General features: G+C 41.2%; 1 protein-coding gene across 11 annotated transcripts; it reads left to right on the top strand.

The window, feature by feature from the left end:
• Positions 1–807: 807 nt before the first annotated feature.
• FAM49B (family with sequence similarity 49 member B) lies at positions 808–97,087 on the top strand. 11 transcript variants are annotated; one of them, XM_030445818.1, is made up of 14 exons: positions 808–894; positions 46,867–46,924; positions 55,014–55,092; positions 66,592–66,628; positions 78,969–79,051; positions 84,729–84,850; positions 86,553–86,658; positions 88,417–88,553; positions 89,201–89,278; positions 89,377–89,493; positions 90,607–90,686; positions 93,059–93,185; positions 93,690–93,760; positions 96,189–97,087. In XM_030445818.1, exons 5-14 carry the CDS (start codon positions 78,979–78,981, stop codon positions 96,250–96,252), a joined length of 975 nt encoding a protein of 324 aa, XP_030301678.1. In that variant the 5' UTR covers positions 808–894; positions 46,867–46,924; positions 55,014–55,092; positions 66,592–66,628; positions 78,969–78,978; the 3' UTR covers positions 96,253–97,087. The 11 variants fall into 11 exon arrangements, with proteins under 11 accessions (XP_030301678.1, XP_030301674.1, XP_030301672.1 ...); XM_030445812.1 differs by lacking the exons at positions 808–894; positions 46,867–46,924 and adding exons at positions 22,901–23,062; positions 77,844–77,926; XM_030445810.1 differs by lacking the exons at positions 808–894; positions 46,867–46,924 and adding exons at positions 22,901–23,062; positions 58,569–58,732.
• Positions 97,088–121,896: the final 24,809 nt, after the last annotated feature.

Here is a 121,896-nt window from a genome sequence, read left to right as displayed (position 1 = left end):
CAGGGACGCCACAGCTGCTGCAGTGTCTGAGTACAGCTCCAGAGATGGAAGGAGCTGCTTAGGCTTGAAAGAAAAATTCAGCTTTGATTTTTTTTTTTTTCCTTTAGTTTGGGAGGATCCATCTTAAAGGCAACATCTCACTGCAGTGGCTCAGCTGCCAGGCTGCATAAGCAGGCAGGCCCTGACTGTAGCAGGGACCAACACCTGCATTTGGCGTTGTCACCAGCCCCTTACCCCAGTCTTGTCACCTGCTGTGTCCTTCCCCAGGTGGCAGCCGGCAGCCCCAGCCTCCTCTTCAGGCCAGGGCAGTGCTCCAGCAGAGGCTGCAGCCGGAAGGTTGATGTAGATGGTTGGGTTTGGTGCACTCGAGTGTGAAGTTTGCAAGGTGCTCCTGCATGGGGCTGGTACCTTCATGTGATTGCAAAGCCCTCCCTCATGCTCTGCTTTGTCGCATGTTTGCCCGGAGCCGGCTGCCCTGCTGTGTAAGGCCATGCACATCCATCCTCACCCCCTGGGACACGGCCACGGACCCCACACACCTCGGGAAGGGATTGAGGCGGAGGGCTCTGACCTTCTCTTACTCTCATTCCCACCCCCGGCCAGCCGGACCACCCCCGCGTCTGCAGAGGGCAGGGACACCCCATCCCAGTGCCACCTGCCCCGCGGGAGGGCTGCCCGGGGTGAAGCCACCGCTCCCCGTGGCGAGGGAAGACCGGGGGGAATCGGGGCCGGCCGAGGCGGAGGTGCCGGAGCCGCCTCTCCCTCCCCCCGCGCCGCTTCCTTTTATAGCGATGCGGCACCGCGCCCGCCGCCGGCAGCCAACCTGTGCCCGTGACGCCGCCGCCCGGCAGCGCGGAAGGCCAGGCTGCGCCCCGCGGGCTGCCCGCCACACCGGTAAGGCTGCCCGAACCCCCCGCCGCGGGCGGAGCAGGGAGGGGAGGGACGCGGCTCGGCGGGAGAGGGGCGGTGGCAGCTGCCGGAGAGCGGACCCTGCCTCAGGGGCTGAGGGGAGCGCGGGCCGGGCACCTGGGGGGGAGCTGGGCGTCCCCTGAAGGCAGCCGGGGGTGGGCGCCTGAGGGCAGCGGGTGATCGCCTGTGGGGAGCGGGGGGTGGGCACCTGTGGGGAGCCGGGGAGTCGCCTGAGGGGAGCTGGGAGGAGCCGGAGGGGAGGGGAGAGGGAGGCGAGGGGAGCCGGGGAGGAACCGAATGTAGTCCGGGGTAAGGCTCGCCCTGTGCTCTGCTGCCCCAGGACAGAAAGGCGCAGTCCCGCGGGGCCGGCGAAGGGTGCTCGGCACCGCCCGGGGCAGCCAAGGGCTCCTTCCCGGCCGCCCTGCCCGCAGCGCCGGGCCCTCCATGAGGCTGCGGCCAGAGCTGGCGTCGGTAGTGAAGGCACTCGGGGGGAGCCCCGTGTCGGTCCAAAGGCCGAAGCCGCCGCTTCAGTTTCCCTCGGTGTGCGAAGGCGGCTGAGTCAGCGGGTGCCGAGGGACCGCGCTTGTGTCTGCGAGGGGCACGGGGGTGACAGATCAGGGAGCGGGATCAGCCCTCGCACCAGCCCTCCCCATCTCCGGCAGCTGCCAGGTTGAAACAGAGCAGCAGTAAGATGGGCTGGTCGGCTTCAGGAGGAGGGCACGGTGTGTGTCCTGCTTATGTATGGCCTGGGAGCAGCGGTGAGGATGTGCGCTGCTTCTTGCAACTGAGCTGGGTGCGTTGCGTTTGACTGTCTCCTGATGCTCAGACAAGTGCCCAGGCTGGAGAATTATCAGTCATCATCGTTCATGCAAATCCTGCATCTGCTACTGACTAAATATCTAAAAGTTCAGCCTAGCAGCCAGAAATGCACTGGACTGGCCAGGAAGGAGGCAAGCACTTCTGCTTTAGGGGATCTGGTTCTTCCTCGCCTGGGCAGGGACAAGTGATGTGGTTGATATGTGACTGTAGGTGAAAACTACCCCTCTCGTAAGCAAGTTGTAGCATTTCAAAAGGATTGGTGGTGAAACAGAAAGGAAATGGCACAGAGCATCCTCTGAGCTCTGAAGATTACCTGGCTGTGTGGTTTAGAGTGGTGTTACCCTTCTGCCATCTAAAAATTAACTCTTATCTCTAAAAATCATTCTCTAATATACATGCTCAAGAAAGCCAAAAGATATACAGCTTTATTTGGTGTTTGTTAGATGTGTAACTAAACCAGGAGAAAGGACCTTTTTTTTCATTCAGACAAATCAAACCCTACATTTGCACCCCAAAACGTGTTTTGACGAGATGTGGGGTTTCATCTGAAGTGCAACATCATCTCTGTTTCAGTGCTTGACTGAAACCAAGCCTGGTTGTGTGCTGCTGCCTGTTTAATTACTGAGGATGCCAGTACTGCTGCAGGGACAGGGGGCATTCAGGGTGCCTGCATGAGCTCTGAGGGACCCTCCTATGGGCAGACAACCACCCTGGGTCATCTTGATGCTCAGCCCTGCACAGAAGAGCTGCTCGGGGTCATCTTGCCTCGGTGAGAGGCAGCACATGGCTCCTGCTGTGTCCCCTCCCTGCAGGGACCAGGAGCCCATGCTTGTCTGGGCAGCAGGATGCTCTCAAGCTGCTTTTGCAGGCAGCAGTTCCCACACGCTGCTCTGCTCTTGCTTCAAGGACTGATCAGACTGAGAGGCCTCATTAGTCCCTTTTCTGATGGTTGTCACCACTTGCTTTCCCAGGGCACACCAGAGGCTGGTGGTGCAGTTTCCTCCATGGTTCAGCAGAAGCACCTCCAGCACTACGGAGTTTCTGAGCAGGTCTGAGGCAGTGCCATGCACAGAGTTCAGGAACTGCTCAAGACTCAGCAGGAATGGTCATACCAGAAGGACTTTTAGAAGTGTTTCCAATAAAGTCTAGAGCATCCATTTCTCTAACTGGGATCAATAGGTCAGACTGCTCAGCAAGGAGCATGTGCGATGGATTTTCCATAATCTGCACAGCACAGCTCAGGCTTGAGGAAAAAAAAATAAAAATAAAAAAATTAGGCTGCATTCTGTGCCTCTAAATGTGAGTGTGCCCAGGAAGAGCAGTGGAAGAAGCTGATGCACTGAGGGTAGTTAAAAGCTTAATGCTGCCTGTAGAGCTTGGGAGGGCATGGCTGCTTTTAACTGCTCTCTCTTTTCACTCAAAGGTATTAGAAGATAAACAGGGGCTCACAAGAATAAAGAATGATGTTTGATTAAGATACTTCCTCTGCTTGTTGGAGAAGAGCAAGGCCAAGAGAATTTTGAAAGTAAAAGCTTATTTCCTGTGAAAAACTTTTGCTGAATTGAAGGGTGAGATCGTTTTAGAGCTGGAGCTGCAGGTGTGGTGATTCTGTCCAGCCAGGCTGGAAGCAGGATGGGGCTTGGCCAGGTTGGTCAGAGGCAGAGTGGAGGGCACTGCACATTGGTCTGTCTGAACCTGCAGATGGGTGCTGCACAGCATCATGTGCTCCTCTTGCTTCACTGGGAACAGGAAAAGAGGCTGTGTCTTCTGCCTGCAAACAGCCTCCAAAACTTCATTAGAGACTACAGGCTGGTTCATCTGCAGGTATAAACTGGTCTGCTCTGGTTGATTAAATACACACTTCAGAGGCTCAGATGAGAGTCATTGTAAGCTTCTTGTCCACCCAAGCAATGCAGATGCAGGAGTGTCACCTCGTCGTGGGAACAGGACTGTTTCCTGTTAAGCTAAAGGTTATTCCTGCAGCCCTCCTGTAACCCATACTCAGGATGAGGTTATCTCAGTCAAAGACCTCTCTTCCTAATCGCCTGGTTTAGGTTTCCCTTTGGTTCTTACCATGGCCCTGAGCTCGCTTATCTGCTGAATCACGGCCCTGATGCAGAGCTGCCGGGTTCCACCGGGAGCTGCATCAGGCTCCCTGGCTCCCCGGCGCTGCCTCTCCCGCAGCCGCGGAGCTCCGGGGGAGGAGGAGGTTGGGATCAGAGCAGCGCTGACAGCCTGCTGGAATACAGCTGCTGGAGAAGGGATTGCAAATCTGCAGTCAGGCTGGATCTCGCAGTGGGTAGGAAGCACTTAGCAGTTACTCAGCTGCTGGAAACCTTTGTTCTGTGCTGCTGTGTGCAGAGCTTGATATAGCTTGTTGGATTTTCTTTTAGAGCCCGAGTTCTATTACTGTCTTTGCTGAGTATATTTTAAAACTCTTCCCCCTAGTGCTTTTTTGTTGTTGCTTTTTTTTTTCGTTGGGTTTTGAATACTGCACACATTAATTTATTGCCTTAAGATATTTTCTACACCAGAGATGTTCAAATGGAGTGAATGTGTAACCTTGTGTTTTATCTGGGGCAAGTTTAATAGATAGCTTTGGTTTCCATTCCCAGCAAGTTTTTTACATGGCCCAATCTGCCTTTCTATCATCAAAAATGCAATTTTTTCAAATGCACTGAGTTTGATTCCTGTTCTGCAGAAATGCTGTAAAATCTATTCCAAGGTATCTAGTGGCCAAACTCTTTATTTTTCAAAGTCATGGTGGATAGAAAGGGAAGAACACTCAGTCTTCTTGCTGCAGCAGAAAACTAGGAATTTCATCTGAGTTTTGCTAAGACAATCTTTGTCTCAGCCAGAAATTAGCATCCCCTCTACCCCCCAAGCATCTGCCTCCATCCCAATCATAAGGTCAAACATCCTGGCCATAACCCTCTCTATTTAGGGGAAAAAAAAAAAAAAAAAAAAACACTAGTTGTAATCTGTGCTATGAAAATCTAATCTGTGACCTAATTTGTTGTGATACCATGAAGAACCTGTCAGTAGCAATCACTGTAACCCGTGGCATGAACCCACTGCCTGCTTTCCAAGAGAGCTCACTCGTAGCCTCAGAGGGAGCAGTGTCACACTGAGTATGTATATTTGGTCTCCTCTTCTGCCAAATTTGGGAAATAATAACCAGACAAGTCTCAGATCACTTTAGTTACTCTTTTAAAATGAAAGTGACACAAGCATTCTTACTATGTGTGGAAGTGAACCTCTTCTGCAGGCAGTCTCCAAGCAGAACATGTGGGTTTGAAATACGTGGGAAGGAAAATGAGATGCAACCAAAACTGGACAATTTTCTATGTATGTCATAATGGCTGTTTACCTGTTACTGGCTCATTCACCTTGTCTGTGGCAGAGACCTGGATGCAACTAACTCTCTGGGTGAGTTGTTAGAGGAGTGACTTGTCTGAGTAACTTTGCACCAGTGTGAGCTGAGGTTTCATGGGCTAATTAATGCTCAGGGAGCAAAATTGGCTGGCTTTGGGTACACCCCCTTTTTTTGAGTCAAGTTTGTTGGCCTTTAAGGGGAAAAAGAAGTCATTTTCTGTGGTGTATTACCAAAAACATAGCATTGCTAATCTTACTCTGCAAGGCTAGAGAAGGGAGGAAGGTTTCACAGGTCAGGAGTGCACAAATAATAGGCTGAAAAACTGGGAATCATATTCCTTGGTCTCTGCACTGCTACATCTGACAAGGAGAAATCTGAACTGAAAATCTACTGTGCTATCAGAAACAGACAGCAGAGCTGAGCTTCCGGTTTGATTGTTCTAGAAATAACAGTTCCTTTTTTTTAAAAAAAAAAAATATTATCTTTAAACTGCTCTACTTGGAAGTACTAAATCAAAATGTGCAGAGCCATGCATTCTGTTAATAACTACTAGGGTCTGTGTCCCTCCTTAGTGAGAGACCACCAGGCTGTTTGGACTGTGAGAGCCGCTGTGTGACTCGCTGGGCTTTTGGCACCAGTAAGATTCATGTTCAGAACGAGGCCATCATCCATGGTCTGATGCACCCTGCTCACCCTCCCGGGAGCATCCTGTGCTGCTGTTAGGGCAGTAGCTCTTACACTTTTTATTTTAAACCTTCTCTTTACCTTCAGTATTTGTACACCTCTGGTTCTCCTGGGGTACATCAGTCCTGCGTCTGAACAGATGCATTTGCCCAGTGTTCTGTAAACTCCGTGTCCTTTTACCCATGTGGAGCACTCCGTGCTCAAGTTTCATTGTGTTATTTGTTGCTTTTTGTTCACTCCAGGCTTTTCCCTCCACCCACTCACTTCCTGTCACAAATGTTTCCTCACTTCGCCACTTTTTCACACAGTTTGAGTGCAGGGTTGCTGCCTGTTGCGGGCAGGCTCAGCGCTTCATCTGCCATCCAGCCTGCAGGAGATGAGCAGCAGATCAGTGTGAGAGGAGGAGCAGAGGCAGGGACGGGGTCCTTGAACGAGTAGGGGGAAATGTGCAGAGGGAGAAGGGGTCAGGGTGCAGGTGTGTTTTGGGGCAAGAGGAGCAAAGGCTTGCAAACAAGGTGCCTTTATGGGTGCAGGGAGTGAAGGTAGAAGAGCAAGGATGGTGATACGTGTGCTCAGGGATAGGTAACAGCAACATCATAGAAGGTTTTTAGTTGTAAGGGACCTTAAGGATCATCTAGGTTGAACTCCTCTGCATGGGCAGGGGTACCTCCCACTAGAACAGGTTGATCAAAGCCCCATCCCACCAGGCTTTGAACACTTTAGGGATGAGACATCCACAGCTTCCCCAGGTAACCTGTTCCACTGTCTCACCACCCTCACAGTAAAGAATTTCTTCCTAATGTCTAATCTAAATCTACCCTCTTCCAGTGTGTAGCTATCACCCCTTGTCCTATTGTACATGCCCTCCCTGGAGCCCTCTCTTCTCCCGCCCCAACTTCCTCAGCCTGTCTTCACAGCAGAGGTGCTACAGCCCTCTGGTAAGTTTAGAGTCTCTTCCCTGGACTCTCTCCAACAGCTCCATGTCCTTCTTGTGCTGGGGGTGTCTGTGTGTACTCAGCTGGGTGCTGGCAGCACCCATAAGGCTGGCACATGTGCAGGGTTTCAGGAAGGTGCACATTCCAAATCAGAATGCCAGCCAGGCCAGGGCCTCTGCTTCCTTCCTCGGCCCAGCAGAGGCAATCTGGTCTGCCACAGACTTGTTATTGCAGCTGAATAGCATGCTTTAAAATGCATTTTTTCCTACCTGCTTCTTATTTCTAACAAATGTTTCCCATCTATCCATGGACATCACCAATTTCTCATGGGGTGCATCTGGCAGCTTACAAACCACTGAGGGGGAAAAGCCTACGAAAATAGCATGTATGTAGTTTCAAATTAGGCAAGGGCTAAAATTTGCAAGAATGCATCTGTCTGTGGCTGTGTAAACCAGTGGAGAGTTAATATTCACCTGATGCTGAGCAAGGCAAACAGAGGTTTGCAGCTTGCACTTCCTTTGCTTTGTCTCACTGCTGTCCTTGCAGCTCCTCTTCCCTGTAGGGCTCAGTTGCCAGTCAGCAGAGAGCTGTACAGATGCTGCTGACCTTGTGCCAATACCAATGCTGCGTTCAGCACCATGAAATGTTTGCAATTCCCTGTGCTTTTACTGCACTCCTTTAATTTCTTTGCTCAGCTGCTATGCATGCAGCTCGGGCTAAGGTCACTCATCAAACCCCTGCATGTGGCCTAAGTCCCACTCTGGGGCCTGGGTCCACCCACTGTTTCCTCCTCAAGAGAGGTGTCCCCAGAATGCTTGTTCTTCTTTCCTCTCCCCAGCTGTGATTTACTTTTCTCTGTTGTAACTGTGTTGGTGTTAATGGGGCTGCAGTATAAAACAGTCACCAAATAATTGACATCGGGAGAATGACTACAGGTTGGTTTGGTTCCTTGCCAGGTCCATTTTTCATTTTATATCCTGGCATTGTTTTCATTTGCAGCATTGAACCATGCAAACAGGTTTACTTGCTCAAGTTAAAGTGGGCAACAGACTGGTAGGAGAGGTTAGAAATTTGGTGGTGGAGGAGAAACCTATAGGAGCTGCTAGGGAAGGGAGTTGTGGGAAGGGTTGTGGAGCTACTTTGGCCCTGATGATGGACATGATAGAGCTGCTGATCTCTGGAGGGTGGGGAGAATGGTAAGTTTGAAGGAGCTGAGGAGAGCAAGACTCTTCACTCCTCTCCCCTCTCCCCTGGGAATTGCTGGCTTAGGCCCTGTGCCTGCCACCAGAGAAAAACTCCTGGGAGTGGATGTTCTTCAAGCCCTACCATATCCAGAGGAATTGGAGGTCACTTGGAAATCAAAATTAAACAATGCCTTAGTGCAGCTTTGAAAGTTTACTCAGAGGACTGGCGTTACTCCAGTGCCACTCAGTTAAACTGATGACCTCCCTCTCATAACAGTGCAGGAGAGAAGGATTAGGTTTGGCTGTCAGCAGCCAGTGGTGGCTGCAGAGCTTCATCTTAGGTGGCAAGGATGGATTCCTGCCCCCCCTCACCTTGCTCCCATCAGAGCACACAGGGTGCAAAAGCAGGGGAGCTGACTGCATCAGGCAGCATCTGGTGAGGAGCGTTCTGGAGGCTGCTGGAGGCAAGAGGCAGCACTGAGGGACCATCCTAAAATGAGAGCACCTCTGTGGCTGTTCTCTGGAGGACTGCAGCAGTCTGCAAAAGACCTGGAAGTTGGTTTGTTCCCCTGGATTTTGCCTCCCCAGAGCTGCCCCATGGAAGGACTACCAGAGCCTGTCTTTGTGGGCATCATTCAGCAGCATGTTCCTGACAGTGGGCAGCTGCTGCCAACAGGGTAGAGTTCCATAATGGATGATTTCTATTCCCTCCTGAACTCAGTGTCCTGCCAGAGACACAGGGACAGGGAGTAGTAGTTAGAATCTGCAGCCTGCAGCCTGCAGGGAGTTTTCATGGAGGTGGGTCTGGATTAGTCAACAAAACTTGAAGGAAAATAATAGGAGCCCCATTCCCAACGCCGTTTTTCCAATTCCAGCACTGAGGAGGGCAGATGTTCCAGCCTGAGAATCCTAACTCCTCTGAAGGACAAAATACAATCTTCTCTGTATTAGTAGGTCTGTCTGGCATCCTGCTTATGTTGAGGCCTGAAGAAATATTTACTGTATACGGTAGTGTTCATGAGTTTGTGTGCTCTGAGTGTCACAGATATCCACTGGCAATGACCTACAGCAGTCTGTCAAATTAGAACATTTTTTGGTAGGATTCCCTGTGAATGAAGAGGCCACTCGCATCTCTGTTTAAGGGTTGGGACTAAGTTTATTTCCCAGAATTACCACTTTGGAAGGAGATTGTTTGTTTTAGGAATGGCTCTGACTTGCAACACTTGTACTGGTACTACCTGTGGCCAGGACCCACAGCTGATCAGACAACCCAGTTATTTGCATTGCTATCACTACATTTACGAGCAAAAAATTGCTTTAGGTCCACTGAAACTTGATCTTTTGTTGCTACCCAGCTGTATGTCCTGGACATAACATGAATAACACCATCTCTAAAATACAGTTTGAATCTGAGGACTTGTAGCTGCTGTTCATAAAAAAAAAAAAAAAAAAAAAAAAAAAGAAAGATCTTTTTATCTTCTTGAGGTTCTGTTTGGTGTGTCCTCTTTTTCCTGAACATCTTGATGTGAGAAGCAGTTGGTAGATGTACTCAGAGCTCTTGTTCTGTGGGGAAAAGCCACTTGGGTGGAGACTGCAACCTCTTGCATGCTTTTTGCACAGGGCTCCCATGCGATCATGTAGCTGATACAGGACCAGTAAATTCTTCCCCCCACAGACTCCTGCAGCACGTCAGTCAGATTGAGGAAGCAAGAGAAGGGAGCAGGGGTCCAGAAGGAAAACAGTATGCTTGGGTGAGCATGTAGAAAAGAAAAGGACTGATGCTGATAATCTTGTGAGCCTGCTGATCCCACTGGCAGGTCGGAGCCCTTGGAGAGGACCATTCGATACAAGGCCACCAAAAAGATCGTGGCTTATCAGCACACTGCTCAGTGCTGCCCAGGTTTGGAGCAATTCCTGGGCACTTGTTTTCACTGAGCTGAATACAGCTGTTTGCATAATGCACAGGGCTTGGGCTTTTCCTCTTCCTCTTAACTCTGCTGGGCACTGCTGTACGTGTGGCTGTGAGGGAAGTCGTGTTCTCAGTCAGTGCCTAAATTGGTGTAACTTCCCCTGGGCAGTGGCTCCCAGAAATGCAACCCCCTCTCTGCCAGCCCTGCTGGGGAAGGGGAAGGGCAGAGGCTGCTTTGTGGGGGACCTCAGTGAGGAACTTCCCCTGCACTTGTTCTCCTCCCTTGGTTCCTCATGCATCAGATAGGCTGAGTCCTCACTCCTTCTCTGTCATGCGACATTAACCACCTGCTGGTTCTGCAGCAGGGGATGCCCATGTCCACTGAAGAGGAGCCAAAGCCTTCCTGTGGCATCTCCCTGTGAAATAGTAACACACACCCCATCCAAATTCCTACCCAGGATGGCGCCTTGTCAGGCCTGCCACTGGGGAGACCTTGAGGGGCAGCCAGAAAGTGTTCTTTGGTGCTGGAAACCAGAGCCAGCACCCCCTCTGGCCCTGTCTGCCAGGGGCAGCAAAGGGAGATGATGTTCCTTCCAATCCTCTCTGCTGGTGGGTGCAGCACTTGCTGAAGTTCAGGGAGACAGAAGGAAGATGAGCATTGCTTCTGCCCCCACTGCCCTGCTTACAGCCATGCCAGTGCATCCCAAGTCTTGGTCCAAGTACAGGGCAAGCTGAGACCCAGCAATTTGACAAGTTCCTTTCTCCAAAGTTGCTCCAAGCCTGCCCCAACCTCTTCTGCAGGATGGAGCCCAAACCAACATTGCGGCTTCATTGGGTTTTGCTAAGGTTTGACGTATCAGGAGCTCATTATCTAGAAGGCAGTTGTGAATGTGTCCTAAATATTTGTTTAGATCATCTTTCTCACAGCATGCTCAATAATTTTGGAGCTGGAAGAGTAGCCAGAGCCTGTGCCTGGGAACCAGGGAAGCTACCCCCCTCTTGCTGTGTTTTGATTAGTTTCTTGCACTGTTCTGCTGGGCTCCAGTCCTACCATGAATTTCACTGACATCACAGAAACACTGACAGCTCCTCCAGGTGGAGCTCAGCAGGATCAGGGCCCTTTGGAGATGAAAGCATATCCAATAGTGCAAAGACATTTTCAGAGGTCACTGAAACTCAGTCCTTTATCTCAGTGCTTCCATTTGTCCAAGATACTATTATTGCAAGTGCAAAAGGTGAATTTAGGTTCCAGCCCCACGAGGATATGCCAGCTAATACAGAGAACCTTAGAAATTGCCCTTCCTTTCTGTGATGTCACTTTAATTCCTTGAGTGTACAGAGATTAAAAGATACTTGATGAACATACTAAGCATTCATTCCACATTTCTCTTCCAGTATCCAGCTGACCTCAAACCCTGAATGCAATGAATTTGCATTCGTTTCTAAAAGTGTCTCATTTTGGGAATCAAAATGTCAACACATTTGAAAATGGTTCTACATGAGATGTTTGTATCTCTTGGAGTTTAAATTGCTGGATCAATTTCCCATTAATACTAAGGGTATTTAAAGGACAAATTCTCTGCCTACTGCAGTGAAAATTTACCCCGAGGTATGACATTTCACCTGCCACTGAGTGTAAGCTTGTTGAATATAATGGACTGGAATAGCTAGATTTGCACATACTGGTAACAAAAGAGGGTGAGAAGTAGATCCCATTACAGAAAACCTTTCTTTTTTTTTTTTTTTTTTTTTTTTTTTTCCCAGTCCTCCTTTTTCAGCCATCAAAACTTGCATGCTCTTTGCAATTTATATTTCTGCACTACTCAGAAACCACTGCTTGAATTCGGGCACAGTTTAATTATATACCATAGGAGTGGATAAAGTGATCCCCTCAAAGAGCTTCCACTCCAAAGGGTGTGAAGAAATGGGAGCACCAGAGTACATCTGAGGTCTCGTAGCTGAGCAGCAGCCACAAGGCCTGGCTCCAGCTTCACCAGTTCCTGCGTTGGACCACAGAGCTACAAGCCCCATCACATGCTTCTCATTGCAGCTATGCTGCCTGACAGGGCTTTGCCACAGCTTGTCTTTGTTCCTCAGTGTGGCTCTGTCCTGAGTTAGAAGAAAACAGGAGATCAGCTGGCAAGCCTTGACCTCCTTCTCCTCAAATGAAATATGGGGACAACTGGAATGAGGTATTAGGAAGCCAAAGCAGACAGTATAGCTGCAAATAATTTGAACCCAGGGGCATGGTGAACCTGAGCCTGCACTAACTAAGGCATGTTTACCCAAGGAAGTGCCAACATAACCTAGGAGAACATACCATAAAATTGCACCATACTGTCCCTCCCTTGCGCTATCACAGAAAGCAGATGCCAGGATGGAAAAGCACCAGGAGCTGAATAAAAAAGCTTTAAGCGTCAGAGAGCCCTGCTCAGCCCTACCTTCTGCTGCAGGCCATCTCTGCTTCCCAGCATTCCCTGGTCTCTTGCCAATTCCCATCAACAGCTGTGGTTTGTGGTTGTAATGCTCAGCATTTGTCTCCTCAATCTTATAAAAGACTTGCATCAAAGCTAGATGTGCAGCATATAGCAGTTTAAAAGTCCCAGGACTCCTAGAACAGGCCTCCAAGCACAAAATCAAACTCTGCTTCACTCCTTTATATTCCCCAAGGTCTCAGAAACAGCAAGTGTAGGTTTTTGATGGGCCCTTCTGGGGCCCTTGTGATGGAGTTTGTGAGGAAAGATTATAATACAGTGTTTTGTAATACATTATTTTTTTACTTTAAAAAATAAGAAAGTGCCACTAGTATATCTAAATCTGAATCACTAGCCCAGAAGCAGTCTACTTCTTGCATTGAGCAGATAAACTGTTCTTCACTCTACTGTTCTTATATATTCCCATTTTCTGTGTCTGTGTGTTACTGTTGAGACTGCAGTTTGAGTAGGAGCTGCTTCAGGATGTATGTAAGTGTGTAGTAGGAATCCCAGTCCTTGTTCCAGGAGGCCCCAGAACTTCGTAAGATGTTTAAATAGCTTCCAGTCAGTGCTGTGCTGGGTGGACCTGAACCGGTGACCGAGAGAGGAAAGGTTCTCTCACAGATACACAACCTCTGAGGCATCTGCTCCCCAGACACAGATTTGTCTAATTTCCCTAAACCACTGATGACCTGCCCTGAAATGATACTCTCATTCCCTTAGGAAATCCCTTGAGCTGATATCAAGTAGATAGTTATTTTTGGGTTCTTTCCCAGAGAAAGTGCACTGTATTGCTCTGAACCTTACACACCAAGTAAATATATCATCAGACTGCAGTGAAGGTCCAAAAAGCTTTATTGAAGGGGAAGCAGATTATTAATAATTAAGGGTGGTTCACTGCATTGTTTTTGAGCCAAGTAAAGCTAATATAGCTTTTTTATAGCAGAGATAAAAGTGTAGAATATTGAAACTGAATTGATTGCAACATTTAATGGCAACGTAAAAGTCTATTAATGAATTGTAATGGTTAACTCTGCATTAAACTGAAACATGTAGTTCACAAGCAATGTATTAAGCATTTTTAAAGATTACAAAAAGCAGAGACAAAAAAATACAACTCCAAGCCTCTTATTAACTAGTAATTGCCTATATTATTTTTTCCTAGGAGGCTAACTCATTTGACCATATTATTAATTCTTTTATCCTAAAGCTCTGGGTGCACATATGTATGTGTGTTCTTTTCCCTCAGCACCTTTCAGAATTAAATAAAGGCTTTACATGAAGTTGATCAGTGATTAATTCTAACAAAATTCTCTCAAGGCTGCCTGAGATTTCTCGTGGCAGGGAGGATGGTAGTGCAGAGAGAACAGGCTTTGACAGATGCATTTGTAAGAAAGGCTCTAAATGAGGAGAATTCCAAACTGTTCTGTATTTGAACCACTCCATGCTGTTTATTGTCTTCACAACACTGTTTCCTAAATTAAAAGTATATTTTCTATTTTCACGATATCAGAAGAACATAACATTGAATAGAAAAAACAAAAAATATTGGGTGGAATAGCTGTACTTCTGGAGGATGAGGAAGGTTGGAAAATGTTCTGCATTGAACAAATTAAAGGCTCATGGTGGAAAAAACCTGCAGCCATTCCTTCTCACCAACAGTCATTACATTGTAATTTCATCCCTTTGCAGCCTTTCCAAACCCATCCATTTTTTTTCTGAAGCCTTTGTCCAAGGCTCAGTCTGACATGAGGTCTTTTCTTCTGCTCTCTGCCTTATTTCATGGTAGCCATTCAATCTTCCAGTGGGGACACATGCCCCCTCTTTGCCATCTGGCTGCATTCAGGTCCTCTGAGTGCAATCCTCTCTGTGCTGAGCCCAAGCTTGTCACACTCATCTGCAAAACCTTTCACAAGCTCAGGGCCAGAGCCTGTCATCTGAATGGCAGTGTGTTACGCCTTAGGACAGTACTGACCCCATTAAAACCATTTAGGAGCAGGCAGACTTAGGATTGTCTCGCTGCCCTTATGTTTTTCGCTCTTCCCACATGGTTTCCCAGGCCATTTCACATCCCTGCTTAAGCTGCTGCTCTTTGAGCAAACCACAGAAATGCCATAGTCTCTACATTTGCCCCTACCATCCTTTGAAAGTAAAATTCAACAGATAAGTAGTTAGTATTAAAATAGTATTGGGAACAGAATGGGAGCATGGAGAAGCTAGTACTGTTTGTCTTTTCTTACAAGAGAAGAAGCTATAACTGAAAAATAGAGTGAAGAGGACTCTATTAAACTTCAGTAATGGACTTCAAGGACCTTTAGGACTTCAAGGCCAGGTTGGATGACTCTGAGCCCCCTGCTCGAGTAGGAGCTGTCCCTACTCAAGGCAGGGGGGTGAGAACCAGGTGATCTTTAAGGTCCCTGCCAACCCAAACCATTCTCTGATTCTATGCATAGTGTAACTAATGAATCCTAATTTTCTCCTGATTTGGGCTCTGTTTACTCACTCACTTTCTCACTGCAAAACCTCTGGTCCCTTCCCTGTTCCCAGATCTCTTCTTCCCTGCCATGCTCCCAGTGCTTCCTCTGCAGTTCCCTTCAGTCACACTCTTACATCTTGCCAGAGATGACATGTGCAGGTTGACTGGGCAGTATAGACACTGTTTAGCATCATAAACCAAATTTCCAGGGGGAAGCAGGCTATGTGTCCTGCAACAGGGAGAACTGCTACTTAGCACAGGCCAAGGGCTCACCAGCAAGTTAGAGATCACTCTGAATCACTCTGGATCACTCTAAATGATCAGGAAGCACATAGTACTGCTCTATCTTTTTCAGGTTGGGTGGCTTAAGGACAAACTTGGTGACTGTGTTACCATGTGGAAACACCTTGCTATAAGAAGCAGAAAACCAATGGCTCCAGCTGATTTCAGTATTTGTATTTTCCTCTCACCTCTGAATTAAATTGTGAGCTGCTTGGAACATGAATGCACCAGCATTTCTGTAAAGCACCATACAAATCTATCCAACTTATTTTTTAATGTATGATGTTTAGATGTATATTGAAGTTTAATGGTATCACTTTAGGCACTTAGTAATGCCTGGAATAAGAGGTACCACTGGCAGGCTACCTAGTCCTCTCAATTAAGTTCATATAAAATGTCCAAGGCCAGAAACATGGCTGAGGCTTCTCTGAATTTCAGCCTAGTACATCACGAGAGATTTTTTTTCCTCTTTTCATGATTTAGCTTGTTCACTGCCTGAGACAGTAATAATTTAGAATATGGAGTATATATGACCACATATTTAAAAAAAGAACACTGGTTTGTGATGCCATCTTGTAGAGGCATCAAAGCTATAGTGGGAAGCTGCTTATTCTAGTCTGATCACTGCTATAATATGTGCCTGAGCTTTGACTCCAGGAACCCTTATGTCTCAAATGTGACAGTATCCAGTTTTGTATGAACAGGCACAGAATATTTCCCAGCTCATAAATGGGGTTTATAAGCTAGGCATAAAAAATATTATCTTTTCATCAAATGAGTGAGCTCAGAATAAGTTCAAGTAATTGCAATGTGCAGTGTCAGTTTTAGTCCCTTTTCTTGCTAACTGAATAATAAACAGCTGCCTCTGGTGCTAGATTTAGTCTTAGGTGCATATATATATATACACAGACATAGATCTGCTCAGGAAGAAGGAAGAGAAAGGCGTCTGGTGTGTAGTGTTTCAGTTGCTCAGCAAAGGAAGTGCTTGCTCAAATGCTTTGTTTTAGGGCAGCCTTCATCTGCACCCAGTCTGTCCCTCACAGTATGGGGAGAAGTCCTGCCTTTCCATGCCCTCTGCTAGCAAACTCTTCCTTGAAGTCAGAGAGACTTCTGCTTATGGGAACAGTAAGAACTCTCTTTCTGGCCTTCTAGCTACCTGGGCTTTTTAAAATGGTCACTCTCAAAAACTTTACTTTGGAAACCCAACTGCCATGCAGGTGATGAGTGACTGGGGATTTCTTATGCCCCACAAAAAAAGTGCTGCTGGACCACTTAATATGAGGTCGCTGGGTGGTCTACAATGGAAATGTGTGTACAGCTGGGGAAGGATTTCTTAAAAATTCTTTACATTAAGCAATTGGGTGCACTAAGTGTTTTAATGCCTACTGCTCCTTGGAGCATATTGATGGGCTGCATGAAGATAATAGTGTAGTGGGGTACAGCAGCTTATTGTATCATAGTGTTATTGTAGAGGTAGATACAGTTGGTGAGCCAATAACTCACCAATAATGGGTTGTTTTCCTCTCGTTATTCAGTAGCTTTGTACTCAACATCACTTAGATCACAAATGAAGATGAATTTATCATAGTTTCTAGCAATTTGAGTGAATGTTGCAAAACCCACTCCAGGTTTTGATCAGCTAAATTAGAATCTGCTTTTCAGATGGGAATTAACAGCCAGGTCCTTTCAAACCAAGCTAGGTGGTGCAAGGACAGAACAGCAGCAACAGTGACACTGCAGCCCCATGGGGGACGATCGTGCCACAAGAGACTGAGGAACACATCCTATGGGTTCCAGCCTGAGATGCTTGTCCTTGCTCAGATTTTGCTCAGTGATGCCCAGCACTTGTTTTATGAAGTCCATGTTTGTTCACTGAATTTTGAAATTGGCCTCTGACACTCTCCAGAAGGTTAAAGCACCTTCCCTGAGGTGCTTTAATTAATTTACCTATTTCCCCACAGAAAGATTGCAGCATCCCCTGTGACCTGATGAGGAAAAGAATCACTGATGTAGCAAAGCAAACAGCTGAGGAGAAGTGAAATGGTCTCTTGATGATGTCCCTTGGCAGCACCTTGAGACAGCCCAAAAATCACTTATGAGCCAAACGCTATTCTGAGGATTTCTAATAACAAATGAATTGAGCACTTTGGGGCAAGAGGAAAAAAGTAAGCAATAAACAAAAAAACTCCAATGATTATATCACTACAAAGGATGTGATCAAAGTAAAATGCCAGTCTCATGCTCCTGAGGTAGGCAGAATTCTCAATGAAATCGATGAGTGTGTGTTTCCATCAGGGTAGGACGATTGTGTTTACTAAAAAAAAAAAAAAAAAAAGCCCACAATAAACAACAACAAAAAAAGGGTTCTCTTCCAGAGAGTAATGAAACAGTCTAACCCTCTTAAATATTGCCTTCCCTATTCCCTGAATCATTGATTCTGTCCATTAAATGGATTACTATTATGCTGCTGATTGATCTGAAACATTTTGGGGTGGGGGAAGAGGAGGGGGCAAGAAAGAGGCTTGTGAGGAATTTCCAGTTCAGATACATGGTTTATTTTTTACAGTGGTCCTGATGGTTTACCTTGTTTAATAAATGGGGTTGATTGAAGGCTAATGGGAGGTCAAGTGAAATGCCTGACACTCTGCATTCCCCCCCACCCTGCTCACCCCCAGTTCACAGCCTCTCCTGACTTAGTAGAGCCCTAAGTGCCCCCCAGAGTGAATAAATCCAGTGACATTTAGGAACTTTGCTGGAGAAAGGTGCCTTTAATATCAGCAGAGGTGATGACCCAGCACGTGCTGAAAGGATTGCAGCGTTTCCACTACACTGACCAAACCCCTGCTGAAGAATGGGTGTATCTCGGGTTTTTTTTCACCTGAGTGCCATAAATTTGGAAGTGCTGTCTGTGGTCATGACCTCCTCAACTTGGTAATTCTGGATTATCTTGATTGCTTAGCAGACCTCTACTTGCTGGCCAGCTCACCTGCTTGCTAGCACCAAACATTTTACTGCTGCAATTGCTCAAAGTGCTTCTTAGTGCAACGGTGTCCATGCAGTGATCTCTGAAGAAATTCTGTTTTTCACAAACTTCAACAGGCATCTTAAAGATCTCAGTGTCTAGTACCATGTTCTGCTTTATTCTGTAACAGGTCTAATTTATCTTTCTATTTTCCAGTAGAGATAAAATTTTATTAAAATAGCTGCAGTTCCTCTTTCCACCTTCCCTAATGCTTACTGTTCTACCGTCTTCTTTCTGATGCAGGCTTAACACCTGCCATTTTCTCCTTATTCCTCTTTTTGCTTCCCCATCTCGTAGGGGTGAGCTGTACTGTTGAGGAAAGGCAGCAAAATGGGGGAAGAAAAAAAAAAAAGAGCTTTATGTTGTAAAATCACCATTAAATTTGATCAAAACCCAACACTGAGCCCTGCATCGTTTGACCTAATGAAGTGTTCATGAATTGAGAGTGTGCTGCATTTGTAGGCTGAGGCTCCCCAAATAAAGAGGCTGTGCTGATCATTTCTGGGGAGTAATTGCATCAACAGATGAGCAAACTTGAAAATAATCTCAGACTTTGTAGTGGAAGAAGAGGAGATGAGTAATGTAATTAGTTACATGAAGTGACTGGGCCACAGCATGAGGAGAGGACAGGACAGACTTTCACCAGGTTTGTCAGAGTAAAAAGAATGAACTTCTAAAGCTTTTCTGTTCCCCCACTTGTGACCTAAATATCAAATTTTTTTTTTTTTTTTTTTTTTTTTTTTTTGGGGGGGGGAGGGGTGGAGGGGTGGAAGGGAGGGCAGAGCAGGGAGTAGGAAGGCATTTTGAGAGTGTTAGTGCCTGTCTCCATACCAGTATGAAACACTGTAGTTGTTTGGCATTACAGTATCTGGAAGCACTTCAGGCATCCTGGTAAGCCTCCAATGATTTGACCTTGGCTTTTTGTTTTGTCTGTGCTTTTCAAAATTTATGTAGATCATTCATATTTTGTTTCAACTGTTTATATTTCTGAAGAGCTACATTTATATCAGAAGATGTGCACTATCCTAAGAGCCCTAAAGGACACCCTAGCATGAATGTGACTGCTTCTGCAATCCCTCATTTACTGGCTGTGCACTTGGGGAAGTGGAGAAGTCTGGAAGGGGGAGGGTGAAACCTGATGTTGGCTTGATCTGAACTGAAAGGTGCTATGAACCACAACAGTGTAACAAGGGATCTCTGCAAAGCTGCCTCTCTTTTCTATACTTGAAATTTTGCTTTAAGAAATTCCCTCTCTTTAAAAAATAATAAAAAAAATCTTTGGATATAGGATGCTTGCTTTCTATTTTCATCCATGTAATGAAAAAGTTAGTGGTCTCCTCTCCCTGGAGACAAACAAGGCTGTTGTCAGTAGACAGTGCATCCTATTGTCCCCACTGGGTACAAATGGGAGAGTGTGACCAAGCCTCCCTTTTCTCCTTGTGACTTTCTCCCGTAGGCTACCATTAAGCTTAAAAGTAGCCAAAGTATCCTAACTGTGCATGGCACCTAAGGGCAGGTTTGTTTCTGTGGTTTTATTTACCTGCCTGGTTGTCTGTATACAAAATAAAGTAATCTTTTGTCACTGGTGTGTATGCACACATATGCAGTACATACACATCCAGTAGCACGTTTGGAGCTCTATAATCTTTGCTCTCTGGAAATGCTCTCATCTGCTTTCTTTCTAAAGTGTCAGCTATTCCTACCTGGCAGCAAAATTCCTTCTAACAAAACAATCCAGAGGCATTTAGCATCATAAGAGCAGTTATGTTCTATTAGCACTCCTTTATTTTATGATACTAGTGCCAAATATAATCTCTAACTTATATTTATATATATATGGTTATCACAGCAATAACCTGGTAAAATAATTTTCTATTTAGAAGAAGCAGTTAAGAAATTAAAAGTCCAGGCAGAACTAATAGAAAATCGGTGGGTTTTTTTAGTCATGCAATGTTTTCCAGAGTGTTCAATATTTTTTTATGCTTCAGTTATTATGTGGAATGTGGATGTCTTGTGGGTGTATGCAGCTGCTGTTTAAGCATCGGTGATGCTCAGGGTCTGGGCATTCTTGTACTTCTGAAAGAAGAGAGATCCAAATCAAGGATACCTTACAATTTTGGAGAGTCCTAAAGAGTTAATACTATTACAAAATTGCTTATGGTTTCAGTAGGAAATTTTCCTTGTTTCACCCCACCCTGCCAAGCCCCAGGCAGTTAATACTGTTATGAACATTAAAAATCATTCATCCTTGAGGCTGGTTGTATGGTTTCCCTACCTCTGACAAAGTTCTGTAATTCAAGAGGTGAGAGCTCCCAGGTTTTGTATTAAGCCTACACAGTAATGAGTCTCGTGCAAAATCAGAGGATGGCTCTGCTTCCATTTAAATCAGTTCAGCAGTACCTGGATAGCTTCCTGCCTGGCACACAGGCTTTCAAAGGTCTGCAGCTTTGGAGAAGGAGGTCTGGTAGTGAGCTGCCATCATCTCAGGATGGAGAGGGAATCAATCTGCAGTTCAACATTTATATCTGCTAGAGGCAAAAATTCCTTTTCCTAGCAGAAGTGAAGTCATGTCAAGCACTTAGTGTAGCCTACCCACTTAGACAAACCAAGCACAAGCAGAAATGAGAAAATGGGACTTCTGTCATTCTGCCCATAAGCTGCTTCTGTGAAAATCTTTCATATCTTCTTGGACATCTCCCCTGTTTGCTGCAATCTACAAAAACCTCCAGGAGCCTTCAAGGCTTGGCTGAGCTCTCCCCTTTCCCTGCTTAAATGAACACAGCAGACAGGTAAGTGGCACCAGCCCTGGTCTTGCCTGAATGTTCTCAAGGAACAAAACTAAATTGTAATGATTTCCATTGAGTTCATCAGGTGGGTTTTGTGGTTGACTAAACAGCTTCCATTATATCCTAGGATACTCTTTTATCTAGAATACTTTAAAGATGTTAGCTTAGTGAATCCATATGCTCCGAATCGTATCATGTTACGAGAGGAACTAAATTTGTCAGTTTTAAGTCAACAGGTATGAAAATAAAGCAAAGAGAAATGGGCTGACGTACAAATAAAACTCTGAGGCCCATTTTTTGTTCTTTCTCAAAGGGAGTTTGAGGGAACCTGGTATTCACTGATAAATGGAAGTGATCAAACAGCTATTTGGCCTCTGAAGAGAAAGTAGCAGAACTGGTTAGACTTTCAGGTGGTTGGTTTGCCTCTTTCACATTGAACAATCACCTTTGCCAGTGACAACACTCTACTGTTTGAGGCTGCAGGAGTTTTGCCTTGGCTGTATCTCTATGCTACTGCCCAGCTTAGTGAGGCCAAACAGGGTAAGTCCTTCAGCTTCAGAAAGACCATCCAACTTGAAGGACAGATGAGACTTCATGGCAAAACAGTGAAATCATGGCCTAGACTCCAGGTTACTTCAAGAAAAAAAGAAAATATACAAGCAGAGAGCCACTAAAATGATCAGAGGGATGGAGCACCTCCCCTATGAAGCCAGGCTGGGGAATTTGGGGTTGTTCAACCTGGAGGAGGCTCTGAGGTGACCTTACAGCAACCTTCCAATATCTGAAGGGGTCCTACAAGAAAGCTGGGGTAGGGCTTTTCACATGGTTGTGTATTGAGAGAACAAGGGTAAATGGTTTGAAACTTGAGGAGGGGATTTTTATGCTAGATATTACGAAAAAATTCTTCCCTGTGAGGGGGGTGAGATGCTGGCACAAGTTGCCCAGGGAAGTTGTGGCTGCCCTGTCCCTGGAAGTGTTCAAGGCCAGGTTGGATGGGTCCTGCAGCACCTGATCTAATGGAACCCCATGCAGGGGAGTTAGAACCAGATTATCCTTAAGGTCACTTCCAATCCAAACCATTCTATGATTCTACGATCCTTGTTATTCTTTCTTGGTGTGTATATGTATTTTACTAAGGAAGCAAGCTCCAAAAGAGGCTATTTGTGCTATCCTTCTGCTTTGGCAAGTTTATCCATACCACAGTAGTTCCAAGTGTGCGACGTACCAGTGTAATGACACCAAAATCTCAAGCAAGGAAATAGGTAAGACCTTTGTCAATAGATGTGTGTGTAGCGAGGAAAGTACATAAGTAAGTGTGTGAAGTGCCCTCAAAATGTATATTTTTGTGTTTCTTAGAACATTTTTCATATCTTTTCCATGTTAGAGGGAGAGGTTTGGCAGCAGCCATGAGCAGCAGGAATGTTCTTCCTGCACGGGGGCTCTGGCAGCAGGGAGCTCACAGGGATGTAACTTCCCTCTTATTGCTTGATTTTACAACATGATCTATTTGGGAAGAAACGCAACTTTCATCGAGTAACCCTTTTCTTTCGCTAAGGAGCCTTAGTTTCCTTCCCATCCTGTCTTTGCCAACGGCAAACATATAAACCCCCTGACGCAGGCCTTAAAGAAACGTATCTCGAAATCACCCAACTGGCTTAAGGAGCCATAATAATAAGTTAGTGTCTTTCATGAGTTGCTGGTGGCAGCTGGCGAGGCAGAGGGTCACCTCATCCCCGCACTCCGGGAAGATGGCTGCCCCCTCCCCGCCCGGCCGGGCCCCTTTAAGGAGCTTGACCCACTCGCCCGCCCGCCTCTGTTTCGCTACCCCTCCCCTGCCTGAGACACTTGGAGTCGAAGCAGGTGCATGCGCAGTGGGCTGGCAGCCCGGCGCGCATGCGCAGTCACCTGCTGGCCGCCCCCCCTTTCCCCCTTCCACCCCCCCCTCCCTTCCCGCCGGTACATCCGGGTCATTGCCCGCCCGCCCGCACGGCCGGTCCCCTGTGGTGCGGTGCTGCTCACTCCCCCTCCCCCTCCTCCTCCTCCCCCCTCCCCCACAGTCCGGGCGGCTCCGACGCTGTCGCCATCCGCGCCCTCCCCTGCGCGGGGCTCCGGCCACGCTGCTGCTGGCGCTGCCTCCGGCCGAGCGGGGGGAGGCGGCGGCTCCGGCTCCAGCTCCCGTCTGCATCGCCGTCCGTGGGGCAGCTCGGTGAGTGTCAGCGGCGTGGAGGGCGGAGGGGGGGGGTCCGGGCGGGGCACCTCGCTTCATCCCCCGCGTTTTCTCAGCCCTGGCGGCGCGACCCCCGCTCTCGCTGCCGCCGGGGCCCAGCCTGCTCCTGAGGGGAAGGGGGTCCCGGAGCCCGCCGCCTCGGCTCCCATCTGTTGCTCTACCCTCTCCCCTGCCCAAACCCGCCTCCCCTCAGCCCTCCGTAACTTCTACGCATCTCTGCCCTCCCTCCCCGTCCCATTGCCGCTTCGCCCCCGCTCTGCCCGGGGTGCCCGGCAGGGTGAGGAGGGGGCTGCCCTCCCTCCGGGGCCTCCCGCCTCGGGGCGGAGGTGGGGGTGAAGCGGTGGCCGCTGCCTCCCTGGCTTGGGAAAACCACGTTAATTGCCGGGGACCTGCCCTGTGTGCTGGATAACTTTCCACTGGGTTTCCCCTGCTCTCCGGCGGGGCTCCTATAACCTCGCCGCGGCGGATCGGAGGCTGAGGATCCGGTTTGCACGCCAGTGCAAGTGCAGGAGACTTCCCTGGCCACGGCAGCCCCACCGGCTCGGGGCAGTCCCGCTGGTGGTGGTCTGAGGAACGCGTCCTCCCCTTCTCCCCTCCCTGCTCGCCGGCCTCCAGCCCGCCTGATGCTCCAGCCCTGCGCTCCCGGCCCCAGCGGGATATCCGCAGGTAGTGGTTGGGGATGTGGAGAAAGGGAGTGACAGTGTTAATGGTTAACCAGGAGGAGGAAGCCTCCTGAAGGGGCATCTGCAGTCTTTCAGACTGTAGCTAAAAACATGCAGCGAGTTAAGCAGAATACAGGAATCGTGGCAAATTTGTCCTAGTTAGGGTGTATCCTGCAGGTCTGTGTGCAGTAGTTGTGGTGCTGGAACTGTCATTCCAGGTGAGGTTAGCGTGCATTCAGAATCTGTAACAAGAGGGTGCTGTTTTTAACAACATGTTCGTTAAATAGATGATTAAATAAAATTTTAATTCTCTATTTTGCAATTCAAGAATAAGGAAAATTCAGTTCTATTTTGTTACTTTTTAATTTGGCATCTATCTTACCTGGTAGTAAAATAGAAGAAGCTTTTTTCACAGAAACATTTCAGGTCCAAGAGATAACGTTTTAGGAAGGTTTTTGAAGTGTTTTTATGTTCCATTGCATTAGCATCCTGGATCCAAATGTCAGTGACAGTATGACCGCTGTCTTTCTGCTTTTGTAATGGAGTCTTACTAATATTCTGAATTTTTGATAATAGGAATAAAAGTGTTAATTAAACATGTGTGTTAACCCTCAAACCAGTAAAATATCTTCTAGGTTGATCTAAAAATCTATGTTCTTTGTTATTACCGTTTTAGTTTTTATAAGCTGCAAAGTCTGTTTTGCTCAAACTTTCCCCCACCTCCATCCCATTTACACTGTTTTCTTGCTTTGAGTTCTGACTGTTTGGACTTTACAAATACCTTTAAGTTAATAGGTTAATAAGCATTTTCCATACTAGGTTGTGGCAAATAGGGTGGTGGACAGGAGACATCTAGTAATTAGCCTGAGGTTACTATTGTCAAGGTTGGAACATGAGTCCAGGCTTGGAAGGTTCTGCCTGGCAGATACCTTTGTTAGCAAGGTGTGCTGTTTTGCAAAATGTATCTTAGTTTCATGTGGCAAGTTTAACAGCAAAATCCTAAACCATGTGAATAGGACACTGCTGCTCCATGAACCAGGAATGTTTTTTGTCTGGCATACATTGCTGAAGCAGCAGCTTTCAGTAGAATAGTACATAGCTTTTTATCCAAGTCACATAAAGATATTGCATATACTGGCTGCCTTTTTTTCTTCAAAATAAGAAGTAGTCCTAGAATCTGTTTTAAAATATCCCTGCCAAGAAGTACTATGGCTATATCAAGGTAAGGAATGAATATGATCCTGTTATACAACTTCCGTTTTCATCAGGTGCTCCAGATTTTCTTCCAGTTTAGCTGGGGCCACCTGATACGGTGGATTATTGAAGAGGTGGTCTTCTGAAATTCTCTTCCTTTTCATATGAAACCTTTCCTAATGGAACCTCTCTGGCAGTCAAAATATGATATTAGCTGGTCCTGTTCTTGCATACATAACTGTCCTGACCTCTTATCTGAGTTTTGCTGGAGTTTTAATGGCTAGAAAGGAAAAAGGAATCAGATTTTTATCGTGTCTTTCAGTAGTTTGTCTTTACAGAACAAGTAATTATAAAGTTATTTGACTGCAATAGCTAAAATAGTTTTGGGACAGTTATGTGGGAAATTTAATTCAAGGAATCTATCACCAGACTTACAGTAATGCTTTGTAGACACCTGGAATTGCTACTGTAAGGAGACAGAAGGGTGGGGAACTTTTCTATAGCAAACTGCTGAATTATTGAGTAATACAGTAACAGGAATTGTCTCTGTCATTTTCTGTGGGCATGGCGAATGTAAATGCAGGTTTTTTCCCCTCACTATGTATCTAGGATAATAGAGATACACAAACAGCCTGCAGTACCCTTCTTTTGGTTATTGTCTGCCAGCTGGGGGCATAGATGGAACTAATGCATACAGTGTCGTACAGACAGGCAAAATAAAAGCTTATTTGCAAGAAGTCACATTTGGTTTTAAGTAATAAGGTTTGTGTGTGTATTGAGTTTGGCTTTTGTGTTGTGTATTTGGTCTTCTTTCAGGAAATAATGGTGCTAGTGTACATTAAGGTTACAACCTTTGCCCTTTCCTAAAAGCTTGCTCTTATTATAATTACACAGAGTTTTAGTCATTGATGTAGATGGGCTGAAGATTAGAAGAATCATTCGTGTTTCTTAAGGTAATGTTAACTGCACTGAAATACATTATGAATCAATTTAATGAGAGCTGTTCATGTAAAAATGTTTGAAAATATTTCTTCAAAGCCGAAATATTTTGAGTACTGTCAAATTGCATCTCATGGACTATCAGTTGTCAAGCAAATGCACTACAGGCAAAATATGCAGGCCTAGTGAATATATGTGCTGAATCCACACAGGGTTTGAATGTCAGTGCCACTCTCCCTCACTCAGCAGCAGAATGTAGGGAGTTGTCCTGGTAATCATTTTGATCTGAATCTCTCCAGGTCTGTTAACATGCCTTCAGAGGTGACGAGAGTGAGGGGACTGGGGATGTGAAAGAAGCTGCACTTGGATTTTCATGTAGATGGTTGGTTTTAGCAGTGCTAAGTTAAAGGGATAGACTTGATGATCCTAAAGGTCTTTTCCAACCAAAATGATTCTGTGGATTAGAAAGATTTAAGTGCTGTGAAGCATTGGCACTGCTTGCTAGCTGTGGCAGCTGAAACACATGCATCAATTAGGCAGTTTAAGATTTATTTTGAAGTATTTTCCAGCTATAAATGATGGCCAGTTGTATGCACTTTTTGACATATTTTCTACTCCCATTGATTTTCATGCATCAAGCACTTAGGAATAAATGGATGGTACTCTTGCATACCTCATAAGTCTTCCTTTAATATTAAATCTGTGATTTAACATAAACATGTGAACATGTAAAGTTTACTTAAGAATATTAGTGTCTTCTTCCTTGTGATTGTGGAAAATTTAACACCACTAACTATTCTATGTGGAGAAGTCTGCTTTCCTTGTCTTGTGTGTGAATCACTAAATGGTTTGAGTTAAAAGGGACCTTAAAGATCATCAGGATCCAACCCCCCCTGCATGGGCAGGGAGACCTCCCACTAGGCCAGTTTACTCAAAGCCCCATCCAGCCTTGGTCTTGAACGCTTCCACATCCACAACTTCCTTGGGCAACCTCTGCCAGTGTCTCACCACTTTCACACTGAAGGATTGCTTCCCTATCTCTTTCAGTTCAAAACTGTCACCCCTTGTCCCTTCACTACCTGCCCTTGTAGAAAGTCCCTCCCCAGTTTTCCTGTAGCCACTTCAGGTACTGGATGGCTTCTGTAAAGTCTTCCTGGACCCTTATTTTCTCCAGGCTGAACAACCCCAACTGTCTCAGCCACTTCACATAGGAAGACAGGGGCTTATTTGAGCTTTTATAAATTCACCTCAGTTTCCCCCTCTCTGTGATTCATGAATGTTCTTTCAAGTGCCACAAGTTGGCTGCTGCAGCTGGCAGAGTGTTTCTTACTGTCTAATTTTGCTGAGAGTAATAGGCTCTCTTATATAGATGCTGTTTTACATTTGCAGTTCCAGTGCTTACTGGAGATATTTGTATTGGAATTATGTAAACAGCAGAGCTTAACAGAAATCAACAGCAAACAATGAGCAGTTTTAGAATTGACTAAAGCTGAAAGTATTTTTAGGTACAGCACTTTCTCCTGCGTTCCCCATCTCCTGTGGTTTTAATTACATTCTCCTTTTTAGAAATGGCATTTTGTCTTCTCTGTCATGTGAAAGCCTGATGCACAGAGAATACCCTCACTGTGCAAATAATTAAAGTAGTTACAGACAAAGCAATATTGAAAGCATAGTGAACTAAAATGGTTTTGTCCTCTACCTTTCACCCATGATAATTTGAATTTCAAGGTAGATATGAGGTAGAGGCTGACAGTGTCCTGTTCAGTATGTGTATGTGTCTAATGGACTCGCATCTGTCATTACAGCCTTTGTAATCTACTTATGCTACCATCTTCATTTACTGTTGCTATGGAATAAGGTGGTCTTGATGAAATGTTTAGTAATTTATTTCTGGTTAATTCTGGAAAAGTTAATTTCTTTATATAAGGGCTTTTAGTATGGGCTATACTGTTTTGAGTGTTCTTTATCACTGCTGTTTCAGCACCTAGAGAAAAGAACTTCTATGCTTTTAGTACCTAGGCAAGTATTTTCTAATTTGTGTGTATCAGGAAAGATTGTTGTTTGCCTTATTTACACTAACCTAAAGTTCTAGTCCTGCATTTGCTGGATAATGTATGACTGACCAAATCCAACATGTTTTTCTACTGCACAAAATTGTTGTGAGACAGTAGCAAAAACTGTAGATTAAGTATCTGAAACAACGAGATTGTACTGAAGTACAATCATTGAGTCTATAAATCCAGTTTCCTCTAATGCTGTTTGTATGGGAGGATTTATTTTTATTGTTTTACTCCTGTTCAGTGGAAATGCTGTATGGTTTGTGGTCTAGTTTACTAAGTGTTTGGCTGATTCTCTGGCTTACATCTACAGCACTTGGGATTCCCAGGTGGTCCCTGTGCAAATAGTGTAATTGGGTCTGGGACAGCTTAGCTTGGGAGATTGAGTGCATTCAGTTTGGTGTGGCTGTAGCTCCAGAAATAGCATGCCTTGCAAAACAGTCCTTCTGTCTGCCACCCACACCAAAACCTAAAGCTTGATCCTGCAGGCAGTTAATACATTTGTCTGGAAGGCTGATTCCCATCAGCACATGCTTTACCTGCATCAATGACCACTAGGCAAAAAAAAAAAAAGTAAAAGGAAGAATTGTATTGGTAGTCACTTTATATATAAGAAAGTGCAGCAGAAGTGTCCTAGATACATTTTAAAAGCACTTTTTCCTTCAGACTGTGGGGCTTAACCATTCCCCACTTGCAGGAGGCTGTTCTGTGAGCAGATTCTATTTAACTGGTGTAGTTCAAAAGACTTAAATTCAGCCAGGAGGCAATTCTGGTTCTCCATCAGTACTAGATGATTAAATTAAATGGAGTGTTAGTGTGAGTAACTTTTTCTGGTGTACTATTCAAAGTAACAGATGAGTTACTAGGAGCCCTAGTTGTAAATTAGCTGACTGGAAAGCCCTGTTTCTGTGACTAGTGGCTGTAGCAATTGTATAACTTCAAAAGTTGGATCTAATTGTGAATTCTCCCAGTCAGGTGTGGCACTGGGTGATGGCTGGTTCTTCTTTTTATTATAGCAGTCTTGTGGGTAACATGGAAAGGGATTTCTTGTCTTTTTTGTGTTGGACAACAAAGGAGTTTATTTCAGTTTCTGATGTACAAATCAGTTTGACCTTTCTACTTGAAAAAAAAAAAAAGTAAATCACTTTTCTGAGTTCTAGCACCTTCAGTCTGCTAGGGTGAGGGGGGGGGAAATCTGTAAGAGTTAACAAGAAATACATTCATAGCTCTTATTTTTTAAAACAAAGCATTCCTGTTTAGGGTTCCTGAAACTGAAGCTTCTCAGGTAAAGTGCATTTCTGGGCATGAAAAGCTAGTTTACTTTCTTTTGTTATATTTGCACCTTTTATGTACTGAGAAATGAAGTTATTTGAAACTGCTTCTTCTCAGTGTGGATGTGAACTATGAAACCACTCAACTTCATGAGGCTTCATCTCAAAGATAAAATTGCTGACCTTTTATATAGATGATCATCCAGACAAAGCAGAGCCTTATGTAAGGATGGCTTATGAATAGTAGTTAATTGATTGAGAGTTTAGATTTCCTGCTTATGTGTAGAAGTCTTATGTGGTAAGATGCAGATTTGTCAGCTGAATAGACAACTGAATTGTAATGATAGCTTCAAAATTTTTTGCTCTGGTCAGTCTTGCTGCTCGTTCTCACATGCAACTGACTAAAGTCATATTCATCTGAGCACTGAAATAGTACTTCAGATGCTTTATCTGTTCTTACCTTTGCATCTCAGAGTTGAGAGCTTACTTCCTTTCTTAGCGGTAGTAACAGAATAACATGTCCCAGTTGATACCTACTAGCATGAAGTTCAAAGGATGGTATTAGAAGAGCTTTCAACCAGCCTAACAAAACCCAGGTTGTTTTCCTACCTTTCCTGAAGCTTCTGATTTTAGCAACATCCAAACTTGTTATGAAGAACACTATTCATTGTTCTGTAACTATGGCTTCTTAATAAACACAGAGTTGAATTGTGTGCCAGTAGGGAATTTACTGTAGGTAAGTTTTTTTACTTAGGAGTAAAGTCTAGTAAATGGCAATATAAGAGACTATTGATTAAATCCTAATACTTTGAGCAAATAATGTTATATAACACTCATGTTAATATTGTGTCAGGTTTTCAAAGGAATTTCAGTCGAACTACTTGAGTATCTGCCAAAAGTGAGGCTTGGAAACAGATGTTGTAACTGTAGTCTTAAAATTTTCTGTCAGCTCTTCAAATAGCTCTGTTGTGTCTCAGCTTTAGGGCTGAGTGTTTTTACAGGGCTTAAGCCTCTTGCTTTGCTTCTCTCCCTGTCTCTAGTCCAGAATGGGCCTCAGTTTGACCCCATTAGAGTCCTGTGAAAACTCATGCTCTAATAAACATGTATCCAGCTAGGCAGCATGGGAGAAGAAACAGGTTTGGATGGAGATGACAGCTGAGGTGAGAAGTGATTTCAATTAAGTAGTAGGAGGAGCAGCTTGCTTTGAGCTTAAAGCAAGGAAGAATATTAATTAGAATCTGGGACTGAGTTGGAGACAAGTTTTTCAAAAACTGTTGGAGAGGCTGGGCTGGGAACTTGTTGGCTGTGTGAAGAGTTCTGGGTCAGGTACTGAGGGAACCTGTGGGAATGATGCTGCCTGTCATCCAGTGTCTTGGGGACAGCAAGGGAAATGAGGACTTCTTGTGAGCTGGACAAAGAAAATACAGGAAAGAGAGCTGGTGGGGAGAAGGCTGAGCAGAAGAAGCAGGACAAGAAGCTGTGTTTTTGTAAAGAAGGCAGTAAAGACTTAATAGGTCTGTTGAACAAGGAACTCGGTATGGTGAAAGTAGGCTAAAAAAATACTGGAAGGAAGGGACTACAGTGAAACAGAACGTACTGAGTTTTGTCCATGGCCATTAGTAACCATCATGTCTGGTGACCACTTCAGCTTTATATAGTAGAAATAGGTATTGTGAGCAAATGGTTCTGAGTCTGATATGCCATGCAACTACTAGGATGAAGTGTCTGGGCTCTTCTTCTGGTGAAGAGTTTATACTTAGCCTTTTCTGTTACGTTGTGAAGCAGAGTGTTTAAAAGAGAAGAAACTGCAGAAAAAAAAAGCAGCTATAGTAGTTTCTTCCATTAGGACCCTTACTTTATCTGCAGAAGTGGCTGATGCTATAGGTCAGTTAACAAATGCTCAATAGTTTGTCTTCATTGTGTAATACCTTACCGTGATCTTATTAGATTGCTCCAGAGATTCAGTTAATTTCCTCTTGGATAGTCTGGTGCTGCTTTCTGTACAGTTATTTATTATTAGAATGGTGTAGTGAGATGAGGAAGTGGTTTGCTTCCTATTTTACACATGAGGAGCAAAGGCACAAGGAAGAGAAGTTGAGCTAGTTTTGCATGGTTAGAAATGACTGGAACCTGAGTCGTTTTAGACTAGTTTACATATTGTAGCCACATCCCCATTGAACTTGCTGCTTTTCTCTTGCTATGACTCAATTTTAATACCATATTCTAATTTCACATTTGTTTCTTGTGTTGTTTATAGCCAGTTTGGACACGTAGCTACCATAACTGAATTGGAGATCATGGCACCCCTTAAGATTATTCTGTTTGTTGCAGCAGCAGAGTATAGCAATTTTATTTTGTCAGAAAGACAAAGTTACTTCTGGTTTCTTCTGTAAATATGTTGCTTGCTCAGAGAAATGAGGAAGGATTGATTCTGGTGTTGTATGACTCTCAGCTCACACTCTGGTGTTAGTAACTCCCACAGACTTTTGGTGTTGATGAGGATGAAGGTGTTTCCTGTGTTCTTTAGCTGGATTTCGTTTGCACAGTTTTAGGGCCAAATTTCAAAGGCTGAACTGCCACATTTTTTTAAAAAACCACCAATTTTTAGTGTGTAAATGTTATGGAAAAGTCAAAGGGGGAGTGTGGCTTCATTAACAGAATTGTGGGCAAATTCTTTTTTTTTTTTGAGATGGTGAAGGAAGGGAGGAAGAAGGATTTCTATTTTTCAGTTGGAACTTTCAGTTGTCCACAGTGCTCTGCTTAACTGTTTAATTTGAGAGAGAGTTCTGTCATATTATGGCCACTGGAAGGAGAAACCGTAAGTTCTTTCTGTTTTGTAGAGCCTTGTGGCTTCTCAAGTTTCTCTGCAGAAGCAAAATCCTATCAACCAATGTAAGAAGTGTAAAGCTACTGTTTCTGCTGCTATTAGAGGGAAGAGTTAAAAGTGTTTGCTGCCATGTGATTTTTTTTTTTTGAGAGTAAGTTTTTGTTATGTTTTTTGGGTTTTTTTTTTTATCCTTTTACTAGCTCATAACTCAAAAGTTTTTCTTGGGAGCTTCTTGAAGAGAGACTATCAGTGAGGCTTACGCTGGTTAAAAAATGTATAGTATTAACAACAAAAAAAAATTTACTCCTGGGTAAAGAAAAGAACAGGAACCCTTACTGATGGAGCTGTGGTTTTTTGCTTTTCCTTGCCAGGTCTACTGTGTTGGCTTATGTTCAGTTAATATTTTGGCTGATCAGCTTTGCAGCTAGGAGGAGTAGGAACAGTTTTAACTTTGAAAACTTTGTGGTGGAAACTTGGTTTCTCTTGAAAGCATTGGTAGCAAATCTCTTTTTGGATTTTAAGGTAGAGATTTTTCTTCCCTGTTAGGGGTCGGAGTGATCACATGATCTGAAAACTCTATACTGGGTTTCTCAGAAGCACAGCTGTCTTCTGCTGTGATTATGAGTATGTGACAAATATTACTGTTCAAACTTAAGGTACATTCTTCTGCAGAAGGTTTTTAGTGAGTATCTTAGGTGCTCTTTTCTTACCTTACGTAGGCTTTTTGTGTGCAGTTATGTGATCTGTAAGCTCTGCCCACCTTTACCTCAGTGAGTGGATTTGTGCAATTTAAATACCTTCAGTTTAAGAAAGAACTGTAGTGACACTTTATAAAAGAACATGAAGTACAACAGGCTGAAGCATAGCTTCGTGTGGGTGAGTCAGGAGAGAGCTGGGAGTAGCAGCACTGAAAAAGAAAAGGAAGTACAGTCATGATAAAACTTTGTTTAAAAAGGAAAAAACCAAACCAACAGCCATCTGTCTCCAGAAGATGGAAATGCAAAAAGGTGATGTAGTTTGTGTCTTACAGCTGTGTATATAGATTTTGTGTGTGTGTGTATATATGTAAAAACACGTGCACCCACATACTTGCATGTGTACTCAAGCAGGGCAGTTTATCCCAAGCTAATTGTGTTGATATAGAACCCACACGTATTTTTAGGAAAATAATATTTTAATTGCTGGCCAAAATATGTGATTCTGAAGCCTCTGTTTTGGTCTATCAGTGATACAGGCTTTGCTTATGTTCTTGTTCCATCTGTTGAGGACAGATCTCTGCCAGGGGACAAGCATCCATGCACTCACCCATCAGGACATACTGTGTACTGCTGACAGTTGCCAGGAAATACAAAATACTGAGTGCAGTATAGTTCAGTTTTCACAATGCATTTGCTTTACAGCACTGCCAGAACGATTCAGTGCTGCTTAATGCTGTGCTGTTGATGTATATGCAATAGCTTCAGAAAAAGAACTAAAAATCACTGATTAACTTCAAGTAGTTTGTGTTTAGCATCTGAAATTACATAGCTTTAACTTCTCAGAGAACATGTTGGTCTTAAGACTTTTGCATGATAAAAAAACTGAAAGCCAAATGCTTTCTTTAAAATGAAAAGCACATTTGTTGTGCTCAGAATGGGTCTATATGCTGGTTCTGAATGAGCCTGTAGGGGAAAAAAAAAGAACAAAACAAAAACAGCCAAACAAAAAAACCTGAAACCACTAAATGTGTTTGCTCTAGTCCTGGTAAAATGCAAATGGATTGGATGTTTCATTTTTATCGTGTTGTAAACAAGCACAGGTCTGATTTACCAGTTCAAGATAATTCTTGGTAACATCATCAGAAGAAAAAATAAGCTATTTTAAGCTATTACTTAAGTGTATCTTTTTTTCAAGAACAGTATTCTGTCTTAATTTGAGATAATGTTACAACTCATCTTTGGAAGTTCAGAGAAAGAAAACAAAGACAGTATGTGTGCTACAGTGTGTAACATCATCTCTTCCTTACTGCTGTCGGCTGTGGTCTGCTTCATAAATTGCTGAGACTGCTGCTGCAGGATCTGCTTGGAACAGAAACGTGTGGTGAGGCCGTGTCCTGCCTGTCAGCAGTCACACAAGTAGCTGGAAGGTTTGAGCTCTTGCCTTGTGTCTGACCAGGTCAGGTAGTTTCACTCCTACTGCTCTGTCCTTTCTAATACTCTTTTATTTAGTGTTTATGTAGAAAGCTCTTCTTGTACTTCAGGAAATATCTGACATAGGTAACATTCTTCATTTATTTTTGCCTTGACCAACCACGTTTCTCTGCTTTGTTCATCCCTGAATGTAAAACTGAAATATTCAGAGCAACTGCTACTGGTAGCTCCTAATTCAGTAGTACAGTAGCTGTAATTGTTACTCTAGTGCTTCCTTCACTTGCCATAGTTAATACTCGTTATCATCTCTATAAAGTTGAGGCTGGAGCCACCTGAAATGGTAATAGTTTAACTTTTTTGTTTTTGTTTGTTTGTTTGTTATTGTTTTCTGTCTCCCTCCCTCCCACACACACTTCCTGACTGATCAAGTTGAGGATCCTGTGAGCATGCTCATTAGGGTCTGTTTTTCAGCTCTTAATGCAGGGCCAGTAAGTTGAGACAGATTTTGTTTGAACTGTGCTTTGGAATTGGGGACAGCTTGTTGAACAAGGCATGTCTTTTTTTTTTTCTTTTTCTTTTTTTTTCTTTTTTCTTTGCGCTGTGGTTCTCAAGGTTTCTCAAGGTTTTTCAGCACTTGTAATTGGGGCAGACTGTGTGCCTGTAGTTGTCTGGTTTTCTGACAAGTGCTCCTTTACAGTGCAGAGGCAAACCTTTACTCTGTGAAGAGCCATGAGCACTAAGTAGTATTACACTGTCTAAAACACAGCTTCTGGACAAAAGTTCCTGTTTTTGCAGTGAAACTCATGTTCAGGATCAATACTTCCAAGTTTTTCTGGTGTCGTTTGAGCAGAAGTAAATTTAGCATCTCCTGTTTTGTTTTGGTATTTTTTGTTTGTTTGTTTGTTTTATAGGTGTTTATCAGAGTCTTCAGGTAATCCCTATTGAAAGATGCAACTCTCATTTGTCACTATTATTGTCTGAGACTCTATAATAGCATAAATGTTGTAGTTACATAGAATTTTGAAAATTTGGGTGGCTTGTGTAGTTTGTCTTGAGCCAATGTGAAAAAGGTGATCTTCCACCCCACTTCTGTAGATAAAAGGAAGTCTTTTGCAGAAGTTGGTCTGTGACACAGCAGCCATATCCTCAGCCTTGAAACTTAGCAATTAGTTCCTCCTTTGCTGGAGCACCTGCTCCAAGTAGTTGACCTGTGTACCTTGCAAAATGGCACTGACTTAATCTTCAAATAGAAATAACGTTTTTTAAATATGCTGCATTGTTGTTATAATGGCTATCTAGGCTTAAATAGTTTTGGAAAATATTTCTGAAAGCTACACCCTCAGAACTGTCCCATGCTTAATGAGCCTTGCACCTTTTACAATGGACTTCCCTGTTTTAGTTTTACCTGCACCTGTGTTTATAGAAGACCACATTACATACCAAGATTCAAACAGTATATCAAGGTGTTTAACCTGTCCACAGCAGGAAGGGTGGAAATGTGTTATCTGGTCTATTTGCCTGCTAACAGGGAATCAGTTTGTTCTGCTTATCACATTTATAAGAAAAACACTACATTTGTGTTTGTTATTGCACAGCTTCTGGTGCACTGGAAAACATGGATAGTAATTAATAATGGAATGTGTAATAAATAAAAATAGAGGATTTAAAATATATTGATACAAAAATATCTGTAGATACACAGTATTAAATAATATGAGGGTAATTGTTCATTTCAGAATCTAATATACAGAGCATGGAGTTGAAAGTTGTATGGACAAAAAAGCTTCTACCAGCAGATCTGGGATTGTCATTTCATTTGCTTTGTTGACTGAGGTGCTCTAATCCAAGTTACTTAATTATTCTGATCACCTAAGCGTGTAAAGTAGATGATCTGAAGGGGTCCATCAGTTTCAGTGTGGTAATATGGGCTGTAACAGTAGTGTGTTGCATACTGCTTCCTTAATAGTTTTGCTTGTCCCAGCTTGTGTACTACTTGGGCTGCACAAAACAGACTGGGGAAACTTGCCCGGATTTCAAACAAACCTGTGTGGTTGGAATAGTTTTAACTAGGGAACTTACCTATGTTAACCCAGTGATGTTCATATTGGTACAATAGAGGAAAATAAGGCAACAACTGTTTGTTCTGTTGGCTTTCATGGCTTAAAATATAACAGGATTAAAGCTTTATTTTATTTGATGGGATAGACACCAAAAGAAAAATGCAGATCTTAATTTTATACTGAACTTGCTCTTTAGAAAGGCATCCTGTTGGCTTTAAAGGTAGTTGAACATCCTGCTTTCCCTCATATTTGAGGGTTTGTTTTGTTTTGGTTTTAATACAGTAATTTCAAGGAATTTGTTTGCACTAATTCATTCCTTATAAATGTTAATGCCTTTCATTTATCTCTGAAACCTTTGAAGTTATCTATAGCTGTGAAGAGCATCAGATTTTGCTTCTAACAAGAAAAAAAGTGTGCAGTTCTCTTGTCTGTGTCACTGCAGAAAATGAGCCAAAGAAATGAACTGTGGTCTGTGTCAGTGCTGTGTGTTCTCCTGAGTGCAAGGCTTCTCCATTAAAGAGGCTTCTTTTCTTTTTCTACTATGGTTTGTTAGCTTTCTAAAAGGAGACCTAAGGATGTGACTCAACCTTGCAGAAGGAAGGAAATATGAAATGTAGGCTGTTCTCCTGTTCTGAACTTTCAGCAAAACCTTTGCAGAGGCCTGGCTATTGTTGCTAAATAAATGTAGAGCTACTGAACTGTGCATGGCAAAGAGGGAAAGCATAGCTATGTGTGAGTGTTCTTTGCTTTGTGAAAGAGACGTTGCTGTTTGTCTTTTATCTCCTATGTAAGTAAAACAAAAAAGCTACCTACCCCCTAATTTAAGTAATTTCAGTCCAAAGGAGTATGCAGTCCCTCCCCCCCCAGACAGTTCTGTTTCCCCCACTTTCTTAGGATGTGAGAGCAAAATGCTGTGAAACCTTGTTGGTGTCAGATGAGAGTTTGAGATGATGGATTCAGGTCTGCTGTCACAGCTGTGCAAGCAAGTGAAGTGTGGACAGGAGGGCAGTAATACTGATAGTTCACTGTTTTTATGGACACAATAATTATTTTGTGATTTACAGGTCTGGATGTGATGTTTCCTTTCATCTGTTGATCCAGAATGAACTTGTGCTGAGTACAAATGTAGAAGCCCAAGTAGCAAGTAGCAGTGTGAAACTTCTTGGTTTATCATAAGCTTTTTTTGTTTAGAAGTAGTGTGCTAGCTAAGAAATAGAAGATGCAGCAGCCAAAAATTTCAGCTTTTATTCCATTTATTGCCATTAGTACTGAACGGGCTTTCTACAGTTTTAAGAATGCTATCTTCATGGTAACACTGTGGGTTTTGTTTTGATTTTACTTTTATTTTTTCCCCCCAGACTGGAATTTGGGCAGAGTATAAGAAGTAAACCAACAACAGCAGTACCAAATCCCCAACCCTGAATAACCATTGCCCACCCCACAGAGCACTACTGGTGGTACTTCTGAGCCAGAGGACAGGTTTCCACAACCAAACAGTTCTCTTGGCATCCACTGCAGCTGGGGGGAGTGGAAATTCTCGGTACTTTAGGGGTAGGAACAAAAGGCTGTGGTATGATCGAGACACTGCTGGCTGATCCAGGGCTCGTGCATCTCCTGCTCACTGCTGTTCTGTTGTGCTGCTTGGTGTATCTGCCATTTTGAGGAGCAGGGGAAGTGAAGAAGGGGAGACCTTCAGGAAAGCAGAGGTTAGAGAAGAACAGGTGGCAGAAAATGGATGTTGTTAAAGATGCAGCCCTGATGGCTTGATAATTGGTTTAATGATCTCTTTAGGTGTCATTCTCAGAGAGTACAGACATCCAGGGCACTAAACTTTAGTCAGGGATTAAAAAACATCATGAAGCTTCTGAAGAACAGCCTTAATCCAATAAAGACTGAAGAGTTGTAACCAACCAATACAAAACTCCACTGTAGCATCACTGCTCTTTCCCACATGTTTGCAGAGACTGAACCTGCATGGATTTCAGAAAATGTAAATAATATATTATCATATACCTGCCTGCTTTCTATAATTTCTGGTCATAGAACAAGCTAATGTTTAAGGTGGTTGAAAATCTTAGAATATAAAGATGAGATACTAACCTAAATATGTTAGTACTAATCTGAGGCCTAGATTTTATGGAAGTTGAGAGGTGACATGGTAAATGTATATGAAATAAATGATAGAGCACAGGCTGACAGGGAATGCTTTTATTCACACCACCTGAAGCTGGTACCCAGTTACCAGGCAGTAAGTGTAAAATAAATCCATTCAGGCTTCTGATTTTTCCCACACAGTGCCTGATTGGTGTGTGGCACTTGCTGTTTGTGATAGGTGAGGAGGCTGAGGATGTGCACAGCCACCAAATGTGCAGATAGAACTTCTAGTTTGGGCAGTGTCTACACTACCTTTGAAGTGGTCCTGAGAATATTTCCCTAAATACTTGTTGTTGGACTGGGTGAGCATCTTGTGTGAATCTCTGTGGCTGTTCAGTCCTTGTCAAAAGCAACCCAGCTGGATTTGGTAAATGTGAGTGTAATGGACTACTTTCAGTGTCAAGATCCTTTAACTTTTAATGAGAAGGTTCAAGGCTTTTGTTTGTCCTTGGACTTCAGAAAGTATAAGGTTAAAGAAAAGATATTGCAAAAAAAAGAGGCTTTTAATTGATCCCCAACCCCCATGACATGCATACTTGAATCAGTCTATTCATTACTATCTCTTCCTCTGCAAACCCAAGGTTTGAGACTGAGTTAATCTTCAGTAAGAGTCTATTTTTCCTACTGTGTGTAGCAGGAGTAGCAGGTTAACCTGAATGGAAGAGAAGCAAGTTCTTCCTCCTTTTGTCTGTATGAAGCTGACAGTGCTAAAAGGGGAAAGAGGGACAGGAAGAATGTACTTAGCGATTTTCAGCTACTGCAGTTCTCAAACAGAGAGCTGCACTTAATGCTATTCAGTGTTAGACAGTCTTGTTCAATCTGTATTTGTACAATGCTTCATAAAGATAACACTTTACTTACTGTGTGGTGACTTTTCTGTGCCAGTATTGGTTTTCTTCCCTTTATGAGAATATTGTAGGAGCTGGATTGTTGAGACTGAACTGCGCGCAAATGAACTTGATGAGTTTTGTTGCTTGAAAGTGGGACTTTTCTGCTACCAGGTATAGTTCAGATTGGTTTTCAGTTCAAGTGATTCCCATTTGTGTTAAATGGGAGTTTTTGTAACTATTCTGTTGGCTTCAGTTTTTCCTGAAGTTAATAGTCCACGTGTAATTTAGCATGCTACACTAAAAAACAAGAGCAAAGGTGTCATGAGAGCTTTTATAATGAGACATCACCCTCCCCAGCTACACCACCACCTCCTGCCCATCTGACTCCCATCTCTCCATCTCCATTTCTGCATTTCATCCAACCTTCCTACCCCAGTGCTCTCACTGGATGGGTTTGGAAAGGTGACTTTCAGATTTCCCTCTTGTTCTTATAGCCTGCTAGAGTTTGATGGTGACAAATCTGTCCCTGAATTGCACCCCAGTTCGTGGTGCCTCATCTTGATGGTTTTGAATTTCTGTAAGCTCTGGACTGCATTGGAGATCTTGGGGATGCTGGAGCTGAGGGTGTGGCTACTCCATGGGCAGTAATGGAGCCAATGTCACAGTGGGAAATGGCTCCAGTGGTGCCCGATGGCTTGGATGTGAGGGGCAGCACAGGGGCTGGGATGTTGCTGCCCCAGCAGGGTGGTCATGTTGGAGAGGTTGAGCTGTGCAAAGTGCCTCTCCATGCCCTGTTATGTGGGAAAGCATGGGAGCAGCATGGGGGGGCTGGGGACACCACAATTCCCTGTAGGTTGGAGGATATGAAGTTTTGTGGTTGGCCCATCGGGGCCCCAGGAGATGTCTCGGCCATGAGGGAGGGAGGAATGGTCCTTTGTCCCACGGGACCCTCAGGGCAGCAGCTGTCAGGGATGCAGTGATGTGGCCAGGGGGTGAGCAGGCAGGCTGATGCTCATCTATTAGATGCAGAAGATCCAGGCATCAAATAAGCAAACACATGGAGCCATCAGCAGACCTGCACAGATGTGTGGGAGCCATGCAGAGCTGAAGGGACTGTCCAGGGTCACCTTCTGAGCTGGCCCTGATCACCAGTGTCCCCTGGCTCTGTGTCAGGCACATGGGGAGCTTGTGGCTGGGGTGAGCTGCTGTGCTGGTGGGGCAGGTTTGCAGATCAGGGAGGAGACCGCCTTCTAGGAGATGATAGGGGAGATGTGGCCCCATGTTCTTGGGAAGTTCTCTGTAAATTGTGTTTATGGGTCACCTATCAGCCAGGCAGGGGTGGGGATGCTTGCCCTGAATTGCTGAACCTTCATGCCAAAAATCCACAGGTGCCAAAGCAGATGAGGGTGCCACCTCTGCTGAGGGTGCTCAGCCTGCAGGGAAGGGGCTGCTCCAACCTTGGTGTTCAGCACGGATTTGCTGAGCCTGAGACAGGAGTGATCATGAGTGGTCACCTCTGCTTGCTCCAAGTGTCCCCAGGCTGCACAGGTCAGGCTTGGTACCCATCTTGGGAGCAGAAGGTTTCAGAAGGGGCAAAAGGCTGAAGCAGCCAGGGCACCAGGGGTGGGAGGGATAGGACTGCATGGTGGGAGCTGCAGTGCTGGCAGCACCGTGGTCTTTTCTGTCTCTTGGTTGCTGGCTGTGGAGCATCTCTGCTATGAAGACAGACTGAGAGCTGTTCAGCTTGTGGAAGAGAAGGCTCCAGGGAGACTTTACAGCAGCCTTTCAGTACTTAAAGGGAGATTATAAGAAAGAGTGGGACAGAATTTTTAGCAGTCTGTTGTGATATAACAGTGGGGTAATGGTTTAAAACTGGTAGATTTAAACTAGATGTAAGGAAGTAATTTTTCTATAACAGAGGTGAAACCCTGGAACAGGTTTCCCAGAGAGGTGGCATAACTGGTCTGTGATTCTCATCGGTAAGTGATGGGTTGGGAAAACCTATTTTTACAAGTTTCTCATCTGATTTGCATTGGCTTTGCATTATGCATTCATAGTCTGAACTAATGTTTCTTTCTTGTTCTATTAAGAATGAGTAGTTAATCAGAACAATATAAAACAGTGTGGTTCAAGGTAATTTTTTGACTTTTGAATTATTAAAGAACTTAAGCAACTTTTCGCCTCCTTTAGTGTCAGTAAAGAAGGAGCAGTTTCACAAACACTTGGTTGAACATGCTCAAATGGCAAAATTGAAATGGATTTAACCTTTTTACTATCTAAAAGCTAAGTACAGATTGTCCTAATCTGAAGGTCATGGAAAGGCAGTCAATAACATTCTTTTGAAGAAAGATGGAATTTAACTTGCCCTAGATATTAACTGTGCTTGTTATTTTCTTTGTGGCACTGTGCTGCTAGTGAAAGTGTCACATATGTAGACATACGTAGTACTGGTGTGGAATATCCTAAAGATCCAAGATTTTGCTGATTTACATTTCATGTTAAACATAAGCCCTACCAGAAAGTTAAGCAGCACATTCTTTCAGGTTTAGATTTGTTTCAAAGTGATGTTTCACTTCTGATCTTTCCAGAAATCTGTTCCAAGTGTGACTCATCTCTTTACTGTGGTCATTATTTAAGATCTTGTTTTACTAAGTTCTCTCAAGGGAAACTTGTGATAAGTACTATCCTCCCAAATAGTTTTGACAAACTTCTTTGTTTAAAGATAATTGGGAGGCTTATCTTTGTAGTGGCTTCAGACTCACAAAGGAACCCAAATGAGAACTCCAAAGGGAGTAGTATAAAAACTTGACAAACAGTGTGTGTAACTGAAACAGTAAGGCAGATGTATTTGTTAATGATGGTGGTTGAGCAGCAGCTTTTTTATATATGTGTAAAGATGAGCAGGAAATGATTGCTGTTCCATCTGTACAGGGGATTATTGTGCTAGCTACTGTTAAAATACCTGGCAGAGTGCTCTAAATGGTGTCTGGGAAATTGAAAAAAAATTTACATACTTCAGCAAATTCTTTTTGCTGTTATCTCTGTACTCAGACAAAGTCTTTTTATATTTTTATATCTCAGTATTCATTAAGCACCATTAGGTGGCTGCATTTAAAACTATATAATGGGAGTGGTCAGTATTTTTCTTCCCATGATATAGCAGGAATCCATGTGAATTAGAAGGAATAGACTCAGCTGTAGGAAAAATAGGATGGAAGGTTTAAATAAAAAAACCAAAAAACAACAAAACAACCAACCAACCAAAAAACACCCCCAAAAACCAAAAGCAACCCCCCTGCCTCCACACACAAATTCAACTGATAAAAAAATCTCTGGTCTGTGAACTCAAAAGATGGTATTACTGTGTAATAAGAGCACAAAAAATGGAAGAGAAATCTTCATTTATTTTTAAAAGTTGGGAGGAATTGTGTTGAATAAGCATGTGAAGTAAAACTGAAATCTGAAAATCTGAGTCCATTAACAGTGATGTCTTGACTGAATGTCATGCTTGTGCTGAGGGCTGTATATTCTAGAGACTGAAGTTACTCTGGAGTATGATTGTTTGTATGAATGGTAAAGCCTAAACAATAAAAGAAGGTTGATGAAAATTTGCAGGTTTTACTCCAACCTGTGATTAAGAAAGTTGAGATTTGTTTGCAGAGGTTAGATGGAGTAAAGATGTAAGTGTATACAGGTATTAAATCTTGCAAATGGTTGACAGGTAGAACTCTTGTAACACAAAAGTTGATGAATGTTTGACTCCAGTAGAAAGACAGGCTGCTACCTAACTTGTTACTACAGCTGCCTTGTTGGAACCAGTTACATTCCAGCCTTCCCCCCTCACAATTTTTCTGTGTTTTTTGTGGGGTTTTTTGTTGGTTTTTTGTTTGGTTGGTTGGTTATTTTTTAATTCCCTACTCCTTCTCACAGCTAACCTTTTTGTATTGTACAACAATTAAAGATGTTTTCCTATCTCTTCCTGGGTGAAAATGGGATCAGATGACCCCTGTCTAGGCTTCAAGCTCCATCTAGGCTTTAATAAACTTGAAGCAGTTTTTGTCAACATTTATAATTCATTGTGCTTATTTTCAGGTTTTGAGTCTGTATCTTAAGGCTTTTCTTCTGATATTATCAGGTTTGTCAAGAAGTGGCATTAATTCTTACAAATCCAGCCTTGGTAAACTGTTGTCACTGAAAAGTTACTTGTGGGGGAACCTGAAATGGTTTTCTCTGTAACTGTCTTAGGAAATTCCATGATTCTTTCTGCTTTTAGATGGTTCAGTGGGGGGGGGGGGGGGGGGGGAAGCAAGATGGTAATTCAGGCCAGGTGGCCTTTCTTTTGTGGGGATGAGAAACTGGGCATTTTCAGGTCTGATAACAGATCAAACCATTCATCTTTAAGCTTCAAACTTCTTACTGTGTTGCAAATGCCTTTTAAAGAAGAATGTCTTCCATCAAGTTGTGAAGGCAGGTGCTTTAAATGAAGGGTTTTGGATATAAAACCCTGTGATCTTTGTCACAAGCAATTTCAACTGTAAGTGTGAATTCAGAAATAACATGGGATTGGTTGCCTTGATGCCTGCCTTTTAATTCTGTACGTTTGTTCCAGTTTGTGTATTTGTTTTGTACTTTAGGATATAATGGTAGATTCCCTTCACCTAGAATGTACATGTTTGTATGCTCTCTCAACATTGAAAGCAACCAGGAATGGCATTCATTAATTTTTTTCTGCTTTTTACCATGGAAAGGAATAAAATGCCAAGACCTCTCTGACAACAAAGAGTATTTTTCTGCATTTCTTTGTGAGTATAGTTATATAGTGACAGTGTAAATTAAAAAATGTTTTAAAACTACAATTCTAGACTAGAACCTGATTCTAGACTGATGAAGCAGGTATTACATCTTCCCCTTTTAGCCAAGTAGCAGTGGTAGGCTGAAAAGCCTGCCAGCACATAATCTTAATTCAATACAGCTGTATAAATTAATGTTTTGAATAGTTCTCAGTTGAGATTTACCAAGAAAAAGGCTGGTAGCCACAGGTACTTCTTGATTCTCCCTAACACCTCAGGTAAGGTCAAAGTTGGCCTCATATTTGAGTAAACTGACCATGGATTTGCTTCCATATGCAGAGATTTCTCCCAGCACTGTATTATTTTGGCCTGGTCTGTTTTCCTCAGATAATTTTAGGATAGTTTTGTGTCATTCCTAACTAAGCTGAGCATCTGGAACTGCTTGTTCTCTGCCTTCAGAAATGGAAAAAAAGAATCTATGCATGTGGCTAGGTTTTGGTTTCTCTAACTTACAGTGGTGGCTATTTCAGTCTCTGAGTATCTATTTTGTAAGTAGGGGAAAGTAGGTGGTTAGAATTTTTGAAAGCAGAAATGAAGTCTTAAAGGTCAGTAACTTCAGAAGTGCTCATTTTTCCTTAAATTATCCAGTTAGGCATTTTTAAAGAGTAAACAGCCCAGAAATAAATTCTTATTCTTCAACAGAAGTTTACAGGATTTTTAGAGCTACTGCTTTTTTGTGTGTATTGTAGCTGATATTTGTATTTTTATGCAAGTAACTGTATTAGCACAAAAATGGGGGAGATGGAGGTGAGTGATAAGACATTCAATAAGTTAGTATTTGTTTTGCTCTTAAAACTTTCAAAGCCAGGTTAATTTTTATTGAAGGACAAAAAAGCCAGTTGATCAGTCAAAGTGATTTGGCATTGCTCTTTATCAAATTGGCTTTCCTGTTTTGGTGTGCTTTCTGTGTTGCTCATGAAAATCTCATAAGGCAAAAGTAATTTTCCTGTTTAGCCACAATGTCAAGTGCATCTTCATTAATGAAGTTTATAGTTATTTGCATCTTCTCACTTCCTCTGTCTTTTTTTTTGTCATATTCCAATATTCAGAGATTGCTGGCAAATATCTGCTGCATTGGGAAGTTCCTACTGTAGGAAGTTGTTCTATAAGAAGACCCATAAATCATCCAGGTCTTTGGGAGTGTCCTTGCCCCGTGTGAGATGTCCCTGATAAACTGTGAGCTCATGAATGGCAGTGTGAATAATTCCATAGTAGGTAATGTTTGTTCTAGCCCAACCTGGGCATGCAGAGCCTCAAACTGAACCTTGCCATGCAAGTTAACTTCCTGTGTTCTGAGGCTGCTTACAGAAGAGATGATACAGAATATTTCTGTAGTTGTGCTGTGTGGGTCTGAGGCCTGGAAGGCTTTAATCAGTAGTGCTATAGCAGATGATTTGACTTCTCTGAGCGCTCTTGTGTACGGGTTTATAGCCTTTTGGCAGCCAGACACGTAAGTCGTGTGCAATTAATCTCTGCATCTGTACCAAATCCAACGTGCCCTGTAGGCAATGAATCATCGTCCTTGCACAGCTCTGTAGGTACTGAATCATAGTCCTTGAGCAGATGAGTACTACAGCACCATGTGATGGATCCAGTTTCTTCCTAGAAGGCATGCATCTATGGGGCACGTGCATACACTTTCTCTACCTCTTGCCAAGATGGAGATTGCTTCTGGGCTTCTGTTACCCTGTTCATATAACCATTTTCCTGATAACCATGTTTCTGGAGAGCTCAGGACATGGCTTTTTTTGAACGTTCAGTTTTGTTGAACATTAACCTCGTACCTGGTGCTTCCTGAGCTCTGGTTACACTATGTGGTGAGGGCCCCGTTGGCTCTTTGTGAGGGAGCAGCTTAAAGCAGGCTCCACCTGTGGAGCAACTCTCATCATGTGGTTTGAAACCACTGTACAGATGGAGTCCCTGTTTTAAATTAGGAAACTTGCATTAGGTAGGAACCTTAACTTCAAGTCTAGTTACACTATTATTGTTAACACTAGTTACCATTTATCCATGTTATTCTATTCCTACTGGAATTTGTGGTCCTAGGATTTTGTTTCAATGCCTGTAGTTGTGTGCAGTGTTTATACTGATGATACTCTGTTGCATGTGTTTATTTCTACTGCAAATCTAATAGTAAGAGGATGGAGGGAAACTGCTGTGGGTGCTTGTCCACTTTTGGAGATGTACTTAGGTCCAGACACTTCGTGTCTACTGGAGTTCTGCAGGGCATGACTCTACAGTGTGTATTTTGCATTGTTATGTGAATTCTATGTAATAGTGTCATTGCTTCGTGTGTGTATTTAACTTCATAAAAAAAACCAACTGTTGTTCATAATCTGTTTTCAAATAAGCACTTCTTTTAGTAACAAAAATGCCTTGCAGTGTGACCAGCCTCTAAATAAAAGTAAGGAATTTTTTCTGCTTGACTGCTCTTCCAGGGTAAAATTTGATACAAAAAGGATGAATTGTTGCAGTCTCTAGAACATGTATAGGACTATTTGAATGTTGGTGATTATTTCACTTCAGCAGGAAAGTATGACTTGTTCTTAAATGCTTCCTTTGTTACTTCAAATGCAGGGTGATATCAGAACAATTGTTGTCCTCCTGTTTTGACTGAGGTTGTAACATGCACATGAAATTTAGGGAAAATGCTCCTAGAGTTAATGGCACCTGTAAGTACACTTTGAAAAAGCCTTGTGCTCTCTCAACACAGACCTAAATGGGAAGATGTGGGAGTGTAAGAATGGCTTGAAGTTCATCAGATTTCCTGTGCAGAAATAGCATTGCCATTGCCTTTAATATCCTTCCAGTGAGAAGCAGTTGCTGACAACCTTCAGAGGGTGAAACTCCCTACTCAAGGTCTCTAGCGTAAGCTCTGTGGTGTCTTTTTTATTATTATTATTATTAAAGTAAATACTGGATCTTAAAAAGATCATTCAGAATGTTTAAACTGAGAGCTTAAACTGTTGACACAGAAGATAAAGTTGGGTACTGTAAACATGGCAAAGAGCTGGAAGTAATGCCTGCCTCTCTGTGGACTAGATAACAAGCTTGTCTAAATCCAACTGATGAGGAAATGGGGAACTAAAAAAAAAAAAATAAAAAATATTGACCTACTAGCCAGAGACAGATCTTGGCAGCCTCTCTCCTTTCTCCCTCCCCCACGCTTCAGAGTTTTAAAATGGCAGATTCTTTTGCATAGTAACCTACTGGTTGTAGCATAAGGGGAAACCTAACTTTAATCTCTGTTTCACAAGTCTTTTATACAGCATCTGCTTGTGAGCCAGCCTGGTGCCTCTCTGAGCTGAGGCTGGGACACATTATGAATAAGCACTTAAGGGATGGATCCACTAAAGACTAAGCACAGCAGAACCTAGTATCTTGTAATTTTTATCAAATGGGCAAGTCTTTGGGTTTAGTCTTAGCTTACAATAGATTTTGTCCAATGAAAGTCTGAAATTGTTCTGGAGTTGGGATATGCAACTTCTGTCCTCTCATAACAAGCTTTAACTTATTGAAGTGCTCATGTAATTTCTTCATACTGTAAATTTTTAAAAGTAGGCTCTTTGAAAGCAGTCTTACTGGTCTGCTGGTTCTGGTCATGCATTTGTTGTGCCTCTGAAGAGTGCAGAAAAATTAGGACTGGTCTAATGTTCATTCTGTGGGATAATTCCTGGTTTCATACAATGTTTTTCAATCCCTTGGTCAGGTGTTGTGTATCCAAGGAACAAGCCTACATTAACTGAGTTCTAGGATCAAAAGATACATGGCATCTGTATATCAGAATGGAGAAATCTTCTAGGTTGTGTCTGTTTCTCTGTGGCTCAAAGTTTAAAGGTAAAAGCATACATATCAGTAACTTTCTCCTGACATCTGATTGCTGTAATTATCAGAGCTTTTGCAAGGATTGTGCATTTCTGACTAACTTTTTAATGTTACATGGTGTTACTTAATTGTCCCCTTCATTATTGCATTGGGTCACGAACATCCTTGCACCACTAGTAGGAAAAGATTACTCCCGTTTCAGTCTGTATGTACCAGTCCTGTTCAACCCTGCTATGGAAACCTGTTCCATAACTAATCTTGAGAACATGTCATCTGTGTCCTGCCACTTCATCTCTCTGTTGAGTCACTCTGACAACTTAGGTTGTTCTCTAAAGAGTAGCTTTATTTTAAGAAAGAACTGAATAGTAGTTATGCTTTTTTTTTTTTATTCCCTTGCTGGAATATATTCTACCTGTCCATAAATGAGCAGCCCATCTTAGAGTATTCAAATGATTGCTCAATTTACAGTTCCACTTCTGGATTTGTCTCTGAAACCCAGGCATAGTCTCATTGTATGGTTAAATGGAACAAGTGTTTAGCAGTTTCCATTTTCTGTTTTACACAACAGCTGCATTCTTCCAACTGCTGCATTTGTGGTTAATATAGGCATAAGTTCCAGAGGTCCAAAAAGCTGGGTGAATGAAAGTTTGAAGTAAACAAATGATCTGACAGCAGTTAAAACTTCTGAGGTGTAAGGTAACGCTCCTAGACCTGGAGCACACACTACTTTGCACTGTAGCTGTAAATAAAGCTGATAAGGGCAGGCACCTTGTAAGATTCAGACCATCTGTAATGATTATTTTGGAAACATGTATTTTTAAGGCAAATAGCTAAACCATGTAATACTACTAAGCTCAAAATATCAAGTTCAGTGTTTGAAAGCTGAAATGTGGCCCTGACAGGAGAAAAAGTGTTTGCAGTTGATAGCCCTTCCTATGACTTTGGAGTAATTAACAGGAAGAGCTGGTCAGTGTTCTGTTTGGTAAGTTACACTTCATTTAATGCATTGTGTTGGTCTGATAATACTTCAGACCTTTGCCAAATGTTTGCTGTGGGAACAAGGGAAGGTTATATGTGAGTCCTTTTTATCTGACTTTGAAACTCTGAATTAACTGGCTAATCTTCAGTTATACACAAAATTAACTTCTCGTATAGAATCATAGAATAACTTGGGTTGGAAGGAACCTCTAAAGGTCATCTAGTCCAACCCCCCCTGCAGTAAGCAGGGATACCCTCAATTAGGTCAGGTTGCTCAGAGCTTCATCAAGCCTCACCTTGAACATCTCCAGGGAAAAGGCTTCAACTACCACCCTGGGCAAACTGTTCCATTTTTCCACCACCGTCATGGTAAAGAATTTTTTTCTAGCATCCAATCTAAATCTACTTTAATTTAAAACCTTTCCCACTCGTCCTATCACTACAGGCCCTTGTAAACAGTCTCTCTCCAGACCCCCACCAGGTCGCTGATGATACTCAAAGGTCACTCTTAGGTCTCCCTGGAGCCTTTTTTTCTCAAGGCTGAACAACCCCAGCTGCCTCACCCTATCTTCATATGAGAGTGTTCCAGCCTCCTGGTAATTTTTGTAACCCTCCTTTGGACCTGCTCCATCAGGTCTGTGTCCTTCCTGTGTTGAGGGCTCCAGAGCTGGATGCTATGCTCCAGATGAGGTCTTACCAGAGCAAAGTAAAGTGGCAGAATCATGTCTCGATCTGCTGGCCGTGCTTCTGAAGCCCAGAATTGATTGACCTTCTGGAGCAATTGTCTGCATTGTTGGCTCATGTCCAGCTTTTCATCCACCAGCATTCCCAAGTCCTTTTCTGCAGGGCAGCTTTCTAGAACTTCATCCCCAAAACTGTACTGATAATGTGGATTGTTCTGACCCAGGTGCAGGACTCTGCACTTGGTCTTGCTGAATTTGATGAGGTTCACCTGGGCCCACCTCTCCAGTTTGTCCAGGTCCTTCTGGATGACATCTCATCCTTCTGGTTTATTGACTCAACACTACTTGGTGTAATCGGCAAACTTGATGATGACTTGATCCCACTGTCTGTATCATTGATAAAAATATTAAGCAGGTCCCAGTACAGAACCCTGGGGGACACTGCTTGTGACTGCTCTCCATCTTGACTTTGAGCAGTTGACCACAACTCTCTGGATGTGGCCATCTAGCCAATTCCTTGTTGACTGAAAAGTCTACCCATCAAATCTGCATTTCTCCAACTCTTCATACTCTATCCACTTCTTTACATAGAGAGCAACACCTCCATCCATTCCTCCTCTCCTGTCCTTTCGGAACATCTTGCAGCTGTCAATGGCCACACTCCAGTCATAAGATTCATCCCACCAACTTTCCATAATCACCACTGTGTTACAGCTTTCCTGTAGCACGGTGGCTTCCAACTCTTCCTGTTTGTTGCCCAGGCTACGGGCATTAGTGTAGAGGCACTTCAGATGGGCTGGCCTTCTTACAAGGACATGAAGGCAATATGGGAGTATGTTTTGATGATTTCCAGCTCAAACCTGTACGGTGACTGATGTTTGTTCTGATGAATGCAGAAAAATAATAATTGGATGTTGAAAATGGTCGGAGTATCTCTTGAATGCTGTGGTGCTGCATGGAAGCAGAGCTGGGCAATCTTCTGAAGTCAGTTACTTTGCAATGTTTCACAGCATCATTATTTAACTGTATGATGTACAGCTGAAGCTCCAACTATTAATATCATTATTTTGATCTTAAACATTGTTTCATTGCTGTCTGGAAAATAACAGTACAAGAACTTACATTTTCAGCTGTGTAGAAGAAAACTACTGGGGATTTTTTAACAGTTCTCTGACCACCAATTCCTCATACCACAGGAGTGTCCTCTTTCAACCAAAAAGTAAAGTTTTGGAAAGTAAGGGAGTGAAAAAAAGTAGTCTATCATTTGAGTGAGGGATAAAATTCTCGAACAAGTTTTGTTTTCCACAGAAATGTCATTGTGAGTTCTAGTATGCACAGGTTTTCCTGTTATTGTAGGATCCTGGATGTGTTGCCTTCTTCTTTCTTCATAGGTGCCTTGCTGTGAAGAGTAATCTGTCAGAAGCTCAACAGCAATTATTTTGATTACTCAGGTTGTGTGCTGCTTTGTTTGGCAACAGAATCCTTTGTAAACCACCGCAAGCCTTCTGACAGTTATCTTTATTTTTAAAAAAACTTGTTTACTCTGCTTCTCAAATAGGTCTTAACTTGTTGATACACTGTTGTTGCTAGCAGTGATCAGTTGTGATCAGTTTTGGAGAGGATGCATCACCTCAAGTCCCTGTTGCTTTCTTTTCTGTACTTTCTGTCTTTGGAGCTAAATAAAATCAAGCATAAGCAAAGGTGATGTAACATGATTTTAAATGTTGTTTGTATCTATACAGCAGTGTTATACAAGCTACGTTGAGTTATTCTAAGCATACTTTAGACAAAGCTTTTGAGTTGAAATAATCTGCATATTAAGTTGTGAAATCTGCATTTCTCTAGGCTTTTGAAGATGCTGTATAAGGTACTAATCACAGAGGAAGTGGAAAGGGGTCTCAGGCCACTCCAGCTGGTCACCTTGGGAGTAAACTTGGGAGACAGTGAGTGCAGCAAGGCAGTGAACTGGAGTATGAGTTGTTGGGTCTGCAGCCAGGGGTTTGTGCAGAATTCCAGGAAATGCTTTGATATTGGTTCCCTTCTGCCTCTCAGCCCTGACTTCTCTCTGTTACCTGTTTTTGAAGACTTGGAGCCAATTCTGACAGCACTTACCTGGGCTGTGAATGATAATCTTGCTTTAATAGTGGCAGAGGCTAGAAAATTAATTGAGGTACCTTTTAAGAGCCTCCCTAGAAAGTGTCATATCTGGCAGTAGCTAGCTCTTCTGCCAGTGTTTCAGCAAAATGTCTTGCGTGGAGCACACTGAATCTGCCAGTAAAACCTAATAGCCCCTGTGTTACTGGCTCTTCCATTCTCTCCTGAGAATTTAGCCATTAATACATTTCTCAGAGGTGTTCTTCCTTGTTGCCCAAATGAGTGCAAAAGTTGGAGCCTTGGGAAGCAGTGACTGTGATTCTGCCTGTTGGAACATGTGCACCAGGGAAAACCACGATGCAATCTTTGCATCTCTATGGTTAATAGTTTTAGTTTAGTATGAAATTTGTATGGAGAACAAGATTTAATCAGGTGTTGTACTTCAGAGCTTATTCCACCTTCCCCTTAAGTGACAAAACTAATGAAGTAAGGTACGGTTGCTTAAATGGATAGGTTAAGACACCCTGATTTACCAGGGACAAGTAGGTTCATTGTCTGCTTCCTTCTTTTGAACTCATAATTCTACAAAGCTACTCCAGCACTGTGTGGAAGGCAAGCAAGGATATCTCCTGAGAATGAGCTTACTCTTTTGTTGTTCACCTGCTATTCTAATTAGCCTGTCAAAGAAACAGTGTTAATTTACCTCACAAAGGTCTATTGAAGTAAAGAAAATCAATTTCTAAACAAATATTGACTGAAAATAAGGATGGCAGCTTAGTTTTTTTCAGCTGTGTTAGTTATACCATAGGTTAGAGATCCATTATTTAAAAAGGAGGGAGAGGAAAAAAAAAAAAAAGTTGTCCTTTCAGTCTTATCAACTTACTTAGGTTAAGCTAAAGCATGTATAAGGAATTATTTCCGTGAAAGCTGGGGAGGTCATCTTAAGGGACCCACATGTCTTCAGCTTCCTGTGTGTGCCTCTGCTTCAGCACCTCTGTCCTCTCCAGTTCCTCTTGTCACACCAGAATTTATTCTTTGCTAATGAATAGTTCCTCTGCATGTGGATGTCCCCATCATCCCTCCTGCCATCTGTACCTACTGCTGTTCTGCCATGTCAACTTTTCCTATCCAGAATTGCTGTGCTCTTAGCACTTGCTTCCCTTTCTCACCTCAAGGCCAATCTGCAGGAATGGGTTTTGAACAGCCAGTGGGAGCAGTGCAGAGCCATGTGAAACTGGGGGGAGGGTGGGGAAGAAGGGTCTCCAACAGGCTTAGATACTGCTTTTAGTAGAACCAAATCCTTCATGCTACTTGAGTTAGTTATAACAAAGTTTAAACATTCTAATTTGGTAACATGGCAATATGTGAGTTGGTCCAGTACAAGTGTAACACAAATTTCGTTTAATGAAATGATCAATCATGTTTGAAAAACATCTGTTCTCTGATAATGAATTGGAAGCTTTTCATACTGTGCTGTAGTATTTTTGTGTGTATTGAAGGAAACTGCATGTTACAATTGTACAGATGATCAGTCAGAACTTTCACATCCTCTTACCAGTCAGTAGACAGTGACATTGCTGCTCTGCTCACCAACTTAGCAAACAGCATGTGAGTAGATCTTACAGCTTCCATTCAGAAGTTTTTAACTGCTTTGTTAACTTTTTACAGTTTGTCAAGAAAACCCTGAATAAAAAAGGGACTGAAATAGGGTGATGGAATATTTGTTAAAACAAATCCTATGCTTTAACAAAATTAATAGGGTGTCATGGACATTTTTTAGTTTTCCCTTTCTTCATGAGAGAAGCAGTGCTTCATTCAACACTTGAAGGGAAAAAGAAATACACTAATTTTCCAGGCACCTGCTTATTTTAGATGCTGGCTTGAGATAAAGTGGTAAAAAATACTGTTGCCTAACGTTACTCTCATTTGGTTTTACTTTTGGAGTGCCTGTTGTAACTGCTTCAGTGTTGCTGCAAAAAGGATCTCATCAATTTTATAACTTTATTGATAATTTTTATAAGTCCTTTTCACCTTTATATCTTATATATTCTATTTATCTATTCAATTTTGCATAGTAACTTGCATATTTCTTGCATTGTCCTGTTCTCCTATCTGTGCTGCTCAGGTCACAAGGTTCTTCTCTCCTGTGCAGCAGGGGCAGTAGGGGAAATGGGATGGTATCTTTTGATCATAGTATTCACTGTGACTAAAATCATCCTTCAGTCTCAATACTGTATAGTTTTTCCCCTTCCCTCCACCTTTCCCAAGCTGGGGCAAATCAGTAATACTGTGACCTTTGTGATTAGAAATTTCACTGTAAAGTAGCATAGTTTTTGTTGAATGGTTCTCAATCAGGATTATCTGATGTAAGAGGAGCTTCTGATAGCTGATTAAATACCAATTAACATGGAATATTTTATGACTCTCCAGCTGGATCTGCAAAGTCATTAACATGACAAGGCTTTTATATTTGTAAAACAAGTTTATGCTAAAAAAAGATGTTTTGCAGAATGTGGTTTACTGTAGGAGAAGACTTGTAGTATAAAATTAGCTGAAATCCCTGAAACAGAAGCAGCCTCCAAATTCCCAAATGGAAAAACCCAAACCCTTCACCACAACAGAAAGGTGCCAGTTTTGGCCAGTTCATCATTCTATTACTCTGCTAAGAAAGGTAGACTCTTTGCTATGTAAACCACTCCAAATGAACTTAAATACCCTTTTAATGCCCGCAGTAGGTCCGGGTGGCACACTGCCATAGGAAATGCTGTTCTGTCTGACTAAGGTACTGATTTGCTGAATCAGAAACTTAGTTTCCATGGAATAATAGGATGGTTTGGGTTGGAAGGGACCTTAAAGATGATTTAGTTCCAAGCAGGAAATCTCAGTAATCCTAGAATAAGTTCAGAAAGGTAAAAACTGCCATTGGCCAAATTCAGCTTTAACTGATGAAAACTGCAGCAATGAAGCATTTTTCCCTGTGTGCAGTATATGTGACACTGCAAATAAAACTTGACCTGAGACCTACTTTTTTCTGCTGCAGCTATATTGCAGAGGTGTAATGCTCTATTTTTGTGTGTTTCACTGTGTAACTTAACTCAGTAGTGCCAAGATGCAAGGCTCTGTTTCTGATGCTTGTGATCATGGGTGGCTGATTGCCTCACAGAAGAGTTTGTCAGGATGCCTCTCCATTGGCTTGTACTGTCACTTCTGTAAAAGGACAAATGTTTTTGGAAATCTGCATGTTTAATTTTTGTTCCTAAAGAGTTATCTAGATTCCTTGGCACTGCAGGAATAACTTTGACTTGCTCCTCACACCAGTTTATGTAAATGAAATACTGTGTATTGTTTATGTTTAATGGATTCTTCTGTTTGTTCAGATTCTGAAGACGAGCTGCTGCATCATTAATCTGAGGAAGGGAGTTCTCTGTTAAGACTGCAAGGAGACAAGACCAACTGGTAAACACTTCCTTAGGTGTCTTTGCTTGTAGAATGTTTCTTTGTTGTCAATAATCAAAGTATTTTTGCCTATTGAAAGCAAGAAGTAGTTTTTTAATTAACTTACCAGACAAAATGCTCGGTAGCAGTGAATAATATGTGGGTATTTAAATTGGAATACAAAGTGGTTAAATTCCTGCTCTCACAGTAGGACAATAAAGACCAGCCTTTTTATGTTTAGTGGGACATTAAGCATTGCTTATTTAGCTTTTCCACCGAGACTGATACAACATGTCTGTACCTCTTACTATATAAAGACTACATGACATGTGATAGTGCAAACACTGGAACTTCAAATCTGATGCTTCAAAGTCTGGAGACAGAGAAAAAGGAACCTTCAACAAAATGTCTAGAAGTAGATTGTGGCTAAGCACACTAATTTGGTTCAGGTACTTTGGAAGATGCCATTAATGTGCTTGTAATTATTTTGTGGGTGCTTGTTGAGGCATAATTTTAACTGAAAATGTGTGATAATAAAAATGAGTGTATTTTAATTCACAGGCATTTAAAGTCATCTGTAGATTGCCTGTAAGTTCAGAATGGTAAAAAGATCATACATGAAAAGCTGTAACCACTTAGTGGCAGTTTACCAGCCCATAAGTTAAGCCATGGAGCTGCTGATGTGCATTAGAAGGAAGGCTATGACAAAGAAACATTCAGGACATATAAATATGTTTTGACATAGCTAAGTCATATGCACGTTGATGGAGAGTTCCAGATTTACAGCTCACTTCTCAAATTCCTGGTGTTGTAATTGAAGTAGCAGTCTTTGGTACAGGGAATACATCCACAGGATTGTAAATTAAATATGTGTTCAATTCTCCACTGTGATTATAGCTTACTATGTGCCTTCTATAAGGCTTGAAACCTACCCTTCTGTTTGCTGCTACCATTTGAGCTACAGGGCTAAATAAACTCATGGCAGGAGAGAGTTCTTAGCCCAGAATGGTGTTATGCAGCTGGGATGAATGTGGAAAGAAGGCAGCATCCTAGCCAGTAAAGAAACATTAAGCTTTTATGTCCCAGATATTTACAGATGCCTTATTAGTCTTCAAATGCCAGTTAATTCACCAAGATTTTATAAGCAGTCAAGGATAAATTTATGAAGTGTTGTGTAGCTGTTGCTAATAACCAGGATTCACAAAGGATATTAAAGTATTTTGTTATTACTCTGCCAAGTCTAGATTGATGATAGGAAAGCTGTGAAGGCTTGCAGTGGTAAATAATGTGCATCTGTCAGAAATGACAGTGAAAACAGTGTTTGACTTGAAGTAGTCTTTTTTTTTTATATATATATAAAGGTGATTTATATGGTACACATATTTGTGAGCGTTAATTTGAAGAGTTTTGTTTACCCCTGTAAAATTGCAGCTCCTCACACTAAATGTGTAGGAGAACTCCTTCCTAAATACCCTGTTTGAAAATGCGTCTCCCTCAGTTTACAGGGGGAGGAACAACTGGTGTGTAATGTATCACTATTTAAAGTATCCCATTGTAATTATCTGATAGTTATTTTTAGATTAGTCCTTTGGATTATTTTGAGAATGTATGGTGTGGAATTACTTGTCGTACTTCATAATTTCCTTTAAGACCAAGCAGTGCTTTCTAGTGCAAGGGTAGTGCTGCACAAACTTAATTTCACTGTTTTCAACATGAGCTTTGGTTTGGAAAGACTTCTGCTGAGAACCTACTGAGGTCAGCTGCATTTTAGACCTGGCCAAGTCTCAGTTTAGGCCCCCAACTCTGGGACTATTCTGAAAAGAGAATGTGTAATACATGAGCACTGCATCCCTTGTGGCATAGTGTGTCTGATGTGACTGGTGCTGCAATGGAAATATTAAGCCACCTGGACCTTAATGTGGTGCAGACTACCTCAAGTTGTTGTATAAGACATGCATGCCTATTTTATTCAAGTGATATTTCTGGTTTTGATTTTTCAGCTGTTCATTATTACAGACATTAAAGGACATAAAACATTTCAGTGATTGCCCTGTTTTTCTTGTATTAATATTTCTTTTTCATTATGTTAACTTGTACGGGATTATTTTTCCAGAGTATCAGTCGTTCTGAAAAGATGTTGATAATTATCTCCTGCTTTTGCATATAATCTCTGATAATTATTCATTCTTATTTTATAGCTTTATCTCTCATATGCAGGCTGAACTTGTCTGCATGCCTAAAGATATTAAAACCTTCGCATGCAACTTATAGTTGTTCCCCTGTAGTGATGATGTGGAGATGTTTTCAGCAAACCGATTACCATGCTGTGTTATTTAATATTTGATAAATATGAAAACACCTTTGGTATTATGTTTGCAAAGTGGAAGCAAATGCATGCGTGTCATTTTCTTATTAACTTTTAAGAGCACCATTGTGGCTTGTATAGCTCTTACAAGAGTAGCATTTGTCTAGCTGACATATCTTTAAATGTTCTGCTCTCTTGGGGGGTCAATCTTCAAAATCTCTTTAGTAATGATTTCAGTCTTTTAGTGCAAATCCCTTCATATATGCTAAACTCGGAGCATGAAAGTTTGTTACAAAAGGTGACAAGTGGCAGAGCTCATGCACAAGAAAAAACTTTAAGCCGTATTACATGTGTTACGGGTTTCTGTATGGCTTTGACTGTCTGGGAAGTTTATATGAAAACAACTGTGCTGCAGGAAATACAAAGTAAGGTTCTGTTTTCTTTTGCTCAATGCTAAATGTTTCCTCTGTTAAATAAGAAATTTGGTGATAAAAATGTGCCAGATTTCCATTTGAGCAAGCCATGTAACTCATATATAAAGTGGTGAAGTTACAAATGCTTCTGAGCAACTTGAAAAGCTTTCACTGCAGAGACTTAACAGATACCAACAGTAATGTAGGAACCATCGGGGTAAAAGAACAATCTGTCACAATAAGTCTATATGCTGTAAATACATGAAGCTCTTTCTGACAACTGAAACCTCTCTTACTTCCCATTAGTGCCTCAAATTAAAACCACTGTCCTTTGGTAATGTTGTTCTAAATATATTGATGTAGCTTTGCTTATAAATGCTATTTGCAATCAGCAGATCTTGAATTGGTTTGTCATCCATGTGAAAGCAGGTGTGTTGAAATTCAAATGGAGGTTAAGTACTTCTTGTGGGTTTGACTTTCTCTACAATGTATTTTGATTTAAATTCTGATCTTGTTATTGATGGTCTCCCGCCACACATTTATTTTGTATTAATGCTGGTATCTAAGGCAAGAAGGAGCAATAGCTGACAGTTTTTTAGGCCAAGCAGAGTTTCCTCCTGTTTATTTGCTGTATCTTATCTTAGGATTTGTTTAATGTGGTTGTCTAGGACAGCTTCTGTGCAGTTCTGTTTTTTAAAATGTAATGCTGCATGTTGGCAGTAAAGGTAAATAATCTGCCTGTGCTGATGCAGTGTAATATGTTATCTTTTTTTTCTCAGAGTGGACATTAAATCACTTAAAACTTTGAAGATGGTAGTAATCTGCAGAATGATCAGTGACAAGCTCTGGGTTTCCTGTACTGTAATCAAGCAGAATTCAGTGTCAAGTTCTTCCAAAACACCCTCCCTTTATATGCAGTAGTCCTACTGCAGCAGTCAGTAGAGTAAGTTTAAAAAGAAGTGAGTTTTGAATCTCGTTTATTGGCTCATTTAGTAAACTGTATTCTGCTTGAGACGTCAGCCATGCTGACTTGTTTATGAAGGTAAAGCTGCTGTTTTTCTCTACCTGTAAATAAGTGCTCAGGACAACATGAACTGTTTAATTCTGCTTGTCCAATGAGCCTTCAAATTGAAGACATAGATTAAAGCGTTGTTTTGACCTTTTGAAAAGTCACTTTTAAACAGACCAGCAAAATATGTAAACTTTTCTCATCAGGGAGATGTTTGACCTGGAAAGCTGTGCTTCTTGAGAGACAGTAGGCTGGACTTTCATATTACATTTTATGGGGTCTGTTCTCTTAGCTTAATGTCAGATGTTGCTTGTTTCACTTCCTGACTTACCACAGGACTCTTAAGTGCTTTTTAAAGGACATTTCTGCATTTTGTAGGGAATTTCATTTATTTTAACTCTGCAGGGACTTGGATGTTTTAATGTGTAGTCCTTCATATCTGGTCGCCCTACTGTAATCCTACATGACTGTAGTTTTATAATTTAGAATGTAGACTATCTCAAGTTGGAAGAGACCCATCAGACTTATCAAGTCCAACTTGCTGCTCCTTGCAGGACTGCCCAAACCCATATGACGAAGAGTGTCAGTCAGATTGCTCGTTGAACTCTGGCAGGCTTTGTGCTCTGACCACTTCCCTGGGAAGCCTCTTCCAGTTACTGATCACCCTCTTTGTGAAGAACATTTTTCTTATGTCCAGTCTGAACTTTCCCTGAGGCAGCTTGCCTCCTTTTAGCACATTGTGGAATTGATTATTGAATTAATTGAACAGAAATTCTGTTGAGACTCAAGACAATGTAGGAATAAAGGCCTTGTTGTATGACTCCTGTATTTTGTTTGTTTTCCTAATTGTTGGACAAAGCTGTTGAATACATGCAATGCAGGAGCTGGGCCCAGACATTCCCATGTTACATATCTCATGTTTGTTACCCTGTATTCTATAACTTTTGTGTTTCTGTCTTAAATGCTACCCAGTAAACAGGAGGTCACAGGCAAAAATAACATGGTGAGGTTTTTACTTTCTTGACACCAATTTATATGTATGATTGTTTTGATTATTCATTTTATCATTTTTTCAGGCACCAAGTCACCATGTTTTTCTTTGTATTAGAAATAGCATCAAACTTCTACTAATGGAACATTGTTTACCTGAAAAACTTTGTTTTGTTTTCTTTTCCCCCCACTTTGTAAAATTTCAGCTGAAACAGTTATCTCAAATCTTTCCATATATGTGGAGCTCATGGCACTTCTGGGGAAGCTGGAGACACTGTCAAGAGTCTCAATGGTGTGACTGGTACTCTGTCTGGAGCAGATCTCTCGTCCTTCTCAGCAGCAATCACTGCTTGTCCCAAGGCTCTGTCATAGGGTCACTCTTGCACAGTGTTGCCTCGTGGTTTGTGCATGAGTTCCAACTAGAGAGGAGGTTCCCGTACTTGCTTGGTTCTGGTAGAGCAGTAGTAGGGACCTCAGGAGTAAGGAATTGCTTGTTACATCTCAGTCTTTGAGTCTGAGAAGCATGTGGCAAAACTTATTGCTGTTGTTTTTCATAGAAAAGCCTTTCTAGGCTTTTAAAAAAGCCAGTCTGTGTTCTTTGGAATCTGAAATAGTGAAATCCATTCCCTCTGAGCAGCAGAGATGCTCTCTGTGAAACTGAGATCCTAGCTCTAGCCAAATCAGCTTAGGTCTAGATTCAGCTTACAATTTTGTCTATTAAGAGCGTTAGCTATGGCTTCAGCTGTCAATTTCTGATACTGCTGAGGAACTGGTTAGAACTCATTAAAACTGGTGGTGTTTTAGGTAGTAAGTTACTTTCCTATGTGGTTGGTTTCTATTCACAATAGAAATTCTTTCTTTTCATGTGACCTAGTGTAGTCTTGAAGAAAATGGTTTACCCTGAGTGTAGAAATCTAGATTCTGTCAAATAAGGACTCTGCTGTTTAAATGTTACTGAGCAGGGCTGTGGGTCTTGGGGTCTCTCAGAGCTGATAATATGCTACTAATAATGTTGAATGGGAAAGCCCTTTTGACCTTGTCTTACTGTTTTTATTATGCAATTGGATGAGTATTGCTGCAAACTTCCTGGGGCAGGGTATGGTTTCGTTTCTGTTATGCTGATACTGACTCAGAACTCTCAGTATTAAACTCTGCCATATTCCTAAGACATTATATCATTTGTATAGCTTAGATATAAAAGCTGTTGAATGACTTGGTATACAGGAACACTTCACAATTGGGTTTTAAGAGAATAACATCAAAGGACGCATCAACTGCAGAAAAATAGCAGTGCTAATTAGTCATAAAGAAGTTAAACATACAGATAAATAGCAAGCAACAATATAATTTATCTTGTAAACTAATCCATTGTCTCTTACTAGCTAAGGAGTACTTAAATCATTTTTGAGGAGTGAAAGCCTGAAGGCTTCTTCAGAATTCTGCTCATGAAATACCTGGTACTAAATCACTTCAGGTTTTAGATTTATGAAAGTTCAAAAGAAATGTTAGGAGATAATATAATATGAGAAATAGGAAGTTCAGTTTTTTGAATAAGGGACTATTAGACACAGGTGTTGCTTCAGTAATTCTTGCAAGCTTCCTCCCCCTCTCCCTGCCCCCTTAAAACAGGAAATTGAGTAGCCCAGACTAAAATATCACAGTTATGTTCCCCAACCCCATGGCCAAAAAAAACCAACCACCACAAAAGAAAAAAAACCCTGACCAAACAGCAAACAGAAAAACTTCAAAACCAAACAAATGAAGAAATCATGGTTTTTCCGAAAATTCATTATTTGTCTTCTAATTACCTAGGATTTATTGTTCTTACTTGCTTGAGAATTGAAAAAAAATTATTTGGAAATATTAAAATTCAATTCCTGATTTGGTTTAAAAGAGCCTTGTACTTGGTCGTGACTTGCAGCTTTTTTTTTTCCTAGGTAAAGCTTTGGTAAGATGCAAAAATGAGGGTTATAATAGTTTGTTTTACTGTTTCCAGTAATGGCTTGTTGTGAAAAACACACCTGTAAGTGGATGGAAATACAAGTTTTCATGCTGAGTATTGGTCTTGTATATGTGTGAGTGTCCTCATATGGCTGTCCTATCCAAGCTTTTCAATTATCTGTGGTTTCTTTTTTTTTTTAGTTATAAAAGAGGCATCTGTATATAGTTTTGTCCTTGTCTTCCTCTTATTAATGCATGGTGCAGTATCTAAACGTCTCTGAAATGTTCAAAGGGAAGGTGATAGCTCTACACTACATCCTTTTTAAGTCAGATCTTCAGATTAAACTTCAGAGAAACTGAAACTCCTTTGTGGGCTTCATTTGGAGTGTACTGAGTAATTAGTTGCATTCCTAATTTACCATGTGATAACAAGAGTGCCACTCAGTGTTTGGATGTGCAGTATGAAGAACTGGATGCCAGTACAGCTCTGTAGAGTATAAGATGTATAAATGTATTTTAATCTGTGAATAACTGACAGAAAGCATAATGCCTGCTTTTGGCAGGTGTTTTAACACAGGTCAAGAACTGTCAAGAAAGCTTTCATTTCAAATCGCCATTTCAGTCATTAAATGGGAAACCTAAAACAGGTCGGGGTGTAGCAAGTAATGAATTAGCATAAGACAACACTGAGAAATTATATAGAACAAGGAAAGGCTTAATATAAACTTCTGTGCAATAATTTTACTTTAGAAACATAAAAATGGAGAAGACTTAAGCTGCAGCTTTCTATAGCCAGAAGTCAAGAATGTGGTTTAATAGCTGGCAAGCAGTAGATTTGCTTTCTTATGAAGAACTATGGTCACTTTGCAGGAGTGATAGGCTGTGTTTGCTTATACTTTATTGTTTGATTGCCATACAGATAGAGCAGAATCTTTTTCAGAATCACTGATATTTATGCTGATGTTTGCATCCATTTAGCATGGAACCATGGGTTCACCTGCAGATGGCTTGATAATTCATTTGAAACATGATCTTAGCTATGACTTATTTTTTATAGCTTAGCTATATGTTATTTTTACTAAAGTAAAAATCAAGTTTTATTACTAAACATTTCTTAGTGTTCTCTTTTTATTACCTGCAAAACATGGCATGTGTTTGACCAGCAGTTTTGTTTTGATTAGGAGTAATTTTTTGTGATTTATTGTGTACTAAGAGGAATTGTTAAAGTAGTTTCTTCAAACTTAATTTCTAGTTTACAACTGAAGCAATATAATGGGAGTTGCCTAAAAATTTTTTGAGCAATGTAATCCTTGAGCTAGGTTCTGTGCTATTCAGCAGTATGAAGAGGACAGTTGAGGTTCATGGACTGAGAAATCTCCACTTCTGGCTTACAGTATTGGTTGGTGATACTTAGCAAGGGAAGTTTTGGTACTTGCCTGAATGGCAAACAACAAGTTTAAACATTTGTCCTATGAAAGTGATAGAGTGGACTGTATTTTGAAGACAGATACTAAAGCCTGGGTGCCTAGCACCTCAAATGTACACAAATCCTGTGCAAGGTTTTTTTAACTGTTGTTCTATAATAACTTTATGAAATAACTATTTCTGAAGTTTCCTGATGAGCTGAGGTACCAACTGAGTGCAGAGACAGTAACTTAAGATTCTTACTGCAAACTTATTGTCAATTCTTTCTTACTACTCAGTCTTTTCAGTTAATAGGCAGAAAAACCTGAGTTCTGGAAAGCCTGCAAAATCACCATTCCTCTAGCAAATTGTGACTGACAGTTGCTGACAAGTTGATGCATGTGTGTAGTGGCTTCTTAATTAGTTCAGTCAGTGCTGGGCAGAAGACACTACTGGCTTCATACTGGAAATAATTGGTTAGCTTTTCTAAAATCTGTTTTCATGTCCCACCGAGGTAAGCGGCATTAGTTCCAGCATGAGGTGGTACCAAAAACACAGGGCTTGCTCACTGATTAGCCAGTTCTTATTTTTTTTTCAAGTTTTAATATCTCCAGTGATGCCAAGTTTACTTAATGCCCCTTTTATATTTGGGTACTGTTTGACTTGTGTCAGCTTGAGGCTTACCCTCTGACAAACTGAAAGATGCTTGGCTTTGTTTTCTTCTGAAAATTAAAAGCTGACGTTTAGTTGATTCACTGTTCCTGTTTAATGGCTGGAGATATTTTTCCACATTTGCTCTCCAACTGTTGTGACAATTCTTTGAATTCCTGTAGAAGTTGGCCTGAGATGTTAGCATATGCTTTGACCTGTTGCTGCTGTGGTGAAATTAGACTGCAAGTCAAGGGAGGGGATGTTTCTAATAGAGATTCCTAGGATGGGAAGCATTAATCTTTCTGCTGTTTAACTCTGTAAAATAGTATTTAAAAAGGCTAAACAGTGTCCATAAGCTGTTAACCCATTGGATAAAAGGTTTTCCTTCCCAAAGAGCAGCTTCTTTCTGTAACGTAACATAAAATACTTGGCTTCCTCAGAATCACAAGCAGTTGAAAAAATGCCTGGTTCTGTTATGCAATTTTCACTACTTATTAAAGTATATAGTATTCAAGTCTCATCTTGTGCCTGCTGGTATAATTTCTATATTAGTCTGCACATCCAAACCTTGAGAATCAGTCAGAAGAAAGCTCAGATGTTTTGCAGATGCTCTGCAAAACTTGTATTCTCCTAGTTAGTACACTCTAAACCTGACAATAGGCAATTGTTCATTTAGATTCTCTTGTCTGAATTAAGGTACATCTGGAAGTGCAAAAATTAATTGTGTAAAGAATCCATCACACCACTGATTTCACATCTGGCTATTTTTAATGGATGTTCACTGATCATTCCCCACTGACTGCCAGAGATCTGAAAGTCAATTTCTTATCCATTCAGACAGTACTTTATTATATTGTATGCTGCTAACCTCTAAGTTTAAAATACCATGTGATGTGAAGTCACAGTGTGAAAAAATCAAATATCTGTCAGCTCTCCAATACAAACCATGCTGATGGCATCAAGTGTGTTCAGTCTGGTCTGGGTTGCATAAAGGCATTATCATTGCTACTAAAACTGAAATCCATTAACTGGATTCCTGTGCTAACATCACTTTGCTTGTTATTGGTGGTAGTGCAACTGACCTGTAATGCTCAGTTTTCCTGGTCACTTCCCTTTTGCCCAGCATCTCTCTTAGACCATTCACTGAAGCCTGTAGGACAAGCTGCCTGAGCATCAACACCCCTTTCTTGCAGGTGATGTTTGTGGCTATAAGTGCAGTGTTCTGTCCAGAAACATGCAAAGAGCTGAGCAGTTCTAGGTGTTCTTTTCTTAATGATTTTATCAGTTGGAAAAGCAGGCATTTCTGTTTTGTAATGTTCTTAGGAAACATTATTTAAGAAGTCCCTAGCCTTGCTGCTATAGTGTATTGTAGGTTGTTTTCTCTGTTGCTTTCACATTTGCTTCTGAAAAGTGGCCATTATAATGAATCTGGACTTTTCCTTTTTGTTTGTATCTCAGTGAGTTAAGTTGGGCTTTCAAAAATCATCATAGCCCAAGCTCTTGACTACTCAGAAAAATTTAAAAAAAATTTAGGTATAATTTTTTAGTATAAAATGTTCTGTTTGGCTTTTCTTTCATTTTCATGAAATTAGCCTTTTGAAGTACTGTTGGTTCTAGCTTTGGTTTTGGTTTCTCTACCTGCAATGTAAGTTCTGTGCATCCCTGTGACCTGCAGGGAGCCAGTGTTTTCCAGTCAGTGTTAGATTTTGCTGCTTTGTCTCAAAGCATGAATTGAGCAGCCTGTGGCTGTGAGGAGAGGGGGGAAAAAAGTATTTAATATAGGCATAGTGAGAGTGGATGAATTTTAGGGAGGTTGCAACTGCTCTTGTGCAGGTAGAGCTTGTTAACCATCTTTTTGTCCTGGAAAATAGTTGTCCTGAAGGACTGATTGTTGCTTAGGGGAAGCTGAAGCCAAGTTGCAAAGGGAAAAGCAGATCCTAGTCAAAGAAATCCTACCCATGGAAAAAGGCAGCTTCTTTGAGTGAGAAGCATACACTGTAAAGGATGGAGAAATAAATTTCTACAGTTGTAACAGTGTCAAGTTGTGTTTTTGTTTATGTTCAGTTCTGTGGGTTGTAAAGAGTAATTCTCACAGTGATCTTCACTCTGCTTCAGATCCCTATAGGCTAATGTTATACAATGAATTCCTTTCAAATTTTGAGATACTGTAGTATTCCATATCCCCTCCTTTCTTCTGTACTATTTACCTAATTATTTCACCAGCTTTAAGCTGGTAGTTAATAATGTTTATAGCAGACTGAGGCTGTCTAAGAACACTTGATTTCTTCATTAAGCAAATGATTTTCCTTGGTGACTCCAAAGTGTCTTCTCTGGAGGTCAGCATGCAAGCCATGAATTTTTTCAAGAGCTATCTTATGTGGTTGAATTCAGGATCTTGTGTTACTCTTTTTATGGTTTTTGTCTGCAAAATGCAGGTGGAACAACTTGCCATTGGACTTTTATTACAACTTTGACTCATTAGAATTAAATTTACTGTGGGATGTATGTTCTTATGGATTATCTGACACCAGCAGCCTTTTTCCCTAGAAACATGTTCATTGCCAAATAATTGTGTCCCCTATTTATTTATACACCTAGAGATAAAAACACTGCTCTGCATTGCATTTTTAATGTGTTTTTGTAATCGTCATGGTGGCATATAGAGCCAGAATGATGGATATCAAGCAAATCCAGAAAAATAGTATGTGTGGAATGGATGAGTGCTTTTTCAAGGTCACATAGCATTATATTTAAGAATTTCAGTACAAAAAAATGAATTTTCATGATCTCTCTTTCTTTTAAAACAGACTGGAGACCAAGAAAAGAGTGCAGCACTGGCTGTAGGTAAGAACTGAAACTTAACCTGCTTGAAAACTCTCCTGCCCTATAAGAAGCAAAAATTGTAATCTGTCAAAGGACAGAAAATGGGACTGCTCTGAATGCCAGTAATTTTCTCTTCCCCTATTTGCTTCTACAACTTCTGAAATTTCTGGTGTTCATTAGGAGGTCTCAGTCTGTAACCTAACTTTTGCCTCTGGCTGGTTAAAGATGCTATACAACACTGAAAGTTTTTAATCACACTTCATCTCACAGCTTTGTAATGATTTGGAAAACCTTTTTACTGTAGTGATATGAAGAATTCTCATTGTTTCAGTAAAAGCATTTTTACTGTACACAGAGTGTAGTCTTTTGGCCACGTTCAAGAACTTATCCTGGAAGATTGTGTGTAACCTTCATGGAGAACTTGCTCTGGTGGTTTTACTTAATCTCTTTACTACGAAGTTGCTGTGCAACTTTAAACCTTTTCTGAACCAGAAACCGTGTGCCAGAAAACAATATTCTGAACCAACTTGTAATACTGAAGAGGTAGCATATGCTCATGAAGGTTTTAGCTTTTAGTTTTTATAACCTTTTAGTTGTCATCAAAGCTACTGCATAGATTGTATCTGTTATACTTCATGTTTATTCTGCTGTGCCAGCATAGCCAACTATCTTCTGTCAGTCTGGAAAGGTAATGCTACCAGATGTCAGGTAGGATTTATTTTTCTTCCATTTCTGATTAATCATCAGAATTGAGTTCTGGGAAGCTGACTAAACTGTTTTATCAATTTTTGTTGACAACAGCAGAAAATATTTCCATTTGGGAATTAAGAATATGAGGCATTATAAATGTGTCACTAAAGTAATTGTACTTTATTTTAATGCATGATTGATGTATTAAAATACTTGTTTTGCAGAATCACTGGTTTTGATGAGATTTACATGACATTTTTGTAAATCTTGGAAGAACTTAGTGCAATACTGGCTTAGACCAGCAGTCTTTCTCCTGTGGTCTTACAACTGACATTACAGAATGATTTTAGGAACTGGGCAAGCATTCAGCAACGTTCTCCAAATCTACAGTGAATTAAGGGAAGAACATCCAGTGATAGTGGTAACAGTACTTTTTGGTAGCTTTTACTTCTGGTGTCAAGGCTAAGTCTATGAGCGAAGTTGAAAATTCAGGTAGTGCAAACTTTTGTTCCTAGAACTGTGTGCATTTGTAAAGGATACATAGTAAGGGTTACTGAACTGAGTCAGACCATGGGTCCCTGTACCAAGTGCAGTCTCCACCCTTATTTCTCTCTGCATGTGTGTGCTTGGTTTTGCTCATATTTTCACAGCCCCTATTTATTCCTCTACTGGAACAGTGCTTCTGCTCAGGAAGGGGACAATTATCCAGAAAAGCTAGAAAAACTCAAGGGGCATTGCTGAGAATGGTACTGCCTGCAGAAGGAGGAAGGATGTCCAGCATAATCACTACAGCACATGGCAAGAAACTTCTGTTTTCTTTTAAGAAACTGTGGATCAACTATATTTCAGGTATTGGAAGGAAAATGTTTAAATCAAGGTTATGGTGTCCACTTCAGCATACTTAAACTTCAGGTGTCTAAATGCTGATACTCTCATCTTCTCCAGCTATGCTGAGACAAAGTAGCTGTCAAATGCTTAACAGCATCTTAAAACAGCTGGAAATCAGCAGTGTGAAGGATTGAAGGGACTGGCAGAAGCCTTACCCAAGAAACACTTTCAATAGGGTAGTGTTAGTAAGATAACAGTGGTGAAAATCTGGAGAACGTTGAAAACTTTGAGCTCCAAATAAAGGGACAAATTTAAATAGATATCACTTTGTGAATAAGGTGGAAACTTGAAAAAACTTGAATATCCAATAAAACCTGAACCTCTGAATGCAAGCAGAAGCCTAGGGAAGAACAGGAAGAGGAAGAGTGTATATTGGTAATTCTTCTAGTCTGTAAGTATTTTCAGGTCAAATATTTTTCTGAGTGAGATGTGATTATTAAATGTAATCAGTATTCATTTAATGGGTTTGTGTTCCACATATATACCTAGATTTCCTCAAGAACTGCTGCAGACTCCATGTGAAATGAGATGGACTTTTAGAGTTCACAGATGGACTGGTGCAAGAAATCATAACTCAGCGTGATATTCTGCAGACTAGCTACTTATTTTAATGTGTTGCTGGTTGTATAATATCACTAAGAAAAGCAGTATTTCAAGTAGGTGGATTAAAATAAATTGTCTTATGGGACACCTTAAGTTTGATTTTAAGATTTAAATAAAATTTGAGGTATGTTGGGATGGATGGAAAATGAGATAAAAGGTAAGATTTAGTGAAGCTATTTAGTGCATCTTTTTTATTTTTTTAGACATGCTTTCTAACAAGAAAAACTATCTGGACAATAGAAGTAGTTGATAGTATGCCTTGTGAGGCTGTTGAAGAAGTAATTGGAAATAACAAAGATGGCTGTAGAACATTGGTCTTGCAAGAAATCTGTGAAACTTTAAAGAAGCAAACAAGCCCCTCTTCCCCTTCCTCTGTCCCCCTGTTGCCTATCTGTTTTGTTACTGTTTCTGGAAACAGCTGGGGTGGGAATGAGCATCATTCTGCTGATCGTCTTCTGTTGTACCATCTGTAACTAGATGTGTTTTGTTAGCCTGCTGTATTCTGAACACATACTTTGTCTGACTGGTGTCTGGTAAAAAGAAAACTAAACAAAATAATCAGAAAGCTGGAAACATGAATATCTGCCCTTTTAGCTATGTGATCTAGAATGCCTTAGGACTTCCCTTCCTCCTTGGGAGCTCAGCACTAGTCTGTCATTGACCTGAATTCCCATGTGAACAGTTGGTGTCAGGTTCCTACACATGAGGTTTGCAGTTGAGTGCTGTGACATTCCAAAATGATCCCTTGAGATAAAATATGTCAATGAATATTTATACCCATGATCATTCATAATCATAATAATAATTCATAATACTGTTGTTGTAGGATTTTTCATCATAATACTTTATATAATTCATCATAATACTGTTAATGTAGGATTTTCAAGCTAAGGCACTAAAGGAGTGCAACGGTTCCAAGCCAAACAAAATGGAAACATTTCATTTGAATGTTTGAGTGGCTTATTGTACTCCTTTTCCTAGTACATTAGATGGCAGCATTACCAAGGCTGTTGTTAGAACCTTAGTGCAACTTCATCCAGTTTGGACACAGTAATACATAGGAGTCTGATCCTTAGGAATTCAGCTGTTCTGAAAGAAACCAGGTTTCCAGATGAAATTAGTCTTGAAGAGGAGTGCTTTTTCACGAGTTGAAATACCAATGAAAAGATGGCAGATCAGTTGAAGTAGGTGCTGTAATGAAGTTAGGATTGAAAAGAATTTTTTTTTCCCTCTAGCAGTTTGGTAATACTTGCAGGTTTTGTGTTGGTTTTTTGTTTGTTTGTTTGTTTTGGTTTTTTTTTTTAGTTTGTTATTTTTTGGGGGGGTTATTTGGTTTATTTTTTGTTTATTTGAAATGAAGATCTGTCAGGAGGAGGACTTACACAGATTACTATTACTGGGTTTAGGTTTTGGGGTTTTCTGGAGATGAGAGCTTGGCAGTTGTTAAATTAGAGGCTGACATTATTGAAATATGAAACTTTCTTAGTAATGTGGTAGTGTAGCACAGCTTTAATGGGCATGCAATCTTTTGTAGAATAAGAAGCTTTTCTGTGAAAGAATAAAAAAAACAACCTGTAAATCTGTAAACCTACCATGTCTCTTGTTAAATATATATATATATATATTTTTTTTTTTTTTTTTTTGTACCTGATAAAGATAGAATGTTTTCAGATTACATTGAAAGAAAACAAGCTTGCAGATCAGCCACTGTTTTCCGGATAAAGTCACAGTATTATGGACTGAATGCAGTGTTTGGGATGGAAGGAAGCTGCCGGCACTCGTAGCTCTAAGGCACTGGTGTGCAATGCGCTGATCCCACACGTGTGTACAAGTTTCCCTTTCCCTGGAAGATGAAATTGTAAGGTAGTGACCTCTGTTGGAGGAGTTACAGCAGTGCAACAGTTACTGCTCTTGAGATTTCAAAAACTTTAAGGAGAAGGCAAAAGTGTCAGTTGTGTTTGAATGTAAGTGTCCCTGAACTAAAAAAAGTTGGTTTTTTTTTCATGATGGTTGCAATGTAATTGAGTTTAAAAGAGCATTATGAGGAATTAAGTTAGAAAGCATGTTGAGTTTGTATCATTTTGAAAGAGGAAAGCTTATAGTTATTTTTTAACCTCACATCACTCTTGGATGAATTGGGCAGTTACTTGTTGAAGGGTAAATCAGAGCAGATTTTTTGAGCATTAGTCTCTCCTCTTTTCAATACAAGTTCTGTTTTAAAAATAAGAGTAATCCTTCCAGACAAATCAGGTTTTATTCCAGACTTGTGTGGGCATGCTTAGTTGTTTTGTTGTATCTCCTCTCAAATGAGTTATTCAGTGTCAGCTGTGCTACTAAAATATTCCCAAGTTAACAAGGCTTTAAGACTGCCTCTTCTTAAGGAACTGTGGATTCTTCAGTGCCTTTCCCTTGATTTCCTCTAAGTGGAAAAATGAACTGAATAAACAGTGACCTGACTGAACTTTACAATTCTGGTTTTGGGGAATGTGAGCTTTTTCTGCTAGACTGTTTTCCCTGGCAAGCCACCATTTCCCTGATACGACAAGTTTTGAATTTAGTGTTGTTCAGCAGTGAGTCATTATTGATGATGTGTGATCTCAAAAAAAGTAATTTCAATTTCAACTAAAACAGTTCATTGTATCAAAGTTAGTTTAGCCAAAACGACTGACATCAGAGGTGGCTTTAAACAGCTTTTAAAAGTAGCCTGAATACTTATTTTTCTATACAAAAAAATACTTGGCTGTATAAACTGTTTTTCCACTATTCAGATAAGGTATTGGTGACTGAGGCCCCAGGAATTCAGTGGTGTATGTGTATTATTTTTTTTGACCTGCAAATCTTTCAGTCTTCTTTCTTATGGATGAGTTGCAATTAGTGGCATGTGGAAGAACAACCAGTAGGTGTCAGAAGTGGAAAGCTGTGCATAGACAATTGCATAAGTTTAGTCTGCGATGTCATAAATGTGTGTATAAAATCTGGTGAAATCTTACATTTAGTAGAACAAATTGTCCTGCAGTATAGGAAGTTGCATCTTTCATGCACAACTCGTGTGGTACTTTGTAAATATGTTTGATTCAGCAGTTTGATTTCAGTATCAAACTTTTAGTATTAACAATGATACTATAGCTATAAAGAGTCCTTAAAATGAGATCCAAATCTACTTGTTTTAAGATAATATTAAATTCTCTGTCCTAAATCTATAGTTGAGAATTTCCATGTGTTGGCCTTTTTTCCAAACCATGAGTGATAACTGCTGGGGATTTTTTTACCATTACCTGAGTAATTATATTGTGTCTGGACAACATATCTTATTAATTTGGAATTTTGGTTTAACACAAGATCTTTATTATTTTTGTAACACCACTAATCTCAGTAGTAGGAGTTCGAATGTGTTAGAGGGCATATACACTTCTTCAGCACTATCCAGAAGAGAAATAAACGTGCCTTAGGCTAGGAAAAACGTGTTTGGATCCAAGGAAAATATTACAACTTTCTGAAAAGGCTGTAGGTTACACACTGTAGGTTACAAACCTGTTTCCATCTCTACAGCATTCTCTGCCTCTTGGGGTTGAGGGCAGACAAATTCTCACTGCCTGTGAAGCTCAACTGCTGCATCAGGAGAGAAAACGGCACTGGCTCTTATAGGCTGCCAGCCCTGTGATATCCGTGTTGCTAAGGGCTGCCTTGGATTCCAGCTGATGTGAGGAGCCACTTATTCACTGGCTGGGTGTTGGGTTTTTTTTGTTTCAGCTTTTTTTTTTCTCCCTCTTCATGGCTAGATACTGTAAGCAGAAAATGTCAAGCCTTAACAATTGCCAGGCTGATGGGATTATAATTCTACAAAAACTGTGTAGGGAGACATTCAGCTAGGTTTTTCTTGATGTCTTAGCACTGTAGATATTATAACACCATGGTGTTCTAGTGTAATGTAAGACTTTTAACATCAGAAGGGTTTTTTACTTACTGTTTTGTCAAAATGCTTCTGAATCAGAGGTTTATGCCACACATTTGTGACCAATGGAAAATATAAAACCCAGTGTTGCAATTAATTCCCTCTTCCTGACTCCAGAGCATAAGGCTTTTGTTGAGTACAGTTTATGTACTCAATGTCCCTTATTTAGTCTTAAGCTTTATTAGAAGCAGTCTTAGGAAATAGCATGTTCAGGAAATAGCATTCCAAAAGGTGGACTGATGATTTCTTGAAGCAGGTGTTCTTCAGTGATCTCAAATGCAAAAGCAAAATTAAAAATGTCCCTTGCAAATGTAGTATTTACCTTGAGCAAGAGTAAGTTTTCCAGCTGCTCATTAGTTGCAAGCAAATACTTGGGGTTTTGTCTTTTTGGTTTTTTTCAGATGCAGAGGGGCAAATTTCTGTAGTGCTTGGCTGAATTTAGTTGCATCATTTATTTCTATTAAATTTCCCCCAGGCTTTTAGCTTAGGAAAAAAAAATAAAAAATGAAATGTGCCAGGGATGTCTTCAGCATGAAGGGCATGCGTGCAAGACTTGTTTTGAAAATATGCCTTTGCTTTCCGCTTGTCTGATCATGACACTACACGCAGCATCATACAACCCCATAAGGCTGTAATGGGCCAAATCATTGTAATCAAATGTGGCATTCCTTATGTCTTCCTCTGCAAGTAGGTCAAGTTTAAACCATGTTCTTGGCTTGTGCTCTCATTTCCCATAACCTGCTCCACGTGGCTCGAGGATTGTGCTGGGGTACAGAGTATGCCAGCAGGGCTTCTGGGCAGCTTCACAGGGACAGTTTGCTTTTTGACAGAGACTTGTGGGGTTTTTTTTCTCTGCATTGATTTTTGTGGTGCTGGATTCATGGCAAGAAAAACTTCAGTGGTCTACATTGTTCATTAACTGAATTTTACGTTGTCAGTTTACCTAGTGAGTTATATTTGGACACTACACTATAGAATCTTAAAATAAAAGTGGAGAAGATAAAAAATAAAAATGGAGAAGATGACTGGGAGAAAAAATTTTTACAAGTGTTAAAGTGTTGTTTATTCTGAGTGAGAGTACCCAATAAAAGTGGACAGATGTTAATAATCTGAAGCTGTATAAGATCAAGTAAGGAGTGATCTAAATTGTACTTAAAGCTGGGCACGCAAATATTTTGATGTTGCTGATTTGAACATATGCAAAATTCTTTTTGGCGACCATTGCAACAGTGTGCACAGATTTTGTTCCATTTTCACTGGAACGATAGTGGGTCAAAAGGTGTGCTGGTACCCACAAAAGTCACCTCCAGTCCATGTCCTGAGTCAGCTATTTGGCTCTGAGACAAGAACCAGCTGCAGAATGTAGCAGGCAGTAGTAGTGCTTGCTGTTGGCTTTGGTCTTTATGTAGGCTCAAATCTTTCTTGAATTGGGGCTGACTGGTGTGGCAATGAGCTGAAGGAGGATGCAGTTAGTGCTGGATGATGTCCTTGATGTGATAGCCCAGTATCAGGGCTACTTAAATGGAACTGCCCCTGACTTTCTAAAACAGTAGTTCTAATGACTTCATATGAAGCTGTGGAGGAGATTGGATGAGTGCTTGGTAAATCATTACTGACAGGGCATGCCACTGTGGTGGTTAATTACCAAGTAAGTTTTCATAGAACTACCAAATCTTCTGTGCCAGTGATGCTGTTACAGTGTGTCAAATAGCAGAAGAGGTGCCTGATGAGAAAGCTGTCATGGCTATTTTTTTCAGTTGTGTCTTTACTATGTGCATATTGTCAAGAATCTCTAATTCTTGGATTTGTCAGTTTAGGCTGCTTTATTCTTGATTGATCCAGATATTCTGCTGAGAATGCAGCCTCTCAGGTCAGTTTTCCCTTTCACCTCTGTAGGGTTCCATCTGAGTGTAACAAGTCAGCTCTTCTTGCTACTTACCTTTAGAAGGAAAATTAAGTACTATATAAAGTAGTATATAAAGAAGTATAGAGCCATCTAATCTGAGCCATGGTGTTGCTCTGCAGCCATGCAGCTGGGAAGTTCCACACTGTGACACCATGGTCTCATTTCTAGAAGGCCATTTCAGACAGTGAGAAGATAGGAATTTACTCTTCCAGCAAGGCTAAGTACTGTCTGTTGGATCATGGTTCATTACCTTGAATGCTAAGGAGAGAAGAACATGTCCACCAAGAAAAAGCTATATCAATTACATCTCAGCTTTTGTTTAAACTGAGTTTTCAAACTCTCTTTCTAGCTTTTTAAAGTTTTTCTGCTTTACAACTCGGAGGTATGGTCATTTTCACAGTTAGTAAAACACAGCAAATCTTCCAGTATTGAGCAGTACTTGATAACCATGTGTAACTGTTTAGAACTAATCTTGATACAAGTTTCAGAAATACTGTGTTTGTCAGCTTCTGCTAGATTTCCATTCACTCCACAAAAACTGAATGGACAGTGAATGTTTTACTGCTAAAAAAGTAAATGTGGTCATGTGTCTTGTATGTGAAACTGAGATGTAACTAAATTTCATCAAGATTTTTTTAGTAGACTGAAAGCATGAGCAAACAGGTTGGTTACAAACTTCATTCCTAACAGATGTTCATGCAGATTTGTACTCAAGTAAATTGAAATGTATTCCTGTATCATGTTATTGTTGTGTGAGCTGAATTAATCCGCTCTCATAATCTTCAGTTTCTTTTCTTTTCTTAGAGAGGCTGGTCACTGAACTGTTAGGTCAGTTGCATCTTCTGTTTGGATTTGTTGAATATCTAATGCTGCACTGGAGGTGCAAACCTTTTATTGTGCTTCTCAATTTGTTAAACTCCCAGAGAAGAAACCTTATATTCTTACTGGCAATGTTCTGTGAGGGATGAAGGTCTACAGGGAAGGTATTTGTATTGCAAAACTGAGTCCCTGACCCCTTACTAATTTCTGGTAGGGATGCAGTTAAGCAATGTGTTCTGCATTGGCTGCATGCTTGTCTGTAAACTCCTCTTCAAAATATTTCAACTCTCTAAGCATCCCCCTGCTCTGACCTTCAGGAGTTAGGTTAACCAATGTTATCCAATATTTAAACTACACACATGACCCTGCAAACTTTTAGGAGACTGGTCAATATCAGAACAAAGACAAAAACCTACACAGAGGTATTTATTTGAGGTAAAGAAATTATTTTGGTGGAGGAGGGGGGATGGTGCAGCTGAAGAGCTGAAGCATGGAGGTAATTGTAGGTATAGTTAAGAGTTCTCTTTCAGCAGTTAACACCATTCACTGCTGTGTGTTTGCTACTTGCTTGTGAATGTTGGAATTGACATATGTAATGAGCTTCTGAGGTTGAGGTTTGTTTTTTAAATATGAATGTGCAGGCTCAGTCATAAACATTAGGCAGCTTATACTTCTGGCTTTTTATTGCCTCTGAAAATATTTAAGAATGCCTCTGTATTATTTCAGCTTTTTTCAGATCATGAATGGTCTCATTGTTGGGGAGTGGTCTTAGTGGCCTTTTCAGTCTTGTTGTTGCAGAGCATGCTTGCAAGATACAGAAGAGCAGTTTCTCTTCTTTCTGATGTTGCTTGTTTACACAGCACTGGTGCACGTGTAGCACTTGAAGAGTTCACTAAGCTATGGAATTGTAAGGTCTGAAAAAGCTGCCTCTTAGAAGAAACAGGTTTTGATGGATTACTTTTTTTGATAAGTGTCTAAACTGGGCACTATTTCAAACCCCATTAAATAATGGGTGTTTTCTGTAGGCTTAGAAATCTGATCAGACTTTCAACAAAAAATTAAGTTCAAATGCTTAGGAAGCAGAACTTGCATTTTCTGCAATCTTAAGGAGAAATCTGAATGTGCAAAAAAGCGAGCATACACCTAGTGATGAGGTTCTTTGTGCAGAATGCACTGTAAACAGTTGGATTGCACTCAAAATTGTTTTTATAAACTATTTGGTCTTTCCGTAGAAGTTGTTGGAGCAAGGACTGAGTAACTTCTGATGATCTGGGATTAATTCACATCTCCTTCTCTAGCTTTTGTTGGTTGGTTGATGTATTGCTGAATCCTGTGGGTCCTGAAAAATAAATTGTGTGTGGTTCTTAGTTTGCTTTTCCCTCATACACCAGTTTCACTTTTCTTATAGGACTCAAGAAATCTGGGTAGGTTCTCAAAATGTGTTTTCCAATTTGTTTTGACTTCACATTACTTCACTTTTCTTGATAACTTATAATTTGATTATTCTTACTGTCATGGTACCTCCCTCCAAGCTAACATCAGTCTTTGGGAAAAGTAGAAATCAGAAGAAGGAAAAAAAGGGCACACACTCATAGGTTGGTATAGTTACACTAATTTGAAATGATTTTTAGATTGAAAAGACTGCCTTGTTATGAAATGCAGTTTTCACAGTCCTACTGAAGGTATTGATTTCTGAAACTTATGGTAACAGTTGAAATGATTTTGTTAATTTATCTGACCTAGATTAATCTAATGGCTATTCAATTTTTCTTCCATTTTTTCTTTTAGCTGGGATGTGACAGCAAACATAAGAAGAACTATTGAAACTGAATTATCTCCTGTTTTAGAGAAATCTAACACATTTAACCTGTCGTTTTACATGATTTGATGGGGAAAATTGTTCATTAGCCAGAGATGACTGTTAATAAGAGGCTTTCTGAAATTTGCCTTGCATTATGGAGATACAGCAAAAATCAGGCGTATTATGACACCAGATCCATTCGAGGTTGCTTTTGCCCTAAGCAAGAAGGGTGTTGTTGTCTGTGGGTTGCTGCAGTTAGAAAAATAATTGCTCAGTGATCATAGGTAACATATTTCTTTATATGTATTAAACAAAGATGAAAAAGAGCTAGTAATTCATGGTTTCATCAAAGCTATAATACTTCAATTTTTCAATAATTACTCCTCCCTGAAAAGAAGGGAAGTGGAAGTACTTTCTACACTGCACATTTTCTACTTCTCACCAGAAGGTGGGAAGGATGAAGGATGAATCCACTGTGCCAAACCCAACAGGAGCCCTGCTCTGGTGAGCCACAGGCGTGTACTTAAAATAGAAGATGGTTATTGGAACTAAATTATTTTGCCGTTTTTATTTTTAGGTTTGCTGGCATGGGTAATCTCATTAAGGTGCTAACCAGGGACATTGACCACAATGCAGCACATTTTTTCTTGGATTTTGAAAGTAAGTCTCTCAGCCCTTCACAGCTGGTGCATTTAAAATGGTAACAGTAGGGTTGTTTATACCTACTGCAGTGAAGGCTAGGGGACTCAGTTGCAAATCTCCAATTTGAAAGAGTAGCATGTGGTTTTCCATTTTTTATTTATTTATTTTTTTTTTTCCTCCCCCCCTCTCCAGTAGAGGCCAAGCCACCATCATGCTAGTGTGTAAATTTTCTTTCCTTGTGCTTAATCATTCTGGCTCTTTGTGGTCATTGATGTCCATCCATCTGCCTGCAAATCAAATAATCATAAAACAAAAAATTCTGTCCGTATGCCTTAGTGATCTGTGCTGAGCAGTCGTTCGCTGATACCCACTCTTAAAGCAGAGTGAATACTAAATCATTCTTGATCCTGGTTTGGTCATTCATGGTGCAGTTAATGTGTACTTTTTACATCCAAGAGTCCACAGGGGAATTGTCTGAGCTTCACAAATGTGTTGGACAACTTTCGATGATGTAAAAGATGAGTGGCATACTTGTTATCACCATTTTCTGCACACTGCAATGATGTCTCTTGATGCAGTTTTCTATAATGACTTTCTGACAAAATTGTAAGGGCTGACATAATGAAAGCTCTTTCCTTCTGCTGTCCCCATCAGGTAAAAAACTGTAGCATGGCTACCATGTTGGTGCTTGCACATAGCAATAGCACTTACGCCTCTCTGTGTACTCCTGCTCAGGACACTGGTGCTAGGGTGTACCAGCACAGAATTGGTCACTGGCAATGCCTTCAGTTGGAGCTCTGTCCCTTTTTGAAGGGGCAGCTGTGAAGATGTTGGTGACCTAGTCACTCCTTACAGGAAAGCTGCATTGCATCTCTGGGATCACCAGCTGTGCGTCCTCCAGGTGGGGGTCTCCCTCCACCCATCAGGGCCGCAGCCTGAAGGATGGGTTCATGCCTGATGGAACTCTCTGATCTTCTTCCCCCCACTGCTTCAATCAACTGTGTTTTGGCTGTTCCTTATAAAAAGAAAAATTTCTTTTCTCTCATTCTTGTCTTGGCAGGTACCTTAACATGGGGAACCTTCTAAAAGTTTTGACATGCACAGACCTTGAGCAGGGGCCAAATTTTTTCCTTGATTTTGAAAGTGAGATGATGATTTTATATATCTATTACTCTTTGCCTGCAGTAGACTGCATTTGTCATGTACTAAATGTATGTTTTCACCTTGCCATCCTTTACAACAGCTTTGCATGCCTGAGCTATGGATAATTGTTCAGCAAACTTCTGTAGAAAGCAATAATCTGCTTTAAAAAACCCTAAGTTTCTAAAATGTGAAATCTTCATTTCAGGGAAGGTTTTCAAAGTATACTTTGGAATGTGGTATCATTCTTGTTTTAAACCAAAATTGTCTTTGCTTCAAATCAAAACTTTAAAAAGAATTTGAATTATTTTAAGACTTCTGGAAATTGCAAGTATGTACATGCACCTTAAAGGAAGGACTGAGCATGGAACCGGATTCACTTTTCTTCCGGTGTGCCACTGCATGCTGAATGCTGCTGCAGATACAGATGGGCTCACAACAGCTATTCATAGCTCTTCAACCTCGTCACTTTAAAGGTGTATATGTGAACCTTATTTGGTTTGGCATTGAAATTTTTCAGTTAGCTTCATCCCTTGATAAAAAAGGGGGCTCTGGAAGCATAGAGATGAAATAGTTTTTGAAAATGTGAGACATACAGCTTGTCTGATCAATGCCAAGTGCTCTGGAAGGTTCACATATTGTTAGCATTTCTTGCTTGTAGTTCTTGTTGCATGACATAGTATAGCCTAAGAATGGCAGGTAAGTGTTGTTGGCTGCTGCTATACATGTTTAATTACTTTCTTTTGGGAAATGCAATTGCTTTACCCAAGTGCACAGCAAGCATATAATAATAAACTAATGTTCAAGTGCATTCTGACCATGTAATAAAATGTATCAGACCAGGATAATAAAGTTGAAGTATTGTGATATTGATAATTAGAGATCCATGGTATCTTTTTTTCTTCCCCAAATTATTTTATAGTTATATTTGAAACAGTAGCAATTGGTTACATGAGTTCTAATGTGAAAGTGAGTTTGCAGAAATATGTTTTTGTTTCATTGATGTTTAAAGTTATAACTTCTCTAAACCTTTATCCTATACTGTTGATTTTATCAATTGTCTCTTTTGAATCTATTCTTATTGGAAGATGATAGCCATGCAAATTATTCATAAAGCAAATATAGTCAAGGGTTATATTAAAAAAAAAAACAAAACAAGGTAAAACTGTTGTTTAGAACCACCTCAGGTCTCGCATATCAGCAGAATAGGTACAACTTAGGAAAGTAGGAGGGACTGCTACAGCAGAATATGGAGATGTAAATTTCCAGCTTAATCTGCAAATTCTGACCATTTAATTGGACTGTATTACATTCAAGTAAGCTGTTATACAACAGGTATAATTCTAAAACAAATTGCAATAAAAATTGCTATTTTTAAAAGTACTTCTTCGTTAGCAATTATTTTGTTTTAAAGTGCATGTTTTGAGCATGACAAGATTTGGCATGAGAGTAAGCAGGTTGCTGACATGAAATGTTTACATATGCAGTCAAATTAAGTGACATATTATGGCTGAATTGTTAGACTGTTCTTTATTCATTTTGGACCCTGTCCTGTGTTTGTTTCTGCTGCTATACTGTGTATCCATGCTTCTTTCTACTCTGTTTGAGATAGCTTGCCTTGACAGGATCTTGGCTTTGACACAGTCAAGATCTTTCTTCAAGACTTGGCACTTAATCTTGCAATACTGAACGCTGTGTTTTTATATCAAAAAGCAAGTAAGTTCTGTATCAAAAATAAATTTGCCCGTTCTATGCTATGTGTGGCCCAGTTATAGAGTTTGAAGTCTTTTGTTCTTAAATCAATACATATCTTTGAAGTAAGTGGGCTTGTTAAACAATTCTTGCACAATAAGCTAAAGAGCTGAAATCCTCATAAAGCTTTATAAGGATACAAATTCTAAATTTAGGAATGTTTTGGACTGGTTTCTAACACTTTTTTCCCCCAGATACTTATCCTGGTGCTAGATTCCAGTGATTTGTATCGCTGACAATAAATACATACAAAAAATGTTCTGACAGTACAATGAGCTGTTGGCTTTTCCTTGCCATAACACTGCTTAGGTTTTCTTTGGTCATTCATCAGATCGATTTGAAACAAGTAGTTGTCTTAAGTATTTTACTAAAGTCTCTGCAGTACCACTTTAGCATGAGCAGAGGAAAATAGACAGATTTGTGAGGGCAGTGTTGTTTACATGAAACAGCCACCTACAAGGTGGGAAACTTACAGCTCAACATTTACATTGGTGTCATTACTGTCACAGTACAAATCCTTCCCAAAATACTGATTTGAATAGTAGCTAAAATGCAGAGTACTTTTTATTGCAGATGGTGATCTTAAGCTAGCATTGCAAGTGTTCTGCATTACCTCCAAAGAACTTGGCTAGGGTTCAGAGGAGCCACAAAGATAGCATTCTCCATAGTAATGATGATAGTGGTAAATAAATTCATCTCCAGTCCGGAGTTTTCCTCTCCCTTGCTTGTGAGTTTTGTCCCAGACAGTTTCAGACGACTTAATGTGTTCTTCTCTGGGAAAAATCTCAGTTTAAATAGCATTTGCTTTGCAATATAAACTTTTAACCCCAAATTTCTCCCTACTACTTTTGTAGGCTAGCCAAATACTTTTTAAAAGAGTCACTAAATGTGTGTGTTGCCCGCATGCAATATGTTGTCATATTTCCATAGCATTTAATTCACATAACAGCATTTGTATATTGTTTCAAGTCTACTCTGTCCTTAGTGCGTTATTGTGTGAGCTTTCTGAACTCTAAATTTCTATTGCATCTAGTGTTGTAATATTATGAATAAATTAAAAATTTAATGTTGAACTCCCCATAAACTTGAGACACCTGAGTTTTCATTTTACTATTGGATTAGAGAGGGGGAAATTGCCCTGTGTAACCAAGGGCAGCAATATCAAACCTCAGAACATTTCAGTGAGCTCTGCTGCACTTACTGTATTTCTTCCTGTGGGCAATATTGCTGGGTGAAGGCAAAGCTTTGTCATAAAGCAGGAATTTACATCCCTGACAGGGGAAAGAGGAAATCACTGAAATTGTATGCCTCCTTCATCCTGCTTTTTGGATGCCTGGCAGTGCTAGCTGCTTTTTTGTAGTTGTCAAGACTAACTCCAGAAGTACAATTACAATTCCCCTTCCTGCTCTGTGCACTTCAACAAGTTCCCCAATTAATGATTTTCAAGTGAAAGTCCTGTAGGTGAAGTTCTCAGGTAGTTGGTCATATGTGGGAATGCTCCATGTATTCAAAATTACACCAGTGCTCAGGAAGAGAAACCTCCCCTCTATCTGTAATGGGCCTTCAGAATACAGTGCCCTGAGGACCATATAAGAGGCCATAGGTTTACTTCTGTGAGCTCTTTTCTAGGTGCAGAAGATCCACAGATGTGAGAAGAATTTAGTTGAGACAAACCAGGTTTACAGCTGACTTGTACTGGAGAGGATGAGATGGATCAAAATGAAATGCATACTTTAAGAAATAATCCAGTGGCTACTGGATTTAAAAGCACATATTTATAAGGTTTTTTTATAATCAAAATAAGAAAAAAAAAAGCCACCATCCCAACAAATAGAGTAAAAGGCATTGTCTTAGGTTAGCGGGAACATTTTAAGAAAAAGAAGCACAGTAGCTGACTGATTGCATTCTAAGTTAAACACTAGCAGGGATGTACAAGGTGTTGACTTGCTTAGCCAGTTATTTAGTGGAGACCACTTAATTTGTGTCTGAAAGATGATTTTCATTCCTGAACTTGAAAGCTCATGGTGCTACATCTGTCCTGCTTGTCAGTGGGTTTTGAAAAGAAGAGGAGGAGTTCTTGTGGGCCCTTCTACTTTGTACTTCCCCTCTACTTTAAAATGTGAACTCTCTTTGCTAGAGAGAGTAAAGAAGAAATTGCATGAAACATTAAATAGGCAAGAGATGTGCTCAGCAAGTGGCAAGTCTTGATTGCATTATTTAACAACAAAATCTGGAATGCTACAGAGCTTCACATTTTAGTCTGTATTTCACTATAGCATTTCATGTTTGTGCATGAACTGCTCTCAGTCAACTGGTGCTTACCTGTCTGCTCTTTTCCCTCATTTTTTTTTTGTCTTCATTTCTTACAGCAGTCTTCAGCAGCTTTCAAAATTATAAATATGACCTTTGTGATGATCTGAAAAGCACTGGCCACTTTTATTCAATGTCTAATCAATGTGGTGCTCTTACATCTTTTTACAAGGAGTAACCAGCTTTTTTTATCCATGCTGATTCTTGATGGTTCTCAAAATACCACAGATAAACTGTTACAAGGTCTATATAAAGGCATATTTCCTAATAATGCCCACTATCTGTGAATTAAAGCATAAAAATAAAAAACATGCAAAAATTTACAGCAAAATCCAGACAGGCAATGCATGTGGAACTTATTTTCATGTAATACAAATTTCATTTTTCAGTGTTTTTTTCTAGTGTGTAACTCTAAAGTATTGTGATTTGATTTTTATTTTTATTATTTTCTTTTCAATGTAAGTATGTACCTAATGTCCATCACTGTTAGTAGGAGTTACACATAATGGATCATGGAAAAAACTCTTAGACATTTTCCAACTCTAAGCTGCACCAAATCATGAGGATATGTTGTCTGTAGGTAGCTTTTGTTTGTCCCTATAAAAAAAGGATCTGTTTTTAATATAATGACACTTTTAGCACTGGAAATTCTGCATTAAAATATCCTGATTATTTATTTCATAACATTTTCTCCTGTAAAAAGAGAAGTGATAGTTTGGGGTTTTTTTCCTCTAAGAACTTCAGTAACTAAATTTTTATATCAGTCTAAGAGGCACTAGCCTTGTAGCTTCCATCAGAATTTTGAAAGAAAAAATGGTCTCATGTCAGTTAAACCAGGAATGAGATAATTGAACTAGGTGGTTATTTGTAAAGGTTAAAGCCTTTAATTGATTTTTTTCAAGACATACTTCTTGAATGACATATGTGTGAAGCTTTTTTGAAATGAGAATGAAGTATACTTTTGGAAAGTCTTTAATTATAGAAGAACTGGGAGACAGGATAGATCCTAAAAGAGGGGTGGGGGGAGGGGAGAAAAGAGAACAAATTTACAATGGATCTTTTAGTTTTCATCTCTGATTTTGCAATTAATGCAATAAAGAATATGTTTTGAAAACTAAATATATTTAGGAGTATAAAATAAAGTTCCACTTCCAAATGGTAAAACAGGAGGCAGAGGAGATGGAACATAGTCCAATGCAGTGTTTCTAGATAGCAGTGGACAAAAACAGCTCCTGCAGTGTCTGCAGTGAGTGTCTTTTGAGTGCTTTCCTAAGTCTCTTCCATTGAGCTTTTACTGCACTCTTAAGGTGAGTTTGGTCCCAGAGTCATAAAGAGAACTTGTCAAGATTTCTTCTCTTACCTCAGTTTTAAATAAGTCAGGAAGGATAGATTGCAAGTGAATGTTTGGAATGCTAAATGAAGATATAAAGGACAACTAAAATGAATGCAGTTACTTTCTTCTATAGCAGTTCTTCATACACTGTAGTAGCTCTTCAGAGAATGAAAATTCTTGATGAGTTGCTGCATGAAGAATTTGTCCAACAGATGATGGCGTACCTGTTGAATTCCATATTGTTGTTAAAAAATATATATATATTTAATATGTTCTACTGTCTAGATGCCCAACCTACAGAATCTGAAAAGGAAATTTATAATCAGGTGAATGTAGTGTTAAAGGATGCAGAAGGAATACTGGAAGACTTGCAGTCATATAGAGGAGCTGGCCATGAGATACGAGAGGTGAGCTAGAGTGTTATGATTGTGCACATCCTGTGCATGTTCATTGTCTAATCCTAACCAAATACTGCTGGATTTTAACTTTGCTTGCAGGAGCTGTTTTGGCAGAGCATGTTGTCTGTTAAAATTGCTGTCTTGAATTTCTGCTGTGGAATGTTTCTTTTTAACAGTGAAACAGTTGTTGCTTGTTTCAATAATATTCCTGCACATATGTAGTAGCAAATAATGTGTGTCAGAATTCTTATGGAACTGTTGCTTTTTTTTTTTTTTTTTTTTATTCCCACATAAGCTCTTTTTGAGTTAGTGGTGAATTTGGAAAGACTGTGGTGTAACTACAATGCAATATTGAGTAGCGTTGACATCTTTCTGTATGCTGGTTGGGAAGTCCTATGTGTGGTAATCCTAACACAAAAGACATCTCATTTTCAATCTAATTGGCTTTTATTTACTAAAGTAGTTGTTTGGAGCAGAGGCAAAATTTCTTTACAGCATGTCACTGTGTTTTTCCTTTATCTTTAAGAAAAGGTGGAAGAAATACTCTCTCAACCCCCTTTCCCTTCTTCCTCAGATGCAGTAGTGAGGTTACTTGCTCCTGAAGTCAGGAGTTACTGTAGCACACTTAAGAAATCCTAATACATAGGGGCAGTTTTTGTTCACTCTAGATTAATTTGAGATACTCAGAGCCATTCAGCTTTAAAGCACCGTGAGTTTTTATTCAGTCTCTGTTGAATTCATAAGGAAGGTTTAAGGAAGGTAACTGCATCACATAAAACCCTTAGGAAGGGAGTCAGACTACTTGTTCTTCAAAGAAGGAGCATGTTTGGGGAGAGGCTGTTGCATCTGGCAGGAATGTGTGTGTCTGCAACAAATCCTGCAGCTTCCACTGAGAAGAAGATAGAGGTTCCTAAGAGGAGGTAGAGAGCAAATAGAGACCATAGAGCGCAAACTTCTAGGGACCAGGGGGGACTGTGCTGCATCTCATAGCACAGGGATGACTGAAACAAATTTTGGAATCAAGGAGTTGTCTCTGAAGATGCAGCAGGAGAGTATGAGCATTTTTATTCCTTTTTTCTTCATACTTTTCAGTTGCTAAGTAGTCCAGTTTCTGTCTTAAAACCTGGAGAGACTAATTAAAGGCTTTTTATATGTCTGGGAAGCTTACTGTAAAAACAAGCTCTGCATGTATACCTCAAAGCTCTGATATTTGCTGTGTCTTGGTGGTGCTTTATGTTGTTGAATATGCTTATATGTTCCTACTGTCTTATTTAGCCTGATTTTCACAGCAAATTCATTTATCTTTTTTCTCTTCACAAAGTCAGAAATTGGTGGGTGAGAAATAGCAACATGAGCATGAGTCTTTGATCACTAAACTTTTTTGCTTGGATTCTTCCCAGTAAAGTTGTTGATTTTAATTAAACTAGATTGGGTTATATAAATTTTCTTATTGAGTAACAATTTTTAAGAATTTCTGTATACTCTCTCCAAGCAGTTTTCCTGTTCAGGATACTTACTTTCAACACAAGTATTTAGAGCTTTTTGGAACATACATGGGTTAGTACAGGCTTGTCTTCCAACTGGAAACTTCTCAGTAGGTAGAATTTTTAATTACTAGTTTCTCAAACACTGCACAGATTATATTTTTTTCAGTAGTGTATCAGTTATTCCTAAAATAAGCATACTGTTTTCCTCTCTTTTATAATTTAAGGCAATTCAGCATCCTAATGATGAGAAGCTGCAAGAGAAAGCATGGGGTGCAGTTGTACCACTAGTAGGCAAACTAAAGAAATTCTATGAATTTTCTCAAAGACTAGGTAAGTGGAATGGTATTAACTTTTTTTTTTTTCACCTTTAATTAGAATATCTGGCATATTCAGATGTGATCAGCTGTGAGACAGCCCCTTGTTAGCAGATAAAAGCTTATGTTGCATAGATTCTTTCTACACCATGGGTTGGATCTTACTGATACCTCTGTGCTGTCTCACAAACTTGCTTCAGTGGATACCTGAGAGGGGAAAGAGAATGGGAGCATGCTCATCATCCTCTTTCTCTGACCTTTTATTAATTCTGGAAAACACTAAGCAGCAGGTTGTTTTACGAAGTGATAGACTAACCAGGAATGAATTTTTTTAATGTTTCGGTTACCAAGAGTAATTAAAAGTGACTGTATAATCCCCCTCCTGAACATCAGGAACAATTTAGTCTGTGGAAATGCCTGATACTGGTTCATGCAGGTGCAATACTTACAGTGACACTTCATGCTTTTTACGAAACCAACTGGACTAATCTTACCTCCAAGCTAATAAAAGAGACTCCATTAGTTTTGTTCATGAGCTAACTGTTGTTACCTTTTAGAAAGTTACTATCATAGCTCATGAAAAAATAAGCTAAAAAAGCAGATGCTTTTTTCATGCAAATTCTGCTTAGTTAAAGAGGAGGTCAGGTGTGGGTTTTTTCCCTCAGGAAGATCTGCAAGAAGTTGGATTAGAAATTTATCTTAAAAACCAATAAAACAGTACTTGGTCGATAAGTATGTACCTCTTGAATTCTGCTTTATCTTAAAGGTTACAGTCTGCTTAAACAGGTTATTGAAATATGTTTTACACAAGTGTTGCAGACAAAGCTTGAATAAATCTTTTCAGCGCTGATGAGAACTAACCTTTACGGGAGCTTGGAAGTAAATATGATAACATTGGCATATAGAAGCAATTTATTAAGCCCCATTATTATTAACTAGTATATCGTTGATATATATTGGAGATATATAATATATAATATATAATAATATATATGGAGAGCAGCCAGACAGAAAGGGACCTGGGAGTCTGGATTGACAGGAAGCTGAACATGAGCCAGCAGTGTGTCCAGGTGGCCAAGAAGGCCAATGGCATCCTGGCCTGTATCAGGAACAGCGTGGCCAGCAGGTGCAAGGAAGTGATTCTGCCCCTGTACTCAGCCCTGGAGAGGCCACACCTCGAGTACTGTGTCCAGTTCTGGGCCCCCCAGTTCAGGAAGGATATCGAGGTCCTGGAGCAGGTCCAAAGGAGGGCAACCAGGCTGGTGAAGGGACTCAAGCACAGACCCTATGAGGAGAGGCTGAGGGAGCTGGGAGTGTTCAGCCTGGAGAAGAGGCGGCTCAGGGGAGACCTCATCACTCTCTACAACTCCCTGAAAGGAGGTTGGAGCCAGGTGGGGGTTGGTCTCTTTTGCCAGGCAACTCTCAGCAAGACAAGAGGGCATGGTCTTAAGTTGTGCCAGGGGAGGTTTAGGTTGGACATTAGAAAGAATTTCTTTCTGGAGAGGGTGATCAGACATTGGAATGGGCTGCCCAGGGAAGTAGTGGATTCTCCATCCCTGGAGATATTTAAAAAGAGACTGGATGTGGCACTCAGTGCCATGGTCTGGTAACTGCAGCAGTAGTGGATCAAGGGTTGGACTTGATGATCTCAGAGGTCCCTTCCAACCCAGCCAATTCTATGATGATATTTTAAGAGTAGCATGCAGAATATCAGTAGCAGAGAGACAAGAAGCAGGTGCAGTTGTATATTGCAAATCCTCTCCTCTCATTTAAGAGGCAGGACTGCGTGGTCTGTTGGGAGCCCTGACCAGCACTCCTTATTCTCCAACGCAACACCTGGAGCGAGAGCAGGCTCTTGCTAAGCAGTTTGCAGAAATTCTTCACTTTACACTCCGTTTTGATGAGCTCAAGGTAAGAACTTTCTGCAATTTTTTTAAGTACAAAGGCTAAGAAAAATAGAACAAATGAATTTACTAAAGCAGTCTGGATTGTGTTCTGTTCTAGAATAGAGCACCCAGTAGATACTCAAATATCCACTGTGTGCCACTTGTTCATATGAGTTAGACTCTGGAAAGCAGATGAAACACCCTATTAGCTTTACGCAGTTTTTTAATTGCAGTTTTTATATTTCAGTTTGTATTAATCATGTTTCTTTGGCTGAACTTGGAGTATCTCTTGGGATAATGCTGCTGCTTTTGCTTTAGTATGTGCAACCCTATAGTCCAGCATGTTCTTGCTGATGTGCATAGAACTAAGCTAAAATGATCTTAATTTGCTGGTCTGATCCTTGGAGTCAAACTGGCAAAGCCATGTTTTTTGATCTACTGATCTCAAACTCCAGTATAGGAGACAACTCCTTTTCCTGTTCTTGTTAAATCTGTTTTTTGAAAAATATGAGAATTTAACCAGAAAGCTTTATGTTCTACATAACCTTTTCAAAATGTCACAGGCCTTTTTACTTCAGAAAAGTGAGTATTTTCTTACTGTCAGAATTATATGAAAACCTGCCCTTCTATTTTTGAGTTTGTCACAACTCTTTTGCTTCCATATCTATATAGATGACAAATCCTGCTATACAGAATGACTTCAGCTACTATAGAAGAACCCTGAGCCGTATGAGGATTAACAATGTCCCAGTAGGTAACCCTTGGATGAGATGAAATGTGATCTTTTACTACCACCTATCTTTTTCATGTACAGAGCAACTACATTCTTTTTTCATTCTGTTTTATAGGCAGAGGGAGAAAATGAAGTAAATAATGAGTTGGCAAACAGAATGTCTTTATTTTACGCAGAAGCAACGCCAATGTTGAAAACCTTAAGTGATGCTACAACAAAGTTTGTGTCAGAGGTAAGAGTATAAATTTATGGATCAGATAGTGTACTTCAGTAGCACTTCAGGGCCAGACATAGTTCTGGATCCAAAAGCTCTCCTACCAGGCATAATCAGGCATCTAGAAATTAAACCCTTTCTTTTGAAGCTTCAAGAAACATAAAGTATATTTCATAGATGCTGTAAAGATCAGACTGTTCAGCCAGCCACCTTGTGGCTGCATTGCAGAAATATAATGGACAACAAATAACATGACAACATTGGTAGAAATAGCTTTCCTCAAGGAGGGAGGTAGAAGTAAGTACATCATCTGCATTTTGGTGGTGACTTAGAGGAGAAACTTCAGGAAACTGAAAAGGAAACAGCTTGATTCTCTGTGCCTCATACAGGCAAGAGAATTGAAAAGTTAGCTTCCTTTGCTCCTTCCTGAAATACTTATGTTTTGCTGTGTGAAGTCAAGTGTACTCACATTACTACAGAAGAGGGGAGCTGAGCCTGAACTGAAAAATTGTTCCAACATTTTCACATCCTTATGTTTTCTTAACTACCTAAATAAATATTAGTGACAAAGTCCATTCAGTACAAGTATTGTGCTTGACTTCGAGAACTGTGATTATTTGTTTTACATTCAAAGAATGCACTGTTTCTTAATAAATAATAACTATACATTATATGATTAACGAAAAAATATGTTTAGTTTAAAGTATTTTTTCCTTAAGTTCTGCTTTACATTTGAAACAGCTTTGTATTACATTTCTTTTGAGGTGTTTGTCTGCAGCAATTTTAGATCTTACTGTTGCAACAGATGGAGGTATTTGGAGGTATTTGGTATAGAAATTTCAGTCTTTAAAGTATTGTTTGCTGAATTTTGGGAAGTTTTAAAGGAATCAACTGTGTCAGTGGAGTATTTCTTTACAAACAAGCAAGCATAATTCATATGATAGACATAGTTCTTTAAGTTGCTAGTCTTTATTGTAATGTTACTAAAATCCAGTGCAAGGCTTACCATCTTTGTGTGGATGTTTTTAATTCCTCCACACTGCAATGCCAGCACAAGACTGTTTTTATTTATGTTTTGCAGTATAATATTTCATGACAATTGAATTGAAAAGTGTTTATTTTCTTTGGCAGAATAAAAATTTACCGATAGAAAATACTACAGATTGCTTAAGCACCATGGCCAGTGTGTGCAGGGTCATGCTGGAAACCCCGTGAGTATAAACAGTGCTTGCATTGTGCATGAATCATTTCTTTATTGCAGACTTCTGAGGCTAAGGAAGTATAATTTGGTAATCAGGAGTCTACAGTGTTTTCTTTTTACCAACTTAGTTGTTTACCTCGACAGGAAATTAACTTGTCTCATTTCATTCACCATGCAAATTCTGTGGTCTACTTTCCTGAACATATTAATATTTTAAAATAGAATGTCTATGAAAGCTAGACAATCTCTTGGCAGTCTTTATAAATGGTTTTCTCATGTATAATTCAGGAAAATTTACTATTTGAACATGATTGCCTAGGGCCTTCTGAAAAAGGGGCTGTGGGCAGCACATGGGGTAGTGCTTCCTTGGAAGTTGTCTTGGCTGATGGCTGTAACAAAACTGCAACTCCCCTGTCTGGGGAATTGTGAGATGACTTTTAGCTATGAAGGCAGTCTGTTGTCTACTGTAAATTTCAGAGGCACTGGGAGTATGAACAAAAAATCAAAGTAAACTTAGGGTTTTTATCTGTTTCTTCTGGGATCTAAATAGTTTCCCAGTGGTAAAAATAATGAAGTATGTCTTATTATTTAACCCAAATACTACAGCACATGAAAAACTCCAAACTTTTATATTCTTACGAATGGTCTGTCCTATTCAAGAAAGCACTAAAGCTAGCTTTTTCTTTTGCCTTTTGTTTTCCCTGAGTCAGGAGTTTGGTTTGTGTGTTATAGTAAGAGAGTGGTGCAGAAAAGGATAGGGCACCTTGAAAGCAAAGTTAGTATGTATTAATCACACTTGTGGTTTTTTTTGTGAACCAAAATGGACAAAAAAACCTTTGCCTGAAAATGGTAGAGCATCAGGACAACGTTAGGTTTGAGACTCTTCATCAGTCTTCATTACAGGCAGGGTATTGAAAGGAAGAAGAAAAACTTAAACATTTGCAGAGTTGGTGGGATTTTAAGTTATGGGTTTTGGTTGGTTTTGCTTTCTTTTTTCTTTTTTTTTCTTTTCTTTTTCCCTTCTTTTCCTTTCTTTTCCCTTTCTTTTTCCCTTTCTTTTTCCCTTTCTTTTCCCTTTCTTTTTCCCTTTCTTTTCCCTTTCTTTTTCCCTTTCTTTTCCCTTTTTTTCCCTTTCTTTTCCCTTTCTTTTTCCCTTTCTTTTTCCCTTTCTTTTTCCCTTTCTTTTTCCCTTTCTTTTTCCCTTTCTTTTTTCCCTTTCTTTTTCCCTTTCTTTTTCCCTTTCTTTTTCCCTTTCTTTTTCCCTTTCTTTTTCCCTTTCTTTTTCCCTTTTCTTTTTCCCTTTCTTTTTCCCTTTCTTTTCCCTTTCTTTTTCCCTTTCTTTTTCCCTTTCTTTTCCCTTTCTTTTTCCCTTTCTTTTTCCCTTTCTTTTTCCCTTTCTTTTCTTTTTCCCTTTCTTTTTCCCTTCTTTCCTTCTTTCCCTTTCTTTTTCCTTTCTTTTTCCCTTTCTTTTTCCCTTTCTTTTTCCCTTTCTTTTTCCCTTTTCTTTTTCCCTTTCTTTTTCCCTTTCTTTTTCCCTTTCTTTTTCCCTTTCTTTTTCCCCTTTCTTTTTCCCTTTCTTTTCCCTTTCTTTTCCCCTTTCTTTTCCCTTTCTTTTTCCCTTTCTTTTTCCCTTTCTTTTTCCCTTTCTTTTTCCCTTTCTTTTTCCCTTTCTTTTTCCCTTTCTTTTCCCTTTCTTTTTCCCTTTCTTTTTCCCTTTCTTTTTCCCTTTCTTTTTCCCTTTCTTTTTCCCTTTCTTTTTCCCTTTCTTTTTCCCTTTCTTTTTCCCTTTCTTTTTCCCTTTCTTTTCCCTTTCTTTTTCCCTTTCTTTTTCCCTTTCTTTTTCCCTTTCTTTTTCCCTTTCTTTTTCCCTTTCTTTTTTCCCTTTCTTTTTCCCTTTCTTTTTTCCCTTCTTTTTCCCTTCTTTTTCCCTTTCTTTTTCCTTCTTTTTCCTCTCCCTCTCCCCTTTCCTCTCCCCTTTCCTCTCCCCTTTCCTCTCCCCTTTCCTCTCCCCTTTCCTCTCCCCTTTCCTCTCCCCTTTCCTCTCCCTTTCCTCTCCCCTTTCCTCTCCCCTTTCCTCTCCCCTTTCCTCTCCCCTTTCCTCTCCCTTTCCTCTCCCCTTTCCTCTCCCCTTTCCTCTCCCCTTTCCTCTCCCCTTTCCTCTCCCCTTTCCTCTCCCCTTTCCTCTCCCTTTCCTCTCCCCTTTCCTCTCCCCTTTCCTCTCCCCTTTCCTCTCCCCTTTCCTCTCCCCTTTCCTCTCCCCTTTCCTCTCCTTCCTTTGAGGGTTTATAGGAGTATTTTTCTTTTTAATCCTAATTCTGCTGTTACTAGTAGGCACTAGCATCTTGTGTTTGATACCTAATAGCCTGTGTTTTTAAATTACAGTGAATATAGAAGCAGGTTTACAAATGAGGAAACGGTATCGTTCTGTCTGAGGGTAATGGTGGGGGTCATCATACTCTATGACCACGTGCATCCGGTGGGCGCTTTTGCCAAAACTTCAAAAATTGATGTAAGTTTATTGTTACTAAATAATCTTTGGAGTTTTTGTATCATGTATAGGCTCATTTTCTGTCCTTCACTTTCTAGTAGCATGTGTATGCTATGGCTTGACATTAAGTGGATAGTGATAGCTGTTAGCAAACATAAGAGTGAGAAATACAAACTAGGGTCTCAGATGTGTAAGTGGCCATTGATAAACAAAGATTTTTGCTTGCAGTCTTTTTTTTTTTTTTTTTTTTTTTTTAGGTCAATTAAGCAGAGCCTGACATCAAAGTTACATTGTCTAAAGAGGTGCAGATACTTAAGTGGTTAAGCCACTCTGTCATAGAAGAATATAATACTGAAAGCTTGATGTCAGTCTGATACCAAGGAAATGTCTTTGCAGTCTGCAATTTTTAAATGTGTATTTTTTCTCTTTGACAATCTGAATATAAAACACTTTGGTAAACTTAGAAGGTATTAGCATGAATGCCTTCTAAACTGAATGAAAACCTATCATTTTTTAAATTTCTAGATGAAAGGATGCATCAAAGTTCTTAAGGACCAGCCTCCTAACAGTGTAGAAGGCCTTCTAAATGCTCTCAGGTACTCTTATTCTTTTATTTGAAATATTTTATGCTGAATTTTCTTAAGTTGTCCAGGGGGTGTCCCTCAGCAGCAAGGTATTCAGTGTTACAGGTAAAGGTGATTGTAGTTATTTCAGGATTCTTTCCCAATGTGTACTGAGACAGAGATGAGTGAAGAGGCTACTGTTCCTTCAAATCTCAGCTAAGATTACTTTTTGCATATTTAACTGCATGTAAGAATGAATCCGTAGAGGTAAATGTGATAGAGCAGATACTGTACCTGAAGTTAAAAATGATGACATAATATATCTTAAAAGCTCATTAGTGGTTTACTGTGATCTCATCTACTGACTGAACTACCAGGTTAGCAGATGGGGAGCTGCATCATGTGAACTGAGATTTGTGCCAGCTTACCAACAAAATAGCTGGGTTAATTTGCATTGGCCATATCCTCAGTTGTGTTTGGCTTGACCATGGCTTAACAATATTTTTAGTAGTAAAACAGAAGTGTAGTTTCATCTGATTTTTGTTTCACAGATAGCTTCAGACATGTGACAGGTAGTTTTTTTGTATGTTAACACTTCATACAATGCTCTTCTTTCACAAAGTGAAAAGGTATTTGTAGGGAGGTTCTTAAGGCAAGTATCTCTGTTTTTTCTGCTGTGGAATAGATGAGACAAAAAGTTGCTACATTAATTGGAGAGCTAAAGAAAAATTAATTCTGCATAGAAACCTAAAACCAGCTAATTTGAATCTTCAAGTTGTGTCTGTAGTCAGTAACATGTTCTTCATGTGGGTGTCCAGCATCAGAGTGGCAAGAAATGCCAGAACATAATGGGCATATGAAAGCTTCATTCTTGTCCTTACTTGAATAAGAATTGTATTTACTTTGGTAGCAGTGAACTGTAACTAGGTATTATTATTCATGCACTCACTTTTAAATGTGGAAGCTTTAGTTTTTCTTGCCTGTAAGTGTGCAGATTTACTTTTTCTTATCTTTAGCGAAACTGCTTTTATTTCATTTGTCCTCTTTGTTAAGATCTAGTAAGAAGTGAAATGATGTGGTACTATAAGCTTTTTCACTTGCAGTTTTTTTCAGATTGTCAGCTAAGAAAAATAAATAGTCTGGGCTTAAGTTGAATCTTCCATGTGAATATTTCCATTCCTAATTAATTTTCTTAGTTCTCAACCTCTGGTACATGATCAGTCTTTGAGATGGTCATCAGTAAAAACCACAAGATTCCAGAAGGAAAACACTGCATTAACATTCATTTTTCTGATTATTGCAGCTGCAAATGGCCACCAGTTTTTAGTGGAAACTCATTTTTTGCCATTATGGTTGATACTGTTAAAGTACATGGAGAGTGCAGTTCTGGTTCTCATGCTGTTACATGTTATTTTGTGGTTGATAGTGTAAATTCAGTCCAGGCTATCATGCTGACCTTCCACCACACCAGCCCATTTCATGCGTAGATACTTTGACAGTACTGGTTTCATACATTTGATTACTCATTTGGGTAGGATATTTTAATGTTTTCAAATTCACATTTGGAATTGTTAGGAAGAGATGCAGAGAGAGAGCACACGCTGCTGTGTGCATGTGAGGTGAAAGCAGATTCAAGATGCTATCCTGAGAAATAAAGTCCCAAGTCAGGTTTTTGATTCTGGAGCAGTGTTGGAACTCTCAGGAGATAGTGTGTCTTCAAAGCAAATGGAAGGTCGCGTGGATTTTTGAAGTGAGATCAGCTGTTTATAATTTGATATTCATTATTGTAGTCATGTTCAGTGTTTTCACAAGAGCAGAATATGAAGTGCAATAACTTGTCAGGATTTTAGAAATTTCAGCCTCTTGTTGGTGGAAAATATAAATTACCAAAAAGTGCTGAAAGCTATATTGATAGTAATTTACAAAATGAAAAGTTATTATAAATTCTTCAAGTGAACAACTAAATATCACTGCAGCTGTGGATAACAATAAAAGTGCTAATTTAACATGTTAAATTACAGCATAACTTTTTACTTTCATTTTTAGATCACAGTTTGGTAAAGAAGATCAGGGAAATTAATCATACAAAGAAGCCAGCATTGAGGATATACAGTACTTCTAAAATAAGACATGACTGTTTTTTTGTAGTGATTTTAAAATGTGCTGAATGCTTAGAGAATTTTGAAGGGGGAAAGGACTGGAATAAACATGTGTATACACTTGCAGCAGCACAGTTACTTAACTAAGGAGGAAATTAAGCTGAAATGTGATTAAATGGCATTTTCTCATCAGAATGTCTCATTTGGCTTCTTGGTGGAGTGGGTGATGGTCAGTGGCTGAGGGCTTTTCTCTGGTACAGTCAGATTGAGCCATAAGCAAATAAATTCTAAAATTAAGCCAAAGTAAAATAGCATCTATGCATCTATGCTCTACTCAACTTGATTTTTATTTCTGTGTTTAGGTACACAACAAAGCATTTGAATGATGAGACTACCTCCAAGCAAATTAAATCCATGTTGCAATAACAGTTACCTGGAATTCGCACCTGCTGTAGACAGACAGTATTCTGCAATGACTGAGATGCACAGATTATTTTGTTTTTTTAGTGATTGCAACTACTATCTCCCTCATTCTTGCTTTTTATTTTCTCTCTTCCTGTTTACCCTTTTTTTTTTTTTTTTTTTTTAATCACTTTCTTGTTCTTAAGTAAGCTCAGACTTCTTTTCTGTGCCAAATCAATGAAAATTTTCAGTTCTGGAAAGTATTTCTACTTTTCAGAATAGCCATCCTAAGTGGCAGCTAATTATGCGTTGCATTTGGATTTCTCTGTACTGGGGAAAGATTTGTGACTTGAACTAAATATTTTTAAACTTGTGGGTTTTTTCTTTTTTTGAAAAACTAATATTTAATATTGCTTCTTCTGCATGGCAAGACTGCCTACTTCTGCTATTTAAAAATCCCTTGATGAGTTCATTTTCTGTTGCAGCTTATTTTCATGTGGAACCATGAGGAAACTAAAAGCAGATTTGTTTAAATTAACTGTGTTTGTACAAAATGGTACCCAACACAAAGGTTTTTTTAAATGAGTAAAAACTGTTTTGTTTAAAAGTTACGTTTGCATTTTGACTCATTTTTGTAAGGATGTATGTTGTATGTTTAACCTTAAATAACTAACGTTAAACTGTGGTGTGTGCGTAGCAAAATTACGTATGCATGTTCATGTCAAATGATTGGCTGTGGATAAGATAATAAAATCAGCTTTCATTTTTCTAAGTGTGGTTTGATTTACCAGTATTTTGAGTGAGATGTCTTCGTGCTCTTTGAATTTTTACAAAAATAAATTTATAAATTTTATATAGTGAAAACTCTGCTGTTTCATTACCAGTAACCACTAGTCTAACCCACTGATTTAAGTCTACTGTTTTCCAGAGTTTTTGCTCTCCACTCTGTGCTACTTCCCTGGCTGCAGAAATAGTACTTGTACAGGGGTTTGGGTGAAGAATTTTGTCCAGTCCATATAGTTCTCAGCAGATGCTGCTGAAGAACCTGAATCTTAGCTACGAGTTTTGAAATTTCAGCACAGTGCTCAGAAGTGATGTTGTAAGATTAGTCTGGCTCTCTGGTGAGGATTGAGGTATTTTGAACTGTGTGTAAAATCTGAATAATCTTAGCATAGTAAAGAATGTTTCCTGTTTGGCCTCTTGTCACACGTGTTAAGCTTTGATAGATTGGTGAGGAAAGTAAAAGTTTTTTAGAATCAAAGGGAGAAACAAGAATTGAGAATTACTCAGAAGAACATTGCTGTGAAGTGAGCAAATGTTTGTGCAGCTTGTGTGTGTGATGCTGTTGTGATTAAAACTAAAATGAGTTGTCAATATTCTGGCAAGGACTTTTGAAACCTGCTATAAGTGTGAACACCCTCACCTTTATTTGTTCGCAAATACTATTTTGTAACTCCATGGCATGCTAGCTCCAAATACAACATCACTGGTGTGACCTGGATGGGTTTCTTGTGGACACCCTTTCAAGAAAGAGTCTTTTTATCTTTTCTGTGTTTGCTTTTTAAAGTAGAGAACTGTAAAATTTTAAATTATGACACTTGAGGAAGCATTTGAGGGAGGTACAAGTGTGCTGGTACAATTATATCCTCTTCGTTAGGCAGGGTAATGCATTTTTTTTCTATCTGCTAAAGATTCATATTCAAGGTCTCTCCTCCAGAGAAAGTAAACCATGTGCTATGCTTGCTGCAGGAATAAAATACTCTTGTTTTAACATGATACTGCTCTACAGCCCTTTTGGCATCATTACAGTGAATGCAGCTGAGATACACAAAACTTGATTTAGTTGGTTTTTGTTTTTTTCTGTTAACGAAAAAAAAATCTTTCCCAGAATTGTATGAATGTTACAAACTGCACAACCAACCATTCTGCATGTGTCTGAAAGAGCAACTGTCCTCATGCGTTCATCACTCCTGGGAAAAAAATAATTTTATCTCAGTCTTGTTCCATGTGAATACAGTTATTGAATAATAATCATGGGGGGGGGGGGGGGGGGAAATGCAAATAATACTTCTGCCCAGTGTTACTTTTTGGAAGTAAAGCTTTCTACAGGAAACCTAACCTACAGAGAACAGGTTTTTTAGCATGACTTGACTATCTGGCAGCTTTTATTTCTGATTTTGTTAGAAATTGCTTAAAGCAGTAAATCCAGCCTTGGTGCCACTGTGGAGGAACTGTAGATACAGCAGATTTCTTCTTTGCTTCAATGGCCACTGACTAAAACAATATGGGATTTCTTCAGTGGGCTGTTTTGGACAGCTCTTCCTTTCTGCTCTCCTGCCCCTGTCTTTGCTTTTAAACATTGTAGCTCTTGTGGTCTGAGAATAATTGGAACTCTCCCTTTTTTTCCTCCAGCGTTTGTGTTCTGCAGATTCTCTGTGTACACAGCTGGGGTAGGAGATTAGAGCTGGCGTGCCTTGGAGTTGGCTGGCCCACAACTCCACGAGCTTCCCAACTTGTGAGCTTCCAGAGATGAAAACAGAACTTCCAGGGCATCAGGAATCAGCTGCTTGTGTTCTTGAACTGGAACTGCTGTGTGCTCGCTGCTCGAGCTTTGGTGGTTGTTCCTCACAAAACCACTCTTTCATCTTTTCACCGTCTCTGCTTTAATTTTTCTGTTATCTGTGGTAGTGGACAGAAAAGTAGCTGGTGTGCTTAGCAGTAAGTAGAATCAGGATGGCTTAGGTTGGAAGGGACCTTAGAGATCATCTACTCCAACCTCTCTGCCATGGGCAGAGTTACCTTTCATCAGGACGAAGTTGCTCAAAGCCTCACCCTGCCTGGCCTTGAAACACCTTCAGGGAGGGGTCACCCACAGCTTCTCTGGGCAATCTGTTCTGTAGTCTCACCACCCAAATACTGGCACTGAAGAGATCTGATGGAAGTTGGGGAAAATTGCTTACTTTGGGTGGCACCACCCTGGTGCATGTGATAGTCTTGGGGTGCTGGGCTGGGTGGCACTCAGTGGTTTAAATAAATGCTCTGCTCAAATTAGCCATCCTCCTGCTGGGAGCTGGTGTAACCACCCTGTAGCTGCTGTGGATAGGTGGCCTTCTTGTAGTGCTGCCTCAGTGTAAACAATATTCCTGCTTTCTTTTGAGCCTCAAGTTCTGAGCACAGGTGGGTCTCTGAGAGATGGATCCACAGTGTCTGGGCTGATGCACCTCACCATTCACAGGCAGTAAATTGGCCTCATAACTTCAATCCTGATCTTACAGTGTTTGCCACCCCACAATCCCTTCATGATTTTATTTTGGTTTTTTGCAGTTCTTCAGTACCAGCTTGCTTATATACAATACTGGTTTGGGTCTTAAAGTCTCAGATAAAAAGAACATAAATTATAAAAATGTTAAAAAATAAAAAAATTCTTTCCTCTATCTTCTGCTTCTAAACCACATCAGGATTTCACTTTGCCAAGAATGCTGCCTATTTACTAGCAATATTTTATGGCTGGAGTGGGTTTGGAGTGGGAGATCCTGAAATGGGTTGTTGCAGGTGGACTTGCATCTGCTGGATGCACCATGCTCTGGCTGTTTGCCTCTGGCTTGCAAAGCCAATGCCATTGTGTCTTCTGCAGTGGGGATGGTCTGGGGTGACTCTTCAGTATCTTTCTTCACTAGAAGGATGTTCATCCTCCTTTTCTTCAGGTATTCAAAGCTTAATTTTGTATTTCTGTCCTCGAAATGACTTTTACCTCTGAAGTAAATGTAAATAATTAACAAGGAGCAGCTTATGCAGCTGCAGTGAGTTCACAGTTCTAGCATTTAAAAAGTGTCTGTGTGGAACCTTACTGGGATGTTCACTGACTGCTTCAGACACGTGCACTAACAAGGTCTGCTTGTGGTGATGGATGGGGTTACTTAATTCTCAATTTTTTTGAGAATGCCTCTTTGTGAAGCAGCCTCTTTTATCAAAATAGAGAACTAGGTTTGAATTATTAGACTGGATGCTCTTGCTCTTTTGGTCTTTTTATTGACTAGCCAATTTTTTTCATTCCTTTTCCTAACTCCAGTGCAATGTCTGCTGGCTGATCAGTAGTAGCAGCTCTCCATCACAGTGATGCAAGGATGAAAGCAATCCCCGTATAAAGTTAATGCTTTCAATTTGCATGTGAATTTTGTAATGAATTACTATCACATGGGATATTTAAAACCTGGATGATTACATCCAAATAGGTGTCCTGGATCTGGGGCAGTGCTTTGTTTCCTCCTTCCCACTTAAGTGCAAATGTTCCTACATGTCTGTCTTACCCTTCTGCTTTATTACCATGATGGCACAAGGGTGTGGGACAGGCTCTTTGCTTCCATCAAAGTTAGGACACCAAGAAGGGTGAGGTAGCAAATCGAGCCAGGTACAGTCTGACCCTGTCTCTTGAATCTGAGCAATATTCTGGCCCCTTTTTGTTGCAGGTGTGTTAAGTTTTTGTGGAGTTGTATGGGCAGAAGTGAAGTTGTCTTGTTACTGCAGGGATGTTATAAGACTTTTGTAGGTGGTAGAGTAAAGCTTTCCAAGTGCTGTAATTGTTTCACCAGCAAATGCTTGAGTGTATGGTAGGCTGGTAGCAAGTTACATGTTCTTGGTGTGTCACAAACATGCTTTCTGAGGTTGGCTTTATGTATGAGTGTTCTCAAAGCTCCTGGGGCCACAGATTGGCTGCCCTGCTCAACCCTGTACAGCTCCTCACAAGACTTTTCCTCTAATACATGCAGAAACATATTGGTGCTGTCTGGTATTTTCCATGTGCTGTTGTCATTAGGAGTGACTGAGGACAGACCTTAGGGCCTCAGCTTGTGCAATAGGAGTTGGAGAAATTTAGGTGGTGTATTGGCCTTCTCTCCTGTAGCAGGGTGCTGTGAACTGCAGTAGTCTGGTACCCTCTGCAGGGTCCTGCCCAGGGCCCCTACGTTCTCTACCCATGCATGAGCCTCATGCAGAATCCAACAAGTTTCTGCAGGGGACAGAGGTGTTTGATAAATGAGTTGAGGTGTTACCAGCAGCTGGTAAATGGGATGATGAAATGGGACATTGGAGCGTTCTGGCTTCTGCCACAGGGTTCATTGTTAGTGATGGCAGATCTCTTTTGGTCCCAAGGTCTCCAGGGCTGTCTCTCTGTATGCTCTCCCCATCCAGGGTGTATCCACAATGCTCCCATCTATGGAAGCCTGGAGAGTTCCTGCTGCAGGTGATATCTGTGACAGGTCCCTTATGGCCTTGTTTCTTGCAGGTAACCAGGTGCTCTGAGAACTGACTGAAGCAGAGGAGAGATGGGCTCTATAGTCACAGAGCCGAAGACAATCCCAAGTCAGAGCTGGCTTGGCAAGAGTGTGTGTCTGGCCTGGTCCATGGGTAATCTTTTCCTTGGATGAAGACAAGAAAACAAGATGCTTATTTTATCCTGGGCCCTCATTTTTCCATATTGTGATATCACATCTGCCCATTGTGTCAAAGTGGTGCTTGAACAGCAGCCAAATGGTGGGCTGGTGTCCAGCCTTGGGAAAGGATTGTGCACATCCAGCTCATCCCGTGTGGCTGGAAACAAACCCATCATGTGAAGGGGCATGTGAGGCAGACTACTGATTGCAGGGTGGAGGGAGAGAGATGTTGCCATCTAAAGCTGATGTCCCCATAGCCAGCTATGTGACCTCTGGTTGATATTGGAGTAATTAAAAGTAGTGTTGGAGTGTGTTTGCAGTGAGACTTAAGCTCAAATAATGTAGAAGTCTTAATTGTGCTATTCTCTAGCTTTTAAGCAATTGCCTTTAGCATTCTTACTGTTGTTCTTAAGGTGATGTTCTGCACTCAGCACTGTGCATCTTTGGAGTGGTTTGTAGTGCCTGATAGAAAAATGCAGCTTTAAGCCCTGGCCTAGAGGTGCTTTCTGTGTTAATCAGCTGACTGACTGCATGCTGGATAGAAGAATGATGATCTAATGCCCTGGGAAGGAAAGTTGGCTGATGTCACCAGGAGTTTCCTAACACAGCTCTTACGCTAACATGGACATCTTGCAAAAGAAGTGGAAGAGGATGGCTCCTTGGAGACATTTAAACTAGACTGACTAAAGGGTGAGAGGTGTCTCTTAGGAAATGTTGCTGCACTGAAATGGGCTGGACTGACCAAAAAGTTCTTTCCATCTTAAACTGAAGTTTGCACTGGAAATTATGCTTGTGAAATGTTCCTTTGTAAGGAGTTTGAGGTGTCAGAATTCAGTAGCTGGGAGGGGCTGGACCAAACCATCATCTGCAGAGCTTCAGTAATAACTAAAAATGTAACTGTGGCCAGAAAACATTTTCTTCTGCACTGCATAAACCAAAAAATGCTGCCGGGAAAGCTGCTGCATGGCAGGAAAGAGAAACCGGCTCTCCTGAAGGTGGCAGTGATGCTCTTCTCAAACGAGCCGCATTTCCTGGCTGAATGCCACTGTTCTTTGAGAGCGACTGTCCCACCCACAAACTCTCCCTTCTATAAATTACTGCAATATTACTTTTCCCTTCAAAGACTCAGTGATCCATTGCTCTCTTTATTTCTCCCCTCATTTCGACACATTAACACAACTTGCTTCATGCTCTGGCTTTGCAAATGAGGAACAATTGATACCGTGGTGTAATCGTGTGTCTGCTCTCGAGGAGGGAACTCATTTAAAAAAACAAATGCCCCCAGACCCCAAAGCTGTGCCTCTGCCTATCTTCAAGTCTCGAAAGAATTTTGAAATACGCTGTTAATCAAAAGCTAATTAAATGGTTTAATTAGTTTGGACAGGGTGGGTTTGGTTGTGGAAGGTACTGGCTTTGTGGCAAGGGAAGCTCTTGCTTGGGAAGTGGAGCAGGTAGAGCAGAGCAATAGGGTTTCAATCACTCACTGTGCTGGAGGACGCTCAGCCTCAAAGGCACTGTCATCTTCAGTGTCTGTCCCCCTTCACCTCTAGCAAAGAGAGCTTTGGAGATGATGCTGTTTGCAGAGCTGGCATCATCTGCTTTTATCCCGAGGAATGGCTGCTCCATGGTCAGTCAAACTCGTGGCCCCTTCCCATGTGGTGGATTCCTATTTACTTGTTGCGTCTGAGCCCTGTTCTCCTCAGCCCCAGTCAGCTTCCAAGTGCAGAGGTGGCTCCTCTGAGACTCAGTCTGGAAACCCTTTAAAGGCAGATCCCATGGGAGACCAAGCCCACCCCATCTGCACTGGGGATAGACTTCTGGAGTCTGGGGAAGCTGCAGATCAGGCCATGGGAAATTTCTGATCTGAACCTCCATCAGCATTTAGAGCTATTGCTATAGAGTGTGTTCTGTGCAACTGTGTGTATATGTTATATGTCTTTTAAATAGCCTACTAGATCCCTTTTGTGGAGGCTATGTTTACAATAAAACATCTGTTGCAGGTAAGGGAGGAGCTGATACTGTGCACTGTGGTGGTTCCTTCAGTCTGCAAGCATCTCTCCAATCGCTGGGCTAAAGCTTTGGCTTCAGTCTTTCCCAGAACGTGGTGGGGTTTTTTGTTTGCTTTTTTTTTTTTTTTTTTTTCTTTCACTCTCACTTTAAACAGTGTCTATAAAACCAGATGCAGCTTGAGACTACATCCAACACAGAGAAGTTTCGGGGTTGTGATTAGCCTAAGGTTAGGAAGATCCCACACTCGACTGCTCTTGTACAGGAAGACTTTGGCTCTCTGAATCCTCCCTACGTTTTGGGGTCTGAGGAAGCAGCGGAGGGCTCGGCAGAGCCGCCCGGGAGCAGCTGGGAGGGGCTGTGTAAGGGGATCGGAATTCGCTTAGTCTGCGCCGCTTCCTCTCCGGGAAGGCATTGGGGATGGGGATGGAGGATGAGGGATGCATGCAGCCCAACCCAGCCCTGGGATGGGTTTGGGGGCTGTGCCGGAGGGGTGGCAGTGGGTGGCAGGGACGCTGAGACCCCTTCAGGTGCGGGTGACACTTGGTAAAGTGTGCAGGATGTGGGTATTGAGGAGCAGGGCTCTGGAATCCTATCAATGCCTGTGTGACCGAGCTGCTGGTGAGATTCAGGATGCTCTCTCTAGGGTGACTTTTTTTGTGTGCAAGGACAACCTGGATGCTGACAAGGGCAGGGTGGGCTATACATGGGGAGAACAGACAAACCTGCAGTATGGAATGTTCTGGGGATGCTGTTTGAATATGATCCAAAGACAGAATCTTCCTTTTCATTTTTCAGGAGTGATTAATCCACTCAGCAGTCCTGTCACCTCTTCAAACTAACAGCCCATTGCCAAAAATGCCAATTCCTCAGCAGGCAAACAGCATCAGTGCTCACTGAACCTCAGGTTTCAAACAAGGGCTTTGGATTCAGGCCAGGAGAAAAGACTGGTAGCTCTTTAGTGGCAGCATTGGAAGATTATCACATATCAGGACTCAGAGCACACACAGCTTCCCAGCCTATCAGTCTCTGTTAGTGCTGCTGACCATTAGCTGCCATCTTGCTAGAAGGAGGGTTCTAGGGAAATGAATTAAAATAATATGAGTTTTTCATAGAGAGGTTCACAGAGTGAACAGTGAGAGCAAATGGACTACCCAGGGTTGGTGCTGATAAATGTGCCAAGCCCTGCAGGAATCAACCTCCTCCCACTTCTGCATCCAGCCACCCCTGGAACTCATGAGGTGGGCCCAGCTTTAGTGCAAATCAGGTGTGCAATGTACCAGAGGCAAACCATTGCTCCCAGCAGGGCAGCTCATGGGCAGATGTGCACAGCCCACCTGGCTGACACTGCTGGTTTGGAGATGGTGGCACTTTGTGGTGGCATTGTTGGTGTTTGGGGGTGCTACCATTGCATCACCTCATCTGTTGGTCACAGCACTGCCTGGTCTGCCTTGGAGTGTTTGTGCTTTCCATGTTTTTTATCAACTCCATGGCTTTGACAAATCCCAGAAAATCTGTTTGTTCCTGTTCTCCTGCTAAGCCATGGCTCAGCAGGGCCCCAGAAGGTGGCCAAACAGGCACACTGAATGGGCATCTCTTCTGAGGCTCACCAGCTCTGTGTCAGTACTATCTGGCCTGGATGCACAAGGTGTTTCTGTGTCTCCTCAGTGCAGAAAGGACTGATTTACCCTTGCTGAGGCTGTGCTTACAGGGTAAGGCTGCAGAGCACACGTGGCTCTCACTGGTACAAAAAGCTGCCATGTGTCTCTGGACCAGCACTGGCTGCCCTGACACAGCTGTTTTTGCTCCTGCCCTATGTGCCACTTTCCCACAATATTCCTTATCTTACCCCTTCTCCAGAGAATTTATGGACCAGAGCACAAAACATCACTGGGTGTTGGGGGACAGAAGTTTAGGGTTGACCATTACATCCTCTGGTGACCTACTACAGAAAAAACCCCCACATTTGGGTGGTATCTGAGGACCACCATCAACCTTCCCATCTGTAAGAAGCTTTTTTTTTGCCCTCCTTTGTGTAAGACTTGCCCCAAACCAGCTGCTTCCAGAGCAGACTGAAAGTAGAAGGAATGGTAACCTATAGCTATGTATGTCATGGCATGTTTGTATTAAAGGACCCAGCTGAGGTTGGAAAGTGATTGATATAGCCATTAAAAAATGGGTTGTAAGAATATTTTTACTAAAAGATTACAATAAAATAATAAATGGATCTTTATGGAGGAAGGAGGACTAAAGCAAGTTTTTGGTCAAAAGCTTCAGTGAATGGAATAGATGATACTGTAAACCAGTCAGTACCGTGGTCTTCATCCAGCTTATCTATAAAGGTGTTTGAGCTCATGTCTTCTGTGCTGGGAAACTTTTCTCATTCTAGATTTCTCATGTGCTAGAAAAGCACTTTGACAAATAGTTTGCAGCATCTACTTTTCGTGTTTATACATATATATAACACATATATTATATAAATAAAAAACAGATGTTTGTAATGGACGAACTATTAATTCTGTCTCCGGAGGGGGAGGGGAGTGGTAGCTATAGTAATGCTTTTCCTTCAACAAAACATCTGATTTTATGTAACAATGTATTTCTATAATTTGTGTAGAAAATCAAACATTTATAGCAAGCAAAGTATAAGTTACAATTTCTTTTATAGGAATTTAGGAGTTGCTAAGCCCTCTCAGACCTGCAAGCCTTCTAGCCCAGGATTTTGATGATGACCAGAATGGGGCAGACCGAGGGTGTTCCAACAAACCCTGTAGCAAGCAGTCAGGTTATCCCTTATCTCAGAAGAGTTTCCCTTCCTCCCCTTCCCTCTCTAATTAGAGGTTAGCTAATGCCTCAAATCATGAGACTTCATTTGAAAAATAATTGAAAATATTTATTGCTGGAACCCTGGTGGTGCTTGTTACTCACTGTAGTGTCTGATCACAGTTGGAGTCTTGCCAAGATTTTATCTTTCAGCTATATCCCATTTTCCTGCTGCATGATGAGCTAAGGATGGTTGAGAGCAGTCATCTGTAGAATGACCAAAGAAAGAATGGTAGGAGCTTGGGGAAATCACCAACAAAATTTTCCTATTAAGTTTTTCTGTTTTATATAACTTCCTGTAACAGGAGTGCAAAAGCACAGCCACAGGCTTTCACACCACATTTTGGGGTTGTTTTCCACCTTGATGATCCTCTGTTGGTGGCAATCCTGAGTTATGCTGCAATTCTGCTGGGTCCCCCCTTGTGGAAGCTGTGATGTGCTGCTGGCCCAGTGACATCTCAGGTGGTGGGGTCCAAGACCTCAGCTAGGCCAGCCACTTCCTCATCCTTTTTATGCACTAGTGGTAGGTCTTGAGAGCAGAGCTGCAAGTGTTGCCCCATATGGAGCAGAAAAGAGGATTGCTAGCAACCCAGGGATGGAGATGATTGGTGACAAGGGATTTTAGAGAGCCTGGGCACAGCATGCTGTAGAACTTGTGCCATCTGAGGCAGGTCAGTCATGCCAGCAGGGAGGCACATGTGGGTGACTTGGCCACATTTGGTATAGGGGTGAAGAAGAGCCAGACACAGAGGTCAGCAGCACACAGAGGTCAGCAGCACACAGATGCATGGCAGGCTGGGCACCTCTCTTGTGCCTGGGGATCACCACAGGATGGTTGGGATTGGAAGGGACCATTGGAGATCATCTACTCCAATCCCTCTTCTAGAGCAGGTTCACCCAGAGCAGGTGGCACAGGTCCACATCCAAGTGGGTTTTGGATGTCTCCAGAGAAGAGGCCCCTTGACATCTCTGGGCAGCCTGTTCCAGTGCTGTCACCCTCAAAGTGACCTCATCTGTCATCTTATATAATGGGATCTTTTCTGGTAACTCTCTAGCCAAATGTCATGCTAGTGCTGATACATGATACCAAAAAAATCCCATAGCCATGTCTGTTTTCCCTGTGAGCCAGAGGCTGTGGAACTACATGTCAGAAACCTGTCAGCAACCTCATCAGAGGGTGCCATGTGCAAAAGAAAAGCCTCCTGAGAGCACAGAGCTTTTCTGAGACACCTTGGTCCCTCTGGGATTAGTCTGGTGAGGTTGGGATGCTGTTACTTGGATAAAAGCAAGGCACTGTGGAAATGAAATGGGGTTCTGGTGGGATGATAACCTCATTACAGACTCCCTGTTTGGAGTTGGTGATGGGCGAGATCTTGCTGATAAACTGTCTGCTGTGATACTATCAGGATGGATCTTGCTGTTAAAAGCCAGTTTGATGTAGTGGAGTTTGGTTTCCTTCTTACAGCTATCACTGTAATAAGACAGTAATGTCTAGCTGGGACAAATCCTCTGCTTCTGTACACAGCCTGGCTTTCCCCATTTCCCTCATCCTCCCCTTTATTTGTATTAATAGCAGGCATTACTATAAATGTATTGCTGGGGTCAGGAGGGATTTGTGAAATTGGCAGCTGAAAGGCTCCCTTGCAAGAGGAAGACAGCTTCTGAGCTCTTCTCTTCTTAAATGAATATTTAAACTTGGATCAGCCCTCCCCCATATCTGCCTCCATGGTCAAAGCTGCTGAACTGAAGGAAATTTAATCTGGCTTTGAAAATTCTGTGAATATTCAGTAAGTGCTGTTCACTACAGGGGAGGCCTCGCATTTGCTTGAAAATGTGGAATCAAAGAGACAACTGAACTGGTAGAATCAGCCAGTCATAAAAGGAAGGGAGTTTTTCAGAAAAGATAGTATCCTACCTGTTGTCTTCTGGGCACATCTTGGTGGTCACCAGGTGCATCAGGAATGTGGCATGATTTAAAGTGACCATGTTGCAAATTTGGATGGGAAGTTTGCCAGGAAGTGGGAAAAAGCTACTGGCCTCAGAAAGGCCAAATCTCACAGCTCCAAGAGGTGAGCAGTGATCTCCTGGGCTGCCTCTTCAAAGACCTTGAATGTAAAGGCAGACACCTTAGACCAGCATGGGAGGGGATGCTCAGGTGTGAAGCTGAGACTGTTCAGGGTGGTGTTTTTATCCCAGCTTAACAATTGCTTAAAATCATGCTTGTTCTTCAGGTTTTGTTTATTGTTCTAGCAGGCAATTTGTCGAAGTGAGAAAACAGCAAGCTCTTTTCCTTCAGCTCCAGCTGATTCTGATCCTGTTCATGTCTCTGTCCACTTGAAATTGCTCTTTGCTGGTTGGGTTGCCTGGTGCCTCCCCGCAAGCCAGCACAGGGGCTGAGGCTTGTGAAATGTCCAAGACTTCTTCCCCATCCCCAGAACTCCTGACAGAGAGGCTGAGGTAGCACATAAACCCATCCTCATGCATTTAGATGCCTTCATCAGCAGAGAGCACCGTTTGGGAAGGAGACATTTAAAGATCTCTTTGTTGGGTTTATAGGTTCTTTAAAGCCACTTAGTCATTTGATAGCAGGTTAAAATTAGTCCATACAAGATGAGGCATCAACACAACCTTTCCCCAAAGCTCCTTATTAGCATTGATTTTTCAGTCAGGAGGAGTTGAGTAGGGGAAGATTAAATAAATGATGCTGCAGTCTGTACGATTTGCCTGGAAATGCCTGGCACCTTGTGAAGGGACCTTATATTGTGGATTTCCATAATAAAAAACCTGGAGATTTAGCAACAAGAATACAAAAAGGTCATTCCTGTTTTTAGGGTTTTATTTTGACTGAGATGAAATCCATTTTTCCCTCTGTCTTTCTGACTGATATTTCTGACTATTTCACTAATAGTCAGTGGTTGACATGACATGACCCTCATTATTCACAACTTCATTTAGATAATCTCCTGGTGATGATGGTCTTTGAATTAATGAGTGTACTTAGAAATAAACTGTGTATCCCTTCAGAAAAATCCAGTAAGAATTACCTTTTTTTTTTCTTTTCTTTTTTTCTTTTGTTTTGTTTTTTAAAAGCCATGTGTGAGGGAATGCTCTGCTGAATCGTATGCTGGAAGGTTGGGATCTTTTTGGATCTGTATGGCATCTGTTTGGATGCAGACAAATGAAGCAACATCAATTGAAATTAATGGGACTTTTCCCTGGCATCAGTGGGTGAGGGGAGGAGGGGGAGGAGGCAGCCTGGCCAAGGCAGGAGCACTTCCTATGCTTCTGGTGCTTTTGAACACATAGGGATCAATGTGTTGGTGCCTTGTAGAGTATGCTGGAAGGAATCAGTTGTTAGAGGAAGAAAAAAGGGCCTAGATGGCAGTGGGTTCCCTCAGGCACCTTTATTTTTCTTACAAGGCTTTTTGTCTTGGGTTTGTCAGACCTACCTTGAACAATGCTGAAGTAGGAGTCCCATCTGAGCTCTCCTGGGAGAGAGTGGAAAGAGAAGCTGTGCCTCTTGCCAGGGGAAGTGGTAGAGTCCCCATCCCTGGAGGTGTTTAAGGAAAGGATGGGTGTGCCATGGTCTGGCCAATATGGTACTGTTAGGACTTGATGATCTCAGAGGTCTTTTCCAGCCTCAATAACTCTGTGATTCTGTGTGTCTGCACACATAAGACCCTAGGTGGCCTTATTTATTTCTTAGATAAATCAAGCTGTGTCAAATAAATCCTATTTTTTATTTTCTGTCTTTTACTGAAGGGACACACTTGGACCAGAACTATATGGTATATACTCATGTCTTGGACGTCCGAGTTATAAGGTGTCTGCAAGACAAAGGAGGTCACAAAACTTTGGCACAAATTATTCTGACGTTTTCTGTTTCCTTTTTGCTACTTTGAAAGCAGCAGGGATTAGATAGCAAGAAGTTGGTGCACTAGTAATGTTAGGTTATGATTGAACCATAATGGAATGATTGAACCATAAAGCCTTTTTGAGAAAAATCTACAGACCAGCTTGGTTTGCAGCAGAGAAATTGTCAGAACTGTACTCTTAGGCAAAGCTGTAACTACAAACTTCTTAAATGAGAAACAACCATAATAAAAAATAATGAGCATTGTCTGCCAGTCATCAGCATTCTCCATAGACAAATGGAGACAAATACCTGTTGTTATGTGAAAAATCCTTTTTTGGTTTGTTTGCTTTTCCTTGCAGCATTTCACAGATCCAGTTCCAGTTCCTTGCAGCCCATTACTGGTTGGTCCATACCGGACAGGCTGCAAATTGGTGGTTTAGCAAATATGTGGAAATTAGACCCCTGCATCCCATGGGAGGAGGACCTCAGAGGCTATATAAGAACTAATGAGGTGACTTCTTGGACAAAGCAGGCCTGAAGATGACCATAGAGGGGCCACAGTAAGGAGCCAGGTCTGTTTATTAACTTTCAGTGGGGCAATCCTGTGCTGAGTACAACGGGGGGGGTCTCTCTGGAGAGAGGGGACAGCAGCTAAGGAGAATTTAAAGGAAGGAAGGAAGGAGTAGAAATAATGGAGGGAAGAAATCTTCCCTTTTACTTGTTTATTTTTGTCTCAAGGATCTCCCTGAGAGGGATTATGCAAATTTCCAAGCCAAAATTCTGACTTGTGGGGAAAAAAAACACCCCAAAACTGAATTCATAATGTTGTTTCTTGGGATGTACATGCCAGGCTGGGGCTCTTGAGGAAAATGAAAGCTGTCTCTGCAGCTGCTTTAGGTCTCCTTCTGCTTCTCCCCAAAACCATATGTTTGAGCACTGCAGGAGCATCATGTCATCAGCACCATAGAAGCCAATTGCTTTATCCAATTTGATGCCATCATTTCATAAATCAGATCAGAAGGTGACACTGGGTCATTCTGTCCTCACTGCAGTGATTAAGTAGATCTGTGCTATTAACTGCAGTTATCTTCTGAAAATGTCAGACTGCCTGCCAAGATCTTACCATGAGTTAAATAAGCATCTGCTGGCTGATGATTCAAGCTTTGGACTGGATGTGGTTGTGTGTAACTGTGAAATGAAACCCCACAGATAGAGCAGCCACCTTGGACCACCAAATCCTGCACCTGGCTGCCCCTCAATGTTGTGGTTCTGCACAGAAAACTTATGTGCCCAGCAGTGTTATCCCAGCTCTGTGGGGTTTGTCCAGATGAGATTTCATGTAGATGAGAGTTGTTTCTTGGAGGGATGGGATGAAGAAATTCTGAGGAAGTGAAATGTATTTTGAAAAAGACAGGACTTCTGCATATATAGTGAGTACATATACATTTTATATATACATCTGTGTATTCACTGTATTAATACAGTGATTCCCTCAGACATCTGGCAGGTATTGTAGTTTTGTAGTTGCATCTGGGAGATTTTGGAGGCAGATCATTGGCACTGACATTAAATGCAGTACAAGAGAACAGAGAGAAGAAAAATCAGCGCTTTAAGGATGGAGGACGTTTGCAGCATTGCAAAATGGCACAAGGAGCTTTTACTGCAGGCTGAGATTGGATCAACCCCCCTGCAGCAGGGTTTTGAACTCCTCCTGCTTGGCTGGAGGTCGTTCAGGACCTTTAACCCCCCCCCCCGCCGCGGCAGTGCCGGCCCTGAGCATTCCTCATCCACGAATGGATGCTGGCTCACACACTGGCTCCTTAATGGTCCCCTTTAGGATCCGAGGACATAAAGCATTAGTGAACTTGCAGTGCTGTAATAAAATCACTGGGGAGGCTTGATAAGGCAAAGTATTAGGGGTTTCTCTTTGCATGAGTAGTGTATATGTATACACACACACACACACATATATATACACACACAGGATTCAGGTTGGTGTGTAGATCAAAAGTCCAGTTTTACCACCCTGTCCTAGATTAGGGAAAGACCACTGATGTTCCTAACATGTGAAAAGACAATTTTGTGTATTGTTTTATCAGGATTCCTTAACAGGTATGTGAAGATGCTGCAGAAGGGTAGGTTAAGAGAGTTTAGAACAGAAATGCTTTTTACATTGACAGTGTAGGGAAAGCAGGATTCCTAAATTTTTTTTCTCTTTCACTTTTAAATGTTATCTTGCCTATTACACTGACCCTCTCTGGACCTCCTTTATCACTAAAACAGTAATTCCCCTGCTGCTGTGTGGCTGCAGGAAGCAGACCAGACTGCTGGGACAGTAGAAGAAGGACGATTTGTGTTGTTTGGCTGATGCCTATGTCCTAGCTTGTCACTGTCACAGGACATTGGCTATATTTACCATTAACTTTACTTCCAGTGGAAGGATGCAGAATTATGGGTATTTGAAAGAGCATAATCAGTTGCAGGCTGTTAAAGAAATGGCATAAGGTCACTGTCACTCAGTTCCTGAAAGTGATTTAATGGCAAGGTCCAGCTAGGTTTGCTGGGTTCAACTTCTTATTTATAAGGGTGGATGCCACAGCAAAGACTGAGCATCTCTAGGAGCATCCCAAGAAGAGCTTCTCAGCTTTAGAGGAAGGAGTGGCCAAGTGACCTGGGAAGGATGGGGCTGATAGGTCCTCCAGCTAATGGGGTTGTGCTAATAATGGGGGTCTCAGTCCCAAGTCCCACAGGATTAACCCATTTCTTCAGGCAAGGATTTTCTCTTTGTGAAGGTAACAGAACTGATCTGTGCAAGACATTTCTTTCCTGCTAATTCAGTCTCCCAGTGTGCTGGGAGAATTGGCCCCTTGGGGGGGGAGTCAGTGGCTGCAGGCATTTCCCCTCGCAGCATGCTGCAGCCATATGGATGCAAGGACACACGCCCCATTCACAGCTGGTGGTTTTGCTGCAGCTGACTCTTTTCCCTTTAAAGTTTTGATTGTCTGAGATAATACCAAACTCAGGAGAAATGTGGCAGTGATGATCCCTTGCTTGTTGGCTGTAAGAATTTATTTTCTTGTTTATCACCCACCCTTGTAATAACTTAAGCGCAAGGTCAGAAGAAGGAAAGATTAAAAAGGCTATTTTTACAGGCTCATGTAAATAGCAGTGCCATCAACAGCATTGTCCCAGCAGGATGTTAGACCTCAAATTCTTCTATGAGTTTTAAAATAAAGTCTAAAATCAGGACATAATTCCAAATAAGTTTATTTTCAAATACATCTTATTGAATTTTTGCATAGTTTTGTAGACATTCACAGGGAGTGAAAACCGTCGTGTCACATCATCAGCTGCTGCAAACTGGCACGATGCCACTGAAGCCAAAGGGGGACTGATAATTTCCACCAATTGAGGTTTTTGGCCTTGTGAAGTGGTGAGGAAGGGACACAAATGGTTTCCCCACATGCCCAATCATGAGTGACCCACTGTGTCCAAATTCTGCATAGCAGGTTTATAATTTTCTTTTGCTACTTGGCAGTTGCAGGCTAATCCCTTTTCCCCATTTCTTCCTGCCATAAGCAGAATATAAAAAAGGAGTCAGGTCTCCCTGGCTCTGCATGCATCTCATAATCCCTTGGAAATATTGTTGCTGCATTCTAGTAATAGTTGGAATGGATTTTTTGCATCCACAGCACATGGCTACTAATTATGGGCTTTTTCAGGCAGTTGCAGAGGGCTGAGTGGGATTCAAGAGTACTGTGGGCTTTAAAGTATGCAATTCATCTCCCTCCCATTTGGGGTGACAGGTGTTGTTTTGTGAAATATAACAAAGAACCCCAAAGTTCACTGGAAGATGGGGTCATCCTTCTTCTATTAGGCTTTTAACAAAGAAATGTGTGTGTGTATATATATGTGTGTATTTTATTTTTTTAATTTCTTTTCCTCTTTCTCTGTTTTCCTCTTTTTCTGTTTTTTTACTCCTCTGTTGTTCCCGGAAAAAGTATTTCTTGGCCATGGAATTAGTTTTAACCATGTGTTTATTTCCTTAGAGACACACTTACCAATTATTTTTTGCTGCTTCCTCTCCTCAGTTTCTTTGCTTACCACAGACTCATTCCCAACCTCTGATATTAGTGATATGCAATGGTAAATCTAAAGTTGGTGCAAAATTGACAGATTTTCACTGGTTTCTCTGGGAAGGAATGGAGAACATTATGCATGAGCTATGGGTGTCCTTTAGCCTCACTTGTATCAGTGCTTTATGTGGGCCCAGATACCATGGTGCTGAAACACAGATGGGGCTTGGACATGGAGCAGGGAACAACAGGGGCTCGGATGCCAGGATTCTGTGCTTTACCTCCAAATCTGTATTGCTCCTCTCCTCCAAGTTCTCACGTCTTACAAACCAAAATATATGCTGTTGAAGAGAAGAACAAAGCAGCATTTGCTCCTTGCCAGCTGCCAGTGTCACACATGTGCGGCATCCTGAGGATGAAGAGATGATGGGGAGAGGAGATGCACTCAGATGCCAGGTAGAGGGTGAGACCAAAGGAAAGCTGCTTTACTACAGCCTCTCTCACCTGGTATATCTGAGACACCTCTGTTTCAAGTTTTTGAGATTTTGTGATATGGCAAAATGTTGTGTGAGAGCTGGAGCCCTTCCAGGTACCTTTGGTAAGGAAAAGCTACAGTGGTTCCACCTCCAAGCTCAGGCTGGCTTGGGGACCCACCAAAGTTACAGATATGTTTAGTTGGGTTTGCATGAAGTGTTGAGTTGTTCTGCTGCATTCAAATCATACCCACCATATGCTGTGAATGAAGAGAAGGCAAATCATACTAGGGCAAAGTATAGGCTTTTTTCCTGCTTTCTCCCCTCCTCCTGCCTTTCCCCAAATGAGAAGTCTTTTTCACTCTCCTGACCTTACCTCGAGTTCAATAGGACCCCATCTAAGGGAACACACTCTGTATGGTAAATTAATGAGTTCAAATGGTCACCTTACACAGCAGAAATGTGTGGGGAACAAAACCTGTGTCAATGTGAAACATGTGTGCTCCCATCCTGAGAATGAGGCATCTGATTCATAAATCAGTGACAGGGAGGTAAGGAGAGATGTGTGAGATTGTCAGGCTTAAATGGTGCATTTTACTCTTTCTCATCTTAGGTCTCCCAAGAAGATCATATTTTTGACTTACATGTTTTCTTTCTGATGCTGACCAGAGTTCAAAGTATCCAGGTCAACCCATTCCTGTTGCATGTCAGGCTGTGATCCCTGGTGATGCTCAGTGCACAGGAGCACTGTCAGGGTATATGTTTGGGGGGAAGAAGGAAGGCTGCAAAAGCTGACCCAGAGCTGGGTCTTGCCTGCCCCTTTGGGCTGGTTGGTGACTTGGAGTGTGTTGATCCTGCAGTGAGTAGGACATGAGGAAATTCAAAAGCTGCTTATCTACGTTGGAAACACTTCCAACAAAGACACAGGAATGTGTCTCAGAGGATGACACAGAGGAAATCTTGCCTCTCTTGTGTCAGTTGCTCCTTTAAAAAAGACTCAGACTGAACTTGGAGTGGCTCTGTATGTCTGCAGCCCACCAAGAAGGGGCTGGGGTTAATGTGGGCCTGAGTTCCAAAACTAGCTTTGTGAGTGAGCCTGTAGATTGCAGGATCTTCTCTTCCCTGTTGTGATTCCACATTAGTTGTGGCAGCTGTAGCAGGTGTGGAGGTGGAGGAGAGCCCCAACCCTGGGGTTCTGGCCTTGCCCATGGGCCAGGCTAGGGCAGGAAGACCCTAGCCTAGGTCAGAGAGAAAATAGGTGGAAAGAAACCTGACTCAGCTGAGGCAGATGAGGGCAAGGCCATCAGGTGTTTTTGAAATGCCTTTTTGCCTTTGCACTATCTGCAGTAGCTGTCTCTTCAGTATTGCCCGCTGGGCTGAGGGAGGGGAAGGCAGTGCCAAAGCAAACTCTACTCTGTCTTCTCCCACACCACAGAGACCAAGCAGGTCCTGACAAGACTGTAGCTGCTCTTTACACCATACATGATATTCTCAATCCCTTTAGCACATGTGGTGGTTTCTGCAGTTCTTCCTCAATAACTCCAACTGGCAGAGCTGAGACATCAGCAAGGTGAATCCTTGGAGAGCAGCCAGCTCTTGCTGTTATTTTTACTTGTTACTGATGCCAAGCCTTTGAACAGGCCCTCAGGTCCCCGTTAGAGCATGGGCCAAGTGAACAAAAGGAAGGGATTCTTGTCTTGTGGGGATGACAAGAGTCAGAAGATCTCCAGTGAGATGCCAGACTGCAAGCATTTGTTGTGGCACAAGCCACTGTTTATTTCATCCAGTGACTCAAACCCCTGTCAGTCCTTCTTGGTGGCTGAGCCTGTGTGGAGGGAGGTGCTGACCTCCCCAGAATGTCTGCTTTTACATGAACACGTGTTTGTGCAACCCAGAAATGACAGGCTTGGGTCAAAGACTCAAGCTGGGGTGGGGATGCTTGGTCTGTGTGCTGCTAGAGGTCTGAACCAGGCACTGCTGGGCTGGAAACCTCTGGGTCAAGATCTTGAAGGAGCATGGGGTGTGTAGCACCTCAGATTTCTGAGACCAGCAGAAGCTGGGTTTTAAACTCCTCAAGCTCTAAGCAAGAGTTTCCCAGCAAGAGTGAGGCATTTGGCATAGACATCTGTAACAGGTGTGGGAAAGAAATAACACTCTTAACTAGCTTGCAATAATAATCACAGCCTTTATCCTCCTGCCAGTGGTTTCCAGTGCAACTGTTTACAATCCAGTCAAAGCAGAGACAAAGCTTCATGTTTGCCTGTCACTGAATTTGCCTCCTGCTCTGCAAAGAGGGAAGAAAACTTTTGCTATTGAATGATGTATATTTTATAAGCTATCTGATTGTTTGTTAAGTAGAACTATTTAATCCAAATACCTCAGCAGTCTCTTCCCATTTAATCACAGAATCACAGAATGATTTGGAAGGGACAATAAAAAGCATCCAGTTCCAACACCCCTGCATGGGCAGGGACACCTCCCACTAGACCAGGTTGCTCTAAGCCCCATCCAACCTGGGCTTGATCCATTCCAGGGAGGGGGCAGCCACAACCTCCATGGGCAAGCTGTGTCACTGCCTCACCACCCCCACACTAAAGAATTTCTTCCTAATATCTAACGTAAATCTACCTTCCTTCAGCTTAAAATCATTCTCCCTCATACTGTCACTACAAAAGCCCCCAAACCATTCCTCTCTGGTCTCTGGCTTTGCTGTAGTTTGCTGTATGCTTTTCAGTAGTGAAGCCAGAGCAGGACTCCTCATGATAGCATTGATGTAATGCTCATTGCTACTCCCTTGCAGCACCTTACTGAGTATTAATGGTTTTAATCAGATTTCCTTGGGTTTATTGCCTTTTATACAGACAGGGTTATAATGTGCACACAAACTGAACCTCTGACTTGATATCCTCAGCAAGACATGGGGCTTCAAAAGCCTGTATCTAAGCTAAAATATTTGGCTGAGAAATTTGGCTGAGCCACCTGCAGCTGTGGAGCTCCTGTGCAGAAGGACTTCATGATGCTGAAGTGGATGTGGCTATGTCTCAAATAGCTTTTTCAACAGGAACCTTTGCTCCTATATTTGAGAAAAAAGTTTCTACAGAGCCAAAGCAACACATGTTTTGATTTGCCCTAATTTGAGTTGGAAAATATGAGTAAAATGATTGTAAAAGTTTTCCTGGCTGATAGATTTTCCCCTCCCCACTTTCAAATATTGTATTTTTATTTCTTTAGGTCTCAGATCTTATTCTTGAAATAAATTATATTTTGTCAGATTCCCAGAGGGTATAAAAATAAATTCCTTTCTATTATAAATTAATTAAATAACAGATAAGACTGCAGGTGCAGAAAACTTTCCTCTGCCTTCCTAACCTCCTCAATCTCATTATCTGGCATAAAAAATTTCCTACCTACAACTGACCTATGAGCTTTTCAGCAGCTAAGTATATGGCCAGCCATTTCTCTTAATGAAAATAAGCCAATAATTTTTAACATGGAATTAATGAAGTGATTAATATTTACATCAGCAAAGGAGTTGTTGCAGTATTTTACAGTCTTAGTACTGTTTTAAAGACATTGAATAGTTCCATAAATACAATTGTTGATAATTCAGGACTTGAAGTATTAACTGTGCCACTCTGTAATTAATCTAGTAGATAATAATTATGAGATTTCTTTCCTTTAGTTCAAAATATACTTATTTTATTGCTTCAATAAAGAGAAATGATTACTTGAGCAAAACGTATGATTATTCTAGTTGATGATCTAATAAATCTCTGGGGTTTTAGGTAGAAGGTTTATATTGTGTGCAACAAAACCATATTCTGGTATCCCTACAGCTTTCCTCTTTTATATTTGCATCTGCTGTACAGAGTATTCAAGTGTCAAATGCCAATATGCATGTGGCCAAATGGGCCCATGAGTCCTCCTTTTGTCTTCTTCACTGAAATCTTTATTTCACTTTAATGAGTGGAAGCTGTTAATATGGCCTGACACCTTGCTGATCATCTGTAGCTCAAATGAGACCTTGAAGAGCATGAGTATCCAGAAGGAAAGAACCTGTGCTGTCATTGTGAATCTACTCAGAAAACCTGACAGCCCCAGAAACAGCATTCATAAAATATATACTCATCAGTGATTCATTTTTCCAGTAGCATGGGTGGGCACAGGGGGCTGTTGCTATTGCACACTGTCCCCAGCTGTTTCCTGGTGTGTTTGAAGAAAACATACCTGGATTTGTGCTCTTACTATTGGATGTAGGCAGAGTCTATGTGAAATAATGATTGGAAGAGAGTGAGATCATACAGGTAGGCAGTGAGATAAAGATGGGGCATTACCTGAACTCAAAATCAGCCAGATATGGAGACAAGGAGTGGTTCCAGACTAATAAGCAAAGCCAAGTCCCAAATGTCATGACTAAACTATTTCTTCTTGGCTTCTGCCAAGCAGACAGGACATATCCACAGTGCTGAGAAAATACTTCTCCCTGAACCATGTCCAAATGTCACCTGGGGGGAACATGGTTGTCATAGATCAAACCATGTCTGGGAGACCACCAGCACTTCCATGTTTCAGTGCTCAAATCATTTCCCTGACCAGGGTTCATTTGCCAGTATGGATGTAAGGCTGCTAACCACAAATACTGATTCTGGGCAGAAGGCAGGATTGTTGGGCATTGCAGTAGTTCAGAAATAATTAATATGTTCAAGACCTTGCTTAAGAACATACTTAGATATTATGACATGTTTTTATGTGTCCCTCAAAAGTCTTAATTCAAGGTCCAGATATGGACTATTTCTTGGTTCTAGAATGACACTGAGATGATGATGACTCTGGGCCCCTCATTACAAGAAGGACATTGACATGCTGGAAAAAGTTCAGAGAAGAACAATCAAACTGGTGAAGGGTTTCGAGAACAAGTCCTGTGAAAAGGCTGAGGGAACAGAGATAGTGTAGTTTGGAGAAGAGGAGGCTGAAGGGGAACCTTACTGCTCTCTACAACTACCTGAAAGAAGGTTGTAGAGAGGTGAGCGTTGGCCTCTTCTCCCAAGTAAACAACAAGAGGACCAGAGGAAATGCCCTGAAGCTGCACCGGAGTTTTACACTAGATATTAGGAAGAATTTCTCTACTGAGAAGGTAGTCAGGCACTGGAACAGGCTGCCCAGGGATGTGGTAGAGCCACTATCCCTGGAGGTATTAAAAAAAATGTGAGAAATGTGTAGATGTAGCACTTCAGAACATGCTCTAGTCAGGATGGTGTTTTTTTCTGGATTGCTGATTGGACTCGGTGATCTTAGTGCTCTTTTCCAACCATAAGGATTCTGTGTGTGTGTGTGATCCTCAAACATGCTATAACTAAAAAGACCAAGTCTATTCAGACTTACTGAAGGATTTGAGGTTTTTGCTCTTGTTTGGGGCTACTTGTTTAAATGGCAGAGAGACTGGGAACTGATGGCCTCTGTCTTGGTGTAAATCCCCTGCACCTGACTTCATCACTGAACAGACACAAAGCCATCTCTGCTTCAAGAGATAACTGGAAGGGAGCATGGGGTAAAACTCCTTATTGCAGGCTCCTTCCCAAACCCAAATCCTGGCTCTTGAGTTTGTAGACTCATTCTGTTGACAGGCCACTATTCATCATGATTCCATAGGAAAACAGGAGAGGAGATGAAATAACTTTTTCATTTGTTTTTTATCTTCCCAACTACCTATGAGCAATCAAGAAGTGGACCAACATATCCATTCAAAAGAAATGACAGATTTGAGACAAGAACAATGAGATCTCTATTAAAAGTGGGTGTTGACTACCAGCTTCAGCCCAAAGCCACATCCTTTTGGTGCTCCTCTGTTCTCTTACCATGTATATATGACCTTGATCTGACCTTAGCATAACTGCCCCATGCTTAGAATTGCCTTTCTGGGCCCCTGGTGTCAGCACAAGATATTTCCATGGCACAGTGATAGCAACATTGCAATTTGTAATCTTTTCAAGCCAACAGTGTCATCCACCTTGTATTGCTAATGACTGTTACACTCCTAAAAAACAAGAGAAGCCTGCAGGGAATTTGTTGAACTCCTTCACACTGTCACAAAACAGGAGAGCTTAGGGGATCTCCTGTGGCTGGGACACGAGGATCAAGGGTTGGGTTGGGAAGAACCATTTCGGGGTTTTGCAAGGCAGAGGTGTCAGTGCAGGATGTCAGGGCAGACATGCACACTCGGGTGCTCTGATGATGCAGAGGAGCCCCTGCATGGCTCAGGGAGGAGAGGCTGTGGCCACCAAAGTGGATTTGGGGTAACAGACTTTGAGGGGATCTGAAACTATCAGAGAGAGCAGGCAAGAGTGTTTTTACCTCAGCCTGATGGCAAGCCTGCCTTGTACCTCAGGACTAGTGGTGTGTGGAGTGGAGTTGCAGCTCTGTGTTTGCGCTTTGCTGTTGCTTTTTGTCTCTGAGCTTGAAGGAAGATGTGGGAAGGGATTTAAGTTCTGCTTCTAACACTGCTGTGCGGACACCCAACTGGTAAGGCAGTGTACCCAGCCCTTTGACACCAGGTGTTCCCCAGGGAAGGTTCAAGGTTCAGGAACTTAGGGGTTCACAGACCAAACTGCAGTCACAGGTCCACATTGAAGCAGTGACAGTTGCATGGGCTCTCTTTTGAAAGCTGTCTTGTTGTCCCTAAATGCTGGTTTTTCTTACTTTTAATCCTCTGCTGCCACGAAATAACTGAGAATTTCAGTTTGCCTTGAATTTTCCAGCTTCCTCTGCCATGCCTCAGCCTTACTTGGTTCATGTGGTTCTCCTCAGCCCACCTCAGTGGGTGGTCATGCTCGGTGGTTTGGTGGTTTGTGTTGGTGGTGGTCCAGCTCTGAGTAAGATATGGTGAAGGACACTGAGGTTACTTCTCACAACCATCACTTGGACCATGGTGTCCTTTGAAACACACACTCTTTGCAATGGCATTCACAAAAAGCACTCTTGCCATCTCCCCATGTTACTAAGAAACT

The sequence above is a fragment of the Calypte anna genome, chromosome 2 (genome assembly GCF_003957555.1).
Source record: "Calypte anna isolate BGI_N300 chromosome 2, bCalAnn1_v1.p, whole genome shotgun sequence".
In the NCBI taxonomy this organism is placed as follows: domain Eukaryota; kingdom Metazoa; phylum Chordata; class Aves; order Apodiformes; family Trochilidae; genus Calypte; species Calypte anna.
This window is presented reverse-complemented; position numbering and strand designations above follow the sequence as displayed.

Coding starts and splice junctions, on each gene's coding strand:
- FAM49B (XM_030445814.1), top strand. CDS start 78,979: ATGGGGAACCTTCTAAAAGTTTTGACATGCACAGACCTTGAGCAGGGG. Junction 93,186..93,689: donor CCAAAACTTCAAAAATTGAT/GTAAGTTTATTG, acceptor TTAAATTTCTAG/ATGAAAGGATGCATCAAAGT. Junction 93,761..96,188: donor GGCCTTCTAAATGCTCTCAG/GTACTCTTATTC, acceptor TTCTGTGTTTAG/GTACACAACAAAGCATTTGA.